A 144,179-nucleotide genomic window follows, 5' to 3' on the forward strand; every position below is an offset into this window, starting at 1 on the left:
TCCTCTCACCCACCCCAGAACACACTTGATGGCTGGCTAGTTTTCTTCTCTGTGGTTTGGATGCCTTCAATGACTGTGACTGGTGAGAAATAGCGCTGTAACACAGGAAGAGGCTTTGCGCCATCGCCTTGACATTTGTTCCTTTGTTTTAGGCGAAGGAAATGAAACAGAAGCCTCTAGCCTTGGGAGATTAAAAAGTCAGGAGAAGGAACCATCCAAGCATCTGGACATTCAGTAGTATAGGATCCAGCCTGGAGTAACCAAGTTGAGGCTTCCTTTATGTAGCCTCAACACCACATGGCGAATTGACTTTAGTGTTACCATTGCTTTGTAGAAATGGTGCCCCATGTGGTGTTATTCTCCCTAGGGGAAGAGTCAGGATGACAAGGAGGATGGTATGTTCTTAGACAGCAACAGAGGGAAAGGGATAGGAATAGTATAGGGGAGACTGTGCCCCAAGGCATTAGGGGATACATGCTTGCTTACCTGCTATATCTTTGAGGTAAATATCCCATTCAAAAAGCAAACTGCTTGTAAGTGCTTAAATGGAACTGGAGTGCTTGTCACTCACCGGAAGATAGCCATGGGGGTGGTGGGGGTTAAGCCAATATTATTAGAAAAGAGACTCCCCAATAACTTAGGGGTAGCAGAGCTTGCTCTGGGAGAGTAAGACCATAGGATCCTTGCTGGACAGAGAAGATAAGTGTGACCTATTTTAAGAGGGAGGCCCCATAGGATGCAGCCCCCAAGCTTTGAGGGAAGCCAGAGGAGGAGGTGAGGGAGAGCAAGGGCGACAGAAAGGGCCAAGGGGCTTTCAGCTCTCACTCTGCCTTTTCCATAGGTCTCCTGCCCTGAGTCTCTCCCCACTCCAATCCATCCTCCACTCAGCAGCCAAACTATTTCCCTAAAGCACAGGTGCATCCACACCACCCTGAGCCCCTCGCTCAGTCTCTTTAAGTGCCTTCCTGCTAGGTCTTCAAATGACCTCTTAATGGCCAAACAAAGGCCTTTTCTCAATTCTGCCTGCACCCTTGGATGAGGTTAACTCCTTCCTGGTTCTGTGTGTGTGACTGTTTCTTCTCCACCTCCTCTGCTGGTTCTCCATCCACTGGGGCACCACCATCGTCCCTCCCCAGACTACCACCTTGGGCGTCTTCCTCAGCGGCTCCCTAGAATTCACACCTACGTACCAGGGAGGGAGGCCGTCAAGTCCTCCCCTTTCACTTCCCTCTTCTCCAGTGGGCACTAGCCGAGGGTGGGCCCAGGCCCAGGGCGGGCACTAGCCAGGGCAAGCACCAGCCCAGGGCAGGCACAGGCCCAAGGCGGACATCAGCCCAGGGTGAGCACCGGCCCAGGGCGGGCACCAGCCGAGGGCAGGCCCAGGCCCAGGGCGGGCACCAGCCAGGGCAAGCACCAGCCCAGGGCAAGCCCAGGCCCAGGCGAACACAGGCCCAGGGTAGGCACCAGCCAGGGAAAGCACCAGCCCAGGGCAGGCCCAGGCCCAGGCGAGCACAGGCCCAGGGTAGGCACCAGCCAGGGAAAGCACCAGCCCAGGGCAGGCACCAGCCAGGGCAAGCACCAGCCCAGGGCAGGCCCAGGCCCAGGCGAGCACAGGCCCAGGGTAGGCACCAGCCAGGGCAAGCACCAGCCCAGGGCAGGCCCAGGCCCAGGCGAGCACAGGCCCAGGGCAAGCACCAGCCCAGGGCGGCACCGGCCGAGGGTGGGCACAGGCCCAGGCGAGCACAGGCCCAGGGCGGGCACCGGCCCCGAGGCCTCTTACCTGGATTACGTCACCAGCCTTCGGTGATCTTCCTGCCCATGATGCACCCCGGGCTCCGGGCCCCCCCAAGCCCGTCACTCCGAGCTTCCCGTGGCCTCTAGGAGCGAATATGAAGCCCAGTGTCGGGGTTGTGGCCCCTCCGCCTTCACCTCCCCTTCCCCCACTCCATTCAGGAAAGTCACGATAAATAAGAGCCACCGGCGTGCGGGGCGTGGGCTGTCACCCCCCCCACCAGGCAGAGGCCAAGGCCAGAACGTGGCCTCGGAACCGCAGGCCAAGGGGGATAAACAGAAATAAGGCGCCGAGGGAGGCGCAGGGCTGAAGGCGCTATGCCTGCACAGGGCGGGCAGCCAAGGGCGCCACGGGGCACAGGGTTCAAACCCAGGCTGCGACACGCAGCCACGGGCCGGTCGGCCTCAGTTTCCTCGGCTGTAAAATGAGCTGGAGAAGGGCCCCTCGGGGATCTCCGCCAAGAAAGCCCCATTTGGGGTCGGAGTCGGACACGGCCGGACAGCAGCTGCACACTGCTGCCCGCCCCCTCCCGCATCGCCGCCCCCCCACGACACAGGGAGTCTTTGCCCTCCTAGGGATCTTCCTACTTATTGAGGGCTCTATGACTGACTGGCCGACGGACCGACGGGTGGGAGGCTCTCTAGACTACGCTGGCTTCCCGGTTCCGCCCGCCAGCAGAGGAATGCCCTCGGCTCGGCCTCCGCAGGCCAGCGGAGAGCGCCCCCGGGGAGAGGCACGTGTGCCTACATCAAGGCCACGCCTCCCGCCGCATGGTGATCGTGACGTCACATAAGCCGACATCACCTCAGGCGGAGCTCGAGCAATCAGCGCCGAGGCTGCCCGCTAGCTGGGCGACTCCAGCCCTGCCTCCGAGAGATGGCTCCGAGAGATGCCTTCCACCGGCCGCCTCCCCTCCCCCGCAAAAAGTAGTGCCTCGGTACGGCCTCGCCGGGGATGCCCCCGCCCCTCTGGAAACACCAACGAACGAGCATCAAGGCCGTAGGCTCGCGAGCTCGACGGCCCTAGCCTCCCTCCGTCCCCCGGCGTGCTCCGAGTTCCACCCCCGGCGGCGCAGGGAGACGCGTTCGGAGGGCGCGCTGAGTCCCGGGGGCTGGCGCGGGGGGCGGAGCCCGGGCCGAGTCCCTCCCCTCCCCATGTGACGTAGCCGTAGCGCGAGCCGGGCCCCGGGGGCGGAGCCGGGGACATCTAGGGCCCGTGCCGGGCGCCCGCCGCCCGGTCGCCCAGTTTCCTTCGGTGCATCTGCCCGTCCGTCGGTCCGTCTTCGGTGGGCGGCGGCGAGGAGGATGGCGACTCCGGCCTCCAGGTCTCTCTCGTGGGCGGTAGCAGCGGCCACGGCGGGCTCGGCGGCGGCGGGCATGGCCCTGCTCGGCATGCTGGAGGGCGCTGCCGAGGCCGTGTCGGGCGGCGGGCTGTCGGCGGTGCTGGCCGCGTTCGTGTGCACGCTCAGCCTGGCCTACCTGCTGCGCCGCGACCTGGGCCGTCCGGAGCAGCCGGCTGGAGAAGGGGTACGGTCACGCGGGTGCGCGAGGCGCGGTCTCCGGGCAGGGGGCGGGGTATGCGGAGCCGGCGGTGCACCCCGGGGGGCTCCACACTTCACTCCCCGGCTCCCCTGGAGCTGCCCCGGACCAGCCCTCGAATGCGGGGGGGGGCAGGGACTGTCCCCCGAAAGGGACCGAGAGGCCTTTGCCGGAATTCAACGTCCAAGTGACTGGTGGCGGCCAGCCACTCAAAAGACAGCCCCGAGGGTTTGCAGCGGGGTGGGGGGAGCCCTTCCTCTGAGGGGGTGACGCCATGCAGGCGTCCTGAGCGAGCCATGGAGTGGGGTGCAGAGCCGAGGGGGGAGGGGAGAGGGGCGGCCCAGGGAGTCCAGGACGGCCAGGAGGAAGGCTGGGAATGCCCAACAGTCTAGATGTTGGATCCTAATTCTAGAAGGGAATCTTGGGGGTCCAGGAGGTGGGGGGCTGGCTCGCGGGGGAGCCCTGGGCCTGGGTTCGGGGGTGTGGAGCAGGTGCCCGGGGAGAACCCAGGACGACCTTGGGCGTGGAGAATGGCCGGAGCCAGCGCTGACTTCCAGGAAACTTTCCCTTTAGCAGCCCGTTTGGTGCTGTCAGAAGAGCTCACGTTAAAGGGAATCCGTATGAATCCTGCCCCTGTTGTTCTTGCTTAGCTTTGAACGTTCGGGAACGTACTCTGTTCACTGATACGCGCATGGCTCCCTCCGGTTTTAGTCTTTAGATCCTTCTTTATCCACTCTGCGTTTTACTAGTGTTCTGGAACCGAAATTGAGAGTGTCAGAAGTGGAGGCAAGGACCCGGAAGAGCGCCTCCTCCTTGTGTTCTTGCTTTCTGACTGAAAACTTGTCCGGTGTGTGGACAGAGGTCATTTTTGCAGCGTCCTCAGCTGTGTCCAGTATCTGAAACGGCAGTGCTCCTCCATTCTGGGCCATGTGTTCTTATTATTCTGCAACGTCTGATGCTTTGCTGTTCTTAAATTACTTTCGTGCTGCTTCCATCCTTTGTGTTTTCTTGTTTTAGCGACCACTTAACACTGAATTTTTAAAAACTCTCTGTCGTAAATGGGTCTAAAAAATAAGTTACAATCTTTTTTTTTTCTCTTTCAGAAGTGTCCACCCTACATTTTCTCTCCTATTCCTTTCCTTGGACATGCAATAGCATTTGGAAAAAGTCCTATTGAGTTTCTAGAAAATGCATATGAGAAGGTGAGTCTTCCACTTGAGTCAAGCCAAATCTATGTTGTGACTCAATAACATTTAGATTAGCTTTTCTTAGGTTTTCCTTTATTCACTTATCCCTGGATTTTTGACCTATTCATCCCGTATTTTAGCTGTCTAGTGTTTTGCAGACTTTTTTCTCTCTGTACAGACTGTTTTCCTCAGTGCTTCTCTCTTTACTCCCTAACCACTGAAACTATACTCCGTCCCCTGACAGTGGTGAGTAGAATCCCCTCCCTCTGAAATCCCCTTCCATGCTGGGGCTGGCCTTCCTAGGACACTGTAGGGAGATCCAGTCTCTAACCGCTTACAAATGCCCTGATGGATGAATTAGGGTCCTAGGGTCCTGGATAGGCAGCCAGGAAGATCACTTTTCAAATTCTAATTCTTTGTGACCCTGGATAAGTCACTTCACTTGTCTGCCCTTTAGGTCAGTTGGTCAGTCAGTCTTAAACTTCTACTATACTAAAAGCTGGAGATACAGAGAATGGGAAAAGGCTGTTCCTGCCCTTGAGGAGATCACAGTCTAACAGGGAAGATAACACAAAAAAGAAGCTGAAAAATGGGGGTGGAGACATGACATGATGAAAACCTACGTAGATGATGTGGAGGGTCAGAGAGGACCTCTCCAAGATGCAGCACACTCCATTCAGAGAAGGAAGGGCAAAGGGCAACCAGGCTAAGTGGTAGAAAGGCAGATCATGGCACAATATAAAGGAACAATTCTTAATCACTAAGTTACCCTAAGAAATAGTGAGCTTCCTATTACAGGAGGGTCTGCATATGGAGACTGGCTATTGACTTGGTAGAGTTGCTGTAGAAGAATTTTGAATTTCAAGTAATGATTGGACTAGATGATTTCTGAGATATTTTCTGATCTTATAGTGCAGAATTTTGCTTGTGTGTTGTCTTAATCCACGTTATTGTGTATGCTTTCTTCCTTCCCAGTACGGACCTGTATTTAGTTTTACAATGGTGGGCAAGAAGTTTACATACCTCCTTGGCAGCGATGCTGCTGCTCTGCTCTTCAACAGTAAGAATGAAGATCTGAACGCAGAAGACGTTTACAGTCGGCTCACAACACCAGTCTTTGGAAAAGGAGTTGCTTATGACGTGCCAAACCCAGTATGTGTTAATTTCTGGGAAATAACATCAGTTAAATGTTTCAGTCTAGATGCTGATTAAAATTTATCATTGTCAAACTGCTTATTGTATGTTAATTAAGGAATCTAGCCTAGTTCTCTAGTTCTCTTTAACATTTGCTACTAATTAGTAGCCTTGAGTTGGTAGGGCTTGGGGAGAGGATTGTGTTTAAGGAGACAAAGAAGGTGAAGGCCACAGGATAACTGTACTGAATCAGTGAAAAACTAGGAAGGTTTGGGTTAGTTGGTTTGTTTTTTTGGCTGAGGTGTGTGGTAGGTTGGTGGGGATAGGTTTGAAGCATGGAGTACTTCCACAAGAAGGGACGTTGTAAGACAGAAGGCAACTTGAAGGCATTCACTGCGAGGAAATGGGTGGGGGCACCCATTTTGTAGTTTCTTTGTTTCAGGTTGTTGGTTGCTGATTTTGGTATAGGTTTTTTAAAAAATTTCTCTTTTTCAGAATACAGTTTTATGTGAGAGATATGTTAAATAGACTTACAGTTTAAAAAATGTGTTCCTACTTGTTCTTAATACTTAATTCATGTTTTGAAGGTATTCTTGGAACAAAAGAAAATGTTAAAAACTGGCCTTAATATAGCCCATTTTAAACAACATGTTTTGATAATTGAAAAAGAAACAAAGGAATACTTTGAAAACTGGGGAGAAAGTGGAGAAAAAAGTAAGCAAGATTTAAAAAGTTTATTCTAATATTACTGCTTCGATTTTGAATATTATTTTAATATAGGGATTTTGCTTTTTGGGGGAGGGGAACATTTTTACTGGTATCTGTTTTGGCATCATCTTAATTTCGCAATATAGCTTTCCTCCTAAATCCCTGCTACTCTTCAATTCTTTAACGTAAGAATTTGATAGATAAATTGCAGTATTTTAAGAAATAACTTGAAAGGAATGGAAACAAAATTAATAGTGTAGACTTAAAAATCTGAGTAGAAAACTTTATGACTACAATATAGTTAATGTAACTAAAATTAGAGTAATATGTACATAAAGACAAATGTGAAACTTACGATTTAAAACTTGATAAAATTTGGGATAGAGATGAACGTAGAAGTCATTAAGAGAGGTCTTCTCAAAAATATGAAGCTAATTTTAGTTTTTTTCATATAAGGACAAAGTTTTAAACTTCAAACATTCCAATTCAGCTTCAGAGTTTAATTATGTACAGTAATGCAGGAAGATATAATTCACATAAGTGAATTTTCCATTTTTACTAGCCAGGAAAATTAGTTTACTCACAATGATATAAATATTTTCAAAATGGACTACTTGTGATTTCAATAAAGTGAACATATTTAACATTGTCAGTTGATGCTAGGTTACAGCATTTTTACCTGACTGCAACATAACACAACTGTGTCCTCAGGACTATTGGTGACCATTAGGTCTTTTGCACTTAAATGACTCTTTGCTTTTACTTTTGTGTAAAAAAAAAAAAAAAGTTTATTGTCCTTTTCTTTTTGCATTGGCGGATGTGTCTTTTTCTCTTTCTTGTCCTCCAACAATTAAAATACCAAAACATTTCCATTTCAGTCCGTTTTGCTTTGCAATGGGGAGAGCAGAAAGCCGAGTTTAATAGCCATCTTTCACATAAGAGGGTTTGTGTTATGAGAATAAAGCCTGCAGCACTTAGTTCACTTGCTGTGTATTACTGAGAAGCTTTTTGTTTACAAGTTCTGTTTTTCTAGTGCTCAGCTGCGTTCTCATGTTGTTGGGCTTCCCAGGTAAGTGAGATGTTGATGGTCTTACAGGAGTGATTTTGTGTATGCCAGTCTTTCCTTGACTGAGGGCCCTTCCCTATTTTTCTTGGTTTCCTGTCCATTGCCATTGATGAGTTCTGACCTCCTTAGCAAGGCCTGGCTTCAGTCCATTGATGGGACCACCAAATTCTTTCAAGCTCCATATAGCCTGCCAGGGCTTGTGCCCTGCTAGCCTATCCATGAGGATCTATGTCACCTCCATGCCACAGTGAGTGGTTCCTGCCACCTTTATAAAAACCAAACAGTGATCATCTTCATTTCTGAATGTCTTGCTGAGAAGGAGGGGGAGGCCCTGAGTGTGTCTTGAGATGGACTCTTTGTCTCTTCCTCAGATTTGTTTGAAGCGCTTTCTGAGTTGATCATTCTTACGGCTAGCCACTGTTTACATGGAAAAGAGATCAGAAGCCAGCTGAATGAACAAGTGGCCCAACTCTACGCAGATCTGGATGGAGGCTTCAGCCACGCCGCCTGGCTCCTGCCAGGTTGGCTGCCTTTGCCCAGTTTCAGGTACATCCCTACATAGCCTAGTTTATCTGACTTGGGATTTTTGTGGTGCCTTGTTTGTTGTTTTTTATCTAGACTGGTGATTTCATTGGCAGAGGGAACTCTCAGTGTGAGATTTCACTCTGTTGTAGAAAAGCATCACTGACCTTCAGTTTTTAAAGTGATTGGGATACTGAGAAGGGACAGGGTGACAGAAACTAGTATGTGCTGGGTGAAGGTGAACCAGAGCATTCTTGACCCCAAGGCCAGGTTCTCTCTCCTATAATGTCCTTTACTGTAGTAATATGGTATGCCCTACTTTAGGAAAAATTGACAAATGAAAGTTAGGTTTAAAAAACAAGTTAGGGGCTGCTTCCATTATTAAAAAAATTACCACAGGGCTTTTTTGACTTGAGCTCATTTAAAAGAGAGTATAGTTTAGGCAAGTTGGTGCTGGACTTGGATTCAGGAAGATCTGAGTTCAAAATTGGCCTTAGACATTCAGTATGTGATCCGATTCAGTTATCTGTCTGCCTCAGTTGCTCCATCTGTGAAATGGAGCTAAAATAGCACTTACCTTCCAGGATTGTTGTGAGGATAAAACGAGATATATAAAGTGCTTTGCAAATCTTAAAAGTGCTATTTCTTCATCTCTTCAGCTTTTAACGTGAACTGATAATGAAATTCATTACACCTTCTGTCTCAAACTCTGTTTTGTCAGTTTTCTGAGTTTGATATCTTTCTGTTGCTCACACTCAACATCTAATGCAGTGCCTTGCATAGACAAAATACACATGATGTTGAATAATTGTTCAGGGTTTTGGGTGGGTGCTGAGGTTGGGAGAAACTGGAATGGGGTTCTACTTATCAGTTTCTGTGAGAGAGATGGAAGAGAACAGTTCTGATTCTATAGTAAGGGGAAGAGGGGAGAAGATGAGAAACTGGAGTGACAAGGCAGTGAAGATATGGGGAAGCAGAAGCAAATCTGTTAGAACTAGAACCACTGCCTCATCAAGCAATTTATGTTTCAGTTAAATTTTAAAATTCTGTTAAAAAAAAAAAACGAACATTCTGCTTTCACTCACTTTGGAAGATCCTTCAAGGGAGTGATTAGTATAAGAGCAGCTACTTAAATAAGTGCCTCTATGTCTGATAGGTTAGGGGCATTTAGATTTGTTATAAATGGGCCCCCCTTAGCTGGAATTTTCTCACTATTTATGAAAAGCCCTGAAATTAGTAATTTGTAATTATTTCTACACTTCTGCATAATTTATGATTTTTGAATTGCAGGCGCCGGGACCAAGCACATAGAGCAATCAAAAATATTTTCTATAAGGCAATCCAGAAACGTAGGAAGTCAGAAGAAAAAAATGATGATATTCTCCAAACTTTACTAGAGTCTACTTACAAGTAAGTAAAAACTGTTTAGAGGCAGACATGCTAAGCCAAAATAAGGAAATTACTTAATGAGATTTTCCTTAATGTTTTATCTTTTTTGTCCTCTGACTGCCAAAAGTTTGTTTTTAGTACTGATTTGTGGGCATTTAAGTGCAATTATGTTATTTTGTCCAAAATGTCTACAGATCATTGTGAAAATGAAAGAACTAAATAGTTTAGAAATGGAGTTTTGGGGTTTTATTTAACAATGAACTTCCAGTGGTTAAAATAAGTTGTTTGTCCTTAACGTTTCTTTCTACTATTTTCTGATGAAAATGTGAACTGTAACTTATGATATTAAAGAAAATATGGCTCTTGAAGACTCCATTGATTTTTACCTTTCATTGACATTTTGAGGTGTCCGTGTGACTGCTTAAGTTGTTTGTCTGGTTGGCTTCCTTAGGGATGGGCGGCTTCTGACAGACGATGAGATTGCAGGGATGCTGATTGGACTTCTGTTGGCAGGGCAGCATACATCCTCAACTACAAGTGCCTGGATGGGGTTCTTTTTGGCCAGAGACAAAACACTCCAGGAAAAATGTTTCTTAGAACAGCAAAGTGTCTGTGGAGAAGATTTGCCTCCTTTAAATTATGATCAGGTTCACTTGACTTTTGGTTTCAAATAAAAATCTTAAGGAGGGTCCCAAAGGGTGGTTTTGGAGGTGTGGGTCAGTAGATTTGAGACTTTTCTTGTCATGTCCATGTACAGCTGCCTGCTTTCTTTCTCTTCTTCCTCTTGGCAGTAATAGGTACTTGCATGTCTTGGCCATTGAGATGCCACTGAGGATGAGGCTGACTATAAAATGGACTAGTCAAGTAGAAAAACAGTTTATACTTCATACAGTTTTCTTTGTGAAATTTTACTTGTATTGATTGTCCTTAACAAAGCAGCTCACAGATTTTTCTCTTTTTAGCTCAAAGATCTACATGTGTTAGATCGCTGTTTGAAAGAAACACTAAGACTTAGACCTCCTATAATGACTATGATGAGATTGGCCAAAACCCCCCAGGTGAGCTTTTCTGGTGAATCTAAGATTTTCAAACAAACACTTGACTAGGATTCTCTGTGTACGGTTGGCCAGACACCTCAGTGTCTTTTGAGTCCAGCTCCTTTGTTTTACAGATGACTAGTCTGAGGCTCAGGGAGGTGAAGGAGCTTGTCCAGGTCACAGGGAGAGTCAGGTTCAGTTAACAAGCATTGATTAGTGCCTACTCTGTGCCAGGCACTGTGCTGAGGATGCAAAGAAAGGTGAAAGATATTACACACAAAATAGCTATCAGCAGAGGGAAGGTGCTAAGTTTAAGGAGGCCGGGAAAGGCTTCCTGCAGAAGGCAGGGCTCTATCTGACACTTGAAGGGATGGGGGGTGAAATTGGAACTGAGGTCCTTAGGAGCTAAGCTCATTAACTGTGCTTTGCTATCCTTAGCCTGTGCCTGTTTTGCAGACAGGGCACACGTCTTGAAAACACCGACACCAAGATGAAAGTGATAACCCAACAATTCTTTATTAGCAGTAATTGCCATTCAGAGAAAATCTCCTCTATAATCATGTAAATTTATGATAAAATAATGTTACTTGTTTTAACAGCCTGCCACCCAGCTAGATTTTTTTTGATGTACAGTTGTATATTGGTGCTCATGTATTTTATGGGGTTGATTTCAGTTAAATTCAGTTACTTTGGAATATATTTGAGTTGCCTAAAGATAATGTATTGTGTTCCCTTAAATTGTAGATTGTAGCAGGCTATACAATTCCTCCAGGTCATCAGGTGTGTGTCTCTCCTACTGTTAATCATAGACTTAAAGACTCTTGGATAGAACGCTTGGACTTTAATCCTGACCGATACTTACAGGATAACCCTGCGTCGGGTGAGAAGTTTGCATATGTACCATTTGGAGCTGGTAAGTCTGAAGCTTGTTTTTTCATACGTGTTACTGTATTTTTATTTATTTTGTCAGAGGTTTCCTAATTGGACCTCTTCCACAAAGGGGTGGATTGGGGGTGTCATTCCACCTCTTCAATTCAAGTCCTGCTTGATATTTATAATTTTTGTTGTATTTACTTTCGATTTTTTAGGGTGTCATTCTTTACATTTCCATTGTTGTAGATAGTGTATAGATTGTTTTCTTACCTCTGCTGACTTCATTCTGCATCAGTTCAGAGTTCTTTGCTTCTCTGTCTTCATCACATCCACTGTTTCTTACAGTGCAATACGATTCCATTACGTTCATGTCCCAATTTGTTTAGTCAATCCTCAGCTGATGGGCATTTTTTTCAATGTTTTTAATTGTTTTCAACTCTTAGCTATCACAGAAAGTTCTGTTATAGTTTGGAGTATATGGGGATTTTTCTTACTGATGGCTTCCCTGGGGTATGATCAGCAGAGGAATGGAGGCTCTGATTCAAAGGATATGGACAATTTAGTCCCTTCATCTGTGTGATATCAATTGCTTTCCAAAATGGTTGCCCCATTTCACAGCTCTCCAGCAACATATTAGCCTGTGACTATCTTTCCATGTCTCCTCCAACATTAACTGTGTCATTTTTTCCAGTTGCAGAATGTAAGGGAAACCTCAGGGTGGTTTAAATTTGTATTTCTCTTATTCGTGATTTGGAGCATTTTTTCATGTGGTTGTGAATACTTTGTAATTCTTTTTAAGAAGTGTTTATTCATGTCCTTTGACCATTTAATCTTGTTTATATTTATTGTTCATGTGTTTTGGATACCAAACCATCCTCTGAGAAATTTGATACAAAGACCTTTTTCCCATTCAATTACTTTTTCTCTTAAATTAGATGCATTAATGTTGTCTGTGCAGAAGCTTTTCAGTTTTAAGTAATCAAAATTAGATTTTCTCTTTTATAACTACTTCCTCTGTTTGGTTAAGAATACATCTCTTGCCTGAGGGATGAATGATCTATTTTTCTTCTCATTTTTCTATTGTATGATCTTTAATATTAAGGTAATGGATCTATTTAGAAAACATAGAAATATGGTATAAGGTGTTGGTCTGCGACTAATTTCTGCCTCACTGCTTTCCACTTTTCCCGGTGGTTTTTTATTTCATAAGGAGTTTTTTCCTAGGTAATTGAGGATTTTCCACTTAATCAAACACTGGATTATTGAGTCCTCTTGTTTGAGAATAGCTCTTGCCTTGATTGTTTCGTAATTCTCTCGACTTTAACTGATCCCAGATGCTTATGTTGACTGCTGCTTTTCTGAGATGGCCTGAGGCCAAGAAGTGCTGTTCCCTCCTCTCTAGGCCTTCTTTTCATCATTTGCCTTGATATTCAATCAGCAGTTGTGATAACCCACTTTCAGAAGCCCTAAAGGGAAACTTTAAGAAGTCCTGTTCTCTACATCTTTTCTTCCAAATAAATTGGTTCTTGGTTCTGTGTTACTCTTTCTGTCTTTTTTGCATGTACTTCAAAAATTGGAATTCAGCCACATTGACTCCTTCAAATGACTATGCTGTTTTTATTTCATGGGGAAGGTCAGAATTTATTTTTGAAAGCCCTCTTGTCCACTTTCAAATGTAGTATTGTTTAGAGCTGTTGACTGGGATCTCTGAAATTTTTCAAATATGCTTTGGGAAAAGTTTAGGTTTGGGGTATGTGCCAAATTCTGTCCTGAAGTCATACTTTGAGTTATGAATTCCAAGTTGTCTTGGACAGCCTATCTCACTGCATCCATTCTCTTTCATCACTGATCAGAATTTTCTTCTAGAATTGCTCTTCTTTGGTTAGGAATTTTCTGTTGTTATTAGTATTATATTATTTGTAATGTTATTATTTCAGGCTCTCTTGACTCTACCAAACAGCTGGCTCAGCCTCTTATGAAAAGGTGGCCCTCCTGTCCCACTGGCCATTCCTCCTTCATCCGGCTTCCCCCCCCAGCCCTCTCATACCCAGGCTCTCCCTGGCTGCTCCAGTGCTTATTTTAACCTGATGTATTATTTCCATTTAAACATAATCTCTATCTGTACTCAATCCAAATTTCAGTTAATTGAACATGACCAATTAATTTTTGCTAAGCTATTGGGAAGTTTTTCTGATCTTGCTCTTGAATTTCTGCATGAAAATGGTCATGAGCAAAGAGTTTTAGAAAAAAAATTTTATTCTGTTAAATATTTCTCAAGTACATGTAAAATTTTTTTAAATAAAATTTTTTTTTGATTTCCAAATTTTGTTCCTCCCACCAATTCACACTTATTTGAGAAGGCAAGCAATTTGATAGTCATTATATATGTGAGGTAATGCCAAACATTTCTATATTGGCCACGTTGCAAAAGAAAACACAAAACAATAGAATAAAAAAAGTGCTTCAATCTGCACTCAGTTTTTCAGTTGTCTCTCTGGAGGTAGACACCATTTTTCATCACGGGTCCTCTGGAATTGTCTGGATCAGGATAGCTAAGCCTTTTTATCATTTATTTATTTATTTTCACTTTTCTGCAATCACTTTCACGTATCTTAGATTTTTTTTCCCCCTTCCTCTCCCCTTGCTTACCGTTTCCCTCCCCTGAGACAGCATGCAGTCTTATATCGGTCCTATACATACATTCTTATCTTAGTCATGTTGCATGAAGAATGAAAATGAATGGGAGAAACCATGAAAAAAAACAAGTAACACAAGAGAAAATGGTCTGGATAGCTAAGTCTTTTACAGTTGATCATCCTTATAATATTGAGCAAACAGTGCAAACGTTTTCCCCCTCATAAAACATTTTAAAGTTGTTACACAATTTTATAAAAGGATAGTAGACACAATCTTTATTAGTTAATGTAAACTAGGTAAGATTTCAGGGATTCTTGAAAGCTCTTGTTGCTGCTTAAGATGCTGGAATTCCCCAAAGACTTTGTATTTTTTTTATAGTTTGCAAATGTTAACTGTTCCTCTTCAAAGCAGATTTTTGTATTGTAAGTATGACAGTAATAGCATTTATTTAGTACTTTAAGGTGCAAAGCACTTATGTTATCTCTTTTGATCTTTACATCAAACCTAGGAGGCGGGTGCTGTTACATGTTCCTCATAGTACAGATGGGGGTGCTAAGGCAAACACCTTGTCCAGGGTCATACAGCTAGCAAGTATCTGAATCTGAATATGGTCTTGGTCTTCCTGCATCCAAGTCTAGCATGAAAGACTTATTCCCAGGCCTACCTTTATGTTCATACTTTGTATCAGGCAAAAATTGACTCTTAAGACCAAAAAATGTTCTGTAGCAAAGTTCACAAAAGGTATTTCAGTGGAGCAAGAGCAGTAGGACTTTAGAAATAAATGACAATTAAGCAGGTTTAGTCAATAACTAGAAAGTGCTGAGTTGTCAAAAAGGAAGGAAGTTGTCAAAAAGGAAAAGCATAAATTATTGTTTCAGGCTTTCTTGACTCTACCAAACAGCTGGCTCAGCCTAAAAGGTGGTCCCCCTTCTGTACCACTGGCCATTCCTCCCCCATCCCCCCAAAGCCCTCTCACCCCCAGGCTCTCCCTGGCTGCTCCAGTGCTTACAAAGCCCAGATCTCCTTAAGAGAAAAAGTGGCCATCTCCTTAGAACACCCCAGGCTTCTCTTCCCTCTTTCTGCCAGTCTGCCTCCCTTCATTCGTTCTTGCACCACCCGGTCACTTCAAGCATTGCATTTGGGCTCCTAGACCCAGGGTGCTGTCCCTGAGTAAGCACTGAGACGTCACCAGGCTTTTAAAACCTGATGGACTTCTCTCAGCCATCCTTCATGACCTCCGTTAGCTTTTGGTGCTGTCAGCCACGTGGCCCTCCCTCGGCTGTTGGGACACTTGTCTCCTGGCTCCATTCTCTTGACTGTTCCTTCCATGTTATTCTTCACATGTCCCAAGGCTCCATCCTCTCCCTTTGTTCCTAGGTAACCTAGGTAGCCTGTGATCCTCCTACCTTTTCTCCAGCATCATTGGAGCTCCTTCTCATACTCCTCTCTGTCAGGACTAGTGAAGTCCCACCGCCTGTGAATTGCCCAGACCCTGTGATACTTAGGAGCTAGTTGTTTTAAGAGTAAACCACAGCACACTCTAGTCTCTGTCCTCCACAGCTTGACCTCCATGTCCCAACTTCAACTCTGCCCACATTTTTGTGTGGATTCTCTGAAAGTTCCATTCCATGGCTGACAGACCCTTCATTTGAACCTCTTCCTCTTCCTTGTGCTCACCCCGTCTTGTGGCACTCACAGAAGACCTGGTTTCCTTAGATGATGCTACCTTGATCTTTGGGCAGGCTGACTTCTCAGAGCCTCTGCTTCCTTCTCTGTAAAATGGGTAGAATGATAACCTCCCTTCACAGTGTTTTTGTGAATTATTTTCCAGTGTCTCTTTCAGTGTATTCTATTGCTGTTCTTAACCACCTAGCTTCCTAACCTCAGCAATCTTTGTCAGATGTTATCTCCATGAACTTTCACACCTGTCACCTTTAAGCCCACATCTTGAAAGTGGTTATCTAGTCCAGTCCCCCTGGGGGCCCAGCAAGGGTCTGTGACATGCCCAGGGTCGTCCAGCAGGTGGCAGAGGCACAGTTTCAATCACCTGGTAACCCTCAAGTCTCCTTTATCTGTTATTGTCTTATTCCTCAGCACACCTTGTTTTGGCTTGTGTACATGCCTCACTTTTGTCAGTAGGATATAAACTCCTTGAGGGCAGTGTCTGTTTTGTTTGTTTGAATTAACAGTATTTTTAATAAGGAGCAACATTTTTCTCTAAAGTATTGTAATAACGTATTTGAACCCTCACCTTGTCGCTTTTCTCTCGTCTCTGGTAGGTCGGCATCGTTGCATTGGTGAAAACTTTGCATACGTTCAAATTAAGACAATTTGGTCCACTCTGCTTCGTTTATATGAATTTGATCTTGTTGATGGATATTTTCCCACTGTGAATTACACAACCATGATTCATACCCCAGATAACCCAATAATCAGATACAAACGAAGAATGACATGAAAGAACAGGACAGGAAAACCATGCTTGCTTGTGTGTTGTGAGCTCTCTAGCATTTGCACCAAATGAAGCTCACAAAATAACTTCAGATGTGCTGGGTTTGTCGGGTATGCAACTTTAAAAGAAAATGAATCCTTACGCCATAATTGTATTTGTTTACATGATTGTAATGCCATTCTTCATAGTTTACTTGTCACGTGTACTTCACTGGATTCGGGTCCATTGAAACATTCTAAAATCAGGCTGAGAAGGACAATTTAAGGGTAGTTTTCTACTATGACTTTTGAGAAAAGGATGTGTGTGTATATGTGTATGCACACATATATACATATATGTATATATGTACACACACATACATACATATTTCAACTGGGAGGGAGGGAGCCTGCCCTGCACTTGTTAACATAATGAGTGTGAAATCCAGTAAAATTCTAGGGATAGGTTTAGTCTTACGAGTGACCAGTGATGAATTTTTAAAAATGAAATGCTACATTTAAATTGAGTAGTTGTGTTAAATGTCTTCATGCTGTAGTCAGATTCAAGTTACGTGTGGGAAGAGAGTTCCTCCAGAATAACCAATTTCCTATAAATTGTGTCACTGGAAAATCAGAATTCCACCCAAGATTTGATAAGCTTTTTTTAAAGGCTTATGTGAACATATAAATGCTATAAAAAAAATGAAACTAAAATCTTTACTCTCAAATTATACCTAAGTATACTTACAAATTAATTTTCATACTTATCAGTTATTTATGGATTGGATGATGATAGGATTCCCAAATGTCTTTCATCTTACGTTGACAGTTTCAGAAGAAGCTGCACACCTCTGGAGCTTATACTTAATTACCTGCTTCAGCAGAACTTTGGGAAGCCCCCTCTTGTCCAAAAACATCTCTTTGGATTTCTAGGAGAGAAAAGGGTGCCAGAAGTTTGTATGGTACCAAAGATTTGTTTGCTAATATTTTGAATAGGATTAGTTCCTTCTTTATCTAGATCAGACAGGAACACCTGTTTTACTCCCTCCACACATTTAGCAGTTAGTTAGAGAGAGACTGTAGTCCAAGTGTCTCCTGGGATTAAGTCTGATCATTATTCTTACTTTAAAAATTTAATCAAATTACCTAGATCCAATAAATGTAGACATCGGTTTAGATTAGGGGAGAAAGGGAACTAAATATCAAATTGTAAGGTTGGAATTGACACAGATTCATGTATACATTCTAACTTGAAACTATACTAGGGGTGTGGGTGTATATGTATGTGACTGTACTGATACTGTGTATTTGGATGCACAATTTGTTCTTACTAGGTAAGGCTGAAATATTCCCTCCTTGAAATATCATGTATGTTCCAGTAATGTTCTTAGTTAAAATAGTTTTCAGGACTCATGTTGAACTCATTAAATGTAATTAAAGTTCTGATGTAAATTTTTCACATTAAAATAATTTTGGATAAAATAATGAGTTTATTCACAAAGTATTTTATTTATACTGGGTGGGAAGAAGAAAATTGTCTATATATTTCAATCAAGTCCTCATTAAATATTTGGGATTGGACAAATGTTTTTGTGTTTAATGTACAAATGCGTAATCATGTATAAAACAGTCATGGTTGTATTAGTTTGCTCTTGTTTCTGTAGGTTATCCTCAAAGAATCCAGGGGGTTGTCTTTTATGGAGACCTGTAAGCTTTCATCATGGCTTGTGGGGTCTTGGCACCGCCTAGTTCAGTAAGATTAGCTAAGGCTCTTTCGAGCGAATCAAATCCTATACAAGCTACTTGAATTAAATACGTAATGAGGTGGCTGGATGACAGTAAAAGCACTTGTCTTTTGTCAGTTAAATAGCTTAAAAAGTACACCAGTGATTAAAATGAAGTTGGGCTTTTTTATTTCAGTACTTTGACAAAATTCTCCCATAAAATTCAAAATGTCTACCATTACAAAAATAAGTCTCTACAAGTGCGATTTTCTGTCTGCACTGACAGTAGCAAATATATTAGGACAGAATCATGTAACTTCAGTAGTCTTGCAATAAAAAGTACAGGAGACTTCAAGCTACACATTCATCAGTAATAATATGCAAAAGTTTCATCTCTTTATCCCTTTGATAAATACACAAGTGTTCCATAAGTTACTCATTTAAATTAGCATTCCGCAAATATACATGTAATTTAGTGATTGTTGTACGTAAACACACAATGCTTATATACATAAATTGGGAATTGTATACAATCAAAAAGCTGTGTTCATGTTGGTCCCATTAAATATACACAATACAAAAGCACAAAAGATGCATCAGTTTACAAAAGGCAATTATTTAAAGTCACTACAACTGATGAAGCTGTTCAAGGGATTATCTTCTCATGCCAGCATGGAACTGAATGTATGAAGTTATTGACCCTGAGAAAGAAGAAAAAGAAAAAAGCTGATTGGAAAATGGGAAGCTGACGTTAAGTAGTCTCAAAGTGTATGATATATAAAGAGCCCGAGCTTCACCCCCAGGGCCATTGGGAGGATCAAACCAGAGGAAGGGAAAACACCTGGTAGGCCGGCTGTTCCTTTAAGATCCCATCCCTTGAAATGCTAGCACTTCTATAACGCTTTAAGATTTGCAAAGCTTTCTACAGATGGTCTCATTTAGTCCTTGCAACAACCCTGGGAAGGCAAATGCTATTACTCTCATGGTACTGGGAGGTTCAGTGATTTGCCCAGCATCACAGCTGGTAAGCCTCTAGGGGTGAATTCAAAGTCAGGATTTCCTGACTCAAAAGTCCAGTGTTCTATCCACTGCACCACCTAATGGCCTGGTTTAGTGAATGCTGGGCTTGCACTCAGGAAGTCCTGGGTTCAAACAGCCTTGAACAAGGAACCTAATCTCTAGATTTATCTACCAAGTCACACATGGATTGAGATCTGCTTTAGTGGGGGGAGTTCTTAGTAGTTTTACATGCTGACAAAAAAATCAGACCTTTAATAATTCACTTAATGAAATATCAATGTTGCTAGCACATATGCTTGAAAAAGAACAAAGATTTGTCAGAGGTAGAATTTCCGTTTTCTAGGAACCTTGAATAAAGGCAAATACTGATGAAACAGACCCAGAAAACAGAGAGTAGCTATACCCAGGAAGAGTATCTTCCAAAATTAAGGGTAGATAAAATTTATTTTACTTTGGTAAATCCCCCATTTTCTCTGGTTGGTAAGGTCAAGGCAACAATGAGCCAAAAGGAGTTGGCTGGGAGGGGGCCTCTGTAGTAGGGGCCTTTCTGATAGCACCTTCTGACACCCTCTTTCCTCATCTTCAGGGACGCCCACTCTGCCACCCCTCCTCCCGCTTCTGTAGGCTCATTTTCCTGACCTGGGTCCTCTTCTACCTCGACACCAGGGATTCTTACCTTCTGAGCAGAACGGGTTTCCTTGGTAATCTCATGCATTGTGTTCCATGTGCTCAGAAGATCTACCACTTTAACCGCCACCTCCACTCAGACTGGGCCCTGGCCCTTTGCCCAAACACCAGCCAAGTACCATACTGGTCCCCACCAGTCCTTATGCCCAACACCAGACCAACTGTCTTTCTCTTCTCACTTCCCCATTTCTCTTTTGCCCATTCTGTTCCTCACTGCTGCAAAGTGCTACCTTCCCCTCTGTCTGCGTTTCTGTTCATCCTTTAAAGTACAATCCAAATGCCACTTTTTCAAGAAATCTTTCCCTCTATACTGTGTGGTATTGTGGGTGTGTGTTTGGTGCTGGTGCCTCATTCCCATTTCAGACTGGGACTGCTTTGAGGGTGGGGCCTGTACTTGTGTCTCTGCCCTGCCTTATAAATGTTTTCTGATGGACATCACGTGAAAGGGTAAGCTTATAAGGAGGGAACAGGAAGAAAAGCAGTGAGAGCTGGGAAGAAAGAATCCAAGGAGTAAGAAGAGATTAAGAAGGAAGCTCCTGCTGGAGCCCCAGGACATGAAGGCGGACCTGGCCACTCTGTCCAAGGAGCATTTTGGGATCTGCTGCATCCTGTGAAAACTGAGGAGGAGAGGGTCAGTGGCAGGGTCAGGATCCCCCACCAGGAGGAGCCCAGGCCTTCCTGGCCTCAGATCTGGGGTGCACCCAGGTGTACTTACTAATTTCTGACTTCTATATCCGTAGCGAAAGGCAGCATGGTCTAGGAGAGCCAGAACTGTCTCTGAGCTAGGGAGGCCCTGGCTTCATGTCCTGCCCTGGATGCACATGGGCTGTATGCTCTAGGTGACTCCTAGACCCATGGGGCTAATGAAGCCACAGGTCCAGTGGCCATCATCCTACCTCCACCTGATACTAGGATGCTAAGAATGAGGCACATTATGAAGTGTGCGTGGAATAGATACTAATAAGGAACAAGAAAAGATGAAAGGATCAGATCTTTAGGAAAATCCTTTAGGCAGCTGAGTCAAGGACAGATTGGAGAGTAGGGAGATGAGGCAGGGAGCAGATGGGAGAGCTGCTGGGGCACAAGACTTGACAAGAGCTGGCAGCTGGCTGGCAAGGGGGCAATTTGGAGCTTGGAACTGGCCCACTGGAATGCTGGTGGTGGGTGGCCCTTTAAATACCGGAACAGGAAAGACATGGAGGTGGGCTTTTTTGTTTTTGGGCGAGGGGAAGGTATACAATAGAGATCTGTGATGCAGACAGCAATTTCCCCACATCTGCCTCACCAAGAATAAAAAGACATGAGAAGGAGGGCCAGGTTCTCATAGGTCAATGTCCTGAAACAGCAAACTCACTCCCAAGCAGGTCCTGCCAAAGTCATGGTAAGCTGGGGGTCAACAGGGGGGCATGCTATGGAAAAGACATTTTTTCAATGGGGTATATACAGCTGCAGCTGCTTGGGCAGCATTAGGGTATTATGCCCCAAGGAGTCAGTGCCCAACCCAGGAGGGGGTTATGTGAGGTAGATGTGGTGGTGCTGGAGAGAAGCCCCACTCCTGGCTATCATGGGGACGAACACACCTTCCCGCTCTCTGCTTGGATGGGGTCAGGCCATAGCCCCCATCTTGAGGACCACTGCCCTATCCCAAGCTGTACCCTGAGTACAGAAGTATTCAAATTCTGGGATGTGCATCTTCAATATTTTATAGCCGAGATTCACATATTATAGAATATGTTCTGTAGAAGTAATTAATTTTCTTTTTTTTTTTTGGTCCTTTGTGGATTGGCATTCCAGTTCTTCTATAAATTAAAGCAGTGCACAGTAGTAGCTGGGGCAGTGATCCGTCTGAATCTGAATCTCTGGTTTTATCTCCCACTTCTGTCATTAGCTCCATGGCCCCTAGGCAAGTCACTCAATTCCACTGGGCCTCCATTTCCTCATCTCTAAGGTGACCTCTGAGGTCTTTTCGGGAACTGAACTTAGGATATTGTGAATTAGGCTTTCCTAGGTTTGGGTCAAAAATGTCTGCAAATTACACAGGCACTCTGCTGTTAGAATAGCCCACTTAGTATACCTGACTGAACATTTCCAAGTCTTCTCTGCAGGGCTTCTAACCGACTGATATAATCTGTCAGCGCTCGGTCAGGATCATAATTTTGAAGTTGAGAACATGCAAGGGATCCAGGATTTAGGTCAGCTGTGGGGCCTTGGTACCTACAGGATAAAATCCAAAAACAAAAGCCTAGATAGCATACAAACAAGAATATGTAAAATTGTAAAAAAAACATATTTTGGAAGATAATCAAGGCCACCAAGATGCTAGATGCATTTTCTGTCAACTCTCCCCGCTTTCCTACTTCCAAAGCATGTATAACAGAAAAGAGGCCCTTCTCACCCTCTGATTTTAAAAGGCTAATTCAAAAAGAAAATGCAAACATCTCTTTCATGTTCATGCTTCTCATAAACTTTTGATGGGTAGGCAATAACCATTTTAGCTTAAGAGTCTACATACAGTGCTGCATGCTGCTGGCCCAAAGCAAGAAATAAATTAAAACCAGCTGGCTCGATGGCTTTTGTTGGGGAAAAGCTACCAGAGGTTAAACCACAGTGAAAAGTCTCCTGAGTTTTATGTACCACAAGTTACCTGTGTCAATTCAGATGAAGAAAAAGGATGTGTCCTTGTCCCCTACTCTTTCTAACTTGGCAGAATCTGCCCAAGCTTGTGCTTTGAGTGACCTAGTCTTGGAGAACCCAGGTCACCCCTACACGAAAATGAGCAAGGAAACAGCCATCGTGTAATCCAGACAAACACGGCTTCCGAGAGCTAGCAGATGTAACAGCGAAGGTGTGTTAAGAGGCACAACTTACAACGATCAAATGGAATTTGCCTTTCAATGTACAAGAGGAAACAAGTGGGGAGAAACAGGGAGCTGTGGCTTTTCAAGGAAATTTGCCTGAAAATCCACCTTTTGCCAAGTCCTGCCATTAGCCTTTTCTGTTCAAAAGGAATAAACTTACTTATGATTGGAGGCAGATTTGATCATCATCTTACCTGTGTTGAAAGTGCAAAGGAGACCTGGGGCAGTCCAAGTCGGACCTTGACCGGTAAGAGGAATGTCTTTGTTCTCCACAAAGTTCCAGCCCACCAGGAGAAGAACAGAATGGATCACTCTTTTCTGTGCCCAAAGTAACCCAAAACGTACCTTGTATAGAAAGGAAATATCTCTTTGAAAAAATTCTATGAGATAAGGCTGCCAAAGCTAACACTATACCTTAATTATTATGGAAAAAATCTCTTCTATTTTCAATTATGAATGGAGGGAAGCAGCAGTAAGAAGACTCATTTGGCCTTCAAATGCATTCTGAACATTTACGCTGACACTTCCAACTGAGAACTTGTTTTGGTTGCTCATCAGAGAACAGAGGGTCACATGCTCACACCCTTGGGAGCTTACCAAACATCTGGTCCATGGATTTTTTATGCAGATAATAACATTTCCCTGGAGTAGCAGAGTAAGTCAGTGCTGTGGATAGGACCAGACCCACCCCTGGGTTCCTGACTCCCAAGGCTTGAGTGTTTTTCACCTCACCACATGGCTTTCCAGTGCTTTTATGCTAGAGATAAATTCCGTTGCCTCACACTGAGTGATGCAGACTTCCAGCCCAAGGTAAGCTGTCCCTTTAAAGGCTGCTGCCTTTGCACTCTATTCACACTATTTCAAGGGATAATGAAGATTCTGGGTTAGAAAACTTCTTTCTAGGTGCAAAGGGTGACATAGAGGTCATCATGAGTACTAAACAAGAAATACAGCCTGGTGTCAATGAGCTACTTCTACACAAAAGTGAAGATAAGTAGATGATTGTACAACCCATGGATACTACCTTAAAAGAGGCCAGCAGGCAAAGGAGTGGACACAAACTGTAGGTCTCCAGGTTGAGGGCCATCCCCATTTCTGGACACTGAGCTGACTTCTGGCCATTGTTTCCAGTTATGCCTTTGGTGGCCAGAAAACAAGCCCCAAAGAGCCCTTCACGTGCTCAGTAAATAGTGGGCATTTCTCCTCTCCTTTCTTGTCCATCCAGTGGTCTGCAGCCCCACCTAGCCTTTTCTCCTGACCAAACAAACCTCAGCTGCAAGTTTCAAAAACCATCTGAAGACATTTGCCAGATTTATGCTGCTTTATTTAGTCTCACAAAACAGAATCATTTGATAGAACCACAAGGAAGCTTGTTTTGCTTTTACCTGGATTTTGTCCAAAGCCATCCCCATTAATATTAATGGAACAAGAAGAGCCTGTTATCCGATGCCATCTGCGAACCAGGAACTTCATTCTAAAAGAGTAAGAAAAAATTAAATACAAAAGGTCGTTATACAGCCAAAGACCAGAGACAAGATAGCTTAAAAGCAAATTTACTACACAAAAATTTAAAATCACATATAAAGTAAGTTTCAGTATAATTATACATTAGTATAACCTTTATTTTATTTGTACATATGTTCACTGGCTTATGGAAGTCTTCACAAAATGGGCCCTGATCATTGGCACCTGTCCTCCCCAGGTAGCATCTCTAGCATCTCTACCACCCCCCACTATCTATCACCCTTTCTCCATGAGCAGAAGAAAAGTTTTTTGGTTTTTGTTTTTCTGAGTGTTATGCCTGGAAAACAGATAACAGTGAACAAGGAACTCAGGGAAAGAGAAGAAAAATGGGAAATAGGAGCAGAAGTTAGAGGAAATGAAAAGAAGAAAAGAGACGCAATGGAAGAGAACAAGCAGGAAAATCACAAGAGAAAAAAGAACAAACAAAAACTGGGAATCAAAGGGACAAAGACCAGAGAAAGGGACACAAATAAAAACATGTTCCCTTTGGAGGTGTGGGCCAGAATTCTAATGTCCCATGAGGGTCAGTGACAATGACTGTTCATGAGAAAACCAAAGCTAAGAGGCTGGCATTCCTGTGGCCCTGGTGAGCAGCTCTGGGGGAAGGGTGGGGAGGGGAAGGTTAGGCATTTACCTTGTGGGATAACTATTCTCACTCTTATTTCTTCAATTTGAAAAGACTACAAGCCAAGGCCAAAGTGAAGGGAGTGTTGGTGCATGATTTTCTGTCTGCAGATGATTGTTCACTCAGTGCAGCCTCTGAAGCTGAGATGCAACAAAGTGTGGATCAATTTTCTGCTGCCTGTGCTCATTTTGGCCTAATAATTAACACCAAGAAAACACAGGTCCTCCCTCAGCCACCAGCACACCATCCATACGTGGAACCATGGGTTACAACAAATGGAGAAATTTTGAATGCTGTGGATAAGTTTATTTAACTTGGTAGTGTACTTCCCAGGGATGTACACATCGACAATGAAGTTGATCCACGCATTGCCGGAGGTAGGTCGGTGTTTGGGAAACTCCAAAGAAAAGTCTGGGAGAGAAGAAGTATTAGATTGACTACCTAACTGAAGGTCTACAGAGCCATTGTGCTGACCTCGTTGTTATGTGCTTATGAAATATGGACAGTCTACCAGCGCCGTGCCAAGGAACTGAAATGCTTCCATTTGAACTGTCTTAAAAAGATTCTGAGGATCACCTGGCAGGGTAAGGTACCAGACACTGAAGACCTTGCTTGAGCTGAACTGCCAAGTATTCAAACTATGCTTCAGAGAGCGCAACTCTGATGGACTGGCCACATTGTTTGAATACAAAATATACACTTGCCAAAAAGACTATTTTATGGAGAACTTGCATGAGGAAGGAGATCACTTGGTGGCCAGAAGAAATGATGTAAGGACACTCTCAAGGTCTCCCTCAAGAACTTTGGATTTGACTGTGCAACATGAGAGACACTGGCACAGGATGGCTCAGCATGATGTGCCCGCATAAGAAAAGGTGCTGAACTCTTTGAGCAAAGCAGAACTGAGACAACACAAAGTAAATGCAGGATGCACAGATTTGGGATATCCACTCCAAATATTCATACAGACTATCTATGCTCAACCTGTGGTAGAGCATTTGGAGCTCGAGTAGGTCTGATTAGCCACAGCCAGGCACAGAAATTTCACTTTACAATGGTGATGTCATTTTGGTCCTCTTCAACCTATTTCTGTAGCAATGAGTCATTCCTAAATTTGCACATCAATCTGCAGGCAACTAACCTGCCTGAGGGCAATGACCTGCCCCCACTCTGAGTCTAGCAAACAGCACCACAATGGTCTAGAAATGAATGAGTCAGGACACACACACAGTCAAATGAGAGGAATAAAATACTACAATTGAAGCAATTTTTGTTTATGTTATTGGAAAAAAATAGGTTTGAGAGTTAATTCAGGGGGCTGGATTCTAGTCCCAGCTCAATCATAAGGACGAAGGCAAATTATTTCGACCCTTTTCATCAACTACAAAATGAGAAGGTTGCACTAAATCCAAGTCCCTTTCATCCTTAACAGACTATGAAGCTGAATCAAATATAAAATAGTCATTTTGAAGAAGCTACTATTCTGTTTAATAATATTTTAAAAATTATAGAGCTTTACAGGGAGGAATTTAGAGAAAAAGCTTCCACTTTCTGCAGAGCAGGAAGCTGAGGTCCCAAAGGTTATCTAGTCCAGCTGGGCCTAGATTACAGATATCTTAATCCTATTCCAATGTTCTTTCAATTCTAGTTCTCTTTTTTGTTATACTCAAAGTAACTTTAAAAAGTCTGAACCAAGGGCTTTAGAAGAAGTCTAGGCATGGCAATAAAAGAAGGGAGTAAAGGCCCTTCAAGGAACAGCTTGGCCCAGAGAGAAAGCCAATTCATCAACACTGGGAATTGATGGGAAGAAGGAGGGAGGAAGGAGAGGGTGAGTGGAATGGATGTTTAGTCACAAGAAGACCCACCTAGGCTAGGTAGGGTCTGAGCTAAGAAGGGGCTCAACGGGGCAAAGCCTTCATGTCTACATGCTGTCAGGCTTTAGTGCCTCCACCAAAGGGGAATCATGATCAGCGATGGAGGCTGGTTCAGGCTGGCTGGCAGGGCCATCTCTCTGTGTCAGTGGCTCTGCTTCATGAGATCTGCTTCCCTTATTCAGAGTTATTAAGAGAAGCATCGTGGTGTGAGGAATAGAGAGCTGGCCTTGGGGTCCGGAAGTCCGGCTTCAAGCTCTGCCTCTGCAACACTGGAGTCAAAGCCTCTGGCGTCCCGGGGCTAGCAGGCACCTCTCCAAGACAAGGTTCCAGAGAAGGGGTGGATCTGCAGTGGGGGAGGGAGTTCCCCCATTTCATTTCAGGCTTAGTAACAGCATGAGCACCACAGCTTGGGACAGATGATGGCAGGAGGAGAAGGTGGGATGGAGATCATATGGAATATTGGGGGGCCATGGCTGGATTATTTAGGGGCTCTGAAAACTAGGGTCAAGATGACAAGATTGGCAAAAAAAAATCATCTAGTTCTTAATGTTACTTAAGAAGGAGACTATTTCTGCAGGGGAAAAAGGGAAAATATACTGGATTGAGAAGAACCACAAGAACCAACGGGAGACAACTACTAGACACAGGCAGAAAAACCAGGAAGAAATAAGTGATCTCAATATTAGGGGTGGCAAATATTGTAATAATGGATGAATAAGAATAGCAAAGAAAAAGAGAGACATTTCTAAATGCTTCAACTTTAAGAGAGTTGATGCAGTTTTTTTTCTTTTGAAGTACTTTACCTTGAAATTGCAATAGACACTCTAACAGCTGACCGAAACCTGGTGAAACCTTTGGACTGGTTTGTGATGGCTGCCAGATTGGTACAGGATGGCTGCCCTCCCATTCGCGCAATGAGGGCCAGAGTAGCATCTTCGCAGTCTTGGAACCCACCTAGTAAGAGCAGCAGGTAGTTCTTCTGATAGATGAGAGCTTTCCGAAAACTTTCTGCTCTCAAATATTTAACATAAATTCTCTAAATTTAAAGAAGAAAGAAGGCGGGAAAGTATTAATGAATCACGTAAAGCATCCTTGTAAAATGCATTATAGAGAGGAGAAATAAGCTTACAATCTAATGGTGGGAGGGGAGGGCTGACCTTGAAAATAGAAGCCCTGTATTTGACTATTACCTCCACTGCCCTTCCCTGAGCCTGAGTTAACCAATCTGTAAAATGGGGAGAGGCCCTGCCCCACTCGGTTCAACCTCTGCCGCAGGCGCCTGAGAGAGACACCAGAGAAGGCGGCACTAAGCCGAGCCCTCGCCTCCCACCACCTGCTCCCTTCTTCCGTCGCCGCTGCCCCAGCTGCTCCCAAGATGTTGGCCTGCGCCAAGCTTGCCTGCTCCCCCGCTCTGATCCGTGCTGGATCCAGAATTGTATACAGACCAATTTCTGCAGCAGTGTTGTCTCGACCAGAGGTCAGGACTGGAGAGGGCAATACAGTATCTTATGGGACCCAGAACAGGGTGTCTCAGCTAGCACTAAGGGAGTTCCAGACCAGTGCTATCAGCAGAGACGTTGACACTGCTGCCAAATTTATTGGTGCAGGTGCTGCCACAGTAGGAGTGGCTGGTTCTGGTGCTGGTATCGGAACTGTCTTTGGTAGTCTGATTATTGGTTATGCCAGAAACCCCTCACTGAAGCAGCAGCTGTTCTCATATGCTATCCTGGGATTCGCCTTGTCTGAAGCTATGGGTCTCTTTTGTTTGATGGTTGCTTTCTTGATCTTGTTCGCCATGTAATTAATTGCAGCTTGAAATGTTGACATTTAATACAAATTACGGATGTAATTCTGTGTATCTTACTGTGGCTCCGAAAACCGTTGTGTTGGTGTCATGGAAATGTACATTATTTCCAAAGTCATTTCATTAAAGATGATAACTTTAATTTTTGCTGTCACTTGTACTTATTATATTGAACTTAGCACATGGGAACACATGCTCTGGTATAAATTGTACTGCTAAGCTGAATGAACCTATTAACTTTTCATCTGTTGTGGTATGAGTGATGTAAAATGGAGACTGTTGTATATTGCCTCTGTTTTTCATGTTTGCCCAAAAGAAATATGTATGTATAAATGATTCCTCCATAAGAAATAATGGGAGTTGTATCTGGTAATGTTAATACAAAAGTTTATTTAAAAAGCAAAAAATAAAAAAATAAAAAAATAAAAAAATAAATAAAATGGGGAGAACACTGCCCTACAGCATTAACTTAGAAGGCATCATAAGGATCAAATGACATGATATATAAATTGTATGACCAGTCTGAGAAGACAGTGATCACCTTCTACTGTGCACGCTCCTCAGAAGGGGATCTTCTAGGTTGTTCCCTGAAGGAAAGTTTGACCTTTGGGGGAACGGAGCCAAGATGGTGGAGTAGAAAGACGCTCATACTCTAGCTCTTTCCCCACAGCCCGTAAAATACCTGTAAAAAATGATTCTAAACAAATTCTAGTGCAGTAGAAGCCACAAAACGACAGAGTGAGAGATTTCCAGCCCAAGGTAGCCTAGAAGGCCGACAGGAAAGGTCTATCACATGGGGCACAGAGTGGAGAACAGCCCACGAAGCCTGGCCCAGCTTTGACTGTGTGGCACCAGCAGGAACAGAACTGGCACAGGCCTCGGGGGCGGAATCCCCCCAGCAGCTGCAGTTCTCAGATCCCTCAACCCACAAATGCCAAAGACAGCCTCAAAGGTCACTGAGAAAGCTTTTTCACCTGGGTGAAAAGGGAGCAGGGTCCTCCCCTAGCCCTGGTGTCAGGTGTTGGTGGCAGCAGCAGCAGCAGCAGAAGCATCCATTTTTGGAACCCTCAGCCTAAAGCCCCTGGGAGAACTGAACCACTGATCTGGGTCTCATCCCTGAGTGGTGACCCTGGGGTAAGGAAGAGTGCTGGCTGGCACAGTGGAGCTGGTGGAGGCTCCATAAAGGGAATTATACTTGTAGATCCTGGGCAGAAAAGCTTTGGTAGCTCCCAGACCAGAGCACAGGCCAGGAGAGGAGTAAACAACTCTCCCTTGATTGTGCCACCTTGGAGGAACTGAGAACTTACATGTCCCCAGAGTATACTGCCTTCTTGACAAAGGACTCGCAAGTCAAGTAACTGGCTGGGAAAATGCCCAAAAAAGGAAAAAAAAAAATAAGACTACAGAAGATTACTTTCTTGGTGAACAGGTATTTTCTTCCATTCTTTCTGATGAGGAAGAACAATGCTTACCATCAGAGGAAGACATAAAACTCAAGGCTTCTGTATCCCACACATCCAAAATAAATATACCATGGGCTCAGGCCATGAAAGAACTCAAAAAGGATTTTGAAAATCAAGTAAGAGAGGTGGAGGAAAAATTGGGAAGAGATATGAGAGGGATGCAAGAAAATCATGAAAAGGGAGCTTGCTGAAGGAGACCCAAAAAAAATGATGAAGAAAATAATACCTTTAAAAATAGGCTAACTCAATTGGCAAAAGTTGTCCAAAAAGCCAATGAGAAGAAGAATGCTTTAAAAAGCAGAATTAGCCAAATGGAAAAGGAGATTCAAAAGCTCACTGGAGAAAACAGTTCTTTAAAAATTAGAATGAAGCAGATGGAAGCTAATGACTTTATAAGAAAGCAAGAAATTACAAAACAAAACCTAAAGAATGAAAAAATGGAAGATAATGTGAAATATCTCACTGGAAAAACAACTGACCTGGAAAATGGATCCAGGAGAGACAGTTTAAAAATTATGGGCCTACCTAAAAGGCATGATCAAAAAAAGAGCCTACATATCATCTTTCATGAAATTATCAAGGAAAATTGCCCTGATATTCTAGAACCAGGGGGCAAAATAAATATTGGAAGAATCCACCAATCACCTCCTGAAAGAGATCCAAAAAGAGAAACTCCTAGGAATATTGTAGCCAAATTAAAGAGTTCCCAGGTCAAGAAGAAAATGTTGCAAGCAGCCAAAAAGAAACAATTCAAGTATTGTGGAAATACAATCAGGATAACAGAAGATCTAGCAGCTTTTACATTAAGGGATCAAAGGACTTGGAATATGATATTCCAGAAGTCAAAGGAATTTGGATTAAAACCAAGAATCACCTACCCAGCAAAACTGAGTATAATACTTCAGGGGGGAAAATGGTTATTCAATGAAATAGAGGACTTGCAAACATTCTTGATGAAAAGACCAGAGTTGAATAGAAAATTTGACTTTCAAACACAAGAATCAAGAGAAGTATGAAAAGGTAAACAGGAAAGAGAAATCATAAGGGACTTACTAAAGTTGAACTGTTTACATTCCTACATGGAAAGATAATATTTGTAAGTGTTGAAACTGTTCTCAGTATTTGGGTAGTTGGAGGGATTATACACATACACACACACACACACACACAGACAGAAAGCACAAGGTGAGTTGAATAGGAAGGGATATCTAAAAAAATAAAAAATTAAGGTGTGAGAGAGAAATATATTGGGAGAAGAAAGGGAGAAATGGAATGGGGCAAATTACCTCTCATAAAAGTGGCAAGAAAAAGCTTTTTCAATGGAGGGGAAAAGGGGGGAGGTGAGAGGGAAAAAGTGAAGCTTAGTCTCATTACATTTGGCTCAAGGAAGGAGCAACATGCACACTCAATTTGGTATGAAAATCTATTTTACACAACAGGAAAGTAGGAGAGGAGGGGATAAGTCGAGCACGGGGGGATGATGGACAGGAGGGCAAGGGGGAGGAGGGAGCAATTAGAAGTAAACACTTTTGGGGAGGGACAAGGTCAAAAGAGAGAACAGAATAAATGGGGGCAGGATAAGATGGAGGGAAATATAGTTAGTCTTACACAATATGACTATTATGGAAGTCATTTGCAAAACTACACATATACAGCCTATATTGAATTGCTTGCCTTCTCAGCAGGGACAGGTGGGGAGGGAAGAAGGAAGAGAAGCTGGAACACAAAGTTTTAGTTAGGAACAAATGTTGAGAACTGTTTTTGCATACGACTAGGAAATAAGAAATACAGGCAATAGGGTATAAAAATTTATCTTGCCCCCTACAAGACAAGAGGAAAGATATGGATAAGGGAAAGGAAGAGGTGTAATAGAAGGGAGGGCAGATTGGTGGAAGGGGTAATCAGAATGCTCAGTGTTTTGGGGTGGGGGAAGGGAGGAGATGGGGAGAAAATTTAGAACTCAAAATTTTGTGGAAATGAATGTTGAAAACTAAAATAAATAGATAAACATTAAAAAAAGCTTCAAAAAAGTAAAATAAAATAAAATAAAAGGAAGTTTGACCTTTGCAAGTGAGAGCAGGAGGAGAACATGGGATGGAAATCACAAAGAATACCAAAGGGGAAGCAGCTGGACAGGTGGGTATGTGTTGGCCAGATTATTAAGGGCTTTGAAGACTAGGATCAGGTCTTTATGCTTTATTTATAGTCAAGAGGGAATACTGCAGGTTTTTGAGTAGATGGGGGTTGAGATCAGAGTGGTGCTCTGCCAACAGTGTGAAGGGTGAATTGGAGAAAGGTAGAAGAAGGGAGATGATGTACAGAGAGAAGAGAAAAGGACCAAAGACAGAAAACATAGAGGATCATCCAGGTTTAAGAAACAGAAAGTATATAGGGGTCTGGTAAAAGAGGCAGAGAAGAAAGGTAATTTAATAGCTGATTAATATTCGGCTTATGAGAATACAATTTGGATTCTGTGACCAGTGCTTAAAATATTGAAATGGTGGGCCCATGGATAGGAATGCAGAATGACTTAAAAAAGAGTGGTAGAAATGACTTAAAAAATCTGCTTGGAGTCTTGCAAATCTAATTAAAAGTGCTTTAAACCAAAAAGGAATGGGGAATGAGAAAATCATTCAGACATGTGTAGTAAGTTAGACAGAAAAGAGCTACAGGGAAGGAAGAACAGCAGAGAAGTAGCCAGTGATTCACAGGAAGATTCACAGTCAGAGTCAACATTGTGAAATGGCTGCCAAAAAAAGTAATATTATTTTAGGCTACATAAAGAGAGCCATAATATTCCAAGACTAGGGAGGAAATAGTGCCATTGGATTCTGCCCTGGCCACACCAAATCCTGAGTATTGTGTTCCCTTTCAGATGTTACATTTTGGTATGGACATCAACCAACTGGAAAGTGTCCAGAGGAGGATGACCAGAATTGTGAAAGATTTTGAGATCATACCATATGAAGCTTAATTAAAGGAACTGAGAGTTTCTAGCCTGAAAAAGAGAGGACTTAGGGCAGATATGACAGATGTCTTTAAATATCTTTATACATACACACACATCTTTAAATATCTGAAGAACTGTCATGGAAGGGGGGCTGGGTATGTTCTGCTTGGCCACAGAGGGCAATAACAGAAGCAATGAGTGGATGTGAATAAAAAAGTTAAAATGATTTAAAAAACAACTTCCTAAAAATCAGAGCAATATAAAAGTGGAACAGATTCTCTTGAGAAGTAGTGGATCTCTCCTCATTAGAGGTCTTCAAACAAATAATGATCAGAATCATTCTCAAATGTAAAAGTTTATAGAGGATTCTTATTCGACTCTGTGTTGAGCTAGATGCCTTTTGAGATTCTGCGAGGCAGGAAGAGAATGATAAGAGTGCAACGTCATGGAAGCCTAAGGAAGGCATCAGAAAGGGTGTCCATTGTATTGATAGTAAAAAATACACATTTTTATAGCCCTTTTGAGGTGACAAAGGGTTTGTTGGATGAAACAAAAAATACACCAAAACCCCCTACCTTTAAAATGGCATTTTCTGAGCTGGGGTTCAAGTCTTGCAACAAAGCTTCATTCCTTAGCTCAGCCTTTAGTCTGCATACCTCAGCTTCAGCCTGTTTCAAGGACTTTTGAAGAGCCAGCTTTTCTCTGTTCCAGATCTCTTTCTCAGAAGCTATAACTGCTTCAATGTTAGTAGCGTGACTGAATGAAAGTCGAGAAGACTGTAGAGAGAACAAATCTTATTAAGTGACTTTTACTCCCTTTTCCTCATATTATGTAGTTTTTCACTAAATGATTTTTGTTATCCCTCTCCTAGGCTTTCCATAAAAATTTCTATTGAATATTTAAGTTATTCACAATGAATAATACACAAGGTATTGTACAAAATGACTTCTTATAATTCTTTATATATTCCTCTTGTCATTTTTAATATAGGGGAAATAAACAACTTTATGGTGTCTCCTATGTACCAAGCAAAGTACTAAAGCCTTTTTCTTACAAATACTATTTGATTTGATTTTCACAATGACTTTGTAAGCTAGGTGCAACCTTTTTCAGGGAAACCATTCATATACCACTCACATTTTTTCAGTCATATCCCAACTATTGGGCCTTTATAATGCTGCCAGCTCTTCACTGTTATAAATCACACATTTTATACAATGGCTACAAAAAAATGAATTTCTTAGGATATATCACCAAGAGAATGATTGCAGGGCTAAAAAAGTATGATCAATTTTGTGGCTCTTATGGTACTGCCTGAGGGCTCTTCAAATAAATTCTACTACTCCATGTTGCTAGTCATCTACTTATGTACCACCTTCCTCACGTTCCAGCAAAAACTGAATTTTATCATTTTCATTTATTTTTGCCAACTCAAACATCACAGGACTTAAGATGAAAGAGACCTTAATGATTATATCTTACAAATCCCTCATTTTGTAGAAGAAACTGAATCCCAAAGAATTCAAGCAACTTGCCCATGGTCATTTGCTGTTACTGTTGTTTAGTCATTCAGTCAAGTCTGACTCTAAGGGACCTCTGGACTTTTGTCTGCAGGATTTTGTTCTTCTGGCAAAGATACTGGAGGGCTTGACATTTCCTTCTCTAGTGTGTCCCCATTTTACAGATGAGAACTGAGGCAAATAGAGGTTAAGTGACGTGCCCAGGGTCACAGAGTGTCTGAGGCTGAATCTGAACTCAAATCTTTATGTCTCCAAGCCTGGTGCACTACCCATCCATGTCTCTGCCTGCAAATCTAGGGCTCTTTTCCTTATGTCCCAGAAATGTGCCAATTTCCTTTTCTTAATAGTGAGATTTTTCAATCTTTCAATGTCTGTTTACAATCTGTTTCCTCTTTTGCAAAATGTCCATTCATATTCTTGACCATTTGACTCTTCTGCATTTTCACTCTCCTTTAAAGTCATACTCCAATAATGTATCATTATCACATAGTTGTGGTTAATCATTGTATGTTTCTGATAATTATTTTTATGTGATCAAATAAATCCACCATAACCAAATACTTTTGTGATCTCATTAATTTGGATATTCCACCTATTGATTCATTCAGATCTTGGCACATCCATAAATGTCCATCTTGTCTAACTCTTATTCATACCTTTCATGAGTTTACCCCAGTGAAGTGAGCTGGGAACTTTCTTTCTCTTTTTTGACATTGTGAGACTACAAGGAGAATGCTCAGGTCTTCTACTGGTCATTTCTCACTCTCATCATCAGACCAATCTATCTTCTTTCCTAATCATAAATTTTCCTAATGAGAGCCTTTATTCCAGTTCTTATTTGTTATGTTTTTTTGCAGCTTGTCTCATACCCAACATGCATCTTTTCCTTGCCCTCTGTTATACTAACTTTTATATTCTTATATGACTCACATCCTACAATAGTGGTAGAACATTAGTATTAAAAGATGAGCTTTTGTTTCCAGGAATTTGGAATTATTTAACGGAGCTCTGTAAATTTCCTGAAGGCACTCCAGGGCACCTGAACTCCTTCTGCTTAATTCTGGGCCTAACCAGATATTCATTTGTATTGCCTGCCCAAGAGATCAACTGGCCGATCTGTTGATCTATTCATCCAACTCTCTACTGATCTATCTTGATCAACCTATGTAGATACATACAGATGGGCTAAGAGACAGTAAGAGAATTCTTTAGGCTGTTCATTTAATGGCATGTAATAATCTGGTCACAGACATTTTTCATCCACTTGATCTTTCCTATGTGGATACTTAGGCCAAACTCTTGAATGCTTGTGGATCTCTTCCAGGAGGCTCTGCCATGTTCCACTTCTTGATGCAGCCAGCATAAAAAGGTCATCTGCAAAGAGGATGATCTGAAAACTTCACCATCCTAGGGAATTTCTCTTCAACTCAGATGGTAAATATACAATCTACTGTGAAATTTTGCTTTTAGTTTATGATCCCTGCCCAAATTTCTGGTATCTCTCCCTGCCTTTAAATGCCTTCTCAGCTGGGAGTTGTGTTGTCTCTTGCATGAATCTCTTCTCTAAGTTCTTGGTCCAGTCCAGTTGCTGTTCCTGCCTTTGTTCTTTTTAGTCTCATTTCTACCTCTTTGACAAGCACTTCTAGGATTAAGGCATCAGAACTCAAGTGCTGTGTCTCTACTTTCCCTGATGCAGAAAGCAGTTTGTTCTAAAAATCTTTGCAGATTTTTTCCATTTTTCTTCTTGTGGTTGTCCATGCTCTTTTTTATCCTTAAAAATCCTTGGGTTACTTTGTTTAGCTAGATCCCTTATCAAGCTTTATTTAAACTGGTTCTACTCTTCACTATTTACATTACTCTTCACTATTTACATTCACCTCACAATCATTGGAAGTGACTCTCCAAATCTTGGGAGGTTTTCCATCATGTACTAGACAGGTGCTCCCATGAAGACAATAGGCTTCTACTATTTGTCAGCCAGACTTTTCAATTCTTGTCTTTGATTAAAATATCACTGTATAAATTAATAGTTTATTTTCCTTTTTTTTTTTTTATTAAAAAACAATTTTCACTAGGATCTACAAGATACTCTATTTAGGAGCTTCATTTTTTTTCTTATGTGTGGTAAAAGTATTTGTTTATACAGTGTATGCATGTTAAGAAAGAAGAAAGAGTGCTAGCCTAGCTTCCTTTGGGTTCCAGGCTTGCTTCTACCACATAATTCTACCACATATTGCCTATAGTCAAATCAAGTCAACCAATACTTACTTAAGTGCTCACTACTGCCAGGCACTATGGTAAGCACTGGGAAGACAAACACAAGCAGAAAAAAAAGGGAAGCTTGTATTTTAATGGGGAAAGATAACCCATGGTGGAGGTTGAAAAGAGGGGGCCGAGTGGAGGACAGTTAGAGGAAGCGCTGGGGAGGAGCCTGGAGAACAGTGAAGGCTGGGTGACCTAGGCCTCCAATCAGAAAAAATTCCTCAATGGAAACTCCCTACACTAATGAAATTACATATCTGGAACCCCTCCTCTTGAAAAAAGCAAGAGAAAGGTTCAGGCTCATCACACTCCATCAGAAAACACAATTTACAATGTTACTGAATGACCAAACACTGACAAAAGACATACCTGGTCTCCACGAGGTCCTGACTGTTGAAACCACCTCATCTCCTCTTCCAGCTTCATAACCATATTTCTCAAATCATTCTTTTCCTCAGTCAATTGGCTGATATGTCCTGTCAGCTCAGCATTTTGTCTTAGTAAACTTTCAGTCAATGAGCTACAGGAAATGCCTGGTGATACTAAAGTGGGCTAGAAAGGAAAAAAAAAGTGACATGAAATCAGGTCAACAACATATAAAAATAGTGACAAAAACACAATGTATGATCATATTCTTGGGAGCTGTTTAAAGTCTTATTACAACTTGGATGTTCTATAAACAAGGAAACTACTGCATTTTGTGAGAGGGCAGATTGTGCAATGTAAAGTCACATAAAGGGATAAGGTGAACTGTTCTCAGTTATCCATGCTCATGAGGAAGAGACAGGATATGAATAAGTCAAATTTCGGTCATTCTAAACCTTAACCACTAGTTTCTTTCATTATTATCCCAAACTAAACCTTTTAAACAATCAATAACAAACAAAAAAAGATGGCCTTAAGTTTCGCTTCCATTCTCTTCACGCTGCTCACTATTATTTCATCCAGAAAATCCCCCAAAGTTGTCTTAGCAGGAAGGCAAAGCAAGAGATGGATTACACTGCTATTTTCAAAAAATCTCTACAATTTTCTGACAAAATTGAAGTCCATATTGCTTTATAAATGGTTAAAAATTTCTTACCTCCCCCTGCTGGGAATATCCAGTAAACTTTTGTAATTGTAAAAGAATGTGATCAATATTTTTCTGGACCCAAATAAAATCTTCATCATCTGCTGCTTCAAATTGTAACCTGTAATGAAAAAAACAAAACCTCATGGCTTAATTCTACTAATTTGGAGAGTGTTAAACTCTGTAAATACAACAATCAGAACTAAAGCTCTTCTTCACATAATCCTCCCTTCTCACATTTTACCTTTAGGCTAAAAACTTTACATAATTTATTTTTAACTGTACTATATTTCTTAACCTTAAAAGCCTAAAGAAATGTTAGATATTATTAGGGAGAGTTTTGTTAAAAAATATATATAAGCTCAATAAGACAGTACTTTTTTGGATGAATGAAAACTATTTCACTATTCAGATGTGACAACACAAAAATTTGTTGCATCTTAATAAGCAACTTTATCCAGGTTACAAATTCCTTCTTGGAAAGTCAAGAAGGTTTCTCGCACCTGCTGGAGGCTTTGCGGGTCAGCTGCTGTAGTTTTGATGAGATGAGCTGCAGCTTTTGCCTAACAGTCTCTAGCACATGGATATCCTCAGTTGTCCCACCCCCATTCATCTCAATCAGTGGGGGATAACTTGATTCTTTTTTTTCAGTTCCTTCAATTTTCTGCTGGAGAACCCAATTTCTTGTTCGATCACTGGATGAGTCCCATGTGGTTGGCTGACCAAAGGACCAAAAAGATAATAATTAATTACTGTACACCACCTAAGTATTTTCTTAAATAAATACAAAAGCAATTTCCTTCCACTTTAAGTAAAGCTCTAATTAAAAATTTAAGTAGTTTGCTTCACTATTTTCAAATGTTAGTTTGCTTCACTATTTTCAGATGTTACCCAGTATCTAGTCAAACAAATTTTATGACCACATTCCACTCAAACATTCCCTTCAAAATACATAGTTACAAAAACGAAAATCTATACCTCATTGAGATTTTGATAGGATACTCTTCCAGTTTCAAAATTCTCTCCCTTCTCTTGTTCTTGTTTCTGAAGTTCCTGTATAATTTCTTGTGATCTCTTCCTTTCAAGTTCTAATTTATAAATTTCTTGCCTTTTCTCTTCCAGCTGCCAATGGAGGTCTTCCATTTTTGACTGTAGCTCATGTATCCTTTTTAGTCCCTCAGTGTTGGCCTGTTGTTCTGTGAGCAACGTCTTCCTATGGATTTGTCTATCTTTCTCTACCTGCTGTCTCATTTGCAAAGAGTCCAGCTTATATTTTTCAATTGCACCGACCAGCTCCACTATGCGGTTGTGCTTTTCATACAGCTGTTTCTGCAGATCTCTGAGCACTGCTTCCCCTGATGTGGATGCCTTATCCTGTTCATGGTCATCATCATCATGAGCCTGAAGCTGTGCATGTAATTCTCTTTCCCTTTCAAGGGTCTCTTGCATTTCCAGGACTCGAATTTTCTCTGATTCAAGTAGTCCTTGAAGCTCTGACTTCTGGCTTCGCTCTTCTGATATCTGGGCATCATACAGAGCTCCCTGGGACACTATTTTCTGTTGCAAATCACTCAGGAGTTGTTTCTGCTGTTCCAAAAGGTGATTTAATTGAACATTCCTTTGTTTCTGACCTTCCAGTGAATATTTTAGATCCTTGCACAAAATAAAATGAAGGAAGACAATATTGTTACTAACCAATTTCTGATCCTAATAACACATCTTTTTTTAAGATGCCAGTCATCAGTGTTAATCCTGACAATGTAAGAACTGGGAAACAAAGGTAAAAATGATTCACCCCGTAAAGCTAATAAATCATTTTTCAAAGCCAAAGAATATAAGTTAAAAAATGTGGTAGGACAGAATTCTTTTGAGAACATTTTTTTTATCCTTCTAAAGAGAAGGAAACATACAGTGGATATGAATATATATCGTTTCTCCCCTAAGAATGAAATGGAAGAACATTTATTAAGTGCACACCACAGCCTAAGCTCTGTGCTGGGAATAGGAGCAGAAAAGTGAGCAGCCTTGCTCTCCAGGAGCTCACACTCGGACAAGGAGAGATAAGTCATAAAGAAGGTTCGGCTGCAGCGAGGATCCTGAGGCACATCAGCAGAGCTGATGTTTCAAGGTCCTTTGGGAATCAGAATCCTAGTGAGCAGGGCTTGGGTCAGCACCACTGGAAGATGGTCTCCTGGCAGTGCACTTGGATCTGTTTTTCCACTGCTAGGGACTGATGGTCTCTCATACACTTCTAAATCAGTATACTAGAATTCTCTATTACTAGGATAATTTTCCTACCCCTTTCTAGTGATAGATGTGAATGAATATGCTAAGGCTATCTTAGCGTATCAAGGCCGTGCAGTTTCTATTTTCCAACTGGACATGATAAACAAGGTTGATTATTTTCAGTTACCATCAATGTAATCAGGGTCAGATTCCACTCAACCAATGGAATCATATCATATATAATATAACTTAATTCAAGAATGATAATTCTGTTATGTGACTTATCTGATGCAAAACTAATATGTTTTACTTTTTTTGATGGTATACAGTTTAGATAAAATAATAAGTCAACATACTGTATGTTGCCCAACCTGTTGTGCCTTACAAAGATAGCTTTAGATGGCATGTTCCAAAAAAGCTTCTTACCCAAGCCAAGAAAACAATATAGAAGACTACAAACAGTGTAAAAGGAAAGGCCACAAAAAAAAAAATCAGAAGTGAAAGTTGCGAAATTATACAGAACAAGCAAGCTTTACAAGATAAGACAGAAGAGGTTCCCGCTCCATCATTCTGCAGAGGTGGGAGATCTCCAAGTGTTGCACTTTGTACTTACTTTCAGAGTTTTTCAATGTATTAATCAGTTATGATGATTTTTCCTCTTTAAAAATACTATTTGCTATGTGAGATGGTTCACAGAGAGGGAGTGGATTTCTGGGGGAATCCATCATAATATAAAAAAAAACCCAACCCCAAACTGTATCAATAAAAACTTATTTTAAAAAATGTTCAGGATCATTTAAAGATTAAAAGGAGCACACCTCAAGTTCTTCTCTTTCCCTTTCTTCACTACGTTCCAACTTGGCTTTTTCCTTCTCCAAAGCCCAGTGAAGCTCTCTGGTTTTTTTCTGTTCATTGGCTAATGTATCATTTAACAAATGTACTTTTTCTGTTTTTTCTTTGACTTCCATCCTAAAACAGAAACAGAAATGATCTTTAAAAAACAATATTTTGTCACGGCATTATACCAAGAAGGAAAATGCATCCTCCCCAGAGAAGCTACCTGTTGGCTTGGTGTCTACTGTCAAAGCTCAAATACGGACCATTTAATAACCTAATCATAGGGAAGGTTCTTGACTATTTATACCTTGTGGCTCATTTCAATTGTTTCACATATTATTCCCTTCATGCTCTCCCATGTCTGGAACGCATCTCTTCCTCATGTGTGCTTTGCAGAATCACAACCTTCCTTCCAAGCACAGTTTAGGCACCATTTTCTGCAGGAGGCCTTCTCTGGTCTCTTCCCTCTTTGTATCTACTTTGTCCATATCTTACAGTGAATAATCTGTAGACAAGTTGTTTCTCCTGAGAGGATGCGAACTTTTTAAGGGCAGGGACTATTTGATGTGTGTCTCTAGCACCTAGAATTGTGCCTGGTGTATAACAGATACTGAATAAATGCTTATTACGGTTGAAGATGACCTATTCAAGGAGCAATACCGGCTAACTACTGTCAAGTTATCATTTATTAACATAGACAATACAACATGTAATGAAACTTTATACATTTCTTTAAAGTGCAATTTACTACAGTTGCAAATACACATTTTTTCCTGAGTATGGTAAATAACCATTATATAGCTATATATTTTCCTGCAATTTTTCAAAATAATGAGTTTTTCTTTAGGGATCCAAATTTCACTGATATTTATAAAAATGTCTATGTTTTATATAAAATACCACCTTTTAAAAAATGTACATATAGGAACTAATCCCCACCCATACTAATCAATTCATCCCATAGAGGTCATAATCATTACCTTCAGTTACTTTTTAAAAGAAAGATAAAAAATAAATAGCTTTCCTAACACCAAACCAATGTATGAAGCTGGGGCTAGAAAAGACTCCTGGATTCAGGATTAGGAAAAACTACTAACGCTATGTTAGGTGAAACTGTTCACAGACATTCTATTTCAGCATACAATCTTTTCATTTCTTTCTTTTTTTTTTTTTTAAGTATTGCCTTTCTCAGTACATGGTATCCATTGGCTCTAATGTTCTGCACTGTAAGTCTTCCCAAATGTAATTACAGAAAAACAGTCAATATTTAGGAAGTCCCCAAGATTTCGTGCATCACGCTATTGTCAAACAAGCTCTAGGAAGACAGAGAATTTGGTATGTATAGCATCAGACATCCATACTGATTATTAGTGAGGTCATTCTGGGTGCATATCAGTGTAAGTGGAAAGGATGGGAGCACAGATGCCCAATCAAACAGAAAACTGACAGAAGGAAGCCCAGCACACCTGAAAGCTTCTAACTCCTTCAGGTGTTTGTGTTGGGCTTTGAGCGTCCTTTCGAGCTCCAGCCTGGCCTGTGTCCGCTCATCCTGGAGGTCAGCAGCCCTCACTCTCTCAGAACTGAGCTCTTCCTGTAGTTCGGCTGCTTTTTCCTTCAGTGCGCTCAGCTCCACCTGCATCTCCAGGATCTGAGCCTGCTTCTGCTGCATGTTGTGTTCTAAAAGTTCTAGAAAAGAACACACTAATATCTGTGAGACAACTGCTTAATTGCTTTTAGGAATAACTGTGTCACAGCATTACTTAATTTACAGGTCTGGTCTCTTCTATTTCATTAGCTTTATACTATTATTTACACTTTAAATTTTGTACCATTTCAATATTTTATTAGACACATGTGAAATGAAAATGATCTGGGATTATTGGGTGAAATCTACCGCTCAACATTAAGAAAGTTCCCCATGTTATACTGAAACACCATGAAGATTATATGGCTATAGAACAAATTTATGACAGGATACTCAAAATGAACACAAGTCAATTTATTAAACATACAACATTTCAAATAGAAATCATCTTTTAAAGTTTAAAATAATAATGTGAATAAAAGAATCTTTATTTTTTTCCATTCACCTACAAATTTGATTAACTTATGCTCACAATCCTTAACCTTGTACTCCATAAATAAGTTGCCATCTACGCAAAGTACTTGCATGGATTATCCATTTAACTAATGCTACAATTTTCAGTTTTAGTCGACTATTTCTTTTTTCAGTGCAGCGCCATTATGTAGACAATTTCTGTGAACTTTACTATGATTCTGTAGAAGTTAAATCCAAATCTGTGCTTTTGTTCACGATACTTTCTTTAAAAACAAAAACACAAAACACACAAAAATTTGTAGCATGACATCAAAGTTGAAAAGAAAATGAATTTTTAAAATCCCTACCTAATTTAGAATGAAATACCTTAATAAAAATGGTGTTAGGAGACAGAAGCAACACTAGCTTTTTGGCTACTAATGCTATATAAAACTCATATGTATTTGTCTACATTTTGAGGAACAAAATTTGACTTGTGATATATATATATGTGTGTGCGTGTGTATATGTATATATACATACACGTATATAAGCAATAACATGTCATGCATAAACAGTATTTTAATGAATACCAATAAAAACTTCAAAAATAAATTCTGCAATAATAAAGCAATGGTCAATTAAATTTATGTTTAGATAAAAGGTACTTGTAAAATAAAGCATGAATTTGGTTCTATTATTGAACTCACTTTCATCTCCATTCTTAGTGGCAGATAGATGGCTCAATAAATACCAACACATACATATGAATTTCATGTCACAGTAATGTAGATTCTGTTTTACACTGGAAAAGGCTGACAGGGCTGGCAAATTACTTTCAACAAGTGTGGATATAATCTGAGTCAGATTTCACTTTACTCTCTCTGACTTCATTCACCAATTTGCCACAAGAATCGCTACAAGAATCACTACAGGAATAGCTACAGGAATCGCCAGATCCCACTTTCAAGATGACGCCGTGCACCAAGTGCAGGGAGGGCAATTGGGTGGCATTATGCTACTGTCTTTGACAAGTACTTTTTTGTCGGGGAGGAGACACTGACTTTACCTGAGGTATATGGAAATCAATAAAATTAGAGACTCATACGTTTAAATAGCAACATGACTGTGCTCATTGATCTAACGTAAAATCATCTTCAGTTTATTTTTTTCCCTAGAAATGAAGGGTACAGAATCTAAATGAATATATCTGGATTATCTATATGCTACTTAAAAAACATTTTTAGTGGATCTGAAAGGAATCTAAATCTATTTAAAGGAATACTTCAAATTTTGTACAATGATAGCACAAATTCTATTACCACACATGATTAAGATTAGATGTGAAATCTTTGTTTAAAGTAACAACTGTTTAAATCCCTGAATCCTTCTTTCGTGCGGCCATCAAGTGAAATGTGGAGAAGGAAACTTATTTATTATCTCATCCTGCATAGATGCAAAACAGGGAAAGGTGCTGACTTTACTCAGTAGCTTTAGTGTCATTTTCAATGAAATATTTATTCACTGGTAAATTTTTTGAAGCAAATACGCATTATTTTAATACTAATAAAATTGCTTTGGCTTTGATTTTGGATAGCTCTCTAAGAACAATACGAAAGTTTGAGTAATAGAAAATTTTCATTAACTGAGAAAAGGACAAAAAAGATTAAAATCAGGACTGTAAATACATACTTACATATATAGGCAAGCACACACGACACTACAACATACCTTGGCTTTGTGAATCACTCTCTTCTTCTCTCTTCATGGTCATTTTTTCAGTATTTATTTGAGCCCGTAATGGTTGGATTTCGCTCAACAAGCTTCTTCTGTCTGCACTCTGAATATACTCCATGGCAGCTCTGCATTTAATGACCTATTTAGAAAGTGATGTAAAAATCCATAAACTGTATCCAACAGTGAGCTCCTTAGGGAAGGGAATACATATTATTATTCCAATCTACTTCTCCCATTACCTAGCACAGTGTTCTTTATAATGCATATGCTTCATGTTTGTTTAAATGCTTAATTGAAAAGACTATCAAAGTAATTAAGAAGCCTCTCACTAAAAAAGACAGCACAAAATACTAACAACTTTAGCACTATGGGTTTCTGGTGTGTTTCCCCTTTCACATAGGAGCGGTTCTTAACAGTACTATGGCAATCAATGTCTTTTGCAGCAGTTTCTTTCAGTACCTGATCTTGTAATCTTTGCTCCAACAGATTCACCAATCCATGGACATCTCTCATAGGTAGAGCTGTCAAATCTGTCTTACGTATGGCTAGCAGAATGTTTTGAACTTCTAGATAGATTTGCTGAAAGGCATGCAGAAATTCACTTTGCCAATCTGGAGGATTCTCATGGGACTGAGAACTCTCATTAAGCTAAAAAAATATAAAATAATGTCAACTTTCAAGGCAGGGCATTTTTCATATGTTCTAAAAATGATCACATATTCATAATTTTAAAATGACAAATATTTAAACAATCACTTCCAAAAATTGCACTTTTCAAGTATGAAATTTGCAGCAACTTTTACCAACATGAAGGACAAATCTTACTTGAGAAAACAGGGCTCACTGGAAAGATTTTTAAAATTCTGAAAATTCGTATGCTTGCATTATATTTTTGGTGTACCTCAGTTTCCCTTTGCACCTGCATTTTGGCAATTAAATCCACAAGAGATGAGATTACGTTGAGGTAGATTTTTCTATCTTCCAGACAAAATGCAGAAGTTTGCTCAGTAAAACAGGCCTCTCCTTCACTGAAATGTGGTTCAGTAAGAGCTAGCACTTGCACGCCCTCATCATGGACCTCTCTCAGCAACCCCTGTAAAATAAACCCCAAAACCAAAGTGTTGAAATTGTATTCCTGTACTGGACAACTGAAGAATGAAACAGAAAAAGAAAGTGGTATCTGTGTTTCTCTCTAAGGAAAATCAAGCAGGGAATAGCATGCTATGCTTGCTGGGGGCTGAGTGGCATACACTGAGATCTCTAAAAGAGAAGGCCAGCGCAGCACTCAGCCGACCCCTCTTCCTACCAGCATGCTCCTGCTTCATTCAGCACATTGCCTTTTCGAAGCTGCACAGTGGCTATAAGTGCACAGGATATGGCTTTTGGGTCTGTAAAATCTATCCTTATTGCTGCTTTAATCATTATCAAAAAGGCAATAAGCTCTCTCCTGGGATCACAATTCTATGAGTCTCCTTACATAATGTAGTACTTATACCTCCTAATACACCACTGTCTCTAACACAGAAAGGATTTAATCTGATAGAAAGATATCAATTTATTAATACCTTTAGCATCTCTGGAGTTAAGGAATTTTCACGTTCTTCCCTTGGAGTGTCTTCAATATCAAATTCCTGGCTTTGTTGAAGACCGATACCTTGACTCCAATCTAATCCAGAGTTTAAAATAAATAAAAATAATTATTTAGTACGAATAAAAGCATTATAAATTTTATTTATTTAAATTAGAAAAATGAAAGGAATTTTCACATAACAGACAAAAAGATTTCGAATATGCTATTGTGGAAAATGTAACAAAATAAAATTCTATCATGACTTACCACTAGAACACATTTCTCTACTTTGATAAAAGTCAGAGTGTATTGATCCAGGAACTGAAACTACCTATATTGGACAGAACAAACACATTTGAAAGAAGAGCTATTATTGTCTTGCCCAGTAAATAAAAATATCAGCTGGTATGTCTACATGTATGTATGTAAATGAAAAAGAATCTATCACTATTGCTGTAAGGCTTTTACTCTCTCATATGACTCTAGCAACCATCCTGTCAAGCAGGTCCTATTACCAGCATTTGACAGAGGAGGAAACTAAGACAAAGAGCTGTTAAGTGATTTGTCCCAGGGCCACACTGCTACTGAAGTCTGAGGTGTGATGTGACTTCAAGTCCAGCCCTATCCCCATTAGGCTCTTCAGTGAATGCTTTGGGTCCTTCTCTAATGCCAGCAGAAATGCATTTCTGTCCTTTTTTACTATAAATGAAACCATCTATGGGTCCCTTATCAGCTTCTGACCCATTTTAATTTCTTCTTTAGCTAAACATTAAAGAGCTAACCTGGGTACTGATGAGTAAGTGACCTCTTCCCATTTTTCTGTCCAGGAGTCTACTGAAAAGCTCTGCACTTACAGTGGAGACAGTGACTGCTGTACCCCTACCTCTTTGGCTTGTAGGCACTGGTTTGCTGCCTTCAGATTGCTGCACTCCTCTGTCAAGAACTGAATAGTCACCAACCACTTCGTCTTCAAGTTCTCAACCTCAGTGATACGCCTGGCTTTCACGTCCAAGATCTCAGCAGCGTGGAGCTCTTGCATTTGGTTAATTTTTTCATTGAACTGCCTTATTATTTCAGTGACATCCTCTGAAGAATAGGTACTCTGTAAATCACTTTGGATTCCTGTATTTTTAACAGGAACTTGTGGCATCTGATTGCCACTACTGACTTGGAGGATTGTGTCTGTTTGGGATGAGGAGTTTTTACCAATAAGGTGAGAATCTTTTTCAGCAAGAAGCTGTCCAAAGTCCCATGATGCCTTTTTGCTTTCTAATACTATGAGTTCACCTTCTTTTTCTGAATAATATTCAAGGTTTTTCTCGGCTTCCATGAGCTGGTGCTTAGTTTGGCTTAGTTCTTCCTCAAGTGTCCCACTGGTTTCTCTTACCTAAAATAGGAAAGATGGAGTAAGAGAGCTTTCTCATGCAATTTTTTTAGCAACAAATACAAGACAGTTGGAAAAATTTTCATTATCAAGAGTTTTATCTTAATAAATCATGAGGATATAAACTGACCTTTACTGAGATAAAAGGAAAAAACACACGAATGTTTTGTAGAAGTCCACAAATTAGAGGATTAATATCGGAAACCAAGTCCTACAGTCAAAGGTTTCCTTTGTCAGGCATGTTTGTTTATTCTTTAACATTTGCCTGTACCACTGTAATCGATAGCAAGCCCACATATGATGATGATGAGTATTTACATGGCCATTTAAGGTTTGCAAAGCACATTAAATATATTAGCTTACTGGAAACTTACAACAACTCGATGAGGCACATGCTATTATTATCATGAGGGTCACAGGGCCAGTCACTGTCTGAAGCAGGATTTAAACCTAGGTCATTCTGATTTCAAATCTGGGACTATATCTACTGTGCTACTGAGTCACCTGAATAGATCACTATCAAGTGGTTATGGGTTTCCTTCCTCCAGCAAAAAGAGACTTCCATGAAATCTGGCCTAAAAAGCTAACAGTAAAGAGAGTCAGAATAAACCAAACTTCTCAGCTGTTTTGTGTAACTTCTGTCAGGTTCATACTCAGGCATACAGTCCAACTAGAGAAGGTCTATCAGACTGGACAATTAGGGATCATGCAGCTGATTCTAGTACTTCTTCATGCTTTTCTGCCTTAATGATGGGAAGCTCAGCAAACAGACTTCCCTGCTTTCACTTGTCTTGGTGGATCTTGAATGGGCACTACAATGAATACAGTACTATGCAAAAATAAAATAAAGTGGAATGATAGGAAAACATAAGGGAAACAAATTTGGTAAATTTGGTAAACCATGAAATGTCTTCAGACAACTTTAAGAGAAAGAAACTTTACAAGGAACCCAGTGCTGGGAAAGGGTTACTAATGCACTGTGGAGAATAAAACATATTATCATAGCGTCTTGAAAGACCGATCAATCTGGAAGCAGAGAATCCCAGGACCAGAGAGGGGAGCTCAAAGGCTCCTCACGTCCAGTCTCCCCCTCCATTTTCCAGGTGAGGAGGTCCAGGGAGGTGAAGGCATTTCCCTAAACAATAATGGTAAGCATCAAGACAGGATGTGAACCCTGATTTCAGAGCCAGTGTTCTTTCCTCTGTCCCAAGAGAATCTCCACATTCTCACACAGAATCACACTTGTGAGTTTGTGGGAAAACTTACAGGTTGAGAGTCTACTTCCCCAGAAGAAAACTGTGCATCTGAATGAAGTCTTGATATAACAGTCTTGATATAAAAGATGTAACACTAAGAATCAAATGGGAGTTTTGACTATGAAAGGATATGATCTCTTGACTTATACTAAATCTTCCAAAGCTGTGATATTTTTCCTGCCATTAATATATTTAGTAGGTTACTAGTAAATTCTACCTTGAAATAAATTATGATTAAATGTTACATCTATAAACTAGAAAAATTAATTATGAAGAGAAATGATGCATGTTAATCATATTTACTAATGGGAACAGAAGAAAACTAGCTCTTCATTTATCTATACCACTTCATCCTACTGCCACCAATTTCTTGCCTGGTCCAATGGCTTCCCTCATTTTTATTTCATTGTATGGTCCTCCATGTGAACAGGGAAGTGTGGAAGATAAGCTTCTAGGTCGAGGCCCTCTCCCAGTTTAGGGTGTGAAGAGGCAGGATTAGAAGTTGGAAAAGAAGGGAAGGCTGTCCCTCTTCCTCTCCCCCACTCTCAATTGTCCTACTTGTCCATCCTCAGGGCTAAAGAATCTCTAGAATCTGCCCCTAAACCTCCATTTACATTCTAGATTTTATGTAAAAAAAAAAAAACCAAAACAACTAGTTGAAGTCTCTTATCCATCATTTCCCACCTGGCTGCTTGTCCTAGACTTCATGATCTCTAGAAATTTCTCATTCTGCCAGATGAAATCTACTCTGAAATTCATACTTCTTCAGCACCCCTATCCCCTGGGACCACACCCTCCCTCTAATTGGAGATGGTGGCGGCTGGACACTGGAGATTACATTCTTGGCCCTCCATCACACAAGGAAGGCTCTCTGGGAATTCACTTCATCATTACCCACCTGCCTGCTGTCCTGGACTTTATGAAACTTACAGAAACACATCGTTCTCCCACACAAAAGTAACTCTGAATCTCTCACCTCCTTATCGTGCTTCCTGTCTGCAGGACTTTATCACAGCCCTGCAGCTGCACATTAAACAGTGAGCTCCTCAGGGGCAGGGACTATCATGCTTTTCTTTGTATCTTCAGCCCTTAGCTCAGCGTGTAGCAAATACCAGGTACCTAATAAATGTTTACTGACTGACTCCTCAGAAAAATACCTCGGTCTCACTTCAATCCATTATAATTCAGTCAACTCAATAGTACCAAACTATGACTTTCCCTACAGGTCTAAGTAGAAAAAAGAGAAAGCTGAGGAGGAGGGGGGAAATAGAAGTAACTTCCTGTTTCCAACTGTTTCTACTAGTAAAAAAACTAAAATAATCTTTCTGAAAAGCTAGACGGCTGGGGGCAGGGTGGGGCGGCGGTGGAGCCAAGATGGCAGAATAACAGCACAGATTTTCTAGATCGCTCTGCCAAGCCCAGCCAAATACCTGTAAAAAATGGCTCTAAACAAATTCTGGAGCTGCAAAACCCACAGAATGACAGAGTGAAGCAAAACGCCAGCCCAAGACAGACTGAAAGGTTGCCAGAAAGTGTCCATCGCTCCACGCTGGGAGCAGAGCACAGTCCAGTGTGGGCCGCGAGTGCAGAGAGAGGACCTGAGTAGGCCCTGGGGAGACTGAATCTCTCACACCTGTGGTTGTTTCCAGACTTCATGACCCCAAAATGCTGAGGACAAATTGGAAGGTCAGTGGAAAAAGCCTGTGGGACCAGTGAAGGAGAGTGGAGTGGTCTGGCCCCAGCATGAGAGTGGCTGAGGGGGGAGGGGGCAGAGGAACCTGCAACAGTAGCAGCAGGGGCAGCTGATCAAGTGGCTGACAGTACACCCTCCATCCCCACGGGAAGCAGAGAACTACCTTGACAAAGAGCTCAAAAGTCAAGTAAATGGCTAGGGAAATGAGCAAAAACCAGAAAAAGAATCAGACTATAGAATCTTACTTTGGTGACAAGGAAGACCAAAGCATGCAAACAAAAGAAAACAAAGTCAAAGCTCCCACTTCCAAAGCCTCCAAGAAAAATATGAATTGCTCTCAGGTCATGGAAGAGCTCAAAAAGGATTCTGAAAATCAAGTAAGAGAAGTAGAGCAAAAAATGGGAAGAGAAATGAGTGATGCAAGAAAATCATGAAAAATGAGTCAACTGCTTGCTAAAGGAGACCCCAAAGAATGCTGAAGAAAATAATACTGTAAAAAATAGACTAACTCAAATGGCAAAAGAGATCCAAAAAGCCAATGAAGAGAAAAATGCCCTAAAAAAACAGAAGAAAATAATTCCTTAAAGGTTAGAATGGAGCAGATGGAAGCTAATGACTTTATGGAAAATCAAGAAATTCTAAAACAAAACCAAAGGAATGAAAAAATAGCAGACAATGTGAAATATCTCATTAGAAAAACAACTGACCTGGAAAATAGATCCAGGAGAGACAATTTAAAAATTATGGGACTACCTCAAAGTCATGATCAAAGAAACAGCCTAGACATCATCTTTCATGAAATTACCAAGGAAACCTGCCCTGATATTCTAGAACCAGAGGGCAAAATAAACATTGAAAGAATCCACTGATCACCTCCTGAAAGAGATCCAAAAAGGAAAACTCCCAGGAATACCGTAGCCAAATTCCAGAGCTCCCAGATCAAAGAGAAAATATTGCAAACAGCCAGAAAGAAACAATTTGAGTATTGTGGAAGTACACTCAGGATAACACAAGATCTAGCAGCTTTTACATTAAGGGATCGAAGGGCTTGGAATATGATATTCCAGAAGTCAAAGGAACTAGGATTATAACCAACAATCACCTACCCAGCAAAATTGAGTATAGTACTTCAGGGGGAAAAATGGTCATTCGATGAAATAAAGGACCTTCAAGCATTCTTGATGAAAAGACCAGAGTTGAACAGAAAATCTGACTTTCAAACACAAAAATCAAGAGAAGCATGAACAGGTAAACAGGAAAGAGAAATCATAAGGGACTTACTAAAGTTGAACTGTTTACATTCCTACATGGAATATTTGTAACTCTTGAGACTTTTCTCAGTACTAGAGTAATTGGAGGGATTACATACATATAGACAGAGGGCACAGGATGAGTTGAATAGGAAGGGATGATACCTAAAAAAATAAAATTAAGGGGTGAGAGAGGAATATATTGGGAGGAGAAAGGGAGAAATGGAATGGGGCAAACTATCTCTCACAAAAGAGGCAAGAAAAGCTGTTTCAATGGAGGTGAAAAGGGGAGAGGGGAGAAGGAAAAAGTGAAGCTTACTCTCATCACATTTGGTTTAAGGAGGCAATAACATGCACACTCAATTTGGTATGAAAATCTATCTTACACTACAGGAAAGTAGGGGAGAAGAGGATAAGTGGGGTGTAGGGAGGATGACAGAAGGGAGGGCAAATGGGAGGAGAGGGTAATTAGAAGTAAATACATTTAGGAGGGGGCAAGCTCAAAAGAGAGAACAGAATAAATAGGGGGCAGGATAGGATGGAGGGAAATATAGTTAGTCTTTCACAACATGACTTTCATGGAAGTCTTTTGCATAACTAGACATGTATAACCTATATTAATTGCTTGCCTTCTCAGTGGGGATGAGTGAGGAGAAGTTGGAACTCAAAATTTTAAAAATGAATGTTAAAAATCGTTTTTACATGCAACTGGGAAATAAGAAATAAAGGTAATGGGGTATAGAAATCTATCTTGTCCTATAAGAAAACAGAGGAAATGGGGACAAGGGAAGGGAGGAGTATGATAGAAGGAAGGGCAGATTTAGGGGAGGGGTAATCAGAATGCAGTGTCTTGGAGTGGAGAGAGGGGAGAAAATTTGGAACTCAAAATCTTGTGGAAAAGAATGTTGAAAACTAAAAATAAATAAGTGAATAAAAAAAGCTAAAAAAGGCTATGCTTACTTTGGGGATAGGTACAGAAGTTGTAAGACTATGTTATGTTCCATGGCAAGGTGGAATAGAAAGAAATCCTAGTAAGAAGAATCCAGGTAGTCGTGGAAGAAAAGGATGGAGGTGGGCCAATCCCTGGGGCCTCAGAGGGAAAGGGGGAAGAGAAAGGCCCAGGGCCAAGAAGTGGCTTGGTAGGTTTTATCCTGGTAGGTAGGTAGGTGGCACCATCCTTAGAGAGCCCTTCTTCCAGACCACTGAAGAATCCACCTTTGATACAAGAGAGCTTGTCCCCAACCAAGACTGCCATAATCTCTTCCTTGTACCAGTGGACTGAAGCATGGCAAAGCTTCTATTCCTACTAGTTAGCATGAGGAAGAGTTTCCAAGTTCACTGTAGGGATAGCTATCAGCAGGAATTGTGTGGCTGGAATCCCAAGCTGGAACTTTGAATATATTTTCCTTTAAAAATACTGTCATTTTATGGTTCTGTTAGTACAATATTATATTTTAGATAAGACAGTAGACATTATGGACATGGTTTTATTTGGAATAAGGAAGACCCAGCTGAAGTTTCACACATGTGGGTTCTATGACCCTGAATAAGTTACAGTCCTCTCACTGCCCTAGGCCACTCTAAGCCTCCAAGTCTTAGAATGGTTGACTAGTGGTGTGCAGTGATGGAGTTTCTTAACCTAGAGCTCCCCAGATAAATGAAGTTGTAGGTCTGACAAAATAATCTATCTACAATTCAGGTAAATTAGCAGTTCAATAACCTTTTGCAGGGTGTCTATTCTGAGTGTAATAATTGTACATAACACGTCAATGCAAAAATCTTTCCAAGTGCTAAATAATCACATTTGTATAAAGTTTCAAACATAGAATTTTACCTAAGCAAAGTGATCTTGACTCCACTCAATAAACTCTAGGGGCTCCCTCTCAACTCCAGGATCAAATACACTATTGTACAGTGTTCAAAGACCTTCATTACCTGCTCCCCCGCTACAATTTACCCTCTTCCCTAACAATGGTTCCCCTTACCCCACATACACACTCTTCATTCTTCTCTGGGCATTTTCCTTCATGCCTGGAATGTCCTCCCTCTTCATCTCCACCTTGGGTTTACTTGGCTTCCTTTCAGTATCAGCTAAAATATCCCACTTCCGACAGGAAGCCCTTCCTGATCGCCTCTCATGTTAATGCCTTCCCCTATGGATTATTTCCAATTTATCCTTCACATGGCTTGACTGTATCTAGTTTTCTGTCTAGTGTTCCCCCTGCCCCACCAAATTAGGCTGGGGGAGAGCAGGGGATATTTTTTGCCTTTCTTTGTAACCCCAGAACTCAGCACACAGCCTGGTACATAACACAATAGATATGAACTGAATGACTGACAAAAGCCCTGAAAGGAAGGTACTACTGTTACTGTCTGCACATGCTAGGAAGCAGCAAAGACAGATTGTAACCCAAGTGTTCCTGACGCGTGATCCAGCTCTCTTGTCCGCTATATCTCACCGTTTTGTGGACTTGTGAAAGTCAGAGAATGTCTGGGGTTTAGAAAGGAAAATCCTGTATCTGATTTTTGGTTATGTCACGATGACCTAATTACTGCAAAATAAATATATTTTTTACACAATGGAAATGTCACAAATGGTTGACTAACTGCAATCATAATAAAATCACAGAATTTTAGAGCTTGAAGGGACCTCGGGAACAATAAGTTACAATATGTTGATAATGCACATTTATAGATTGCTTTAAGGAGTGCTCTCATCACACTAGCCCTGAGAAGATGGCAACAGTTACATAATAATAATGAATAAAGAAATAAATAAATAATGTCATCTATTCTTGGAGAGATGAGTAACTGACTGGGTCTGACTGGGGCCTCAAATACAGGCCTTCTAACTCTAGGACCTGGGGTCTTGTCATAGCTTCAGAGAAAAACCGTATACAGTGCATATTGTGGAACATACACTAGACTAGTTAAATTTTAATGAAGCTTAATACAACTACCAATCAGTGATAGGAAGATCACTAGACACGGGAGCCAAGAGACCTGCGTTCTGAGCTTTGCCTCTACTGCTAAGTCCCCTGTGCCACAGTTTCCTCCTCTGTAAAAGACGTGAGAAGGTCTTTTTCTGCTCTACAATGCTGTACTGGATTCTATGATTTTAAAGAAGAATAGTTTTTTGGGTTAGCTATCAAATCTGAACTGACCTCAGCTATTCCTCTCTCTTCCCCTTCCTGTCTTCTCTCCTTCTCTGCCTCCTCTGGGCTCTTCTCAAGGTCTTTTTCCAAGGTATTTTTCTCTGCAGCTTCTGCTTGCTGCTTCTTATTCATTTCAGCCATGTGGTCTTCCTGTTGGGATGTTCCAGCAGCCAGTCCTGATGGCTTAGATGCTGACTCTTTCTGGGGCTCTAGCGAAACCTCTTTTATCTGTTGCCCTGAGCCTACATACTCTTGTACTGCTCTGAGCTGGGCCCGGCTCACAACAAGAGCGGCTACCTGTTCTCTGAGCATTTCCTGGAGGCTGTCGATCTCCCTCCGTAGCGCTTCCCTTTCAACCTGGCTCTGCTCTTTCTCATCCTCCAGGTGCTGATTGCGCTGCATAAGCTCTTCTACTTTCTCCTGCATCCACATGGACACCAGATCCTCCGCGGTGACAGGGGCTGTGCCCGGGTCTTCCCGGGTCCCAAAAATTGCGTCCAGGTCCGCAAATGGGCCATCCTCATCCTCTGCGGCATCCTCGGCGCTGACAGTCTGTTCCCAGTCATACTTCTCTTCCTTCAGGACGTTCAGTTCTTCTTTCAGACGATTCATCTTGTAACGGGTCTCCCCGAGGGCCACATGGGCGAGGAGCAGCTCTTCACGTACTCTTTCTGTCTGCTGCTCCAAAGCCAGTTTATTGGCTGTCAGAGTATCCACCTGGTGCTTCAGACTGTCAGACTCCTCTGGGAGAGAAGGACAGTCCACTGGTGTCCTCTGTTCAATACTGGACAATTCCTGGTGAAGTTTTTCAATGACATCATTGAGTTGTTCTATTTCTTCTTTGCTATTTTTCTTTATGCGTTCTTGGTTACTCTTAAGACACTCTAGCTGAGACTCTAGATAATGTATTTCTTCGTCTTTTTCTTGAATAACCTACAAGTTAATGAAAAACTTTTTTATAGCCTGTCAAAAGGTACACTTACATTTTATCCGTTTCATGTTATTTTGGACCAAAACTGGGTACTCAAAAGATTCTGAATATCTTGACTATATCATAGTTTTGACTACATCACTGATTTCAATAAGACTATCTCTTTATTTATCACATCAAAAATTGGAATCACATAGAAAGTATCACCAAGTTCAATATAATTAGATTAAATGTAGTTAAAATTGCCAAAATAAACTTAAGTAAGAAATTATATTCCCAAACAGAATACAAACTCCTTGAGGGCAGGGTTTACTGTATTGCTGTTTTAATATTACCTGAACCTAACCCAGTATTCTTGTACATGGTACACCTTATTTTTTAAAAAAGTTATTATTTTATTTTCCTCCCAATTACATGCAAAAACGATTTTTAACATTTCTTTTTAAGTTCGGAGTTTCAAATTCTATCTCTACTTCCCTCTTCTTCCTCTGCCCTGAGACAGTAAGCAATCTGATGTAGGTTACATATATGTAATCATGCAAAACATTTCCATGGTAGTCACTTTGTGAAAGAAAACTTGAAAAATAAAAAAGAAAGGGAAGGGAGGAGGGAGAAAGAAAGGAAGAAAAAAATAGTATGTTTCAGTCTGTATTCAGACTTCATTAGTTCTTTTTCTGGAGGCAGATAAGATTTTTCATCAAAAATCCTTTGGGACTATCTTGGATCATTGTATTACTGAAAATAGTTAAGTCATTCACAACAGCTGTTCATCATATAATAAAGCTGCAACTGTGTACAATGTTCTCCTGTTCTATTCACTTCGCATCAGTTTATATAAGTCTTTTCAGATTTTTCTGCAATCAGTCTGCTTGTCCTTTCATACGTACATACACATATAAAATGAGGTCATTATCAGAGATACTTGCAGTAAAACTTTTCCCTCCAGTTTTCTTTCTAATTTTGGTTTGCATTGGTTTTGTTTGTGCAAAAGCTTTTTAATTTTATAGAATCAAAATTATTCATTTTACATTTTGTAATGTTCTCTACATCTTGTTTGGTCCAAAATTCTTCTTTTATCCATAGATTTGACAGGTAAAAACTGTTCTATGCTGTCCTAATTTGCTTATAGTCATCACTTTTTACTTATTGATTATGTACCCATTTTGTCCCTGGTGTATGGTGTGAGATGTTGGTCTATACCTAGTTTCTGTTATACTGTTTTCCAGTTTTTGCAGGAGTTTTTGTCAGAGAATGAGTTGTTCTCCCAAAACCTTTGATCTTTGGTTTTACCAAACACTAAATTATTATGGCCATTTACTAAAATGTATTTTGTATCTAATCTATTGTACTGGTCTACCATACTATTTCTTAGCCAGTACCAGATTTATCATTAAGTCCTTTGGGACTATCTTGGATCACTATATTACTGGGAATAGTTAAGTCATTTTCCTAGTTCTATGAAATAATTTTTTGATTGGTATGGCACTGAATAAGTAGATTAGCTTAGGTAGAATTATTATTTTTATTATAGTGGCTCAGCTTACTCATCAGCAATTAATATTGTTCCACTTGTTAAGGTCTGACTTACTTTGTGTGAAAAGTATTTTGTAATTGTGTTCACATAGGTGCTGGGTTTGTCTTGGCAGGCAGACTCCCAAATATTTTGTACTGTCTGCAGTTATTTTAAATGGACTTTATCTTTCTATCTTTTGCTGTTGGACTTTGCTGGCAATATATAGAAATGCTGATAATTTATGTGGGTTTATTTTATATCCTGCAACTTTGCTAAAGTTGTTAATTATTTCAAATAGCTTTTTAGTTGATTCTCTAGGACTCTCTAAGTATACCATCATATCATAAGCAAAGAGGGAGAGTTTTGTTTCCTCACTATTCTAATTCCTTCAGTTTCTTTCCCTTTTCTTATTTCATGTGATATATCTTCAAAAAATGTTTGAATGGAATTTTAAACTTTAACTGCTGAAGTAAAAACAATATCCAGAAAATGGCACCAAAAGCTAAGCCCATACCTATATGTGGTATGTAGGTATATTTTACAACTCTTTTCCAAATAGCTCTAATTGCTCTTCAAAGTTAATAATCTATATACTTATTATACATAAACATAATAATATTAGGTGATATTTATACACTGTGATTATCTTCATCTTACAGATGAGGAAATTATGGCTCAGTGAGATTAAGTGACTTACCCAGGATCACAAAGCTCTTAAATGTCTGAGGACAGACTCCAATCTAAGTCTTCCTGACTCCGAGTCTCCACTATGATATGCTGTCATCAATAACTCTCACAGAGACATTTTCATTATACGTAAGCATTGTGTGTATACGTACATGTGTATGTATACGTGTGTGTGTGTGTGTGTGTGTGTGTGTTAGAATTCCACGAAGAAACATGAGAAAACCAAACATTAAGAAATGCTAGAATGCTGCTGCAATGATCAGAGATGGGCAGGTGGGGGATATAGCGATAAATAAAACAGTACTTAGTACGTAAAAAGCATTAAGTAAAGTTTGAATAACGTAGAAGCCAAAAGGGAATGGAAATATATCAGGAATTCTAGAGGCCTAGAAAGTAAGAAATATTTGAAATCTATTTGCTATCTCCTTGTAGCAAATAGTCCAACATTTCTGCTCTTTATAATTCCAGCTCTACAACTTATTTCAGGTAGGAGTCAATGTAAGATAACTATACCTTCTTATCAGCTGTAACTTCAAGCTGCTTCTGAAGGTCTGTAATATGGTCATTTTGTCTACCAATTTCTAATTTTTTCTCCTGTATCATCTGGGTAAACTTCCCAAATACCTGATGATGGTCCTTTGTAGAGCTATCTTCAAATTCTTGTACAGCAAAACCGAGTCTTTCCATTTCATCCTGTTGACGAACAATAAAACACAATGGCTGGGGTTAGAATGGCATTTTCTGAATGATGTTCCAACCAAAGATTATGTAAATTAGAATGTCAAAATGCACAAGAAAAAAATGTGGAAGAAACAATGATAATGGTGGGTTTGCAAAGAGTTTAGCAACAATCCTATATCCATTTAACTGAAGATGAAACAGAGACTTCTGGGCCCCCAGTCAAGCAGCTGCTCAGTGTCACAGCCAGAATCTGAACCCTCGCATCCTAGCTCCAAACCTAACGCTCTCTACAGTGCACCACATCACCATCCCACACTGCTGCTCACATAGATGGTTACTTGGTTTAAAAAAAAAAAATGTGGTTAAATGCCTTCTTAAGCACTTTGCACTGACATAGTGTTCATGTATAACGTGTAATGGATCCGCATCTGTGCTTCCACGTCACAGCCCAGCTGTAACTGATGTCTCCCCGCAGCAATCACCTGGAGAAACCTCTTCTCCTGCTCGAGGTCCTCAAGGTGCGCCGTACGCTCCTTCTTCTCTATTTCCAGCTGCATGTGCAGTTGCTGAAGTTCTTCATTTTTGTTTTCCAGCTCCTCTCTAAATTGCTCCAATTGTTCCTCTAAGTTCGTGATCTGCATGGTCAAAATGACAAACAGAAACGGAAGAAAGAAGTTCTTTAGACACAATGTTGATTTCCTAAGAGATCCTGTGGAAAAGATGTACGAACTGTGTTCAAAATTATATCTTGAGTTTAGACATGACTGGGTGCTAAGAAACAAATAAAATATGGGGGCTGGACCAGGAGGCTAGATCCCTCCTGGTTCTAATATTGCGCAATTGAAAAAAATCACTATAGTTTTCAGGCAACAATTCTGGTGCACAGATTATTTTTAAAAAGAAGTTAAAAAAGACTCTCCTATTGTAGGACAAACTAAGCACTTTTAAGCTACTAAGTCCAGAGCAGATAAAATTGAGCACCGGCACCTCATGACCTTGTGACAGAGGCTCTACCCTTTCCTCATTTTTATAAATTTGGAAACTGAGGCTGAGTTGTATAATATTAGGTGCTCACAATAGTCCTGTAAGAAGGCTAGGACATGTACAATTACCTTATTGCAGATAACAAAACTAAGTCAGTCAGTTAAAGAGATTCGAAAGTCACACAGACTAAAACCCAGGTCCTTCATCCCCCAGGGCCCAGTGCTCTCTCTACTACGCCACACATTCCATCGTTGCCAGATGAACCTTCCTCAAGTCAATCTGTTCAAAAGCCTGACCAGATCATGGAACGAGGTCCAAGCACCTTATCACGGTTTTCACAACCCTCCATGACATGCTCTGTCTCCCAACAGTTCCCTTCTTCTCCACTCAATGCTCCATCTAGACCAGATGACTTAGTATCCTCTTCCTATGCCTTTGCTTGACTATTTCCTGTTCAGGATTCTCTTTCCCCCTTTACCTACCTATCAAAATCCTGCCCACTCTTTCATGTCAAACAATCAATGAACGTCTGCTCTCTGTTAGGCCTTGGGAATACAAATGCCATGAATAAAACAGCCCTTCTCACCAGCCTCTTTGAAGCTGTCCTTGATACCAGTGGACACTGACCCTCCTCCACTGGCACTTTCTTGATGAGACTGAAAACTTTTTAGAGTACATTATTGTTATGAGTGTAACTGTCTTGTGCTTCCAACAACATGCTATTTGCCCCTCGGAGAACATTACTGAAAGTCAGCCAACATTTATTAAGCACTTCTACACTGAAAAAGATGCTGGGTTAGGTGCTGCCACTGTATCTTCTTTGTTGCCATAGCCCCTGTGATTTCTAGCACAATTACTTTGCAAATAATAGGAACTCAATAAATATTTGCTTAACTCAATTTAGAGTTGAAATATAGTTCTTTCTGTGATAAGGGATAAGAATATGATTGCACGTTTTAAAATTTTAATGAGATGAAACATTTTAAGCACTGTACAAAAATAGAACTACATGATATTTTAGAAAACTATTAAGATTACAAAGGAAAAATAAACATAATTCGGGTTTTAACTTCTAACACAAAAGAAGAGGTGTAAATTTTTATTGCTTTGTTACCATGACTTTGATTTCTACTTTAGAATGAAGAAATTATTAGTAGAGCAGTCCTTTAATGGTCAAAATACAGGCCACCAGAGGATATAGCTAAAACCCCTAAAATGAGGTCGAAAGGTGAGAAACTGAAGGCTAGAAGGGCCTTCAAAGATCATCTAATTCAACTTCCTCATTTTGCAAATGAACTAACGGGCTCATCGAGGTGAAATGATTTGCCCAAAGTTATAGAGGGAAGTGGAAGAGCTGGAAGTGTATTTTTGCTTCATATCATTTTGCTTCATATTTAGCTCTCTTTCTGCCACACAAAGTTTTTTCTGTTTTATCATTAGTAAGGACAGCCAGAGATCTGTTTATCACTCCTTCTCTATCCCTGCCCCAGCGTGAAGTGGCTTGCAGCTTGGAATTGGGTTTCCTGAAAGGAGGCTCCTTGGATGGACAGCGTGAGTACATCAGAGAGGTCTGCACCGTCCTTTCCTCCACATTTTCACCAGGGAGAAGGTGATCCACCTAACCCTCACTCCTTTCCAACAGCCTCAGCATGAACTCTTAAGGGTAGCTGAGTGCTTTCTTAGCACTGCCTCATTTATTTTGTGTTTCAGCTCCCTATTAATCAACATTCTGGCCTTTCCTGAGGGGTCATTCCTCTTGGCAGAGAAAACAGAAGAAAACTCAAGTTGAAAAGTTCTGTTTTCTCTTATGATCTCAAGTCACCCTGAGCACTGGTCCTCTTCTTTTATCTGCCTCTTTCTTCTAATACAACTTCAAAAAAAAAAAAAAAAAGAACCCACTGCCAAACAACTTTTTTTTTCAAGAACCTTAAGTCAGCCTCTCAGATTGTTTTGAGTTTTAGTGTTTCTGATAATATTTTCTTAGCATGTCTTTCTGACTGGTTTTCTTAAAAATTATTTCTAATTCACTTGGGACTATCAGAATAAACATCAATTTTGAATTTTTAAAAATCATGTTTCTTTATCCCAAGTGGTCTTTCTCTCTCAGAAAGAAAAAAATATACTGAATACATACTGAAAAAAAATTAGAAAATTACTGTATTTTTATTACATAAATAAATTGTGGAAGTTCAATCATAAGATAGTTTAGGAAGGGGTGAGGAGTAGGGATATTCACATAGTAAAGATACTGTTAAAGTAAGTTCACAGAGAAGACAAATACTACTTATTAAAAAAAAATCACAATTTCTAAGCAAAACCTATTGCTGCACAGTGATGTATCTTTAAGAAGGCAAATTAAAATTTTTTAGTTAACATGCTGAAGTATTTTAGACAAAATCTCTTAAGTTCAACTGACGTTTTTAAAATAATAAAATAATTAAAATATCAGTTTTTAAAATTAAGAATTTTTAAACCTCTTTCTCCTTTCTATCTAAAGCTTCTCGTTCTGCCTGTAATTGTACTTCGAACGGCAGTTCTTTGGCTTCTACAGCTCCAAAATGTTTTCGGTTCTCCACCTGTAAAAAAACAATGAAACATAAAAAATGTTTTCTCAATTTTACATAAAGGGGTGTATATATATATATATATATATATATATATATATATATATATATATATATATGTATAAACATACATATATATATATAGATATATGTATAAACATACATATATCTATATATATATATAGATATATAGATATATGTATAAACATACACACACACACATATATATATGCATATAAAATGAAAAATTATAATGCATAATTGTAGAGGAAAATTAGTAGTACAGCTCTTCCAAAACAGTGTTGCCACTTTAGCAGATCTTTTGTAGGTACTGATTCTCTCTCTCTCCACCTCCTTTCTTTCTCTCCCCTCTTATTCAGTCCATTCCATTCTGTATAACTCTTGTCTGCATCATTCTTTTTAAAAAGTAAAGTTTTCTTTTAATAATAAACACAAGCATTTCAACATACAAAGAGCAGAGGATTATATATCCAGTTGAGAACTTCACACATATAGTTTTAAGTGTGTCAAATTTAAAATGGGGAAAGCAAAACTACCCGGGTTCTTTGCATCCCTTCCTGTAGTACTTTCTGCTCTTTTCTCTGTATTTAAAAAGTTTTACTGATATCCTTTATTTCTTTTTCCACATCACTACCACTATCCCCCACCTACCTACCACAGAGTGGATGGAATAACTAAACAGTCATTTATTTCTCTTTCACCCAGGAACCCTAAGGGTCTTCCCCTCCCAGTTTGATTTTTTTTTTTTTGATTAAAGGGGTCATCCCTTGAGTAACTTAAAGAAGTCTATTCATTAAATGGGTGTATCTCACTTAAAGTAAGATTGTGATAAGACCTAAGCCTGAAAGGGCCAAGGTCTCCCCCACTGCATCTTGGGCCATCTCCAGTCATCCTGATGAATATCATGCCACTGGACCCAGATGGCTCAGGAGGAGAAAGTGAGGCTGGTGCCCTTGCGCAACCCTCCCTCACTCAAATCAAAGGCAACTGCAAGTCATGTCATCATCTTGATGTCATGGTCCTCTTTGAGAACAAAGGACAAACACACGTAAACAGAAGCTCTCTTTTGTAACAAATCAATCAAGCAACAAGTTCTTATTAAACATTGTCGATACAAATACAAAGCAATGTAATAATCCCAGCACATAAGGAACTTACACTCTAATGGGGGAAGACCTCAAGCACTCATAGAAACAATGAAGATCATTACCACAATATTGAAGTCCCTAATAGAAGGGCAGGAAGAGGGGAGAGAAGGAGGATAGTGAGTCAGGTACTTAGCTTTCCAAGAAATGAGAAGCAGTCACTATGATTTGGGATTGCGTGGAAAATTTTGATCGATTGAGTAAACTTCAAAGGAGGAAAGGTTTAGTGAAGGAGATAGGTGTAGAGTGTGATGGGAAACAAGGGGTACTGACTCCCCATCCAGGACCAGTATATGCTGGGTAGAGGGTGTGAGAAAAAGTATAGTCAATGCTGAAGAGGAAAGATGGGGATGCAGAGTCACTGGGGGGAATCAGGTCTCAGTGTGGGCTGAGAAATGGCAGGTGAGAGAAAGAGGTCCAAGATCAAGAGGAACTAGTTCAAGGTGAAACAGAAAGTGTATAGGACACAGGTGAAGAAGACTGGAGAAAAGGATCAGAGAATGGGGGAGGGATGAGTGTGTGGGAAGTCAGGTTATGGAGAAGGGGCTGGAAAACATCGTCTCTTAGTACTAGGAATAAAAAAGAAAGAGAAGGAGCCACAGGGACAACAGAGAGAGGCAGATGAAATAATCTCTTCTAAACTCTCTGCAGTCTGATTTCTGATTTACATTAGTCAACTTAACTGCTATCTCCAAAATTACCAATGAATTATCTCTTAACTGACAAAGATAATGGCCTTTTCTCAATCCTCAATCCTTCTTGACCTCTCTGCAAACTTTTGGTTGATCAACTGCTTCTCCTGGACATTACGTTCTCTCTAGGCACTGGTGAAACTGACCTTTCCGGCTTCCCCTTCTACTTGCTCCTTCTCCACCTCCTTTGCTGGATCTTCATCCAGGTTACACCCACCAGACTTGGGTGCTCTGCAAGGACTGTGCTTGGACCTCGCATCTTTCCCCTCTAGACTATCTCCTTTGGTGATATCACGAGGTCCTATTTATTTAGCCCTGACTTCTTTCTCTTAACACAGCGCCTGGCACCTGATAAATTAGTGATTCATAAAAAAGTTGTTCCCTCTCTTCCTTCCTTCTCCTGTCCTCTAGTCTCCACCATCAACTGTCAATTGGATACCTTGAAGTGGATGTATGCTAGATAGCTCACACCTGAAACAAAACAATTATCTTTCCTCCCATCTTTTCTATTTCCCTTTTACTGTGGAGAGGCCCACCAGCCTTCAGTCAGGCAGATTTTCACCTGAGGTATTATCCTAGATTCCTTATTCACTCTTATTCCAAATATTCAATCTGTAACCAAATCAAGTACCTCTCCTATACATCCTGTCCTGCCTTCTAATATAGCCACCACCCCAGTGCAGACCCTCCTCACCTCATGCTTGGACTTCTGCAACACCCTTGTTGGTCTCCCTCATTCCAGTCCATCCTCCTCTCAACTGTCCAAGTGATTTTCCTAAAGTATGGTTTGACTAATCACCCCCCCCTCCCCCCCGCCCATCTCTCATGACTCCTTTTAATTCCAGGATCAGCCTTTAAAACTCTTCATAAGTTGGCTCCTTCCTACCCTTCCAATCTTCTTAGACTTGACACTCTCCACGTTGTACAATCCAGTGACACCTGCCTTCCTGCTGTCCTACCTACCCTCCATCATCCAACTGCCCCCCCATGCCCAGAATGCTCTCCTTTCCTTATTTCCAACCTCCTAGCTTCCTTCAAGATTCAGTTTAAATCCCACTTTGTGTAAGAGGCTCCCATTTGCAATGTCTCTATATGGTATATATACAGTTGTTCATCAATTGTCTCCCTCATTAGAATGTGAGCTTCTTAAGAGCAGGGACACTCTTTTTATCTTTCTTTGCAGTCACTCAGTGTGCAGCACAAAGTAAGATCTTGATAAATGTTCACACACTAAGACACTGGCTCTGTTTCACAATGCTATCTTATTCTGCATCTCTATTGCCTACTTTATAATGTTCCTCAAGGGTAGGACGTTCTAATTTTGTCTTTGTATTTCCAGTACCTAGTCCTGGGCCATTTCCTTGCTAGCCCCACATCGGTCTGGAGCAGAAACCACCTTCTGAGGACTTGAGTCCTCCGGCTGCAGAACTCCTGCACTACGCCCCATGGGACTGAATGGTGAGTGCCTCAGCCCGCCCACTGTTCCTGGAGGACTACAGTAACGTATTACTGTATAGCCAGGCCAACTTGCTGCTATGCACAGTATCACCCTATGTTACACTCCTCCTTCCAGTTCCGGGACCATAATCAAATCAATACTGCCATTACCACCCTTATGACTCCACTCATCATCCTGATAATTATACAAATCAACACCCCCACCTCAGTCACTACTCCTTATACAGGCTTAAATCTGCACTAAGACTTTTGGGACACCCGTGTATGTGGTACACCCCAACTTAGAATCTAAGTTCCTAGAGAACACAGAATGTGCTCCCTTTGTACTTGTATCCTCAGGGTTTACTTAACACACAGTAAGTGCTTAATATGGGTTTCATCATTCATTAATTGCTCACTGATTCACCATCAGTCTTCTGAGGTCTTTGCAAGTTGTTTTCCTTTATGTTCCTATTGGAGGGGAGAGATGCTAGGGCACGGAGACCAATTAATAGGCTATACTGACAGCCCAAATAAGAGATGGTGAGGGCCTGAACTAGAGAAGGACAGACAGGAGAGATGTTATAGAGGCAGAGAAGGCAACTTGAATGGATCTCTGAGGGAAGAAGGGTGAGGGGGAATTCAGAGTTAATGATGCTGAGGCTACGAACAAGTGTGAATGGAAGGATGGCAGTACCCTCCACAGAAATAGTGAAGCTAGAAGATAGGTGGATCTGTGGGGGGAAATGACTTCTGTTTGGATAGTAAGTATGAGACACATCATCTGATGGTTCAAAAAGCAGTTGTGCACTGGTACTCCACAGATAAGTTGACTAGATAGATCTGGGAGTTATATGCACAGAAATGATAATGACATACTCATGGGAATTGATTAAGTCACCAAGTCAGAGATGAGGACAGAAGCTTGGAAAACATACATTTAGGGAGTGTGATATGGATGATGAGCCAGCAAAAAAGAACGAAAAGTCAGTCGGGTGGGGAGGAGAATTGAGAGAGCATTTTTATGAAAATTCAGAGAGGAAAAGATAAGTCAACAGGATGAAAAGCTGCAGAAAAATCAAGAAGGATATCATTATCCCTCACACTGTTTTATGAGTAAAGGAAATGGCTTCCTACAAAATGTTAGATCTGCTTTGTTTCTCATCTTTTTGTTATGATACTTCTACTTTCATTTATGAAGGCTTCATGGCATAATGCTTTTTAGTTGGACCCTATACTGATCATTCTGTAGACTCATTTTTTTTTCTTTACTTCTTTTTGATTTTGGAGATAATACTCTTCTTAGTTATCTATCATTGTCCTCTGTGATGTTTTGCAAGTGGGCTTGTATTCTAAATCACTGTCACCTCCTAATGGCCATCTCTCTCTTGAAAAGGATTATTTTCTAGCTGAGGCAGGTCATGTATTCCCTTATCTTACTTGCTGAGATGTCTGTTTTGCACTGTGTAAATTGCAAACAACGACAGAGTTAATGTCTTTATTTTGTTCAAACAAGTCAAAAACAGAGCTGTAACTCATCTACCACCCAATCAAAATAAAACAGAACTTGTTCTTTTAATAAAGGAAAACAGAAAAATAAAACTAACCAGTAAAAAATGACCACTTCTGGTAGCTCCTGTAACATTCCACATGCCTAATCAGCCCACCTTGCTACTGAAAGGTGGGAGATATACTTTATCTTCTGGGAGTAAGCCTAGTTACTGCGCTTAGTCTGAGCTCAGATGTATTTGAGTGCTGTTATTTAAATTACTGTAGTCACATCTTACATTGCTCTTCTGGTCCCGCTTTCTTTACTCTGCATGTTCTCCTGTTTTCCAATCTACCTATAGTTTTCATTTGTCATTTATTAAAACCTCACCTCACTTACCACAACTTATTCAGACACTGCTCATTCAAAGGGCATTCATTTTGAGTCTAGTTGTCTTTTGTAAATAAGTCACAAAAACATATTCTTAGGAATATATACCCATCCAGTAACTTCAATAGAAATTGGATAATTGACAGTTTATGCATTATTTGTCAAATGAACCTTTATAGAATAAAGTTTACCTTTTGTAAACTGTTCGCACTAGTAAGTAATGCTTGCTCCAGTTCCCTTATTCGGGATTCCAGTTTCTCAATTTCTTTATTCCGTTCTTGCACATCTCTTTGAAGCTGCTCTTTCGAAAGCAAGAGTTCACTGCATTTGTCTGTTTTTTCGTTGAGATGATTTGTTAACTGCTCAACCTAGCAAGATAATACGCAAGATAAATTTGGATAAATTTATATATAAATAAATGTTTTAATATAATGATAACAGCAGAAAACAATCTGTTTCTATTACAATAGTGCTTAGTAAAATATGATCACATATTATTTTGTTAGGTTTGGGGTATTAGGATAAACAGCCATCATTCCCAGTTGTTAACAGGTGATATTTTCTGAATTGATAAAATTTAACCAGCAAGAGAAAAAGAGAAACATCAGATTGCATTGCTTGCTATATACATTTTAATTTCTATTTATTTTTGGTGAATGTTAATATTTGTTTTTTACTAAGTATCCTTCAAATTTAAGTAACATAACTCTGTTGAGAGTTTTTTGTGCCTTTGAGAAAATCTAGATTAGAGGGCTTGATAGGATCACATAAGAACGATACAAGTATAATATAAGGTTCTAAGTCTCAGCTAAAGTCCTACCTTTTCTTGATTCCTCTTACTGCTAGTGCCTTCCCTCTGTTGATCATCCCCAGTTCATCCTGTATATATCTTGGTTTTACATAATTTATGGAATTGTTTGCAAACTGCCTCTCCAATGAGGATGTGTTTCATCCTCCCCAGCTTTACCAGGACAATATTTGTCGCATAAAGATTATGGTAGGATCTTTTTCTCCCCCTTCGTTTTTGAGAATAATTTGTGTAATACGATACTAAATTATCTCTATGTCCATTAGGTGTTTTTTCCCCTTTGGTAGTTCTTTTACAGCTGGTTCTATTTCCTTCTCTGAGACTGGATATCGATCTATCTGATCTTCTGAGAGTTTGGGTATTTGATACTTTTAAAGGTATTCCTCTATTCTACTGCATTTACATGTTCTGGTTAGCATAAAACTTTGCCTAGCAGGCTCTGAGGATCCTTTGCATTTCTTCGGGTTGGTTTTGCTGGGATTTCCCTGTGCTGGTTTGCTATTTTCTTGATTTGATTTTCTGCTCTCTTCTTTTTAACCAGGCTGGCTAAAAGTTTGTCAACTGTATTTGTTTTTTCAAGAAACTAGCTTCCTAACAACTGCAGCTGCCTAAAAGTGAAATCAATGTTTCCTCAGCATACAGATGAGCCATACATCACTGTGGGTCTTCAAGTTAACATGGGATCATTATTTTTTTAGGGACATTAGAGAAGGGATTTTTGATTAGCCACAGGTTGAACTGGGCTCCTTTCTAGCTCTTAGCTTGTGTGTTTCTGTGCATGATAATAAAAGTAAGGTAAGGAGTTACAAACTGAAGAATAATATTATTTAATTCTGTTTTGAGAGCTACATATTTTTACCGAGGACTGAAACTCGCCCAAAGAGCAGAAATGCAAGTGAAATCAGATGGCCCAAGGAAGAAGGGCAACATGACTCCACCTCCGAGGGCGAGTGATCATTGACGAGGGATTATTTATTGAGTAGCTGTGATAAACATGGCATCTGCTGTAACATGGCTGAGATGCTTCTCTTTCACATAAACAAACTATTATAAACATATGGGAAATTAAAAAATGTACAAGACACAGCCTTTGTCCCCAAAAATTTTATCATCTGGTAGAAAAAGTATGTACACATACAGCTACAATACAAAGCAGTAAAGTGTTAAGAACTATAGGAAAAGTACAAAGAAAAGTACAAAGTACAAAAAGTACAAAGGAAAGAAATGATTTCAAGGTGGTGTGAGTTAAGACAGCTTTATGAACATGGTTGTACTTGAGCTAGATCCTAAAAAGATGGGCAGGATCTTCACAGGTAGAAGGGGAACAGGACGGGAAAGGGGAAAATGTAGCATTCCAGAGAGAGGGAAAAGGCGCACAGGCGGAGACATGGGGTTTTTAGGATGAAGGGGGAGCTGTACAGTTGGGCTGAAGTGTAGGGTACCTCCAGGCAGCAGTAGGAGATAAGTCAGGAAAGATAAGAATTTAGATTGTGGAACTCCTTAATTGCAAGAAACAAGAGAAAGTTTATTTCCTAAAACTGAAGATACTAAACAAAATTAGTCAGCTACAGGTCATGGGTACTTGAGTGCTATAAATGTGACCTACAAGCTATGTAACTGGGTTTGTTGTTATCAGTGAACTCTGCCACTCTTCTGTGATGCTTTAACCAAGGACTCATGTTTCTATATGAATATCTCCTTTGGGAGTCAGAAAGATAAATACATGCAGTTATCAATTTTTAGTTAAATCCAAAATGACTTTTCTCATTATAACTGGTCACTGCCCCACAGACATGCCAGGTCATTTCTTCCTGGGTGTTTTTGACTCATGTTGCTCCTCTTCCATGAAATGTCTCTTCTTTCTTCTTTCCAGTCCATTTCTAGCCTTTGAATCCTGGACACCCAGTCAATCCTACCTTCCTCCATGAAGCCATCTTTTACCTTCCCACAAACTCCTCCCTGACTGAATGCCTATGGCATTTATAGTTTTTACCACATGGTTCAGAACTTGATTATATATTATTTTGTGTTACACAATACTGTCTAACATATACTTATCTTTCCTTCCATACTATAATGGGGCTTAATTATTTTTTATCCCCCATACTGCCTAACAAAGTGCTGAGCACTTAAGAGGCCATAGATGCTGGGTGAATGATCACGTGGTTAATATTGGTTTAGACAGGATTACCAAAAACAAATCTGGGGCAAATTAGTGGATTTTCAAAATCAACTGTTAACCACTCCTGATTTGTCTATTTTTAGGTGTATGTCTTTTGCCTCCTTTCCAGATGCAGTGATTAATTTGCATGTCAAGAGGAACTAGGACCTTCATCACAGTTTCACCTTCCTTTGCTCTACTCAATCAACAAGCATTTTATCATGCACCACTGTGCCAAGCACTTGGCAAGGTAATGGAGAAACAAAGACAAAACAATGCTGAGACACTCCCCCCGCATTCAGGTCCCATCATTTATGCTAATACTCCACAACCTTGTTGGAGCTGCAAGAAGCAGGGCAGTAGAGTGGCGTGGAGGATGAACTTTGGAGCCTGGGAAACCTGGGCTGCCATTTTATAGATAGGGAAACAGAGGATCTGAGTGTTCAGTGTTCTTGGCCACAGTGACGAGGTGGCCCTCTATACTCCAGGTCTATTGCTCTTCCCACTCCAACAGATTCCCTGGAGTCAAGAGTTTGAAAGGCTGCCACGGGAAAGATGGGCTCCTGAGTGAGTATAGGACTAGAGCAGGAGGTAGAAGTAGCAGAGAGGGAGACAGAGGTTCAATGGAAGGAAAAGCTTTCCAACGGTAAGAGCTATCCCAAAGGGGGATGGGGCCATTTCAGCAAGAATGAGTAAGCAGAGGATGTGTGACCAACGGTCAGCAGGACTGTAGAACAACTTTTTGGTACATGAGTTAGACTAGATGACCTCTTGGATTCCTTTCAACTCTTGGGATTCTGTGATACAGTGAGTAATCAGTTTGCCCATAGAAAATCCTACCTCTGACACACAGGGCTGAGTCACCCAAGTGGCCTAGGCAGTTAACTCTTCATGTTGAAGTTTCAGATGAATTGCTGATGCACATTTGGAAAGAGTTTCCCCATTTGGAATTCTCTATGAAACCACACAGTTTTAGTCAAAGAAATGGTCTCCTTATTTGCACATATTTTGAAATCACTGAAGTGCTTAATTCAAGAAAAGTGGAGCACAGAGGTATGTATATTTGACATTTCATTTTAAAGAGTGAAAACAAATTTGATTACAAATACAGTAAGTAAGAAGCTGCCTCCCTGTGTCTGCAGCCAAATGTTTATTGAAAATGGAATAAACAAAGCCCCAATGCTGTTAAACGAAACCATGGACAGCATGAGGCAGTGACAACTACACTGCAGCTCTCCCTATCCCCACAAAGAGATCCAAAGAGAAGATTCCAAATTTCAGTAAGTGCATCAAGGGCATTTGGAAGACACAGAAAACTTTCTACAGAGAAACAATATCAATTTCCCCGTTTTACTTTCTTGTTCTGAAGAATTATTTATTAGAATAGATTTCTGGCTTTCCCAGCACAGCTGTTTGTTTGGACCCCTGGTCCCAAGCCTTACCTCTCTTGTCTGGTCTTCACTGACAGGCTGGAACTTAGGGGTAGCCTTCAGCTTCTGTTCTAGTTTCTGAATTTCTTGCTGGAACACATCTCTTTCATGTTCTCGATCGAATGCTTGTTCCTAAAATTTGAGTATAAGATTAATAGAAGAAACAGTCATTTAGGTGCTATTTTTCTTTAATTTAACATGATTTTAGACAGTCTAGCCTCAGGTACAGTGCTGATTGAACGCGAGGAGCTACAAGAGATGACAGCATGAAGACTTGGCTAGCTCTACAGTTCTTATGATGGTGCACTCAAAGCAATGAAGCTTGACTTACAACTTCAGACAGAGTGATAAAATGAAGTCAAAATGAATGTCAAAAGTATAATGAGTCAATTGAATTCAAATGATGTGAAATGCAGGGAGAAAGAAAATAAGCACGTTATAATAATAACAGCTAATATTTATAGAGTGCTCACTATGTCAGGCACTGTATTAAGATCCTCAAGTGACGTGCCCAGTGTAACACAGCTAGTAAGTATCAAAGGCCAGATTTAAACAAAGGTCTTCCTGGATCCAGGCCCAGTGCTCTATCCACTGTGCCAACAGCTGCCTCCATACAGAATACAAAATGTGAAAAAACTTGCTAACTATATTCTTAAAATTTATTTAATTTCCTGCACAAGAGGAACACTATAACATTAACTTGGGATCAACTGTCTGCAAAGTAATAAGAATTCTTTTATAAAGGCATACTGAATAAATGAACATTTCTAATCTGGTAATATGTCAATTCTAAAACACTTAAGTGTTTGGAGTATAGACTAGAAGAGAATTTTGAAACCTTCAGGACAGCCCCCAATACCTCTTTCTTCCTTAAGAAAAATAAAAAAAAATTAAAACCTATATAGTACACAAAGGGCACTATAGGTACATACTTTTATTTTGCCAGGCATACACCTGGTTGTGCAAGCATCTAAAGGATTTTCCCAAAGTAAAAAAAAACACAAACCAGCACACGCCTGACTAGGATGTTTTTCATGAAAATCTCCCAGTGGCATGACGTGATGCTGGTAGGGTCACTGGCTACTAAAGGCCTCAGCCCTGGAAGAAGAGTCACTATTTATGTGCCACCACCTGTGCGCTGGACTTTTTTCTGTTCAACTGCTGGCACCAATGGTACTGCACTGTTCTCAATGCTGAAAACCCTTATCACTTTGAATTGATATAGAAAACATCTGCAGATTTTAAAAGCAGCCATTTTTACACATGTGTGAATGAACTGTCATGAGGTTAAGGTTGGAACCTGGAAGGTTATAACTGCCATTCTACTGGATGCAGTGGAAAGAATGCTGGATTTGGAGTGAGAAGCCAGGGGTTCGAATCACAGTTCTGGGTAATCCTACCAGTCATTACAAGTTCCTGGGCCTCATTCTTCTCATTTGTAAAATGGAGTGGTCTATTAATGATGCGATCTCACATTCTCTCCATCTCTAAATCTATGACACTGCCAAGATAAAATCCTCCAGATCTTCAAAAAAAGAAGGCAGATTCACCTCCATTTTTCTTTATACTTACATCTAAAAATTTCCGCATTTTCTCCAGCTGCTTCTCCAGGAAATGGTTTTGCTGTCTCAGATCCATCACTTCAGTAGTCTTTTCTTGTTCCAGCTCCTTAAAGCGGCTGACTTGTTCCTCTACATCTATTTCCAGAGCTTTCACTTGTTTCTGAAGGTCACCACAGACCTTTTCTGCTTGACGCTGAACTTCTAGTTTTTCCCTCGCTAGTCTTCCTGTTTCTTCCAGTAGTTCTGCTAACAAATGAAAAGTCACTGCAGGTTTTGTTACCAAGTTAATGATGGAGCACACCACAATTCTATGTACAGGATTAAACCACATGAAACAGAAAACCTGGATTTTAATTCAAACACACAAAAGAAGCAATGAGCTATGCTTTCTTTTTCTCTTTAAAATATTCAGAATATCTAAACTTACCATGTATCATGCCACCATAGATCATCATTATAAGCATTATAAGCACAAGAGTACTATCACTAAATGGTGATTCTTATGGGGAAAAAAAGCAAAGAAAGTCAAAGTTATATGTTTTTACTCTAGGGAAAGGACAAAGTTACCTAATGCAAAAACCATCACTTGATTTACACAAAGCAGTTAATTTGTTCTCAATCCAAAAATCTATTTTTTATATCCATGCATGTCCCTCATTTGAAGAACCAATACTATAAACCTTTATGTAGGACCGCTGAGAAATATAGAAAGAGCAATGATTTGATTACAATGAGATTTCCTATTTTGTCCCTTTTCAGATACCCATTCCTGAATTACCTTTCACATGCAGCAAGGGAGGACTGGCAAGTGTGTATCCAATGCAGAGCTCCTCTGCTGGGAAAAGATGTAAGTCATGCTGGTGCCCAGAGACCAGATCATTGACTGACATCTGTGATATTAATGTGGTCAGTGCTAGGAAGCTGGAGACACTGACCCCCTTTCTTTTATTTCTGCAAACACTACTGATGTTAATAAGGAATATAAACACAAAAAAACCCAGAAAACTTTTGTTCACTACACATCAAAGATTCTTCTGATGCCATCATCTTATATGCTACTTAACCAATTCCTCATTTAGACAATTATCACGAATCGATGTTAACAGCACTTGGCAAAAGTAATTAATTGTCTATATTAATTGTATTTGGAAGTTAAGAGACACTAAGTTTTATGAAACTAAGGTAGTCGTAATTACTTAACTACTTAACTCAATTACTTAATAACTTAATTACTGTTCAAAAATGAATACAATAAGATGATGGTGAATATGAATCTCTTGTTAATTTCAAAAAAAGGAATATGCTTTTTAACTGTAAGAAAATTTTTGTTAAAGGAAAAGACTAAGTGTGAAATACAACAGCAAAGTTTCAGAGTTAGAGAAATGGTTAGTTGGAAGTCCAAGAATCATTATTTACTTAATTTTAGGAAGTAAGTCTATCACCCGATTAAAGACAGCTATGTAGTACACAAACACACCTGCTTCTGGTGCTGCATCAACTGCAGCATCTACTAGCCCTAAGAGAAAAGGAAAAGGAAACAAAAGCAGAATAATTTACACACCATCTCTTCTTCAAGTGGGTTAATATAAAAAGGGAAAATGAAGCAAAAGACAAGACTGAAGTTCACTGACATTAGCAGCTTTTCTTGGAAATTCTAAATATTTCTCATTAGTTCACTCAACATTTATTAAGCACATACTAGACACAAGGCATCATCAGATTTGTTCTTCAGATGTGAAAAATGCCAACATTACACTTGAAATTTTTCAATACATTAATTTGAGCAACCACAACACCACAAACAGTTCTTCACTGTAGGTCAGAAATTTCAGCATTATTTAAACATTGCTAAGGAAGTTTGTGGGGCTACAAAATTTGTAATTGATTGTAATCTGTAATGTAAAATGGACATGGCTTGAAAGAGACAAAATTGGGAATTCACTGCAAGTAATTCAAATGCCATACTCACAAAAAACTTACGTTTTCTAAATAATTAGTTTTCACCCTTACCCCTGAACTCTAACTGTAATTATTATTATTAAAAACAGATTAAACTAGGTGGCAACCTGCTTTTAGAAGTCATTAACTTTCTCACTCTGCTCTACTCTACAATCAACTATCTCACCCCTCCAAACTGCTCATCATTTGTCAGGAAGTACTGCTCAGTAACCAACTAATTTTTTTTTTTCATTCTCTGCCATTAGAGTATATACTTTTCACAAGTTCTTTCATATTCTGCATTATCAGCAACTTCCACTTGGGGTTAAGTGCATAAAGTTGAAGGAGGAAGTATTCTTTCCTACTGATACCTGGGGAAAAAAATAGCTATATCCCAGCTACTGACTAATAATACTAATAATATGCTCTAACATCTTTAAAGCAAATGTAACATGCCAAAGCCACCAAAGGGAAAACTGAAGTGAGTCAACTCAAAATGAATGTGCATATAAATATCATATCTCATAAAACAATAGTCCAAATAATACATACCTTGGTGAGCTTGTAGTTTTTCAGCTTTCCATATAGCTATCTCTCTAGAGAAAAGTTTTCTTTCTTCCTCTATTTGCTCTTTTTCTTCTTCTAACTCTTCTAATTTTCTACCTACACATAACAACTCCTCCGCAAGGTAGTCAATTAGGTTACCCTTTTCCTCAAATTCACTTTCAAAAAGAGCTTTTTCTTCTTCACCACCAATGATGTCTGGGAAATAAAATTATCAGAAGAACAGGATTGTTTTAGCCTGTGGTTTTATCACTGGATTTTCAAAAGAAGAACTGATGCAGTATCATGACAATTTAAAACTTGCCTACATACCATTTCAAATAATACTGAATTGTTTATTAAGAATATCAAAAGCTTATGTCTTGACATGGTAATTAAAGTGCTATTTGGTTTTTTTCTTGGTGCTTAAATGTTATTCTAACTTAGAAATGTCCCTCATAATAACAGTTTACTTTCACACACTTTACATGTTGCTTTTTGGAGACTTAGAAGGACTATATTTACAGGTGGAACAAGGAGGGGGTATGGTACAATGAAAAGTATACTGGATTGTAAAAAAATGTTTTATGGATGTGTTTTGTTTTTATATTAAGAATAATTACAGATCACCTTCACTCCATGAGCGGTCTGTTTAACAGAGTGAAACAATCAGGCAAAACTAATAATATGACGATGTCATCTAAAAAGTGCATCACATGCCACATTCCCCATGTGCAGCACCTGCCTCACCTTTTTACTTTTAAAAGTTAACAGAAGTCTAATTTCTCTCCCTTCCATCCAGTATCCCACTGGGGGCAGGGCGGGGGGAAGAAGAAAAACATTTCTTGTAACAAATGTGCACAGACACGCAGAACAGATTCCTTCCTGGTCTATATTGAAATATAAATGCAAATATAGTCTATTACGTATATGTATAGATACGTGTGTGTGTCTCATTATACACCTTAACTCTGTCCTCTCTCTGACATGGAGAGCGTGTTTCATCACTGGTCTTCCAGAATCATGAATGGCCATTAAATTTGTCATAATTTTCTGTGCTTTTCTAACTTGTTTGTTTTTCTACTATTGTTGTTACAGTATAGACTCTTCTCTTGGTTTTGCTCATCTCATTCTCTATCAGATTATGAAGTCGGTATATCCTTTGAGCCAGCTATACTACTGCTAGGTATCTATACCCAAAAGAGAGCAAAGACAAAAAAAGGTACATGCGCGCGCGCACGCACGCACACACACACTCTCTCACACATTTATAGCAGCTTTTTTGCGGCAACAAAAAACTGGAAACTAAGAGGTGTTACATAATCGAGCAATGACTGAGTGAGTTGTAATATATGACTGTGATGGAATACTATTGTGAAATAAAGAAACAGATTTCAAAGAAACATGGAGAACCTTAAATGAAGTGATACAGGGTGAAATAAGCAGAAACAGAAGAAAAATTTGTACAATTAGTATCAATATCCTCACAGTTTTTGGAAGACTTTGATAACCTACTGAAGAGGCTGGGTCTGTGCTAGGGGATGTGGCCCCAAACTGCATCTCTGCCCCTTTCTCCTGATGTGACTGAGGTCATGTCCCTTGTCTTTTCTGGATCTAATTTCCTTGTATGGAAAATGGAGGACTTGGACCAGTCTGAAATCTGAGATTTGCAGTTCAGTATCAATATGTGATTAACAGCTACAATTTATAGATGAGGAAACTGTCCTGCAGCTGTAGGGCTCGAACTGAAGTCCTGACTCCAAGTCATTCATTCACTTGTTCATTTAACCAGGGTTGGTTTTTTTTAATAAGTTTTCTTAGTGCCTTTTGTTTCTATGCCACAAGCATTCAATCATTTTTAGAAATACCATTCCCTTCTGAAACTCCCAACCTTATGGAACTGAACACTCTTTTATACAAAGAAAAACAGTTAAGCAAAAGTAACTGCTAACCATCGCTACATCTGATAATGTGGGTTTCAATCAGCCCTTGCCTCCCTACCAAGAAGAAGGAAGTATGTTTCATTCTACTCAGAAGTTTTTTTTAATAATGCAAAATTAATTCTTCTTTTGGTTTACACTGTGGTAGTCAGTGTACATGTTATCCTTCTTGCTTTCCTTCTCTCATTCTGTATTCCTTCACACACATCTCAGATTACTCAGTTTCTCATGTGTCTAATTTCTTATTGCACAATCCAATGCCACCATATTCAGACTGTAAAGGGCTTTAGACACCAAGCAGAACAATCAACATTCTATCCTAGAGGATTCAGTTTTGTTTTTTTTTTTTTTTGAGCAGAGATCTGTTTTGGAAATATAACTTTACCATCTATGGAAGATCAGTGGAAGAGAAGAGAGGTGATGAACAGATGTGAGTAAAGAGAAGGCACTGGATGTGAGGATGTGAAGGCTTATCTGATAAGACCTGTCATCTATGATTTGATAGGAGAGGATGGAGTTACAACCAAAGGTGTTATTTGAATTATTATTCAGTGGGCACAGTAGTACATGAAAAAGTAACCTGACGCAGTATTACAAAATAGCAAAATTAGAAGAATATTTGCACAGTTCCTTGGACAGAAAAGAATTTCAGAGGCAAAAACAACATAGTATATACAATAGAAAGAACACCGAATTTAAGAGCCAGAAAGCCCAGGTACAAATTATAGTTTCAATATTTATTGGAAGTGTGACCAAGGTCAAATGACTTTACCTTGCTAAGACTATTTCCACACCTACAAAATAGGGATTAACAATTTATCTATGTATTGTGTGGGAAGAAAGGAAGGAGGAGGGGCAGAGACAGAACTGTATTAATTCCTCTCTCGATATGAAATGTTCCTGGGAAAATGACTATTTTCTCTCTGTGGCCCTTCCCTGTGTCTCTTCTCCACCCATGTATCGATCTCTAATAATGAACATACTGGTAGGGTCGTTCAGTGGTTTGAGAGTCAGAGTGCCTGAGTTCATTCACAGGCAGATACCGGATCTGTCTAGCCCTGGATTACTCATGTTAATCTCTTGGAGTCACAGTTTCCTTGTCTTCAAATGTCAATACTTCAGTGGAGTTTCTGTCACATTAAAGAGGAGCTCCATCCAATGGTTTGGATTGTGCATAGCCCCTAGGGCATCTACCAGCATGCAGAGGCCTTCCTTTGATACTGTAGGCATTGCTGTCCAATGACAGATGCAGCTTTTGCTTCTGTGCCTGTCCTGGTGATGTGTTATAGAATCTTCATGCCCCAAATGCCTCTCTTGTGCTGCCCCTCTGGAATAACCTGCAATTTTATTTCTTAGCCTGTGATGTTCCATGCTCCACAGCCAAACAGAATCAGCAGAAAAATATGGGTGTTAAAAAGATGGACTTTTGTTTCAAAGAGAAGACTGGGAGTTATGAAAAGGAAATCCAATCTACTACTCAATTCTAGGGCCAGTTTACTGTCCAACTGCAACATATGACCTAGCCATATGTCCTTCAGGACTACCTCTCTGAGCTGTGCGTCCAACTGTATAAAAGAGCCAGACAAGAGTACTACATTTATTTGCTTTGTCCTGATTGGACAGTGAGTCAGCCTGAAGACCTTCTCTGGGTAGACTTGGTCTCATCCAGTTACTTACTCTTCATATAGCACACTGGGAGCCAAAAATGGTGACCCCACTCTCACTAAAAGAGAAATTAGTTTGTTAGAGATATCTTGACAGATCTTTCCATTTATTGTCATTGTCCTCCTGGTTTCATCTTTGACGATTCTTGAGATAACTGTGGAATGATCCACAAAATTTTACAAACGAGCTTATCCTAACTGGTCTAGGTCTTGCCCACCCTATTTCTCCATGTGTTAAGAAGATCAACTCTTTGTTGGCTTTAAGCTCTTTAGATTCCTCACTGTGGCAACTGATTTATACTGGTTAAGCTTCCTTGGAAAATTGTGAAAACACCTAAAAAAGGACCTGCTCTCTCTCCACATAGAGGAGATCATATCAGACAAGTGTCATTCAGATTTTACTTAAAGACTAAGTGAACGTGAATCTACTACTCCCGAGACAGCTCTTTTCACTTATGGATAGCTCTAACTGTCACTAAATTATTCTCTAAATCAGCAGTTCTTAAATTGTGTGCCATGGAATTCCAAGGCACCACAGCAAACTCACAGGGAACACCACACAAACCACTAGTTCAAAGTAGATTGCACTACAATTCTCTCTCTCCATGATGTTCTCAAATGTCTGAGATGGGGTTCTATTCACTTGTACTTTCAGCAATGCCAGCAACTTCTTGAACCTCCTTTATGAGATCCTATTGTTTCATGTTGGATTTTCAGTGCATAAAAAGCTGTGATAAAAAGCAAGCACCTTAAGAAAGTCATTGTGGAACACAAAATGAAAATGGTAGTGTCCAATCTGATTCCAAGGTTTAAGAAGTAATTCAGAGCCCAACAGGTGCAGACATCTCATTAGTAATTGTGGCTTTTTAAGGATAGATGAAAAATATTTTTTCTTCAATTTCTGTATATTATTTTTTCAAATGGCCACTACATTATTGGGACGTAAATACTTATTAAGTTGTTTGGACCTAATTACTTAATAACCAGAACTGTAAGATATATTTTTTGGCCTAGGATGCCATAAAAAAGTTACTTATACAATAAGGTGCCATGAACTGAGAACATTTAAAAACCTCTGTCTTCCATCAAGCTAAAATTAACATGTACACAACTTCCACCCACTGATGCACATTCTGGCCAATGGACCAGAATAAATAAATAATAGGTCATGAAGGTACTGAAATAAATATTCAAATTAAAATTTATAAATTATAATTTATATGATTTTATATAATATATTTATACATATACATTATAAATTATAATTTATAAATTAAAATTTATCTTTGACCATATAAAATGTGGATATTTATAGTATTCATTAACCCTGTTTTGCTTAAACAACGAGATGCACGGCTAACATATCTGGGGAAAAGATTTTATAGAATGAAATGAGGCCATTTTATTAATACAAGTTAAAGATTTAATTAATAAGTCTTGTATTTTTAGAAACACCTCTGCAAACCAGAAGGAGATAAAATTCTAGCTTCATGCTTTAGGAAAAACTTCTCAACTTTGGTCATAAGCATTTAATAATCATAAAAAAATGTCACATCACATGAATTCATAACAACGTTTCATAAAACCTGTTTACAGTTTTCCATAATTTCATTTAATTTACATTTTACTCCTCATCCATTTAGGAGAGTGAGCTAAACAATAACTGGTGAGCAAAGCCAAGCCTCCCAGTATGTGCATCACACTACGTGTCAACACCCCCAAACCTCTCTAGAACTCACATTCTGTTCTGCCCAGTTCTGAGTCCAGATGCTCCCTGGCTTTCTGCTCTTCACTGACTGGCTCTTGGAATTTCAGAAATTTTGAGGTCTTCTTGTTCCGCCTGAAAGACTCGCACACCAACTCTGTCTGTGTGACTTTGGCGTGTTCAAGCTAAATTAGGAGAAAAGTTGCGCTGATGAGCAATTCATTGCATAACAAGTAAACTGAGGAAATTAAATGCATGCTTGCCTCTCAGAGGCAAAAGTTAGAATTCATGCTTAAAAATAAAGTGAAGAACAGCCTTACTCTATTTTTTTATTATAATTTATATGGAATGAATCCCAGGATAATTTGGTATAAATTAAAAGGAGATATCAATAAAAAAAGACAAGCCTAAGAAATTTGCATTAATTAGTCAAATCAGTCTTTTATTTAAATCCTTTCAATGAATGTTATTTATTATTAGCATGTAGAAATTACAGGGACCCTGTTCTGTGCTGTCTTCTCTCATCAGAGTGTGTGATCCTTGAGGACATGTACTTGTATTCCCACTGCTTAACATAATACTTAGTGTATAGTAAACACAGTAAATAAATGCTCCATCTGTATGTTTTATGAGACTGAATTTATATAATTGGTCTGCTTGGTGGGAACAGAGAGGGGATTATACTTGTAACTCAGAGAAACTGTGTTGACACACTAGACCAACTCAATTGCATATAGTTACATATAGTTACAAAGCTAAGTTTAAGTTCAGATTCAAAATCAGGTCTTCTGACTTAAAGTCCAATGTTTTTTTTTTTTAACAACTGACATAATTGTTTAATCAGCTTCTCCACTACAGATAGAGTGATTTCACACATACAGTGCTGGCACCATGGAAGTCAGAATCTAGGTACACAAGGGTTTGAATGTCACCAAGGTGGAAAACTTTAGAGCTGTACCCCAAGGCCCATCCAGGCTTTGGTTTCCCTCCTAAACCAACTCCAGTGAATTCCTGGAACAACAGTCCCGTCAGGCATTCCAGACAAAGGAAATGCCCCATTAGGAAAAACTCAATGGCCTAGCATACTAAGGGTCTGGCTTGTTAAATGGCTATTCAAAAACAAAGAGATAAATAGACAGGAAGGCAACAAATACCCAGACACCCAACATGCAAGTAAGGAAACCTCCAAGAATAACAGTTTGACACTTAAGAAATCACATCCAAGTTTGATCCAAGTAACTGGTTTTCTTCCCAATGATCAAAAAAGGTTAACTCTGCAGTTTTTCCCACACCTTTTTTCTTTACAGACTTTCACAACTTGGGAAAATGAATCAGTATGAGATCTACTCTGGAGTGTTAGCTTAGATAGGGAGGCCTGTGCCTTACCCTCCTCTCAAGGAACACAACAATACACTTCCACTAGCAACAGAGAATGCTTTGGTCTTGGTAGTTCAGCAACTAGAACCACAAAGAAACACATGGCTCCTATTTGCTTTCAAATCACAATCTCTCCATTCTCTAGTTTATGCCACTCCATTACAAAGTGGTGGAGAACAGCGGATAATAAAAGCAGGATCTAAATCAAGGACCCTCGTATTCACACAGAAAAAGGTAGAACATTCAGCCTTACCTCCTTTTCCACTATGGGAAAACAAACAGTAGGATCGAATGGCTCTGAAACAGATTGGGGGAGAAGCAAATTTTGTTTGGATAAAAGCTCCAAATGTGAGCCCATATGAGCTGGGGGCCAGGCTACCCTCAGGGGAGTGAGTTCTCAGCTACTTGTACTATCTTTGGCAAAAGCATAAGACATGCTCCAGTACACCCAACAGGAACAGGCAGTAGTTGCTGGGTGGCTAGGTGGAGCTCACCAGTATTCAGACAAGTTTAATATATTAATGGACTATAACTTGTTTATTTTTCAGTTGGTAAAGAAGGAAAAAATCAGCTAATTTCAGTTCCTTATTAATTTTTCTTGAAAAAAATAAGAACATGCTAACCTTCAGCTAAATAGTTTTGTCCTTAAAAGATGCATACAATCTATCTATACTATGTGGTGCTGTGTCCTTTATCTTCGTCTACTTGGGACACTTCTAGGAAATGTTAGCCCAGATTATAATTGCCCAAATGTGGGCAAACTACCAGAGCAAGACCCAGTAGCTGCACCAGAGCTACTGCAATTTGGAGACCAAGGAGCCTCTCTCAAGCTATAAGGTTCCAAGTTTGCTTATTTGCTTGCTTGCCTTGATAATACTCTTTATGAATATTTAAATAACATTGATTGATTTCACCTATTTCTGTGACTTTTGCTTCTAATTTACATTGCGTTTGCTTAGAAAGCAGTTAAAAATTCAAACCAGCTAAGCCACAAGATTTTTGTTTATTTGTTTCTTTTCAATTTTACAGAATAAGTCAAGAGAATAGAAACTTGATACACATGCTTTAAAATAACTCTGGTTATAACTACACTTAGGTTTTATATTAAATCAGATTTTGGCTAAAAAAATAAGTAAGCCTTACTAAATCCAATATGACACTATAAAATTACCAATAACGAATTAATTTTCCCATTTAAAATACAAAGTTTTACTTATAGCCAAACTAATCTGCTCTAATAGGTATTTAATAAAATAAAAACAGAGCAGAAGGTAGTGTGATATGGTACAAACGCCATTTAGCTTGAAGTCACAGGTCACTTAAAATCCATGCAATTTTGGGAAAGTTCCTTAACTTCTCGGACCCTCAACTGTCCTAATATATAAAGTGATGGAGTTGGGGAGGGTGACCTCTAAGTTGCCCTACAGCTTTATTGCTGTCTTCCTTTTGTCCTATAAAGTCATAAAATCTTTTCTTAAAGAAGCAATATTTCAGTTTATGAGAACTGTGTGATATGATATACTTTAGTTGAAATGATTTACTACCACTTTGCATAATAATATCAGATCTTAAACATTTTCACCTAAATATTTTTAAAAAATACTTAGTGAATTTGTGAATTACTATTGAACTTTAAATGAGCGTTTTCAATATCCCTGATAAAATTCACTGTCACTTTAATATAAGTTACAGGAAGGATAATAAAAGTTTTGAAAGCCACCTGGCTTGGGTGGTTAACATTTGTTAAATATTAGCTAAGTATATTATAGTTTAAGCCCTGAACTTCACAAGAATGTGGTTTATGTCACATTAAAGAACATGGAGGGGTGATCAAAATATCTATTTTAGCAGTAATGAATTTAAGGCAAAAATACTAAATATATAGTATTACTTATGAGAAATACTTACTGTATAATGATGTTACATTTCCTGTAAAGAAAGCACAATATTTTCTCACAGTGGTATATTAAGTATTTTTAAAATAGAAAAGGTTCCACATAGAATTTTTTTCTAATAAATCTTATTAGATAAAATAATTAAATATCTAATTAGATAAAATTATTAAAATTTCTTTATTTAAAGATAATCTAATTAAGACATTTTCAATAAATGCACTGAAGGAAGCCAAAAGGGGTGGCATAAACAAATGGAACAGCTCTACTACTACACTGTTAAATTTGATACATTTATTTCTTAAGAAAACACAATTGTACATAAATTCATAGTTTCGTATACAAGCTTATTTCTTTTTGGTATACTGAAAAGTTTGTTGAAGATTAAGTTCAAAATTTAAATAAAATTTAATTTAAAAAATACACCCCTTGACTCCTGTTATCATTTCATAGACTGAACAACTTTTCCTAAGGCCAACCACAGTAAACTTCTCCAGAAAGTGCCTAGTAGGTCACTTGAACTGGAGAACAGTTACACCAGTCTATTTTTCCTCAGATTCAGAGCACACTCATGCATTAGGTCACTGAAAGTCACCCAAACCTAATTCACCTAAAGCTGAATGGCAATGATATAAACGAAAAACGAAAACAAACTCAGAATCACCAATGAATAATTTCAGTACTTACTGAGTATGGTGGGGTAGGCAAGCAGATTTTAGAAATGAGCTTTACTATATGCCCATTTCTTTTATTACTAAAATGAAAAATAGAAGTGTTAACAACGATTGAATTATTTTCATCCAGCTGTTCACTGAGAGGAAATGGATCTGGTAAAGGCACTCGCGATTCAACCTCATACATGTCTTCATCCTGCTCTTCCAACCACAAGCCACTGAGGGTATCTGAGGCCCAGTAAGTTCTATAGGAATCCATTCTAGAGACGGAGTCACTGATGATCTGTTTGACTGACTAAGCAGGTTGGCTACCTACGGTTGATTAAAGAGGGTTTCTCTCCGAGATTCTGAAGATAAACACCAGGACAGCATCAAAAAAGTCTCCTTGTCACTGTCTTAGGCAGTGAATCTTCGACAATTAATGAACGCACCTGAGCAATTGAAAGGTCCAACATAACCTCACTTTTCAAAAACTAGATGAGTGCCATTCTTCTCACAAGTGATAAAATCCTTGAAAAACCAAAGAACGAGACCAGAAGCAGCTAGTCAGCAAAGCAATAAATATTGGCACCAACCCTGTAAGGTGCAAAAAGCAAGAGACGCAAGCACAACTTGGCAGGGAAAGTCAACATTTGAAATCTCCATAGAAGCAAAGGACGAGAAGTGTAGCTCATCTTGGTTCTGGCTGCTTGACTTGGTTCAAAAGGAAAAGCTCTTCTGAATTGTTACTCAAATAGGCCATCGGGCTATGCAAAATAATTCTAGTCAATGTTCCCTCAGGAAAAGTTCAAGGCAGAGGGAGTGGTTTTAATGTCCTTACCTCTAGGTGAACCGGAAGGTGGAATCTGAATTACTACGCCCACAAAGAAGCCAGCCTAACAGGATCCAAGGACCACGTCAGAGCTTTGCAAAAGGTGTTTACACAAGTTTGTGTTTGTAAAATAATCTGGTCATTTTTCTCAACGTTAAAAAGCTAAAAGACATATACACTGAATTCATGGGACCATTTTATCAAAGAGCTTATTCAAAGCCTGTAGCATGCCCATTATTTAATTTGGGGAAATTTTACTGACATTCTACCTCACATTTCACTGACAAACAAGATCCATCCTCTTGAGCAGTTAGTTGATAAAAGTAAATGGCTCAACTGTAAACCATTTTCATATTCAAACATATATAGACTAAGATTTGTTCACCAAATTCACATTTGTTCACTAAGATTTGTTTTAAAAACGAAGGTGCACAGTGCACTCAGCTGCTGAAGTGAATCCAGTTTGAGCACTCTGTGAAACAGCGCATAACGACACAACAGGTGTGAACCAGTGTAATTAGGGGCTCTAAAATGAATACTGACTCTAGCAAGCCACTTTCAATTTTTTAAAAAGTACATTAAAAATTAAATGATATCTTCAATGTGAAAAGAGTTTAGATTAAACAAAAGACATTCTTGAAGTATCTTCTCTGAGGCAACTATCAAATTATCTTGAACTTGACAATTCTTTCTCACGTACAATAAGCATTAGTCAGGCAAGCAGATGGCTCTAATAAAATTCAATACCACTTACAAATTCCATTAATGGGTATCTTTGTTTTATTAGATGTTGAATAAGCAATGAAAATCCCCAAATACCTCAAGGAGAGTTTTTTTGGTAGTGGAAGGAGATTTTTAATTGGAGTGGGGTATCTGACCCAGAGTCTAAAGGCAGATGACCTTCAACTTCTTCAAGTGAGTCTGTTGTTCTCAACATGGCCTGCTGTGGAATTTGTCTGGATTAAAATCTGTTGCATGGACAGAGAATTAATTTTGCCATTCCCAATGCTTGTCAACTGGTTTTTTAGCAAAACATCTAGATGCTACAGTTATTAGTGAATCTTCTTAAAACTGTTCAATGTTATCAAATAAGTGAAATTATTTCTTGGTGGATCAGACAGATATATGGCTGAAAAAGCACACCTTTTCATAGGACCATTACAGATGGTACTCTCCAGTCAAAAGACTGGAAATGGCATTCATTGGAGAACAGGACTGATTATACAGTTAAAGCTGGGAAGAGCTACGTAGCTCATGTAGTTAGCTCAGGTTACAGATGAGGAAACTGAGGCCCAGAGAGGTGAAGGCTTCCTAGGTGGACAGCAGCAGAGCTGAGATACGTCCAACATTCTTCCCACTTTTTCGAGCTGCCTCTGTGATTGGTTTTCTCTGACTGTTACACTATTCAGAAGCTAGCCCTGCTCTTCCTGTTCTTTGTGAAAATAAGTGCAGAACTGCAAACCCCTTCTTATTGATTAACATTTCCTCTGTGACTTGTTATTTATCCACCTTGACTACCCTGAATTCAACCAGGAATCAGCAAATCAGCAAACTAGGTAAAAGTCAAAATAGATGCTACAGAGGACGTACATTAAAGCTCATGTACTTTAGGATCTTAGAGAAGAGCATTTTTATGATGATGTATAGGACAAAACAGGCTTGGTTCACTGGTTTTCAAACCCATAGAAGCATTAAATCAATTAATTAATAAGCATTTTTAGGTTACTATTATATACTCTGTGCTAGGTGCCAGGCCTTCAGATGTCAAGAATAAAACAATCCCTGACCTCAAGGAGCTTATAGAAGCAGGAAACTGAAATGAATGTATTTATATTTGAAACTCTGTTTCAGGCACACATAATGCTGATGGCAATTAAAAGTATTAGGTAACCTTATAAAGCGAAAGAGAATGCTTAGAGGCAATGAAAAGCACAGAAGCACCTAGGCTACCTTGAATTTCACAAATTTATATCTGTGCTGTGTGTATTTTTACATGTATTTATTATCTCATATAAGCTCAATGCAAAGGCACACAGTAGGCACTTAAGAAATACTTGATTAACTTTGAATCAAACAAGGCTCAATTTTGTTAAGTACATTCTATTTAAACAGTAAGGGGTATGTATAAAACACATTAAAATATAAAACACAACAAACTGCAGTGAGAGAGGATGACTGGATTCTTGGGGGTTTCACGTGGCTGATGTTCTACTAACCTTCCAAACTGGTTAACTGTAAGGCCAAATCCTGCACACAGAGCACAACCAAAACTCTGAATAATGCTCACCAGAGTGGGAGGAGGACCATACAAACTTTCTGTTTGCTATAATTCTATCTAAGCTTTTAAAAAAGCAAACAACTCAATAGCCGATCATTATGTAGCTGACTCATTTTCAGAAATACCCTCCCTTCAGAGAAAACAAAACTGTTGACTATTTTAATGGGTCACATGACCTTTTTCTCAGATGTGGAATCAGTAAAACTCTAAAGACTTTATCAGATAATGAAGGAAACATTCTGTAGGAGTAAACAGCTCATTCATTAATTTCTCCAGGCCCTAAGGACATCACTTGGAAGATTATCATCTTTGGTCCTAAAATTCTGAAAAGCATCTGTGGGTGGAAAACTACTCCTGTAAAGTAAGTAGCTACCTGTAGTTCATTCAGTTTGTGAAAGCTGCATCCAAAGCTTACCACCAAAAAAGATCACCTTTCAAGGAAGAGTAACACTCTATATTAAAAAAAAAACCCAGCTTCTTAAAAAGATACTTTTCTGCTAGTGTGAGGGAAGTCTTTACTGTATGCTAATTACACAGCCTCTGATTTACTGTTTTCAAATAGACCTGAACCTATAGTTAGCTAGTCTGGGCAAAATCCAGCAGGACTATATTATAATAGCTAATTATGACATGGAGCTGGATACAAAACAACTACATATAATAAAAGTCATTAGCCTCTAAGATGTATATTAATTCTCTATCTTGATACTCATGTTATAATCATCATCTATCTTCTTAAAGTAAAAACTCATTCGTTAACTCATCCAGTGAAAGAAAGACATACCTATCAAACCCAGGAACAGCACAGACACTTGCACAGGGTATCCCAAAAGTCTCTGTGCTGTTTTAATATGCTTTATAAAAAATGCTTTAGTAGCTTAAAACAATACAGCATATAATATAATGTGTTGGCGTATGGTTGGTTGGTAGGTTGGTTGTCGTCCTTTGTTCTCGAAGTGGACCAATATGACATCACCATGATAAACTCAGGTTTCACTGTGTCTGACTGTGGCTGATCAGACCAGTCCAAGCTCAGAATGCTCTACCACAGGTTGGGCACAGATAGTCCGGGTGAACATTTGGGGTAGATACTCCAAATTTGTGCCTCCTGAGTTTACTTTGTGCTGTCTCAATTCTCCTTCACTCATACAGTACACCACCCTTTCTGATGTGGGCACTCCATGCTGAGCGGTCCTGTGTCAGTGTTTCCTATGTTGCACAGTCAAATCCAAAGTTCTTGAAAGAGACCTTGAGGGTGTCCTTGTATTGCTTCTTCTGACCATCATGTGATCACCTGCCCCATGCGAGTTCTCCACAAAATAATCTTTTAGGGAAGCGCACATTTTTCATTTGAACAATGTGGCCAGCCCATCGGCGTTGTACTCTCTGAAGCATAGTCTGAATGCTTGGCAGTTCAGTTCGAGCAAGGACTTCAATGTTCTCTGGTACCTTATCCTGCCAGGTGATTCTCAGAATTTTCCTAAGACAGCTCAAATGGAAGTCATTCAGTTTCCTGGCATGGTGCTTGTAGACTGTCCATGTTTCACAGGCATATAGCAATGAGGTCAGCACAATGGCTCTGTAGACCTTCAGTTTGGTAGTCAATCTAATACCTCTTCTCTCCCAAACTTTTTGTCTGAGCTTCCCCAACACTGAGCTAGCTTTGGCAATGCATGCATCAACTTCATTGTCAATGTGTACATCCCTAGGAAGTACACCACTAAGGTAAGTGAACTTATCCACAACATTCAAAACTTCTCCATTTGTTGTAATCGATGGTTCCACCTAGGGATGGTGTGATGGTGGCTAAGGGAGCACCTGTGTTTTCTTGGTGTTAATTACTAGGCCAAAATGAGCACAGGCAGTAGAGAATTGATCCATACTTTGTTGCATCTTAGTTTCAGAGGCTGCACTGAGTGCACAATCATCTGCAGACAGAAAATCATGCACCAACACTTCCTCCACTTTGGTCTTGGTTTGTAGCCTTTTCAAATTGAAGAGCTTACCATCAGTATGGCAGTTGACCTTGATGCCGTGTTCTTCCTCACTGAAAGCATTTGTCAGCAAGGCTTAAAACATCATGCTAAAAAGCATGGGAGTAAGCACATAGCCCTGTTTCACTCCCCTGTGAAGGCATGAGAGCTTTGTCCATTATCCAGAAACCAGGCAAACATGCCATCATGAAATTGACGCACAATATTGATGAACTTCTCCAGGCAACCAAATTTTGACGTGATTTTCCATAAGCCCTCATGACTAACAGTGTCAAAGGCTATGGTCAGATCCACAAACGTTGTGTACAGACCTCTGTTCTGTTCCTGACATTTCTCCTGGAGTTGTCAGGCAGCAAACACCATATCGACTGTTTCTCAGTCCTTTCTGAAGCCACACTGACTCTCAGATAGAAGACCATCTTCCAGGTGAAGGATCAGCCTATTAAGGAGGGCTCTTGCAAGAATCTTGCCAGCAATGACTAAGAGAGAGACACCTCTGTGATTGTTGGAGGACAATCTATTCCCTTTACCTTTATAGAGACAGACAATGGAGGCATCCTTGAAATCCTGGGGGATAACTTCCTTTTGCCATATAACCTAGAAAATTTCAAAAAGCTTTTGCATGAGCAATGGTCCCCCTACCTTATAGACCTCAGCTGGAATAGAATCAGCACCAGGTGCTTTGCCACAAAAAGGAGCCTAATGGCCCTCAAAACCTCTTCTTCAGTTGCAAGTTCAGCTAAGGAGGGATTGACTTCAACCTAAGGTAAACAGTCAATGGACTCAGCACTGATTGATGATGTTCTGTTGAGAACACAATGGAAGTGTTCAGCCCATCTCTCTAGGATCATGTCCTTATCACTAATCAATATGAGTCCATCAGCACTGAGCAGTTGTGATACACCATAGGTTTTTGGTCCATAAATAGCTTTCAGGGAATCATAAAAGCACTTTGGATTTTATGCTGATAGTAGAGTATATAACATAATGCATAGTATATAGTATAAAATACTTTAATATTATATGCATGTGTTTTGGGCCAAGAGTGTAGGGAGAGGAGGGACTAAGAGAGGCTTAAGGACGGATGGAGAGGTATGGAAAAACCACTGTGGTAAATGGGATAGTAAGTTAATTAGGAAAGTGTAAAAGAATTTGCCTTGTAGCAACACAGGGCCCAGATGAATTTAGGTAATTAATCTGTAGTGGACCAAGGTAGCATGGTTTCATGATTTTCTCCAGCTTTGTTCAGTAGCACATGCATAGAAAAGAAGGCAGTGGATGGTAGAGGCGATAAAAGGCTGAAGCTTGGCAGGCCAAGTCTAGTGACTTGTGAAGGGGGCAAGAAGACAGTGAAGAGTTGAACTGATTTAATAAAGAGTAAGGATGGGGAAGGGAGGAGAGCATAGCTCCTACAGGGATCATGGCCAGGGACTGGAGGTCACAGTATGGTCAAAGAAAAAGATTTGGGGTTAGAGGGGAGAAATGGACTGAAGACAGATTATGATCAGATAAAGAAATGTCAGAATTCATGAACATGGAAGTGGAACCTTTGTGGGTGATGACAAGCTCAGGAGTTTGACCCTTTGGTATGGCTCAGGTGGGGTGGAGAAGTAGGTCATGAGACATGAGTAAGTTGAGGAACTGTGAAGTTGGGGGATTGGAGTATCACTATATATGTTCAAGTCCCCAAGTATAAAGGCAAGACTTGAGGAAAAAAGACGATGAGTCAGACACTGAACTCAGTTAGGAAGAAGGGGAATATCTTGGACATTGGTTGATCACAGTGACTAGAATTCTGATTTGGTGATGTTTCTGGACTGAATGCACCACAAAGGAGCAGAGGTGACTGAGTGACGGTGGTAAAGACAGAACCAAGGCGTACTCCCAACTTCCCTCCCTCTACCAGAGAGTGAAAGGGCAGCCAGGGATGCTGTCATCAAGGAGGTATCTTCTCTCAGTGAAAAGTAGAAGCTGGAAGGGGTGAGAGAGAAAAATATCTAAGAGGAAAGGAAGTCTGCTGCCTACGGAGGAGGCCTTCTAGAGGGAACTGGGAAAGAGACAGAACATCCTGGTGGAACACTGCATGCCAGTGTGGACCTTCCCTCTTTTCATATGAATAACTTCATCTTATGCACAATACTCTCCTTCAGCGAAATCAAGGAAGTTTATAACCTTGATTGTTCGTGTATTAGAATGTCTCTTTTCCAATAACACACCTATTATTATAAATAAAAAGTCTCATGCGCAGTAAGGAACAGCGATAGTCTGTCTTCACGCTCTCCACACTCTGCTAAATACAAGCTCTACACAGTACGAACGTTCCCTGCAAAGTGCCTTTAACTCTATTCACATTTTGAGATATATCTCTGAGTCTAAAAAAGACCATAAGAGTTCCATTTCCAGGTTTCTTTGTGAATATGAGTTCAGCATCTAACAAAAGAGCACCTCGGAATGGTTCCTGGTTGTTCAGATATATTGTGAAAAAACCAAAGTCAAAGTGAAATATTCTATTACAAAGAAACCAGATTAAAATATATGATGATGGCAAAAAACCCCATTCATTTAGGCTGTTGCTCTGTGTTGCTTTAACTACTAAATATATGCATCAAGTTCAAGATCATTTTAATTACTGATTATCTTGGAAGTGCAGCTGAATAAATCAGAAGCTATCATAGCTATTTCACATCTTCCTAAGAATTCAAAACAGATTCCGAGATGAACTATATTTAGGTTATAGTAATATCTGGGGAAACTCCAGAGTCTTTACAATATCTTGAAGATGCAGCTGAAACATTCAGATTCAGTCATGACACTTCCAATCTAACCTGAACAGCTACTTTAGCCTGACTGGACCTGGCAGACACTTTCCTGGGAAACCCAAAAACTTCATTTAGATGAACAGTGAAAAAGGTTAATATTATGTGAACAACCTCTATAGGAATATTTAATGGTTTACTTTGTAATCTTTACGTCAAACTGAGTACAACCATTCAGAAAGCCAAAGAATTCTGGAGGTAGAAGAAACCTTAAAGAAATATATTCATAAATTGAGTACAGACAGTTCTCATTTTGCATAAGTAGACTGTTCTGCAACCCAATGTAAAGAAACTTTTATGTGATGTGAATTTGCCTGCAGAGGTGAGGAAAGGAGAGAGGGAAGCAGGAAGGTGGCCACATACTAAAGGAAGAAGGGGGCTGGCACACTGTTCAAAGACGTGCAGGGGCCAGGGACAAAAAGTAAGAGCAGGAGGAGGAACACGTGAGGGCCTGATTGATATTAAGACAAACGACACACAGAGGGCAGACATGTGATGGCCAGACATGGATGCAGACAGGAGAGGATGGGTGACATGTGTGGGGCAGGGACAGGCACGAAGTACCCAAACTCAAACAGATGGAAGACAGAGATGCAGGGGCCGGACACATGAGTAGGTGGGAGCAGTGGGGCAAAGGTCTATCTTGCCAAGCCCCATTCAGTAGTGGTGGTAGCATCTCCAGGCATCTGTTCTGCCTTCACTCAGAGGATTTTTCTTTTTAAAAAGGCTTTTTTTTTGGGGGGGGGGGGGGAGGCCTCCAAGAGCTGAGCTAAGGAGAAGGAGCTGAGAGACAGAAACACAGACAGACAGAGAGAAACAGAGAAATAGAGACAGAGAGAGAGAGAGATAGAGAGACCAAGCATGGTACTATATAACAAAATTAACATACATTTCTTCTGAAATGCAAAGTTCTTTCAGAATTCGAATTTGTACAATAAAAATTTACATAAAAAGCCTGAACTATCTGCCTATCTATGCCAGGCAGGCAGTAGCATACTGTAAATGCATGCCATCTATTGTAGAATTTTCATTAGTTGGTAAATAGTCTGAAATAATTTTTAAGTTGTTGGTTACTCTGAATCCATGGTTCTATTGACAGTGATCTCTTGGATGCAGAAACTTCCCCGACCGATGCAGATCAGCAACTTCTCTGCAGCTTGTTGGATGAAGAGAGTTTCTTAGGTCACTGGGAGGTTCAGTGACTCTCCCAGGGTGACACAGCTAGGATGTGCTCAGGGGGCCTGAACCCCAGTCTTCTGTGGTTCAAGGCCAGCTCTCTTACAGTCTCCTACAGTCCATCACACCATTTCTTAATTAAGGAGGTGGGAGAGTCAGTGTGGAGGAGCAAATGGCCAGGCTTGGAGTCAGGAAAAGCTGATTTCCAGTCCTGTTTCTGACGCATCTTGGCTGTGTGACCTTGGGCAACCCTCTTAACCCTGCGATGCTTTAGGCCATCCCCTAAGACTTTAAGATGAAGAGAAAGAATCCATGTGATCTGCACTGATTGAAGGTATTGCCTAGACCAGTAAAATCAGAGGTTGGGCAACCCTGCTCAGAATCCTAGTGCTCCTTCACTCCTTTGGAGGAGGCTTGTGGATTCAGGATGCCATCTCTTCCAGGCAGTTTAAACCGGAGCCTACTAGAGCCTCAAGAGGCATTCAACACATAACAAGTCTTACCTGACTATTTGGTCCTTTTACGGCTTCGAGAAGTTTTTCAACTACAGCCTGCAGCCGACAGCTAACATTTAAGATTAGTTCTTCACTTTCAAGATTGATTTTAGCTCCAGAAAGTTTGCATTGTAGAAGGTGCTGACACAGCTCTTTTTTCTCCTCGGTGATTTCTGATGATGTGCCAGGGGCATTACTTGGTGTGCCACTTCCGCAGCAAGAGACTAGGGGCTCTTCTGTAAGAAGAATAAGGTACTATCATGAAATTCACATTTAGAAACTACAACACATTTTGAAAATTAAACAAGATATTAAATTACAAAGTCTATTTATGAAAATAACTATGTGGTCATTTGGGGCAGTGCACCACAGTGCACAGAGCACCAGGCCTGGAGTCAGGAAGACTAACCTTTCTGAGTTCAAACCTGGCTAGCTGTTTGATCCTAGACAAGTCATTTCACTCTGTTTGCCTCAGTTTCCTCATCTGTAAAATGAGCCGGAGAAGGAAAGGGCAAACCACTCCTGTACCTTTGGCAGGAAAATCCCAAATGGGATCATGAAGAGTCAGACGTGACTGAAAACGACTGAACAACAACAGGCAGTAATTATATTACTGTTATACATTCATAATCATATGAATAGATACCTTTCACAATTGTAATGCCATCAAACAAATTAGGACATATTTAACAAATTTATATCTGATTGGACACATTTCACAATAAAAAAAATGTAATGCTACTTTTCTGCTCAACAGCTAGCAAAGAAAAGGGTAAAAGAGAGAGCAATAGAAGCTTCGTAGAAAAAAAAGTTTGGATTATTTAGGATTTTTGACGTTTTCTCCTTGTCTTGCTTTTGATTGTTTCACTGGGTATATCCACTTTTTCAGGTGGGAACTGAAAAAGAAACTATTTAAACTCAGACACATTTTATACTTGCTGATTTGTTAAAAGGTTCAGTTAATGTACTAAACTGTAACAAAAACAGAATTTCTAATATAACTCAATTTAATTCATCTATACTATTCCTGTTTCCTAGATAATATAAGTTGATTCTATGTATTTAAAATTTATAAAGCATGTGTGTGCCTTCTATGAAGGAAAACTAGAGTGAAGTGCACCCATTCCTGCCACTTGTGAGAATTACGTCACACAGCATTCGTGACAGACTGAAATATGGGGAACAGCTGGAGCTCAGGGGGAAGAACCAGAAAAGAATATATCTATCTGATCTCTCTTCCTCATGACAGTCCTGCACAGTCTCAATAGTGAACATGGCAGAGCAGAGACAAGAAGATCAGGATTCAAATCCTTCCCTTCATTGGCTAGGTGATCACAGACAAGTCACTGTGCTTCCTAACTGTCCTTTTCAAATATGAGTGCACCCAAAGACTCACTCTTGGGTCCCTTTCTCTTTCTCTACTCTCCATGACTTCATCCACTTAATTATTATCTTGATGCTGATGACCCACAGAGCATAACAAGTCATGTAAAAAGACAGATGAGAAGGGGTTTCATTAACCCAATTAAGAACCTAAAAAATGTCCTATCTCAAATTCAATATTCAAAACAATCTGGTACTGGTGGATCAGTGTAACAGGTTAGGTACGCAGTACACTGTAGTAAATGACCATAGTAATCTAGCATAGAAGATCCCAAGTTTTTGGGACCAAAAACTCATTATTTAACAAAAACTGCTGGAAAAATCAGAAAGCATTTGGCAGAAACTAGGTATAGATTAACATCTCACACCACATACCAAGATAAGGTCAATATGGGTACATGATTTACACATAAAAGGAGAGCATGGAATAGTTTATCCCTCAGATCTAAGGATAAGGGAAGAATTTAGAACCAAAAACATTTTAAAAAAACAACAGCTAACCGATGAAAATTTTGAACATACACTTCATCCTCCTCAGAGGAGTTCCATTAAAAATACTACGGTCTAAAGCAGAAGGTTTTCTTAAAGGATGAGATGTGCTGATGAAAAAAACTCCGGTCCAGAGAGGTTCAGGGACCTGTCAGACCAGTCACTTGATGCTCCACCAGGTGTAAGTGGCAGAATCAGAGTCTGAGCCCTCTACTCCACATCTGATACTCTTTGTACCATACCACAATACTATGATGCCTCCCTCATGTCAGTCCTCTGCTCAAGAACACTTCCCTATCATCTCTAGAACAAGATATAAAAGCCTTGATGTGGCTCTTAAAATTCTTCACAATTCAGCTCTCCCTTGCCTTTCCAGGCTTATTTCACAACTTGCCTCCTTCACAAATCCTTGCTCTAGCCAGATGGGTCCCTCTGCTATTGCCTGTATCCAGTCTTCTGTAACCAGACTCTCTGCTCTGGTCCAGGTTGGTTCTCTTGCTGAAAAGTGCAACATTCTTTCCTTGACTCTGAGGATCTTTAGCTTTTTTCCATGTCTACTCAGGTACTAGTTGAGAAACAATTCTTCCTAATTTCCTTTATTGGTAATGCTTTTTTCCTTTCCCAAATTACCTCCTATTTGCTTATCTATTTATATGTTATATCCCTTAGTAGAATATAAGCTCCTTGGTAAAATGAATTGAACCTCCACAATGAAAGAGTAGAAAAAAAGGAAAGATGTTATTTCTGCAGAGCTGGACGATAATTAGTGGATATGTTCAAAACAGACCTGGGGATTAATTGAATTAGACTGGATGTGTGTAGAGAACATATACTGGGCACTCATAAAAAGGAGTGGACAAAAATAATACTTTAAGGAAATGTTGAAATATAACTTAAAATTAAATGTGAGAACCTATAGATGAAAATAGTCATGGCTTTCTTCATGTGGCCATAAGGGGCAGCTGTCCTCCACGCTAAACTAAGGTATACAGCCATTTTCTTTCTACCTCCTCCAGAATCCAATCTTTCCCTGTCCTCTGACTCTTACAGCTTTGCCCATCCTTACAAAACACGGACATGGGGAAAGAGAAGAATCAGAGGCCAGAAAGCAAAGATAAAAATGTGAGATGGGCTTGTATAACTTCTAGAACTACTGCTGGTGCATTAGCCAAAGTTAGTCTCACGCTCTGGCATAGGACTCTTTCCTCTTAAATATCCTTCTCACCTTTGAACAACCTTATGTTTATATAGGGGTTTTCTTCTGGGAGCCTTGAAACCTTAATTTTTATTTCTTTACAGCTTCTCAAATTATGACGCATTTCAGGAGGATGCTGATGGTATGTACGTGTTCTGGGCAGGGAGGTGGATATTTTCTGTCACTGGTTGAGAATTTGGTCACACAGCGACTTCTCTTGTTCAGGTGTCTTCCTGACCTTCCAGGAAGTGTATTGTTGGAGGCACCCTACAGAGCAGCACTCTGATCGAGACTAAGCGCTAACTCTGAAATACTGTGAAGAATGTATTTAGAAGAACAGCCCCTCAGGTTGATTTCGGGGCCTTTTGTGTTGGCAGGTGCTTTGATAGCTTCCCAATGCAGACTTTGTACTGCTTTTCACCTCAGAGATACTTAACAGATGTTTATCAATGAAAATGACAGCAAGATTCTCAAGAACTGGTACCTTCTTTACAGATGTAGTACTGCACTCTTCCTTCCGTCTCTGTCTCCCAAAGGACGTTGGCTGGTGATGTGACTCTATAAGATGGATCCAAAACACCAAGAACGTCAGGGCCAGCTGTTTCCTCAACAGCTGCTATGGTCTTTACAACTTGTAAAAGGATCTTTACAAGTCGGTTATTAGCTTCCTGGAGAGGATTTCTATACATGTAAATAAAGATTAATTAGATTATTTGACACGTCATGAAGTGTCATATACATAAAGTGCAGTATATAAGGAAATATTCATTAATTTTCAGAGTATAAACCAGTATGACTGACAACACTGTCATTTTTAGTGAAGCCTTTGGATGTTTGTATTTTTTAATTAATTTATTAAAATGTCTATTTTAATTGATTCTTTTAACTAAGTGATTTGGGTCAATTACATATAATATTTCGAGATGCACAAACTCTGAAACAAATGAAGGGACTTTATAATTCGTAGGCCTGCCAGCCCACAAAGAACACTTTACGGGGACCTGTCTAAAAAGCAGGCTCCCCTTCCACACTCTTTCTGTGCTGCTCTAGGGGTGATAGTCCAGATTTCCAAACACTGCAAGCTCCAGCTCTGCAGAGGCCAGATCAAGATGGTCAGAACTGAGTGGAGGTAGTAGGACAGGAGAGGCCGCATCCAAAAACACAAAGCACAGATGCAATGAATGTCAGGAAACTTAACTGAGAAATCTTTTAATAATCCAATACCTGACTGCTTCTAACAGCTAAATTCAGCAAAGACACTCCAGTGTCTCTCCTTACATTGTATTTATATTTTTATATGCACACCTATGGAGGTTAATGGACAGAATTTCTGGGTGGACAGTATGTCTCTGAAACTAATTTCTTTTCATAGCTTCATACTGTAGGAGTGGACTACTAAGAATAAATGACACATCAAGCATGTGGCGTTTTCAGAGTGATAGAAAATTTTCCTTCCGTTTCTGTTAAAGAAATAGTGATTATGCTGTTTGTACACGTTAAGTCACATTCTCTGACTATGTTATTATTATTCATTCACATACCTTAACACTGAAAAATTAAAATCAAGATCACTTAAAAAAGAATTTTCATTTTGTTTTACTTATTTTTTCCAAACTTCTTTACTACCAACACAAGAGGGGTAAATTTCCCCCATTAGAAAAATTATTTATTTCTAAAGGTTCCTTAAGAATAAACAAAAGCAACTGCCTTTATATATAGCTAGAAAAACAAAACCATGAAAACTACTTATTACCCAAATTTATACAAATATTCTACATTTAGTAACCAAGTCTACTGATTAGAGAAGAAATATAAAATAAATCATGTTATTTTATATTTCTATGGAAATTTTAGTTTTCGTACACTGATACACTGTTCTTGTCTGAGCTCCACACTGATTGTGTGCCACGCTGAGGATCCAATGGGGGAGTCAAAATCTTAGGGGCCAAATGCCTCCATGCAAGCTGAGGAAAGGGATTAGGAGGATTTGAGAGGGGAGGCAATTATGGGAGTCAGGAAGGGAGAAAATGAAGTTAGTAGACATTAACTGCAGTTTGAAATCATATAATTTATACTCATTTGAATAACAATAGATTTAAATGTAATTTAAAAATTCTTAAGTAACACAGACATGTTTTATATTTTGTACTGATGTTATAAAATGTAATCACTCATTCACAATATTTATATAAATAGGTGAAATAAGAAAAGTTTTTGACATTTGGCTCATTTTTTTTAATGTACTGGTACATGAATTAAACATGTTTGTATGTTGTGCTAAAATGAACTGACTAAAAGGAAGAAATCTTAAGAAAGAATTACACAATGTTTTGAGTATGAAAAACAGAAAGGAACTATTCTGTGATGCATCTCTATATATATTAAATAATGAAATGTTCTGTGATGAATCACTACAATTGTATTCCTGTGGTAGTGAAATGATATATAAAGCTGTAAAAGTGAGACAAGAGAAATTCTAAGCAATCAGAAGGCCAAAAAAGGGATGGTTTTAGGATCACTAGCAAGGTCTTTCAAAGTCATCTATCTGGGACAATTCCTTAATTTTTCAAATGAGGAAACTGAAATCTAGTCTCTTGCCCATGGGCACAAAAGTCGTAAGGACCGGAAGCAACTTCTCTGACTCCAAATCGAGTATTCTGCAAGGCTGCTTGTCAGTTTCAGTTTGTCTAACACAACTTGGAGAAGACCTGGCACTACTCTTCATACGTATTGATAGCTTTGCTGCAGAAGGGGCATGTTGTTTCTCAGACAAAATATAAAAGATCAACCACGCAATAGTGCTACCACTAAATGGTTTAATGTAAACAAAATAACCGTTCAAAAATAATCAAAGTATAAAACTACACACACGTCTTCCGTACCTGTCTTTAGTGACGCTGTCAGGAGACACAGCTGGACCACACTCTTTCAGTTTCTCTGGACACAGCTGTACTTCTTCCACTCCTTGTTTCTCACTTCCATCCTGCATTAGTTTTTGTAAAGGGAGCGAGAATAAGAGAAACAAAACCATTTTTTGAGCGATCATTTTGGAAATGGCTAGTTGTTCTTCTGCTTAGTCACAAAGTGAAACCAAAAAGTTTATATACAAATTAGATGCTCTTTGAAATAATATTTAATTAGACCTTAGCAAGAGACTAGTATTATCAAGAAATGACAAAACACTGAAACACAGAACTGAAAAAAGATAACCATACTTCACAATTACAGAATACTGACTAGAAACCAACACTGTTACTTTTTATATTTAACATTCCTTTGACAAAGGACAAATCTGGAGGGGAACAAAATGATTTACAAAAGGCAATTAGAAGGAAAATAAAACACTTTCTTTTTTTCTTCTAAATACGTTTTGACATTATCTAGTTCTTGCACAAGGCCATGAAATGACTTCTTTTTCTTTAGCCTTTTTTCTGAATGAGACGCACAGTGGTACAGGGGAAAGAGACGACAAGACCTGGGCTCAAATATCACCTCTGCTATACAATATGGTGCAAATCACTTCATGTTTCAAAGTCCTAGGTAACTTTTTAAGACATTAAATCACATGACAGGTGCTGACCTGCAATGACAGTGGGAGTTTTCTCTTTATATTAAGAGAATCTTGGGTTCTGTACATTTTTGGAAATGACTAGCCAATATTTTGATATAAAAAGAAAAAATATCATGATATGTATTCAGGTCTTAAGACTTATTATTCTTTTTACCTTTAGCAAATATAGCTGATATTTGTAGATCTAGCCAAAAAAAAAAAAAAAAAGAATTGATCCTTTGCCTTTCCTTACAGTATCATGGTTAATAAATGTAGTAATACTATTTCAAAACTATTTCTTTGTTAAGGGAAAAAGAAGTTACTAAAAGATGAAAATTTAAATAACTTTTTCAAGACATTACCAACATAACCAAAGGAACAAATGTTAGTCAAACATAAGCTACATTAATCTGTATAGTAGCTAGACATATAAAGACTGAACTAGAAAGGCATGGATTCATTTGTAAGAGGAAGGCAATACAATTTAGACTTGAAGCTTTGTTCTATAGTTAAACAAACTCTTTTAATAAAGTGTTTATCTCAGGGCACTATGTTGCTTTAAGAATTCAGGTTTCTTGCTCGTACAATAAAACCAAGCTTCATTAAATCCTTAAGGGACACATTTAAGCTTCGGATTGTCTGAATGAATTTATCTTTTACAAGTTAGGGTAAATGATGGGGGAAAAGGGTTATACCAATATATTACCATCCACTGGTGTATGCCATTATGGAATTCTGCTGGTTATTAAAATTCAGCACCTGAACAGCCTAAAATCATTGGCAAACAACATTTCTGCAAGTGTAGCAGGTACGTAAAGGGGTTAGAAAGTGAGGGGAAGCTATGCAAATAAAATAAGGAGTAGCATGCTAGTAATACATAAGCAGTGAGCAACTGGTTTAGCAAGTAACTGAAACTGGCCTGATAACCTCTGGCAATGTATCTCATAGATAAGCTGAAATCTAAAAATCTGAAAATAAACAAGTGGAGCTTCCAACAATTTTGGGAAAAAATATTCTTTAGGAGAGCAGAAATGTGAAAAAGCAGAGGACGAAATGTATATAAGCAGATTTTGAATAATGGCAGCTAAGACAAAAAAGAGATTCTGATAAGCTATCAGCACCAATCTATAAAGTTATCCTATTATATTGCATTCCTTAGATCAGAGATGGGAAACCTGTGGCACTGAGGCCACATGTGGCCCTCTAGGTCCTCAAGCACAGCCTTCTGACTGAATCCAAACTTCAGAGAACAAAATCTTGCAATAAAAGGATTTCTTCTGCAAAAATTGGACTCAGTCAAAGGGTTGCACACAATGACCCAGCAAGCCATACATGGCCCCAAGGCTGTAGGATCCCCACTCCTGCCTTAGATGTTACTGGACTTTGGTTGTTTTAATAACTGTGAATTACCTACATGCTGTAATTGGGAGAAGTTATAAACAGAATTTAGGGAGATGGCAACACTTAGTAATTCTTTCTCTCAAGTTATGTGCTGGCCAGCAAATAGCAAATGAAGGTCTAGAATTCTCCAAAGAAGTATACATATGTTGTATCTCACAGCAGAACATGAGCTCTTTGTGGAAAAGAACCATCTTTTCAACTCTGTTATTTAGTATGGTGCTTTGCATATGGTAGGTACTTAGTAAAATCCTTGGTGAAATATCACCAAGTCAGAGTTCTGGTCAGGGCAAATGAGGAACATGATTCCCTGTCTGGTTATATCTGATCAGCAGAGTGTCCAAACAGGACTTGGCTGTTTAAATAATCGTGCTGTAAAGTTGAGGTCATCTAAGTGATAATATGCATGCATTTGTATTTACATGCACATGAAATATGACATATGACATCTCTGATAATGAGGTCAAAGTTACATACTCAGTTTCTGCCTAGGATTCACCGTATTCAATGGGCTAGGCACAACACCCAGAAAACTTATGGTGTTAAAGAGGTATAGATGGAAAGTACTGTGTGAAGCCATCTTCACTACTGAAGAAACAGCAAATCCACCTGGACCATTAACGAGGTTACTAGTGTTATCTTCATACAAAGAGTACAGTTATTAACATGGTGGTAACAGAAAAGGCAAAGGAGAATGAGAGGCATGAGATAAAGAAGGGATAGCCTGAGTGTTCCACTGGTATTAATGGAATGTCAAGAGAAAGGCCCATCACATGCTCAGGGGTTATGTGCAAAGGCAACATAGAGTAGGAAGGGCTAGACAAGTTTGTGACCTGTACCTCTTCAGGGAGCACCCACATAAACCTCCATCAAGGTGTTAAAGGGAGACACTGGGTATTGAATACGAAAGCAAATTTGAAAGCAGAATCATTTGTTATAAGAAACTGACAATTTGGAAATGGTCCTTATGTCAATTCAATCATCAAATATTAATTTGAAGCAGTTATTAATGATAATGATACTAACCAGTAAAATTTACAGAGCCTGGGCTTTTGCACTCATAAAAAGGTTTTAAATAAAAAAAACTGTAGACTAACCTCAGCCTCTTCCTCTTCTTCTTGGGGCTGTTTCCTTGAAACCTTAATAATACCCATTTCTTCTTTCATTACATTTTCATTAGAAAGCTAAAAGACAATATCCAAGTAAGACATTTATATATCTCTTTTTATGTACTACTTGTTATAGAAAAGAAGAATCTTGCCTTAGTTATGAAGACCTGAAAACTTCTATATACTGGACTCTTGAGAATGAAATCTAGGTTCATCTCAACCTCAGGAGGTTGACACCTGAGTCTTATTACCTTCTCTTGACTAAAAACTAGTCTGGCTTTTTCCCTAAAGTACCTTATTTCCACTAGTATCACTACTCTCTTTCTGAAGGACATGTTCAAAAACTTAGTCATCTTTTAACTTCTCCCCTAATTTCATCTTGCATATGTAGTGTTATCATTTCTTTCTTTGAAATGTCTCTTGCCTCTCTCCCTTCTCTTCCATTTCCACCATTACTATCCTAGATAAATCCCTAATGATTGCATAAGTAGAAAGTCTTCTAAATAGGCTCCTTGTTTCATCCCTGCCCTATCCAATCCGTTCTGCATACTGCCAGATCAACCTCACCCTTGTCCTCATATAAGTACCCAGGTCAAAGCCTCTGTGCACTACCTAATGCATTGCAAAGCATATTCCCTAATGTGTCACTTGAAGTCATCCACATCTATGTATGCTTAGTAAGCAGCAAGTATTTAGTGAAATTTAGAGAAAGAAGAACTAAGGCACAGTCCAGAAGACAGGAGAAGAGGAGTCAGGTCAGTGCAGTTCCAGTGCCCAGAACAGTGACTTGAGGACTTCAGGTACTAAATAAATATTTGTTAAATTCAAAACTGGTTATTTCCTCATACTATGCTTAATCTATTCCCCAATTTTTGCTCGTTTTCCTCTGCGTGTATTACCTGTTTAGCCCACTTCTGTCTGTACCCCATCCAATTTCCTCAATGGGGACTTTTCCTTTCTCCGTGAAGTTCTCTCTGACTGATGAAAATCCCCATTGGTCTCCCTTTTCTCTCACTCTGATAAGAATTATGGTCTCTTGATGGCACTGAATGTATCACCTTGTATTGTTACGTAGCTGTTTCATATGTATGTCTACCATCCCCAGGGGACATCCACTATTTTGCATAGAGTACCATGTACTTAATAAAATACATGATGAAAGAATAAATGTCAGCTGCCTTAATTTCCCCAAGTATCAGATGGAGTGATGTTATCAATGTAGTCTAACAAAGTACTGGATATTCTTCCCTCTAGCCCTGGAAAATGATCCTGTTTAAGAATATAAATTGTGACCAGCACTCCAGAGAGTAGACTTTTATTTTATTTTTCATGTCACCACAAAGTCTGGCTGTCTCTTGTCCTTCTTCCAATGTATAAGTTACAGGACCATATCAGGTCTGAGGTCTATTTGAGGAGAGAAGATTATTTTTAGTGAAAGAAATTTTCATTTGGGGAAAACCAAAGATCTCTCTTGGATCTGATCTGATCTACAGTAGAATTGATGGGGGTTTTTGAAGTCTAGGTACACTGAGTAGTGCTATCGGAGAACAGAAATGTAAAAAAGCAGTGGATGAAAGGTATATAAGCAGATTTTGAATGGAAGCTAAGGCAAAAAAGAGATGCTGATAAGCTATCAGCACCAATCTATAAAATTATCCTATTATATTGCATACCTTAGATCACAGATGGGGAACCTGTGGCATTGAGGCCACATGTGACCCTCTAGGTCCTCAAGCATAGCCCTCTGATTGAATCCAAACTTCAGAGAACAAAATCTTGTAATAAAAGGATTTGTTCTGCAAAACTTGGACTCAGTCAAAAGGCTGCACCCAAGAACACAGAGAGCCATATATGGCCTCAAGGCTGTAGGATCCCCACTCCTGCCTTAGATGTTATTGGAGTTTGGTTGTTTTAATAACTGCCAATTACCTACATGCTCTAAATGGGAGAAGTTACAAACAGAATTTAGGGAGATGGCAACACCTTTAGTAAGTTTTTCTCTCAAGTTATGTGCTGGCCAGCAAATAGCAAATGAAGGTCTAGAATGCTCCAAAGAAGTATACATATGTTGTATCTCACAGCAGAACATGAGCTCTTTGGGGGAAAAAAGCGATCCTTTACAACCTCGTTATTTAGTATGGTGCTTTGCATATGGTAGGAGTTTAGTAAAATGCTTGGTGAAATGACCTGTTAGTCAAGAGTTCTGGTCAGGGCAAATGAGGAACATGATTCCCTGTGTGGTTATATCTGATCAGCAGAGTGTCCAACCAGGACTTGGCTGTTTAAATTATTGTGCTATAAAGTCGAGGTCATCTAAGTGATAATATGCATGCATTTGTATTTACATGCACATGAAATATGAGATACGACATCTCTGATAATGAGGTCAAAGTTACATACTCAGTTTCTGCCTAGGATTCACCATATTCAATGGGCTAGGCATAACACCCACAAAACTTATGGTGTTAAAGAAGTACAGATGGAAAGTACTGTGTGAAGCCATCCCCACTACTGAAGAAACAGCAAATCAACTTGGCCCAATTAATGAGGTTACTAGTGTTATCTTCATACAAAGAGTAACAGAAAAGGCAAGGGAGAAGCAGAGGCATGAGATAAAGAAGGGATAGTCTGAGTGCTCCACTGCATTAATGCAATGTCAAGAGAAAGGCCCATTATGTGATCAGGGGACATGCACAAGGGCAATATAGAGTAGAAAGGTCTAGACAAGTTTGTGACCTGTATCTGCTCAGGGAGCATCCACCTCAATCTCCATCCAAGAATTAAACGGAGGCACTGGGTATTGAATAGCAGAGCAAATTTGAAAGCAGTATCATTTGTTATAAGAAACTGACAATTTGAAAATGGTCTTTATGTCAATTCAACCAACAAATATTAATTTGAAGCAATGCTATTAATGATAATGATACTACTTTCAGTAAAATTCACAGAGTCTGGGCTTTTGCACTCATAAAAAGGTTTTAATTGAAAAAAACTGTAGACTAACCTCAGTCTCTTCCTCTTCTTCTAAACTTTCTTGAGGCTGTTTCTTTGAAACCTCAATAATATCCATTTCTTCTTTCATTAAAGATTCATTAGTAAGCTAGAAGAAAAAACCCAAAGGTGACTTTTAAATTTCTCTTACTTATGTCCTGCTTGTTGTAGAAAAGAAGAATCTTGCCTTAGTTATGAATACGTGAAAATTTCTATATACTGGACTCTTGAGAATAAAATCTAGGTTCATCTCAACCTCAGGAGGTCTACAACTGAGACTTATTACATTCTCTTGACTAAAAACTGGTCTGGCTTCTCCCCTAAACTACCTTGTTTCCATTAGTATCACTACTCTCCTTTTGAATGACCAGTTCAAAAACTTAGTCATCTTTTGACTTCTCCCTTAATTTCATCTTGTATATGTAGGGTTATCATATTCTTTCTTTGAAATGTCTCTTCCCTCTTTCCCTTCTATTCCATTTTCACCATTAGTACCCTAGATAAATCCCTAATGATCCCATGTTGCTGCCTAATGGATGGTAAAGCATATTCCTTTACATGTCACTTGAAGTCCTCCACATCTATCCATGCTTAGTAAGCAGCAAGTATTTAGTGAAATTTAGAGGAAAAAGAAGTAAGGCACAGTCCAGAAGACAGGAGAAGAAGAGTCAGTTCAGTGCCGTTCCAGTGCCCAGAACAGTGTTTTGAGCACTGCGTGTACTAAATATTTGTTAAATTCAAAACTGGTTATTTCCTCATCCTGTGAACCTACCATGCTAGATTTAGAAATCTAGAAAACCACAAAGGTCATAAAGGCTATCCCCTTCATGTTACAGATAAGGGAACTGAGGACAGAAGGATGAAATGTCTTTCCCAAGGTTATACTGGTAATTAATAGGAGAAACAGAATTGCAGAATTGAGGTAGGAATAGGAGCAGAAAATCCATCAGTCCAAAATAATAATACAACTAGATAAAGAAATCAACTTCTAGTACACGGAGAGCCGTAAGGAGCAAGAAATATCTCTGAATGTCTATGGCTTGGCCTTGGTCTCAGCCCGTAGAGGAAGCCACGCTGTCAAAAGGAAACTGACGAGGCAAAGTGAAAGAATTTGCTCTAATACATTCTGTACCAGTGATCACCTTTAAGTTACTTAACAACAACAACAAAAAAAAACCCAAAACAATCCATTCCTTAAACCATAGTAAGGAGATGGGAGCTACTTCTACAATGGTCAGAAAACTGACCATCTAAGCAGTTGGTCTTCGAACACAAGTATTGTCTCCTAAGAATCTTTCACTCTACAAATTTATGTGAGTTGAAACCATCACTATCTCTAAAATAATCAAATATTCTATAGATTTAAGTAGCTCACAGGTATCAATTTCTTGATTTCTAGATTCATAATTAGATCACCATAAGGTGACCTTATTACCTAGAAATGCTTTTTTTAAAAAAAAATCTATCCTGGTTAGGCAGTAATATGTATCATCCTACTTGTAACTTCCATATCATTCTATAATAATTTTCATTAATTAGATTAATGTTCACAGTATTACAGTTGGCAAAATATAAACTGTCAAATGTTTCCTCTGGCTTTATCTGAACATATAAATTGTTTTTATTAGTTAGTTTTTAATGTTTTTTGGATCCAATATAACAGTTACAGAAAATTAGGATAATTTAAAATATTTGTCTATTTAAAATCTACCTGAAAAATAAGTTACAAGCCCTAATGAGAATAACTTGAAAAAGGTTAATTTTATTCTTCTTTTCAGAATGTTCATTTATATTTTTGTAAAGAACAAAAATATTTTCTAATTGAGGTTTTTCCCTCTTCTAGCTTAATCACACATGAATCAGTAAACAAACCTGTTCAGATTTCAGAGGACTGAGTTCCTGCCGAAGCTGGTCATTTCCACTCTGTGCAATATCTAAAGATGATGATAACGACTCATTAGCCAACTGGTCAGTCACAGAGTCCATGGGATCCAAAAGAGAATTCTTCTCAGGCTTCACCAATTCTTGCTCGCTTTCTTTTCTAATATTCATCTCTATGATCTTTGCCCCTTCATCAAAGTCTTTATTTATTTTAAATACAGGAGCTGCAGAATCTTTATTTCCCTGTGTTTGAATACCATCTTTAAAATTGCATGGCTTAAGTTTTAACTCATCCATGTGTTCTGCTCGACTATGGCCAACTATGATTTCTAGCTCTTTGCATCTTTTTAAAACTTGTTCTTTCTCTTGCTTTAGAGATTTAACTTCCTCACTTAAGTGATTAATTTCACTATGTTTCTGCTTTAACTGTTCAGAAAGATCTGACAGTCTCTCTGATAGTTCTAATTTCTCTCGCTGGGTCACCTCAAGTTTCTCCATAAGTTCTGTAGTATCTTTCTCAACAACTTCACCAATTTCAGAAATTTCTGCTGTGAAAGACTTGTCATCTTTACAACTTTCAGAATCTGCACTTTTAGTTTTCACTAAAAGAACTGGCTTACTTTTCTGTAAATGATAAAGCTCATCAGTAAGAGCCTTTAGCTTCATTTCATATTCTACTTCCTGTTTGCTTTTACTGTCCTCTAAATCAGATTTTACCTTTAGAAGATAAGCATATTCTTCTCTTAACTCCTGGTAATTTATCTCAAAGTTTTTTTCAGCAAATGAGTATGTATTCCTTTGCCTCTCAATCTCTTCGTTTAGCTGTGTGCACTGTTTTGTGAGTTTTTCATTTTCTTCTAGGAGTATATCAATTTTTTTTTGCCACTCACATTCTTCAGATTTGGGCTTAACTGAATCTACGAAAATAAAACCTTCTTCTTTGCTAATGGGAGAATATATTTTCAACATGTCTTCTAGAGTTTTCTTTTCATTTTTAAGAATGGTATTTTCAGTTTCAAGTTGTGTAAATTTTTCTTGAAGGTCATCTTCTTTCTCCTTTATTTGCCTCTCCAAAAATTCTGTTTTCAGTTGTAACTCTTGCACTTCTTGTTCCAGTGTGCCCTTTTCCTTTTCTTCCTGTCTGAGTACTTCAATCTCTTTCTGAAGCTCCTTAATCTGAAGAGTCATTTCTTCTGATTTTGAATTTACAAGAGACTGCTGTAAATCTTTCAGCTTTGAAATTTCTAAAAATAATTGATTCTGCTTAGTTATTAAATTGTCTTTTTCAAATTGGATGCTTTCTATCTTTTGACTCATTTCCTTCTGTAATTCCTCTATCTGTTGTTTATAGTGAACACTTAAGTTATCTTTCAGTTTTTCTATGTTTATTTCATGCTCAATTTCTAAGCCTTCCCGGAGTCTAGTTAGTTCCTCTTCGTGGCTGAATAGCAGTTGAGTTCGTAGTCTTTCTAATTCAGCTTCCTGAGATTCAGCCATTCTATCTAAAACAGCGTTCTTTTCTTTCTCTAGCATTTCAAGCTTTATCTTGTAATTGATGACTTCGGCCTCATGCTTTAACTCTAACTCCTTCCTGAATTCAGACGCAGACACGATCTGGGCTTTCAAATCTTCCACACTGCTAAGCAATTTGTGTGCTTCGTTAAGTTCATCTTCTTGTTCAGCTATTGTCTGTCGAGCTCTTTGAACCTGTTCCCTAGAAAAGTTTAATTCTTCAAAAAGGTCTTCAAGTTGACTCTGCAAAATAGATTTTGCTCTTGAAATTATTTCTAACTCCTTGCTTATTTTTTCCTTTTGAGAAATAGCATCTTGAAGTTTTAGATTCAATTCAGTAACTGCCATATTCATTAACTGTATTTGATTTTCATTTACTGGAATATCTGGACATGTTTTTAAAGCATTTTCCAGTTCTCCTTTATGTTGTGCATTAAGTTCATCGAGTTCAAACAGATGCTGTTTTATTAACTCTTGTTTCATCTGCACAATCTGCTGCCCATACATTTCATCTAGCTCTACTCGGAGTTTCTCCAATTTCTGCTGAGTCTGTATTTCCATTCTTTGTACCGTCTCAGTTTCAAGTTGACTTTCCTTACGACTTTTCTTCTGAAGTTCTTCAACAGTCCCCATTAATTGTTTTATTTCACCAGAATGCTGTCTTTCTTTTTGTTCAGAATTCGCTAATTCTAGTCTTATATTACTTATTTCTTTGTCCTTTTCTACAATCTGTTCTTTGAAATCCCCCAGTAATTTATCAGTAGCAATGAGTTTATCCTTCAGCTCAACTGAGTTTTCTTCTTCTTCTACTAGTTTTATTTTTAACTCTTCAATGACTGAATCTTTTTCCTCTAATTCCTTTTTACTTGAATCTTTTTGTTCCTTCTGAAAATAAGAGAGAGAATCTTTAATTGATGGCAACTTAACACATAGCTTCAGAACTCTGTCATCTAGGTTTGATAGTAAAGCATTCTCCTTTCATTTTATAGTATACTAATTGCCTTAAATAATGTGATTTGTATATAACAGGTTTAAAATTGATAAACTTTTATTCTGAAGTTTCTTAAAAGATCAACAATGTGCATACACATCTATTATTCAGTTAGGAAGGGGGTCAATAAGCATAACCATGAAGAAGATCTGTATTCTGCATGACTACTAATGACAAAATCTACTACTGATCTAGATCTTGCTGGTAAACCAGAGGTGATTCATCGGAAAAGGATGGAGAAAAAGTGTATTCACAGATGCCTGATGCCTTGCCAGTACGGCGGAACTAGAAGCCACCTAATACAGCAAAACTCCAAGCCAAATCTGGGACAACTATCATATTCTGGCTTGGCAATCCAACCTCAAAATTCTGGTTTCAATGGAAATTTGGAGACAGGGATGAACTTTTTCCTGACTCCAGCTCAGGACTCAAGTTGTAGAGTCATGGATAAGGAGAACTATGCCTGATAAGAACTGATGACATCATGGTTTATGGACTATGAGCCACTTGTTGAGTTGGACTACTACTTATGTAGTTTACCTATCAAAAATGTTGATCTTGTTAAGTGATGTATCTCTTCTGCATTTATTAATTTTATACAGTAAACTCATTAAATCAATACTAGTTAACTGAGAATAGTTCAAGATGTGATATAACCACTATACTATGAACATTTATAGTACCTGCTATGTGCCAGTGCCAGGCACTATGTATGCTAAGCACTTTACAAATATTATCTCCTTTGATAGTAAAATACTTGGAACAGTCAGTGCCTGGCACATAGTATTATTGTTGGGCTGATTAGTCATGTACGCACTTCATAAATATGTGTTAAGCAAATTAATCCCCAAAGCTACCTACATAGTTTCCTGACTTGAATAGCCCCACGTACTGCTGGCAGAAAAATCTCTGTAAAGACCTTCTTAAATGAGATGACATTTGTGCAGACCTTAGCCCAGTGTTGGACACGTAGTAGGTTCTTCATGTTTGTTTCTGTTCCTTTTTTTCCTAATGACTTCAGCTTCTCTGCTTAAAAACTTTCAATGGCTCCCTACTGACTACCCAATAAAGTTCAAGTTCTATAATGTGACCTCGCCCCACTGGACCTCTACACTGGCTTTGCTCTAGCGAGCTACTAATGGTTCACCAGATGTGCCTTTCTCCTTGTTCAGGGTGTTCACTCCACCTGTGACAGGCATCTAGTAAGCATATAATTAATGCTTATTGATTTGACTTGACTTGGAATATACTCTCTTTCTGTATCTACCTATTGGAATACTTCCAGTTCTTCTAAGATCAGGTCAAACTCAATCTTCTCTGTGCAGGCTTCTCTCTCGGCTTCTCTAATATTATATAACAATTCTTCCACTTTCTTCATCTGGCACAAATCACATTCTACTTATACTACTATTATACTTCTTTCTGTTGGTGGTATCTCCCTTTACTAGAGTCTTAGCTTGTGGAATACAAGGACTGTGGTTTCATTTAGCTTTATACTCACCAGTGTATGTGTATTTTTCACATAACACTAGCAAAATGTCTGTATGGCAATTCCAAATGTGGCACTTTGGTCCTGATATGCCTTCCTTAGCTATATTTAAATATCAAGACTTCTCCTGATCATTGCTTCATTCTCTAGCATTTATGTCAATGATTTCCAGTGATTTCTGGGCTTTTTACATATAATCATTGCTTAATTTCATAAATTCTCTTTTCCAGTCAGCTACTTTTATAAGCATGGTATCATTCTTAATACTTCACTCATCTTCACAGCTCATATTCAATTAAGTGCATAGTACTATGGATTGTAGCTACACAGAATTGCTTGGATTTGTCCCTTTCTCTCCTCTACACACCACACCCACCCCAGTTTTGGCCTTCCTCACCTCTCACTAGGACTATTTCAATGTCTCCCTCACTGGTCTCCCTACTTCCAGTCTCCTCCCTAATCATATGCCTAAAACACAATTCTGACCATGTTCCTCCCCTGTTCACAAAGGTCCAGCGGCTCTCTAATGCCTCTAGACTCCTCTGCCACCTCTTTCTCGCACTCTACCTTCTAGCTCAGTGACTTGCTTGCTGTTCCCCATACTTGACATTCCAGCTTTTGTCTCTGTGTCTTTGCAGAGGCTGCCCTCCATGGCTAAAAGTCATTCAACGTAGCTTCAGACTTCTTTCCAAGTTTAGCTCCATTGAGATGCCCTCAACAAGCCTTGTCTTGATGACTTCCACCTACCTCTGGAAACTGTATTTTCTTTATTTTGGACATATTTTGTATTCATCAGTTTTCACATTTCTCCCCCAAAGAGAATGTAATCTCCTTAATGACAAGGATTGTTTGGTTTTTGTTTTCATATTATTTGTGCTTATCACAGTGCCTGGCATGAAAAAGGTCTTTAATAAATGTTTTGTTTTGATTTTTTCAGCAAATAAGTGATATTTGATTTTTTTTAAAAGGGAATTAAAATTTTGCTTTGAGAATTTTTTTCAGAATTTCACAATATGCCTTGAAAATACAGGGATCTTCTTAGGTAAAATACTAACAGGGTCAGAAATCTGAGTCTACATAGAAACATTATTAATTTCAGTTTCCCTTTAATGTAATCTGCTTATAACACCTAATTAGCATGGATTTATGCTTTTCCAAAGGCCTTAATCATAAGACCTAGCAGCAGGAACTCATCACCACATAAATGTTTAATTTGTGGCTTCGAACTCAAGACTTGAGTTATTATAATGGGGCTGTAAAAAGTTACAAAATAAATTATCATTTTATCCATGAGAAGACCTTTTCTTCACTATAAAGCTTTTGTGAGTCATTTGAATAATAATGATGACATGAATGTTTATTTCTAAAGTTTCTTAAATTAGTTCAAAGGGAGATAAAAAGTCAACATAAAATTAATTGCAAAGTTACAAATCTTTTGGTAGACTATCACTAAAAAGAGCATACCATCTCCATCTCATAAGTTCCAATTTTCTCTTGCAAGAAATTAATCTGCATTTTGAATTCTTCTTTCTTCTTTTGATGATCTTCTAATAAATGGTGTTGTTGTTCTAGCTGCTGCTGCTGCCAAACAATTTGGTGTTTAGCTTGAAGTAAATCTGCAGCTGTGCTGCTGTGATTAGTATTTCTCAGACTTTGACTAGCCTGTAACTAAAATTTAAAAAGGCAAAAGAAATGAGACATTAAAAATGTTAGCAGCTATACTGGCACAAAAAAAGGAAGAAAAAGAGAATTCTTTCTTCTTTTTTTTTTTTTTTTGATACCAGGGTACCTCACTCTCCACCCCCACCTCACTTCCCAAATAAAGTTCTGAAAAATTCCCATCTTGACAAGTATAAGAATCTCTTAATAGGGTATAAATTGTTTAACAGAAAAAGAAGCACCCTTCCATAAAAGTTATATTACCATCATGAGTTAGAAACTGGAAATTCGCTATGAAACCATTCAACTTGGAGCAACATTTGGTAAAAGACAGATCTGGTCTGATCCCATCAAAAAGGTCTCAAGTAGGTCTAAAATCCCTCCAGCCCCCAGTTAACTACTAGCTGACTACTTTAAAGCTGTAAGCGATCTTGTAATAATGAGAGCTACAGAGAGTTTCATGATGAGATTTCAATACCTATTTAATAAAAGCATATAAACATATGTAGAAAAAATATAGCAAGTTTGGCATTTGCCTAGGGGACCCCTAAACAGAATATATCGGTCCAGTTACAAAGACCACCCTCATAAAGGAGGCAGCACTCCTAAAATGAAATTTCTTTGAAAGGGAAAAAACCTTATGGATATAACCTGAAATTTAATACCATGATAGTTCCCACTAGTTTAACCCAGGGCAGATTTTGGAGGGAAAGTATAGACTTTGTTTGGACAGATGTTAATAAGAGCTGTGTTGTCTCATATTTGATCAACTAGAAAGGCTTATAAAATAGTAATTTTATGTCCCCTTCAGTTTAGCAATCTGTGCACGAATTAGTGGAAATAAAGTAAGATGGCTACGCTGAGACTAGAAAAAAGCCTCTCAATCGCTCTACATACATTTATCATGAGCTTACCAGGCATTATGCTAGGGGCTAGGGGCACAGAAATAAAAATGAAACAATTCATGTCTTCAGGGAATTTATAAATTGCCTCATCCTGAGCCATCTCCAGTCATCCTGATGAATACCTGGTCACTGGATTCAGATGGCTCTGGAGGAGAAGTGAGGCTGGTGACCTGTACAGTCCTCACTCACTCAAAACAAAGTCAAGTGCCAGTCACGTCATCATTTCTCTGATGTCGTGGTCTTCTTCGGCAACAAGGGACGAACACACACACATTCGATTGGAGGAGATGATATACGCATATATAAATGCACATAAGACATACACAAAATAAATACATGGTAAATTTTTGTTTATGGTAGAGGAGGGCACTAACACATAGGGAAAGAAGGAGTCGGTTCATTTTGTTATGAAAACAGAACACAGAAATTCTGAAAAGTCAAAATTATGGTAGAGCTAGAAAAGTTAATTCCTCTTTTCCAGTTAGTGATGTGAAAACAGAAATGGAGGAAAATGCAACTAATGGTATAAAATACAATGGAAGAAATACAATTTATATGATTACAGAAAAATGTCATGGTCAAGAGTAATCGGACCAAAATATATAAGGATACTCTCAGTCTCCTTCTAGGCAAATGCAAAGTATATACCTTGACGAACTTTTTCTATATATGTTTACATATTATATAGCTACTGAAATCTCATCATAACCCTCTCTATAGTTCTCATGTCCTTATTACAAGAAAGCTCACAGATTAAGTAGTTAACTAGGGAGTTGTGGGGGCTGGAGGGAGTTTAATCTTTTTTTGTGCCACAAATCCCTTCTCAAAATAACTTTTTAATTTAACTCAATTTTATTTTCATAAATATCTCCTCTCCCTCCCACTGACCTCCAATAAGAAAATGATACAAAACAAAACCTCTATTACAAATATTGTAATTAAAACAAATACCCACATTGGTCATATAAAAAAATACACACACAACACACACACAAACATCTCAACATGCACCATGAGTTTCTTATAGCACAACAGCATTAGATCACATACATATATCATTTCTTCAGTCATTCCCCAAGTGATAGGCACCTTTTCAGTTTCCATTCTTTATTGCAATAATCCCAAAATACTGTACATATGTGCCCTTTTCCTCTTTCTTTGCTCTCTATGGGAGGACAGACCTAGTAGCGGTATCAATGGATCAGAATAAATACGGCTTAGTTAGCTCTTTGCATATAGCTCCAAATTGCTTTCTAGAATGGCTGGACCAGTTCATAGTAGTGCAGAGTTAACAGCATATTATATACTTTTTTCCCACAGACCCTCTAGCTTTGTCATTTCTTTTTCTGTCAACTTTACCAGTCTGATAGGCATAAGGTGGTACCTTTGAGTTGTTTTAATTTGCATTTCTCTAATTATTGATTTACAGCACTTTTTCTCATACAGTCATAGGTCACTTGGATTTCTTCCTTTACAAAGTGCCCATTCATTTCCTCTGACTATCACTTTGGGAAACGCTCTTACTTTGACAGGTAATTTCTTCTTTGCTCCTCTAACCTGTTTATGTCACCCTTCTCTCTGAATTATGTCTTTATTTGGAGTTTGTCTTATTATAGGATGAGAGATATTAGTCTATAACTAGTTTCTGTTAGACTGCTTTATAGTTTTCTCAAGTTTTTGTTTGTGAATTCTGGGATATTTTCGTTTATCTAACACTACACTCATTTGCCCCTATATATTGTGTTTGACTGATCAACCTCTCCATTTCTTACTCAGTATTAAAACGTTCTGATGACTACTGTTTTGTGGTAGGTTAGTGTGAGATCTAGTACTGCTAGGCCCATTTTCTTCCCACTTTTTTTTTCTCATTAATTCTCCTGATATTCTTGATCGTTAGGTCCTCTTGATGTATGTTTTTTCCTAGCTATATAAAGTGATCCTTTGGTAGTTTGGTTGGTACGGCACTGAAAAGGTAAATTAGAACTTGGGTAGCGTAGTCATTATTATTTTGGCTCAGCTCAGCCCACGTCCAGTTAATATTTATCTAATTACTCAGATGTCTTTATCTGTCTAAAGATATCTTACACTGCAGTTGTTCTCATGTAGTTCTTGTTTTTGCTTTGACAGGTATGTAATACTGTTTGTAGTTATTTTACTGCTGAATTATTTTAGAACTATATACAGAAACCCTGATGTTTTACGGGGGTTTGTTCTATATCCTAAAATTGTGCTGAAGTTAATTGTTTCAATTATTTTTCAGCTGCCTATCTAAGTAAACAGTTATCTAAGTCCTATCTGCAGAAATGCTAGTCGCCTCCTCTTTGCCTGTGCTCGTCCTCTGAGCTTTCTTTCTTCTCTTCTGGCTATAGCTAGCAGGCTGAGTATTATATTAAACAGCAGTAGTGATGATGAACCTACTTGCTTCATCCTGGGTCTTAAACTAGAACAAAGTCCTCTAGTTTATTCACATTACAGATACGCTGGCTCTTGATTTGACTTACACTATTAAATGAAAGATTCAATTCCTATGTTTTCAAGAGTTTTGTTTTTTTTTTTAAATACAAATGAGTGTGGTAGTATGTCAAAAGATTTTCTTGCATCTATTGATATAATTTTAAAAAATTAATGTGATCTATTATATTTATAGCTTTCCTTATACTGAATCAGCCCTACATTCCTGGTATAAATCCAGCTTTGTCTGAGTTTGTAGTCTTTGCGATATGTTGTAGTTTCCTTGCTGACATTTTATTTTAAAAAATCCTTTTTTGTGCATCAGTATTCATTAGTGATACTGGTCCAATTTTTTTTCTCTGTTCTGCCTCTCTTTGGTTTATGTATCATGATCGTGTTTATACATATAAGGAATTTCTTGTGATCTCTTCTTTTCCAACTTTTCCAGTTTTTGTGGTATTACAATTAATTGTAAAATGTTTGAAAGAACTCATTTGTAAATCTAACTGATATTGGGGTATTTTTCTTTGGAAATCATTTATGGCTTCTTCAATTTCTTTTTCTAATGTTGCATTGTCTTCTATTTGGTAGCATTTTAATCTGTTAATCTGAGCATTTTATATTTTTGAAAATATTGTTTGACTTCATTTATCCTGCCATTTTTTGGTATATAACTGGGCAAAACAGTTCCCAATAATTTATTATTTCTTCCTCATTGGTAGTAGATTCATCTTTAAAACTTTTTTTTTGATACTGCTAATTTGGTTTTCTTCTTTGTCTTTTAAAAATCAAGTTAGCTACTGATTTACTTTATTTTTTTTAATAACAGCTTCTAGTTTTATTTATTAATTCAATGATTTCTTCTTTTTAATTTTGTTAGTCTCTTCTTTGATTTTCAGAGTTTCTATTAGTTGACTTACTCTTTCTTTTACTGACAAAGTGTTTAGAGATATGAATTTCTCTGTAAGATCTTAGTTATATTCCAAAACTTTTGACGTGTTGTCTCATTATTGTTCTTGTCTTCAATGAAATTGCTGATATTTTTCTACGATTTGTTCTTTGATTCATCTGTTTTTTTACTTTACATTTTAAATGTAAATTTAATATTTTTGTGTTACATGTTAAGTTCCAAACTGTTTCCCTCCCTCCTTTCTCCACCCTGAACTAAAAGGCCATCATTTGACACAGATTTACAAAGAGATGTAAAACCATTCTATGCATACTTCTATTTATCAGTTCTTTTGCTGGACGTGGACAGCATCTTCCTTCATAGGTCCTTTATGGTTGATTTGAGTGTTTAATACTCATAATAATACTCCTAATAACTTAGTTGTTGACAATTCTTCTTCGAACAACATTGCTGTTACTATATATAATGTTTTCTTGGTTTTGTTCATTTTACTTTTCATTATTTCATGCAAGTATTTCCATGTTTTTCTAAAATCAACCTGCTTATAATTCTTACTGCAAAGCAGTATTCCATCGCAGTCATACATCAACACTAGTTTGGCCATTCCTCAATTGATGGACATCCTCTCAATTTCCAGTTCTCTGCCATCATAAAGAGAACTGCTATAAATATTTTACAACATTTAGGGTCTTTTCCTTTTCCCCTTATCACCTTGGGAAACAGACCTCACAGTGATATTGCTAGGTCAAAGAGTATAATCACGTTTACATTTTTGTGTTTCTCTCAAGTCCTGAGTTTCTTTAACTGAGCTCTGATCTTTCTACTAAGGTATGCTTGGAAGATTTCCATTTCATTACAAAGCCATTTTTCTCCTTGTAGTGGCTGAGTTATTCTTAGCTCTAAGCCCCTAGATTCTTTGCCTTCTGGAACATTCTATTCCAAGGTTCCTGTTCCTTTGAAGTGGTGCCTGGGAAATTTTGTGTTATTCTAACTATGGCTCCTTGGTACTTGAATTCTTCTTTGCTGTCTGCTTGTAGTGTTTTTTCTTTGACCCTGAAAATCTGGATTTTGGCTACAATATTCCTGGGAGTTTTTGTTTTGGAGTTTCTTTCAGGAGGTGATCAGCTGATTCTTTCTATTTCTATTTTGCCTTCTGGTTTTAAGATATCTGGAAAAGTTTTCCTTTACAATTTCTTGAAACATATCTAAGCTCTTTTTTGGTCATTTACTTTCAGGTAGTTCAGTGGTTCTTACATATTTTTTTCTCTTCAATCTGTTTCTCACATAAGCTGTTTTTGCTATGAGACACGTTATATTTTCTTTAATTTTTTTTTTTTTACTTTAACACTTCTTTTCTTATGGACATTAGTTTCTATTTGATCAATTCTAATTTTAATAATAATAGCTAATATCTATATAGTGCTCACTATGAGCACTTACGTACTGTGCTAAGCTCTTGACAATCATTATTTCATTTTATCCTCACAACAATTTTGGGAGGTAGGTACTAGTATCACATACATCTGACACATGAGGAGATGGAGGCTAACAGAGTTAAATGACTTGTCCTGAGTCACTAGTAAGCTAGTGAGTACCTGAGGCCGCACTTGAACCCAGGTCTTCCTGACTTCAGTCTTGGCACTCTATCCACTGCTTCTCCCAGCTTCTAGGGAGTTTTTTCTTGGTAAGGTTTTGTACCTCTTGTTCAATGACATTAATAAACTTTCCAAATTTTTTTTCCCACAGCTCCCATTTTTTTCCTCAATTTTTCTCCTCTAAGTCTCTCATTTGGTTTCTAAAATTATTTTGAGTTCTTTCTAACACTCTTGTTTCCCTTCTCCCAGGAATTCTGGTTAAACTTCTGTGCAAGCTACGTTTATATCTGAGGCTCTGTTTGTAGACATTTTGGAGCCAGTCTCTTCTGAGTTTGTGTCCTGAGTGTTTCTGCCATGATAATACCTCTTTATGGTGATTTTTTTTAGTTTGCTCATTTTTCCAGCCTCCTTCCTGACTTTGGACTTGATGTTAGGACTGGGCTCTGTGCATTTCTGGGAGAAATGTCTGAACTGAGATTTTGTTGTCTTGGATCCTTCTGATGCTTTCCTGGAGGGCTGAGTGTTGTTATACAATTCCAAGACCTCAAGGACCACTCAGCTTGGACACCTGAAACCTCTTAATGCTCCTAAAGCAATGTGATCTGGGGCCATGTCTGATTATTGCCCTCCTGGTCTGAGCTCTGCAAGTTTCTGGCTCTGGTCTGGGAATGCAAACACTAGCGTTGGCTTGTTCTTTATTGGAAGCTCCAGTAGACTGTGGCTGGACTCAGACACTGTCATTGGTTCTGTGTGACCAAAATGCAAGGTCCCCTTTTGTCTGGGATTCCCATCTTCATTATTTCACGGGAGGCTTCAAACTAGGCTGGTGGCTAGAACAGAGACCCTGCTCTGCTTCTTGGTCAGAGTCCTGGACTTGCTCCTCACTCAGGACACAGCCTAAGGTCCACCACTTTTCCTTACCCTGGGATGCCACCCCTAGGCATAGGTGCCCTCCTGAGTTCACCTTGGGTCTGGGGCAGGTCTGTCACTGGGCACCTGTTCCTGAACAAGGCTGGGTCCCTTTCTTGCTCCGGGACACAGCCTCAGTCCTTCTTCATTTCTGGCATGTAGCCATATGTCTGGACAGGTCCTGTCCCCAATATCCAGAGAACTCTTTGTCTCCCTATACTAATCTTAATTAGAAAAGAAAAAAAAAAGCCTTGCTGTGATTTTGTTTCTAAATTTCCTGATCAGGAATTGACTTGGTGCATTTTCCAAATCTTTGAGGAAAGTCTGTGTTGGAGGAATTGTGTCATACTTGTTCTGTTATTCTGCCATCTTGGCTTTCCCCTCTCAAAATTATGTCTTTAAAAGTATAAAATTAAAAAAAAAAGGATGACAAAAGAAAGTAGTAACATTGGAATGTGGTTACCAAAACACTAAAAAATGAAGCTCCTGGACCCCAAGTTAAGAATCCCTGTTGCAGGCCAAGGTTCACACGGTCAGTTTCTCCTTCTTCCACAAAGTTTCTGGGTGACCCTGTAAGAGGTATCCTCAAAATGAACCTGGAGGAGAAAGCCCTGGCCTTGCTTATGAAAATGTGTTCAATAAAGTCCACTGAAAAAAGAGGTAGCATGATGAAAGGTAAATTTCAAGCCTGAAATTTGATTTTTACAGATTTTTTTTTTTGCAGTTAATATCATGCTAAAAAACATTCATCAGCTATGAAGGAAACAATCGTCATGAAAAGAAAGAGACACCCATCTGGTTATTAATTCTACCTCTGCTTATTACCACTTTATCTGCAGATTTTTGATCACTTCTGCTTCTATACACACACACACACACATTACAAACTACAAATGAATGGTAAAGGAGTTTTTTGAGGGGGAGAGAAAGAATAACCATGAGCCTTATTATTTGCTCAAAGAATTTTTTGTTCTAAGGAATTATTATTGCTTAGAAAATTATTTAGCTCTCCTACTATTTTGAGGACAAAGATCAATCTCAGACATAGAAGCCATTAGTAAACAATGGTAATGTAAATCATGGAACTTTCTATCATCTGTAATTCTTCAAATGGAAAACAAAAGGAGAAAGCAGAAAACCCAACAAAAAGGAAACCACCAAGGGGAATATAAACTGATGTTTGGTTAATGAGATTAACTGGCACCCATTATTTTCCTTATATAATAATCCATAATAAACAAATATTAGGTGAACATAATATTTATCCTGAAAGACACAAAAGTTGCAAGAAATAAATTATACTATTATCAAATAATGAAAATTTACCATCAATCAGACTTACATGATGGAACTGTATTTGCAACTTCTGACTTTGTTCTGTCACTTCTAAAAATTCTCTCATAGTTTCATCTTTTTCTCTTCTTGCCTGCTGCAGGGTAGCCGTAAGTTGGGTTATGATGCCATCTCTTTGCTTAATTGCAGCTTCAAATTCTTGAAGCTATTAAAAAAAGTGAAAATGGGTGATCAAAAACAACTCAAAATACAATTACAGGTTGATTACTATTAAAATGATTTATGGCTAAACGTTGACATAATATGTTAGATTCTAAATCTTATTGAAGCAGACATTTCCTTCTTCTTTCTGAAGAGCTGGTTTCCTATCTCTCCTAGGACAGAAGCACAGGCGCTATTTATGAGTCCAGTCTTACTCTAATTGGCACAGGAGCTGGAGACTTCTTCTATTTCCAACCTGGTTCAGTTTGGCCCTCCTCAGACAATATGGTAGCTTCCCAGACCCTGGGGTTCATAACATTCAGACACCTGATCAGCTTATCTCATTGCAGTTGGGAATACCCAGGATATCTGCAAGCCTCAATCTCCCTGGCAGCACAGATTAGAGATATGTTCTACCACATTTTTCACATCAGACATCTTTATAAGTATCTGAATTAAACAGAAATTTGAATCATTTTAATTAAATTTAACAATTTATTAAATGCCTACTACATATGCAAAGCATCGTGTTGGGTGCTGTTGGGGATATAAAGATGAACAAGATGTGAGAGCTTTGGATTTCAAGTAGTTTACACTCAAATGAGGAAGATAAAGACTTTGAAGAAAGAAAAAAACAACAACAAACCCAGATACAAATTAAAGTATGATTGATCCAGGAGAGGTATAACATGGTTCTAATGAAGGAGAAACGAATTACATCTGGGGGGATTAGAGAGGGCTTCAAGGGAGTGGTAGCAACTGAGATGGGCCTTGAAGGATAGGAAGAGTCTCAAAAGATAGAAATAAATACAGGTTAAAGGTAGATTAAGAGTCTCCTAACGGAGTGTTAAGAACGTTTACTTCTAGCTGCCACTAGGTGGTACAATGTATAGAACACTGGGTCTGGAATTGGGAAGCCTTGAATTCAAATTTGACCTCAGATACTACTAGTTGTGTAACAAAAGTTATTTCATCTGTTTGCCTCAATTTTCTTAACTGTGAAATGGGGATAATGGCAGTATCCATCTCAGAGGGTTGTTGTGAGCCTCCAATGAGATAATATTTATAAAGTGGTTAGCACAGAGTAGCCATTATAGAAATCTTGACCTCTTCTCTTCCCTCGCTGACTTGGGTTGCATTTTTGGTTTGTAAAGAGCCTGAAACCCTAAGTGGGTGGTCATTCTGCATAGCTTCCTCTGATAAGTTTCTCCTAATACTCCCACCCAGAAAAACAGAAAAGTAAAGTCTAGCTAGCTGCTAGTTCAAGGAAGGAAATCTGATCTCACAGTCGTCACTACTGAGCTTCAGTGGAATGGACCTCAGGACTGCATGGCTCTAGAAGCTTTCACCTATCTGACTTCAAAAGAACATGGCAGGGGAAAAGGTGGAGCAAGGCAGGTCCAGAGACTTTGTCTAAAAAGAAGCTATTTTCCCGGAAGGACAGCCAAGAGCCCATAGTGAGAAGTATGGTGAAGCATCTAAGTAAATCAGTCACCAGGGGCAGATAGAGAAGGCAAGCGATCAGGACAGCTGACTACACACTGCCCAGACACACACTGAGGAGGAAGTGGGAGGGGCAGCGGCACAGAGAGGGTGGGAAGACAAGAAGGTCCAATGAGGTCCCCATGGTCAATGGTGGGGAAGCCAGACTCGAAGGGCCTCAGGGGAGTCCCAGGTACAAACAACTTTTTCAGAAAGTCTGGCAGCGAAAGGAGCAAGAGAAACAGGTGGACCAGCTAGTACAATCAGGGGAAGTTTTGATATACTTTGCTGTCTTCTTAAATGGAGGATGCTGAATTTAAGTGACCTTTTTTCTTGATGACTCAGGGTTCCCACTGTGAATAAGTTATTGTGAAAAGCCAAAGACATAACTGTAGAAAGAGATGGTTTGTGACAAAGGAACGAATAGGAACTGCCTAGAATGGGCCCTAAAATTTGCTCTCTTGTGGGAAAAAATAGCTCACATTCATATAACACTTTGGAGATATTTTACAAAGATGATCTATAAAATAAGTGTTGTCACTCGCTCGCCATTTTACAGATAAGGTAACTGAGGCTCAAAGCAGCTAAGACACGTGCCCGGGATGACAAAATAGGTCCAGTGCTCATCCACAATGCCATAACACCTCCTGCTTTCTGGTCATTTGCTTGTTTGTCATCATAATGGTGAAATGTGAAGTTGTATAACCTAAGAACATAACTTTAATTTAAGCAGTGAACCCAAACTGAAACAAGCCTTTTTCTCATTTGTTTTTCAATCTCTAGAAAATCTTTACAGTTTCTACTAGTCTTCTGACTTGTCAGCAGCATTTAGAACTATCTATGATCTATGTATCATTAAAGAATCTATTTGACAACCTGAACCCACTTGTGCTTGAACTGCATTTTCATGGACACATGAAAGAGTTTCCATAATTTTCAGAAGTAGGTGTTATCTCCATATCTAAGGCATATTTTTTAGTTAGAGCCTAGTGCTACATCTTGAAATGGTCACAGATATTATTCCCTCATGCTATAGTAACAAATTTAGTATATATACTAAACATGGTGGGTTCAAGATGTCAAAGACATGCCTACAATTTATTTGAGATTTGGAAATAGTGGATTCTGTCTTTTAGAGAGATCTTTGTGGATAAGGTGGATAAGTAGGGAAAATAAATGATAATTTTACAATTGTTCTTCATGGCCCCCTGTGGGATATTCTTAGAAGAGATACTAGAGTGGCTTGCCATCTCTTCACCTCATTTTACAGATGAGGAAACTAAAGCCAACAGGGTTCAGTGACTTGCCCAGGGTCACACAGTTACTAAGTGTCTAACATTTGGACTCAGGAAGATGATTCTTCCTGACTCCAGACTCAGGACTCAATCCACTGCGCCACCTAGCGACCTGATAATACAATGAAGTGAATTCAAAACTGGCTGAACATTCAGGGGTGGTGATTAAAATAATGATATCAATTTGTAGGGAAATATCTACCCGCTCTGTCCACTAGATACTCTATCCTTGACCCTGTTCTGTTAAAAAAAATTTACTGACAGTTCAGATGAAGAATTTTATCAAATATATAGTGAAACAAAACTGGGACAGATAATCTCCTGCATGACAGAACTGGGAACACAAAAGATCTCAACAGACTGGAACGATAAGTTAAAATAAAACACACAGACATAAGGTGCTGAATTTAGGTTAAAAAATAAAAGTACAAGTGCATGCTGAGGGAGATGAATCTACACACAGTTCCTGGAGAAATGGTCTCTGTGTTTTAGTGAACTTTAGAGATCAATGAACCAGCAACATTGCATAGTCAATCAAAACAAAAGGGAATATAATTTTAGGCTACATTAACAAAAGTGTGTACGTCATTCTACTACCCAATTAGCTAAATGAAAGCAACTCATGATCAGATTAATTTTAGGATGACGAACATGGGAGCCACGGAAACTCCTGAAGACATCTAAATAAATTATGGAAGGGTTGCAATTCCTTTGTTGACCAGAAGGAACGCCTATACTTGAGAAATCAAAGTTTCCTAAAATAACAGTAACATAGTAAATATCTTCACTCCATTAGACTAGCTTCTTCCCATTCCCTCATCCCTACAGTCAAACAGTTGTCAAAAATCGCTAGTTCTAACCCTCAACCCTCTCTCAGATCTGTCGTGTTCTTCATTAAATCAATCAGCATGTAGTTCAATACATGCTATTATATAATATATGTATATATATATATATAATATATCATAGCAAATGCTATAGTTATATGAGATACAAATATTCCCATGGCCATCACCCTAGTTCAGGTCCTCATGCCCTCTCCCTATGTTACCGGATTGCCTCCTAATTGGTGTCCTTGCCTCTGGCCTTGCCCAAGCTGCATCGCTGCTAAACTGATGTTCCTAAAGTACAGTGTGTCTGACCATTATATGCTTCTGGTCAGGAATGCTCAGTGGTTCTAGTCTAACTCTAGGTAAAAATTATGCATGGGCTCAAACAATTATTGCAAAGGATGACAAGGTGTGAATGGACCGTTACTGATAACAACGGTAGGAATACTCATATCCATGTGATCATGAGAATATAGACTGATATATAATGTCTTCATTGTCTTCCTTGACAAGGACATCACCAATATCTCTAAACGCCAATAACACACAGAGTACTTGTTACATTTTATTTTTGAGTTATAATATCTGCATTGTTACTATCATTATTTTTCATCTTGACAATAAAATCACTCAATTATTCTGAACAACTTCAATAGGCAAGAACATTAAAATCTGTAATTCTGAATTTGTGTTTTCCCTAAATAAACTTTTGCTTTGCATTTTTTCTAAGGAAAGTAACTATTATTTTACACAAAATTTCTTACCTATGTATGCCACAGACATACCAAATGGAGCTTTCAAAGGAAAGCACTGTTTTACTCACAATATTTATTAAAGGAATAAATCTTTTATTCCGGACATATACTTGTGTAGCCATAAAAGATGGATGACAGTAATGTTAGTCATAAAGCTGAATGATTTTTAAAGTGATTTTCCTGGTAAAGTTAATTGAAACACTGGGTTCTAGGATTTCTGGTCCAGAGAGAAAAACAAAATCATAGAGGAAATGAGAATCCCCTACCAAGAGACTTTATAGTAAAAGAGGAATTATTCCTGAATATTTATGGAGAAAATACAGAATTTTGCTATTTCTTCCTAAATATGGAGGAAATAGACACATGATTTAATTGAGGTACCCTTCAAAAGGATTTCATAATCAATTTCATAGCAAAATTTTTTCACATAAATTTAGAATCTTCAAAATATTCAATGATATAAAACATGTTACAAATCATCCAAAAGCAAAAGCCTGTATTCCTCTTTCCCAAAAATGGGTAATATTTTTGCTAGTGCAATAATATTATGCAAGCAGGGTGCAAACATGTGGTCACCAAATTCTTTGTTTTGACATATTCCCATACTTGTGGGAAAATAAAAATACAAAACTAGTAAAACCATTCCGTATACTCATGAAGTGTTTTCAGTGAAAACTGTTCAGCATTGGACTTCATTGCCACAGGAGCTTTTCTGGAATGTTCTACCTTCTTGATGGTCTTAACAGAGAGGGTAGATGTTATTTTTTTTAAATAGCAGATGGATGTATTCCTATTAGATCAGTCAAATCAATTTCTTCTACCCTTGTTCTAAGTTGGTACTTTAGATTTTCTGACTCACTAGTTTAACTGAAAAGTATTTTGATTTCCTAGTTTGACAGAATATGAAGACATGTTAACTATCCACTAGGAAAAAGAAAATTCCACCTTCCCTCATGTTCATTTTGAAGACATCAAGTAAACAGAATATTACTGACATACCCTTATTCTTGTCTCTATGAATACCTACAAAGGAACATGTAGGAGTGCTTTCTTCTGTCAGCAATTGTAATCACCAGAAATGTCACTCTAACTACAGTGATTTTTTTCTCTTTTTCATTGTATCCTAAGGAGAACAGGCCTGTCATCAGTGGTCACCCAATACACTTGAGAGCCCCCATAAGAACTCACGCCAACTATGCAACCGCAGTGCTTTAAAGTCACAATTGTCTATGTGGACTGCCATAAAACAGTGTCCAACACTGTTATTACAGGATGACACATGAAATACAGTGAAAGACATGAAGACAGAAAAGCCGGTATCCAGGCTCACTTCTATCTTTTACTAGCTGTGTGACCTTGGGGTTGAGCTCTGAGCCTCAGCTTATTCATTGGTTAAATGTGGATAGTACCATCTGCTCGATCTACCTCCTAGAGTTATTACAACAATAACATATGTAAACAGTTCTTTTAAAAGAACTTTAAGAACTTGAAAAATTCTTAAAAAGAACTAGGTAAATCATGAAGTACCATACAAATTTATGGCTGTTATTATTATAACTGGGGCCTCTAGGTAGTCCAATGGATGGAGCCCCAGGCTTAGGGTCAGGAAGATGCCTCTTCCTCAGGTCAAATCCAACCTCAAACACTTACTAGCTGTGTGACCCTGAGCAAGTTTGCCTCAGTTTCCTCATCTGTAAAATGAGATAAAGAAGGAAATGGCAAAACCACTCTAGTATCTTTGCTAAGAAAACACCAAATGGGGTCATGAAGAGTCAGACACAACTGAGAAAGACTAAATAACAAAAAATTATAACTAATCTTTAATTCAGTTACCAAAAAATTAACCTCCTGAAATTAACCTATTGAATAGCAATCAAAAACACAGCAATAAAGAATTCAACTAAATACTGCTTAAACTACTAAAGGTTCTTTAGAAATTACTGCAAATAAATGAAAAAAGGGAATTTTTGTAAAACTTAAATGCAGAAATATGAAATACAAAGCAATTAAGAAAAATAAAGACCAATAAATTTTAAATGGAATGAGAAACAGACAGATATTATAATAATACAAATGTCAATGGTACCAAAATCTCAACATGTTCAAAAGACAGGTCTCTTTTAAATCAAGAAGCAAATGATACATTTTCATATTCTCCAAGTTCCACTGTATATCTGTAGCCTATGGTCTGCAGCGAATCTGGTCAGGCATAGCAAGAATTCATTCTCTGCGCAGGCTGATACCAGGAAAGCTTGATGAATAAGGTTTTCCTATTATATACTTTAAAAACCTCCAACAAATGACTCTTAAGATTTATTTTCCGAATATTATCCACACAATGTACAAGGACTGAAAATTGTGACCATGGAATATGAATGAAATGTGTCAGGAGTCCAATTTATATTAGGACAACTATAACTTTAACATTCCTGTTTAAAACCATCTCTAAATAATGGTCATGCACTCCTAACTGATATCAGGGTTTCTGTTTGATAAGAGATAAACAGAAAGCAACATAAGGTAAGCACACCTGTTGGAATCCTTCCGTGCCATATGCTGCCCTCATTTCCTCAAGTTCTCTGTTTAGCTCTTCAATCTCTTGCTGTTTCCCAGCCAATTCATTCTCCATCATCTCTAGTCGTTTCGAAGGAAACTGTGCTCCTTGCTCTGAGTAAGACTCACCAACTCCAAATTCTTCTTCCTAAATCAATTCAAGTTCCTTAAAAATCAGTACTTAAAGCATTCCTCAAGAGGAACTTATCCAAATTCTGATTTCCATATCATCTAAGAGCTTATTGACCTGCTGTGTGGTTAATGTAATTTGAACTTTGCAAGTTCTGACATAAAGAATAGTTGAAAATTCTGTTAATGTTAAGCTTTTTAACAAAAAACAAATGTCTTGTATGAGGTTAAAGGCATGTATACATCACAAAGATAGCACCACATAAAGAAGAAAAGACTGATTAGTAAGCTAGTAGACAAGTGCTCTTAGTATTAAACATTGTTATTATTATTAAATAACTGGTAATACTGTACCATTAATAAATTGGTAGGAATATCTGCTTGCACCAAACTGCAACCATTTACCTGTATAAGAACAATTTCTTAATACGTCATGAACTTAAAGAAAACAAGCTATAGCTAATAGAAATATATTTTTTCTCTAGAAAACTTGTGACAAAAAATGCTTCATTAGTAATTTATTCAATTCAGACTAAATTTTTACAGATGCATGATAAGGATATAATGAACTGCAATTCAAAATAAGTACACTTTCCATTTCAGAAGGATAAAATATTTCAATTGTGACAAAAATAGTTAAGTTGTCTTAACAAAATTGTGAGAAACTAGTTCAGTTCTTATGAAACATCTCATCAAAATTTTTCTTTTCAATTGCTATATTTAAGGTACATTCATGCCACATCCCATTTCCAATCCAATGGCTTACTAGTGTTGGGTTAATATTACAACATTAATACAAATATTCAGGAGGCTGGTAGTAAGATGAAAATGATGTTAAGATGGAAGCTCACATAAAATTACTAAAGACAAGGCTTGGAACATCCTGCCAATCCTGCCTCTCTCCCCACCCCCACTTGCCCTACCAATCTTCACCCCTGCCCAATCTATTAAGAACATCCATCTCCACATGACTGTTTTTTTCCTTATTTCTGCCCTTTTGCAGGTCAACACAGGCTAATCTCCAGTGTTCTTCAACAGGAGCCACTACAGCTCTTCCCAAGAGTAGAAACATGAGCCAATAGAAGGATGGAGTGGCACTATTCAACAGAACTAGGAAAGTTAGGAAGGAAGAGTTCGGGGGAAAACATGAGGACACATGGAAAGAAAAGGATGAGAACAGGGCAGAAAAATCTGGGGTGGGGACTGATGGACAGAACAGCTATTTCTAGCTTTTAAAAGAGTGCCACGTGATCAATGTGTGGATCTGCTTTGTGTGACTACACTTTTCTTATTATAAGGGAGGAAGGCAGCTTTTTTGGTGGGGCATTTTGGAGAGGTGGTGATAGTGATCTCCAAAAAAAGAAAAAGAAAAGAAAAAAAGGTGGATGAATAATTTAAAAAATAAACAGAAGAGAACCGAAGGGCAATGCAGATACAGAGGGCAGTGTTGGACTTTCATCTTAAATCTGAAGCACAGGAAAAACACCCAAGCAGTCCATAGTAGACAGTCATAGATTTACATGAAGTCCCCTTCGTAGAGAAATCCTTGTGTTTGTGGGTGCTTGTCATGACCACAATGATAAAAAGGATTTTGTCTGAAAAGATCACATTAGGTGTTTCTGCTGCTCTAACTTGGGCAGTGAGCAACAATGACCTGATCTGGCAGAGGTGGACTTAATGCGGTTTGGCTGAATCTCAAAGAAGTTCCAAATGAGGTTCATTTATGCAGGCAAAAAATGATTAACTTCAAAATACCAAAAGAAATAAGATTTGTTATCCAAGGATGTAATTTCACACTATGATACTTGTCTGCTTAAGAATTTCAAGGGGCCTCCCTACTATCTAATTACAGATAGGTCTTCATTGCTAAGAGGAATTCTTATATCTCTTATTTTATTAACTCCATATTATCCTTCCCAAACCTTGTCCCTTTCTCTAGCTCAACCTTTCTTTCTTATCACTCTCAGATGGAGCTGATCCCTACTTCTTTTTGCTGAGATCAAGGTCATAAAAATTCCTTAAACTTCTGTTTTCATTCACTTCAAGCAACACCAAATGATTTAAAATACTGTTATCATTTTCTGTAGCATGTTTTCTGTACACAATAAGAATGCAGAAAATTTCTCAAAGGAGCCAAGATAAAGATTGCCTCACAAGTTGTTAGTAAGAGGACCAAGATATTTTTTCATACCAAATCTATAAAGTCCCCATTACTGTATTTTTTGTTTTTGCAATTAAAAATTCAAATTTGTCTTGAGGGGTTTTGTTTAACTCTTCTCTCTGTTAGGATGATGATAAATTTTTAGCAGCACTTCACTGGTCCTACAGTATGTAAATCAAGGACAAATTTGCTAATAAATATCCAGATTTTCTAGTACTAATTTCCCTTTCCATAAGTATTTTTTAAGGAAAAAAAAAAATTAGCACTTTTTAATCATGTTCTCATCATTTCATATCTCAGCTCAAATACTAAATAAATGCTCTATACAAACAAAATTCTTAAAAACTTAAACTTTCATTCCCCTTACAGCCTACAATTAATGTAAAGTGGTTGATTTTTCTTCCCAAAGTAACACCATGATGCTTTTTTAATTAAACACCGAAGGAAATGAATATTCTTAAGTGTTTAGGTCAATGGATCTAGATTGAAGGGCTGAACCATTCAGATAAAAAATACTATTTTCTGTGTCTCTGGGCCAAAGAAAATAATAAAATAAAAGAAAGGTAAATGAAATCACAAAATGATGTATGTTTACATGTCACTGATGTAGACACAAGATATTTCTTACAATTATGCAATTTCTAGATCAGCTTTACTATCTAAAAAGAGTAACCGTATCTCAACACTTTTTCAAAATAAAAAATTAACATAATTAACAAGAATTCAAGCAGACATTAAATATTAAGAGAGAATTACAGAGCATATTCTACTTCACGTACATGTAGCAATCTTTCAGTTGTCACTTATACTAGGAATACAATAATAGGAGATATATATGTGTATATGTAGATGTGTGTATACATACATGTTGGTACGTACATACATACACACACAACCACATAAATGGAAAATACAGAGACAATAATGGAAGGTCTAAGTGAATAAGACTGAAACGAGTCAAATAGATTTACTACTTTAACAATTTCAAGAGAGACCATAAGATAAAATAATTTAAAATGTTTTTTTAAATTTATCATCTTATGAAATACTTTAAAAATAAAGTGGGGGAAGGGTTTGAGCCACTAGAAATATTTAAAACTCTTAGTTCAACTTTTTGATATCTGAAACACCAAGATCATTTAATCTTACCTCTGAACTATAATCATCCGTAGTAGTTGAAATTTCACTTTCCATCTAAAATTAAAACAAACAAAAATGTTATAATGTGTTTACTATTTTTATACTTTACTATAATTAACACGTAGAAAGTTTAAAAATCTCTAAAAACAAGTCAAGTGTTTTAAATTCTCATAACCTGATCTGAAAATTACGAATGTCTTTCAACATGGTGAGATGTTCGAGACTTATCATGAGGTATTTTCACCAAGGGCAGCTAGGCTAGAGGCCTTGACCTGGAGTCTGGAAGAGTCATCTTCCTGAATTCAAACCTGGCCTCAGACACATACTAGCTGCATGATCCTGGACAAGTCACTCAATCTGTTTGCCTCCATTTCCTCAGCTGTAAAACGAGCTGGAGAAGGAAATGGCAAACCCCTCCAGCACTTCTGCCAGGAAAACCCAAAACGGGAGCGTGAAGAGCTGGATGTCACTGAAATGACTTAACAACAAAAAGGTTTTTATTAAATATATAATACCATAGATTACTTCCATTTACAATGCCTAGGACAGTGTTCTATACCATCCAATTGAACAAAGGATTAGTGTACATTGTATAGATTAAAAAATAAATCACATTCTATTGATCTTTACCTAAAGGAAACTTAGAAAGCTGCTTTCACAGAAATCTCACTACTTTGACAGGAAGAACTACAGAAATTTAGAGTTGAAGGGAATTTTGAAATGAGCTAATTTTTTTAAAAAAGATGGTTTATTCATTCAACAAACATTTATAAAATGCCCTTCATCTTAGTCTATTAAAATATTTATCCTGCCTGTGCTATCAGAAAAACCTGGACTTCCACGAGCTGATGCAAAATGAAACGTACAGTGTACAAAGTAATAGTAATATTCTAAGATGATCAGCTGTGAAGGACTTTGCTATTCTCAGTAATACAATGATCCAAGACACCTAGAAAGGTCTTACGATGAAAAATGGTATCCATCCCCAAAGAAAGAACTGACGGTTGCTAAAACTTGCAGCCCTTGTCTGCACTTGGTGGTGTCTCATTGTTCATCTTTCCATTCCCAGTGCTGAGAGTGCCCGAGCTAAGGCACCCTACCACCCAAATCCCCAGGTCCACTTCTGCCCGGGGCTCCTCCAGGCACCTCCATTCCTTCCCGTCACTGCATGGCTCCCTGCTCCCCCCTCCTGTAGCTCTCCCTCGCCCTGCTATGCAGCCAGTTTCTCAGTCCCCATCTCCCTTGCTCCCTCCTTGGGGCGATCCCAGACGCTGCTCTTCTTCACGCAGATGCCCAGAAACTTCACGTTTTCCTACCACTTTGTTATTATCAGGCATCAGTTGCTCCCAGAACAGTATTTCATCTATTTCCCCCTGAAACAAAATAACTTGCAGAGCCATAGAAGCCTCCAGGAAAACAACCAGGGTGAGTGAAAGAAGAGAGAGGAGTGGTGGAGACTCATTCCTCCTACAAGTGTGCTCACCGCCTTTCTAGCCTTCCAGGTTTGTAACTTTGGCACTATACTTGACTCCTTAATCTCTCCTACCCCACATTTCCTATCAGTGGCCAAATATTTCTGTTTCTAGTTACACATCTTAGTATACAACCCTTTCGCAAGACTCACACAGCCTCCACCTTAATTCAGGCCCTCACTACTTTTCACCTAGATTCATTGGTTTTTGCCTGTCAGATAATATGGAAGAGCTCTGTTTAGCTTTTAAAGCTCCTTTCTTTTTAACTGGCCCCGCCTGTCTCTCTGGTCTCCCAGAACCTTCTTTACGCTGCTGATTCTTGTCTTGCAGCCTGGGCCCTGGCCCTCCCACAGGCCTACGATGCATTGTCCCTCCTCACTGTGGCCTAAGAGAATCCCTTCATTTCTTTAACACACATATAAAGCAGCATCTTCTGCAGGAAGCCTTTTTTGATCTCTCCAACCGCTGTCTTCTCAAATTACTTTGTATTTAACTAACTTGCATTCATTTTCCTTACGTTTATTCTAAATGTTTGTACATATTCTTGTTGTCTCCCCGTCAGAATATAAGCTCCTTAAGAGTAGAGATTGCTTCATTCTTTCTATTTCTGTTCCAAGCACCAAGCACGCTGTAGGCATTTAATAAATACTTGATGAATCATTGACTGACTGACTGATACGGAGACAGGCAAGTATACAGGATGTAACTTACAACAATTTAAAACTTGTCAAGCCTAACTTGAACGACTACCACTACCACTTCAGTATAGGGAAGCTTGGTGGTGCAGTGGATAGAGCATGGGGCCTGGAGTCAGAAACACTGCTCATCCTGGCTTTAAATCCAATCTCAGGCACTTCCTAGCTAAGTGACCCTGGGAAAGTCACTTAACCCTGTGTTTGCCTCAGTTTCTCATCTGTAAAATGAGCTAGACAAGGAAATGGCGAACCACTCTAGGATCTTTACCAAGAAAACCCCAAGTGAGGTCACGAAGAGTGGGCTATGACTGAAAACAACTGAACAAATACACATGTATATGCATATAGACACATACATGCATGTCTATCACATAGGCACATCAAGTTTATGTTCATACGTATACATATAGACAAAATACACATTTTATGGAGGCAGCTAGGTAGTTCAGTGGATAGAGCACTGGGGCTGGAGTCAGGAAACCCTAAGTTAAAATCTGGCCTCAGATACTCACTGGCTGAGTGACCCTGGGCAAGTCACTTAACCTCTATGTGTCTTAATCTACTGGAGAAGGAAATGGCTAACCACTCCGGTACCTTTGCCACAAAAGCCTTATATGGGGGTCACAAAAAGTTGGACATGACTAAATGATTGAACAACTAACCACTTCTGGGATTCATCTAAATATAAGTGATACTTTCAGAAGGAATCTATAAAGAATTACTAAAGTTTGAAAGTCCTGCACAAATGAAAGACTCTGCAGTATGGGTGGTAATTTCATAAATGCTATTCATCAAAGGCAAGAGCTTTAGTTGGCATCCAATAAATGAATTTGAATTTATGGGCCACAGCTTACATCATAAAAATGGCACCTGGACAGTGAAGCAGTATGCATAATAATGGCTAAAAAGAATAGATTTGCCAGTAGCTGGACAAATGTAATCCAAAGGGCATACTAATAAAACTGATGTTATATAATGCCTTACAATTATTTTCTAGTTTTTCAGAATAAAACTGGAAAATAATTGTAAGGCATTATATAACATCAGTTTTATTCTCAAAACACTCTATTATCATCTCCTTTTTACATACATAGAGAAACTGAGGTAAATAAGATTAAGTGGCTTGTTTGGGGCAGAATTTGAACTTAGGTCTTCCAGACTTCATCCACATCCAACACTATCCACAGTGTCACGGCTGCTTTTAAGGTGAGTGTTTAAAACGAGAAGGGAAAGGGAAAGTCAAGCTTGACACAGAATGGAACAACAGTAGTGGCACCTACACATTCACAACAGCCAAGGTGTAAGAAAGAAGCCAGAAATAAAATTGATAGCTCCAAAAGCTGCAACAAGTACACAATGGCATACAAAGTGTGGGTGACAAGCAAAACTGACTAGTGACCCCAATGTCAGAAGGTAAATTTGACTTCATAATTGCCAGTGAGGGGAGATAAGACTTAGATCTAGAATACTTTCTGGAAGCACGCATCTTATTCAAAAGGAAAAGAATGGGGAGAGTGCTGATTTTAAGAGAATATACTTATATTTTCTTCACCTGCGCTAGGTGGAGCAGTAGATAAGACTGCTGAATCCCTTGGCAAGTCACTTAACCTCTGGTCTGCTTCATTTTCCTCATCTCCCAGGGCTGCTGTGGGATAATATTTATAAAGCACTTGGCAAACCTTACAGTGCTGTATACATGCTAGCTATTATTCTTATACTTATTATTGGAGGAAATCTATAAGCCAGAAGGGGGAAATATGGATGAGGATCAGCAGGGGCAGGGGTTGACGTAAACCTCAAAAACTTGGTTTCAAATTAGGAACATAATCGAGAAGTCTTCAGCGTAAAACTGAACTTGACTGATGAGTCTTCTGGGCATCCACACTGATTCTCCTTCCTTCCACAATCATAGATATCCTTATTTGTTTCTATACTTTAGAGCTAATCCCTCACTAAGGCACCAGTGAGACAAAAAGTTAGAAAGGTAGAACTGAAAACCCTTTGCCCTAATTAGATGTGTGAATATTAGTTCCTGGAAGGAACTGATTATTTTTCCTTTTTCTTTATGTCCCCAGCATTTGGCACAATAGTTCATGCTTAATAAATACCTGTTGATTAAGGGAAATTAAAGTCTCAAATACATGTGACTAGAAAGGGAGTGGTGTCCTATAGAGAAAAAGGGGGTAGGTGGAGGTGGGCAAGGAAAGACAAGTTCTGTTTTGGACGCAGAAAAGTTGAGAAGCCTACAAAACATCACAGAAGGGGAGAGGAAACACAAACCATGATCTACTGAAAGCGCTCTGCCACACACTATCTATATCTCTCAACCTACCGAGCCCTCAGATAGGACTAAATCATTTCTGGCCCTTCAAGAGTCATCTGCTAATTCTACATCTCTTTCAAAGTATTCTAGAGTCTGGATTAAATGAGATGTATGTGTAGTACTTAGCAAAGCTAAAAGTGTCACCTAAGTATTAGTTATTATTCAAAATAATTTCATAGCAAAGTATGGTGGAAAAGTAAGTCCCACTTCTACCACTGATTAGCTGGGCAAGCACCTTCAGCTCTATAAGCCTCAGTTTCCTCATCTGAAAGAGGGAGATAACAACATTTTGTACAATACAACCTACTTTATGAGACTGTGGGAAGAAATGCACTTTGGAAATTTAGTCTAAAACTGGTTAGTGTAAGTAAGCTTTTGCGTGTGTGTTCGTCCTTCGTTGCCGAAGAAGACCATGTCATCAGAGAAATAATGACATGACTTGCACTTGACTTTGTTTTCAATGAGGGAGGGTTGGGCAGGTCATCAGCCTCACTTCTCCTCCAGAGCCATCTGAATCCAGTGACCAGATATTCATCAGGATGACTGGAGATGACCCAGGATGAGGCAACTGGGGTTACGTGACTTGCACAAGGTCACACAGCTAGTGAGTGTCAAGTGTCTGAGGTGAGATTTGAACTCAGGTCCTCTTGACTCCTGCACTGGTGCTCTATCCATTGCACCACCTAGCTGCCCCTAAGTAAGCTTTTATTGTGTTGGTGAATCTCCAAGAGACACTAGAAATAGGTTGAAGGTCTTTAGTTTGAACTTGTAATATGAAAATATTATCATGGGATCTTTAGAATTTAGAGATGTTAAAAAATGTAAAAAAAAAGATGTAAAAAAAAAAAAACAAAAACCTGTCAGTGTGCTGCCAGAAAGCAGAAATAAGGAGTATTTTTTCAGTTCTGTATCTGCAACTATAATAACAACTCCTCTGATTTGCTTGGAGTTTTTAAAAGTTTAGAACATAACATTAACTTTTCTCTCAAAACAACTGTGGGAAAATCGCAGGACCATAAACGCAGAGATAGGTGAGCCCTTAGAGACCCTCTAGTCCAATGCCCTCAGGATTATCCCTCTTTTAAAAAAGCAGAGGCTACCTATCCACCAAGGGTCAGAGCTGAGACTAGAACTCAGACCTCCTAATTCTAAGCCTGGTGCTTTTTCATTTATACTTTGAACACTTATACATGCATTTAAGAGTCCCCCACATTCAAATGAACACATAACCCTGGGGTTTTCAAGGCTCTGCTAACAAATAGTAAAAAGACATGACTCCCAGCTCTGCTTCTGATTTTCTCTGGAACTTCCCTGGGCACCTGGGCTCTACTTCTCCTGAAACACCATGTGGTCATGCCAGCTTCCTTATCCCCCTGGATCTCCATATTGGAGAGGGCTTGGGCCAGCCCACCTCCATTCCCTTTCTGGCTCTGCTCCTGACTCTCTCACCATTATTCCCACCCTCCCTCCTCACTTTTCACTTCCCTTTTGTATGGTGCTATGCAGCTCCTCAATGAGGGCAGGGATGGTCTTTCTTTTAACTCAGATCTGTATCTCCAGTACCTGCTTCCTCCAAGGCCTGACTTGTGGCTGTTCTCTGGGTAAATGACTAAACCTCTCAAAGTCTCAGCTTCTTACTCTGCCCTGGGGAGGTTTCTAAAAGAAGCACAAACTAGAGACCTGATAAATACCCTAAAGGGGTTGGACGATCTTTTTTTCCCCAAGCAGCAACATCCCGTCCCTTGGCTTGGCAGATAATACTAGAAACCTAAAAGAGCAGCAGCTGATGCATTTTTTACAACAAAACTGCAGGACAGTAAAATGCTGGTTCTATAGGGTGCCTAGGTAAAAAGGCCCTGGCTCTGGGCTTCTGGAGGAAACAGGAGAGCTTCAAACTGTTCAGGAGAAAATTCCCAGTACCTTCATAAAAATCCCATATCCTCAAAAAGACCTTGGATTTTTTTGGGGGGAGGGGTGTTCAGTTGCAAGACCTTGCTTGACTAAACTGTTACCTTTTCCTATCAATATGTATGAGGTGGGATTATAAAAGAACAATTTCATTTTTGAATTAGCATAAATTTAAATTTCCAAATGAGGCTTGAAGGAGTCATCTTGGGAGGATACAATTATTCCAACTACAATGCTACTGTTCAAAAATATTTTTTCTAACTCTTTTTTTGGAACTGACATCGAGGCTTAGCACACTGTCATTGGTGGCTGGTATTCGGTCCTTTGACAAAGGAGAATCTATTGGAAAAATCACTGGTATTGGAATAAAAGTACTGAGGGTTCAAATCACTGGTACTGGAATAAGAGCACCAAGGGTTCAAGCCTCTGGCTCTGTGTCTCAGAACCTCAGTTTCCTCGTATGTAAAAATGAAGATAATAATACTTGTACTACCAACCACAAGCTTGTGAAAATGGCACTTTGAATTGGGTTTTACTTCGATGGTAAGCACACATGGGAATGTCATATGCAGGATGGGCTAGTTAGTATAAAGAGGTTTTTGTGGAGAAGGCTGGCATATATATATAGTAATGGACTTTTAAACTCCTTAAGGATTAAAAGAAGCATACTGTTTTTAAAAAAAAAATTATTTTCATTTGTCAACATTCACTTCCACAAAATTTTGAATTTCAAATTTTCTCTCCATCTGTACCCTCCCCCAACTCCAGGACAGCATGTAATCTGATTACCCTCTCCTCCAATCTACCTGCCCTTCTCTCAGCACTTCCTCCTTTATCCCCTTCCCTTCTATTTTCCTATAGGGCAAGATAAATTTCTATACCCCATTGCCCATATATCTTATTTCCTAACTGCATGTAAAAACAATTTTTAACACTCTTTTTAAAGATTTGAGTTCTACATTCTCTCCCATCTCTCATTCCTATCCACCTTCATTGAGAAGGTAAGCAATTCGATAAAGGTTACATATGTGTAGTCATACAAAACATTTCCATGACAGTCACGTAGTAAAAGACTAACTATTTCCCTCTATCCTGTCCTGCCCTCCATTTATTCTATTCTCTCCCTTCACCTGTCCCTCTACCAAAGTGTTTGCTTCTGATTTTCACTTTCCCTAGTCTGCAAACCCTTCTATTATACCCCTCCCTTCTCTCCTTCCCCCCTACTTTACTATATGGTAAGATAAACTTCCATACCCATCTGAGCATGTATATTATTCCTTCCTGAAGCCAAATCCGATGAAAGTAAGGCTCACTTATTCCCTCTCACCTTCCCCCTCATCCCCTCCATTGTAAAAGTTCTTTCTTGTCTCTTTTATGTGAGATGATTTACTATACTGTAGCTCTCCCTTTCTCTTTTTCCCAGTACATTCCTCTCAACTCTGAATTTTCTTTTTTAGATATCACCCCTCATATTCAGCTCACCCTGTGCCCTCTCTCTTTTTTTCTCTTGTTACAGTATTCTGCTTTCCAGACTAAAATTCCCCCGACTATCCTCTGAATTAGGAGGAAAATATAACTCCTTTGATACCATACATCCTGGAAGAAGTCAGTGTTAGTGTTCTGTTTTACCTCCAAGATAACACCCTAGATACCTGATTCTCAAATTTTGCTGACACCATAGCAACCCAGTGAAATTTTAAAATTCTGAGGGAAACATGGACACAAACACCACAGGAAATGAGGATGGTGGTGTTAAATCTAATTCCAGTGTTTAAGAAATTGTGCCTAAAAAGTATACACATCCCACTTTGAAGTAACTATGGTAATTTAAGAATAAAATAAAAAATCTTTTTTTTTCACTTTATGTGCATTATTTTTTCAAATAGTTATTACTAAGTTGTTAGGATATGAATACTTATGAAGTTGTTTGGAACTAAGTACTTAATACGCAATACAAATACTTAATAAGTACTGGGTATTTCTTCTGGCCTAGAGAGCACTCTGAGACAACACAAAGTTTGAGAGCCTTTGCTCCAGATACTGAAAAGTGGAACAACGAAAATTCTTCTCACACACAAGTTTTTGTAGCTACACCTACAAACATACTCAAAATATGACAATGGGTCAAAGGAGATATGCTATTTCATTTAATGAAAATGCTAATTAGTTAGCTATTAAATTTTGTTTTTTTAAACCTTATTAAGGCTATTAAGCAATCCAAATTATTGCAAAATTAGTTCAATTGCTACTTAAATGTAAAAAGATGTTACAATTTTATCAAGTTAATAAAACATCAACTTAAGAAATTTAATTTCTCCAATGGATCTAATATAGATAAATGAGTTATAAATTTGTAGCTCTCAGACTAATTTGAAAAAGATGTCAGGCCTAAACACTATTTGTCCACAGTTGAGGTAAGTGTAGTAGGTACATGACCCTGACAACAAGCCTCATGCTACACCCAGATGGGAAAATATGATGCCAACTCTGTATAAAACTACTTAGGTGTCTTCCTTTCCATTCTAAGTAACCACTAGCCTATAATGTCCTTGAATAAGCAGATAAAAAGGGAACCAACCAGAATTGGGCCATTTATTTTTATGATGACTGTTTCAATGAGGACCAAAGGCATTTCCCAAAAGTAGTCAGATGAAAAGTACATTAACACAGAAAAAGACCAAAAACAGTTCAGAAAGAGTCACAGAATGATTTTGTTATCATTTTATATATGAATTTAATATATCTCTTTAAAAAACAATGTATATAACAGGAGTTCAAGGCTTTGTGTATAATCAACTTTTTTGTTCTCATTTGCATATTTAAATGCTTGCTGATAACTTTTCATAGTAAAAAGCAAAAAATTTTTAAAAGAAAGTACAGGTATTGCTTACGTAAGAAATATGAATATCCAAACGGGATCAAAGAAGCAAGGAATTCAGAGGTGAAAGTGACCTTACAGATTATCAGGGTTATTAAGCTCTTAATTTTAAAGATAAGAAAGTGGAAGCTCAGACAAGTTAAGTGACTTACCCTAGCTCACAGAGCTAGAAGTTGAACTTGAATTCTCTGAATCTTCTGTCCCTCAAAAACTCCCCTTCCCACCTTATAAAATTGCATTTCTTTCTTTTCCAAGCAAAAGAAACACTATTATTCCTTTTAAAAAAGTATATAGGACACTTTATCATATTGAAATAATTATTTCTAACTCCATCCATCTCCTATTGTAAAATACAAAAAATCTACAAGCAACTTTATAGATGCAAACAACTTTACTGGTTTTCTATTATATTTACGATCTTGAACTACTTTATAAAAAAACTTCATTTTCCACCATTAGTTGTTTTGTAGTTATTTTCAACAAAAGAATATCTGTGTATTTAGCTTATCTGAAAAATGAATGTTATGTAATAAAAACAAAAAACATCAATAAAAGTTGAAAAGAAAAAAAATCCAATGTGTGTTTGTATTTTACAAAGAAGGACGCTCATTTTTAAGTATGACAACTTGTGAAATTAAAGAAATAAAGAAAATATTAAATGGTACCAAAATGAATAAGGGATGTTACTGTTGTTATCATTACAAAAGTTTCATTCAAAAATCTTTTTCAATCTGGATACTTACTTCAATAGTGTAGGACTGGTCATGTTTGATTATTTCTCCAGTATGTAAAGTTCTCGTTATATCAGGAGTCACTGATGCTCCTCTCTGAGAACTAGTCATGTACAACTCATCACTCTGTGACTGATCAATACTGGAAGTATGTGAAGATTCTTCACATTTTTTAGCTGATGGCTTTTTCTTCCCTTTCTGCTTTTTGAAAGAATTCTGTGCCTCAGCCCGAGCTTTCTTTAGCTGATACTGGGCAAGCTACATTAAAAAAAAAAAAAAAGAATTAATTTGGAAAATTTCCTATTTTATTGCCAATAAGTTCTATCATATAAAAGCTTCTGACTCACATCTTAAAGGATCAAAACAATGATATTAAGATATTAAAATGCTACAAAATTAAAAATATATATTCTGAATGAATTGCAACATAAGCTTAACCAATTACAAATAAAATGAAATAATAAATAATAAATTTTTGACAGTCAAAGATTTCCCACTACACTCAATAACTAGCACAGTGATCTGTACACAGTAGGAGCTTAATAAGCATATGTTATAATGTAGTGTTGCAATTTAATGTAGGCCCATTCAAGGATAAAATTTTGGGAAGCATACTTTTAAAATCTATTAAGTCAAAGCACAAAATCAACACTACATTTTAAAATAATTCAATATATAATTCGACTCGACAAGCACTTAGGTATCTACTATGTCCAAGGCACATGGAGATGGGATGGGGATGGAGGACACCAAGAAAAAAATGAAAAATATTCCCTCTTCTCAAGAAGCTTAATATGTATACAAACTAATTTGAGAAGGGAGAGAATGCTAAAATTCGAGGAATCAAGAAAACCTTCCTTTTTGTAGGAGGTGGTGCCTAAGCTATACCTTGGGGAAGTTAAGGATTCTAAGCATCACAGAGGAATCAGCAAGTATTGTATGACTAGGCCTGTGCAAAAGCAGAGTCGCAGAGGTTCAGGGAAAAAGTACATACATGAGTTTGGCAAAAATGAATCATGTAAGGAAAATGCAAAAGGTGCCTAGAAGTTACACCATAAGCAGGCTTTAAAGACCAATCAATTCATCAACAAGACTTAGTAGATATAATAAGTATGCCTTGGGGTATACCCATGCTTAGCAAGCAGGAGGCAGAAGATGATCTAGCGGGAAAATGAGAAAGAACAGCCCCGGAAGAGGGAAATCCAGAGAAAGCAGCTAACTAACAAAGAACATTTCACCAATTGTTAAGCTCCCCAAAAGAGAGCCAGGGAAAAGTATGA

The 144,179-nt window shown here is 38.8% G+C and overlaps 4 protein-coding genes and 1 long non-coding RNA gene across 8 annotated transcripts in view; 3 read left to right on the forward strand and 2 right to left on the reverse strand.

Annotated features, from left to right (window-relative positions):
* Positions 1 to 2,643: 2,643 nt before the first annotated feature.
* Positions 2,644 to 17,798, forward strand: CYP51A1 (cytochrome P450 family 51 subfamily A member 1). Of its 2 annotated transcripts, none has more exons than XM_072650030.1 (10): positions 2,644 to 3,318; positions 4,434 to 4,532; positions 5,493 to 5,669; positions 6,239 to 6,365; positions 7,797 to 7,971; positions 9,238 to 9,357; positions 9,788 to 9,983; positions 10,299 to 10,394; positions 11,118 to 11,286; positions 16,163 to 17,798. In XM_072650030.1, the coding sequence occupies exons 1-10, from the start codon at positions 3,097 to 3,099 to the stop codon at positions 16,339 to 16,341; spliced, it is 1,560 nt and encodes a 519-aa protein (XP_072506131.1). In that variant the 5' UTR covers positions 2,644 to 3,096; the 3' UTR covers positions 16,342 to 17,798. The 2 variants fall into 2 exon arrangements, with proteins under 2 accessions (XP_072506131.1, XP_072506132.1); XM_072650031.1 differs by lacking the exon at positions 16,163 to 17,798 and adding an exon at positions 13,184 to 13,416.
* A 405-nt stretch (positions 17,799 to 18,203) lies between these two features.
* On the reverse strand, positions 18,204 to 85,445 carry LOC140530903 (A-kinase anchor protein 9-like). Of its 3 annotated transcripts, none has more exons than XM_072650026.1 (28): positions 85,081 to 85,445; positions 81,159 to 81,309; positions 75,825 to 76,034; positions 73,345 to 73,577; positions 71,785 to 71,904; positions 67,565 to 67,741; positions 62,110 to 62,211; positions 59,134 to 59,286; positions 58,484 to 58,663; positions 54,849 to 55,772; positions 46,985 to 47,488; positions 46,369 to 46,432; positions 46,097 to 46,197; positions 45,433 to 45,624; positions 44,991 to 45,179; positions 44,526 to 44,670; positions 42,223 to 42,442; positions 40,738 to 40,888; positions 38,672 to 39,346; positions 38,197 to 38,411; positions 37,706 to 37,814; positions 36,994 to 37,176; positions 33,418 to 33,618; positions 27,429 to 27,661; positions 23,988 to 24,076; positions 22,797 to 22,947; positions 21,819 to 21,958; positions 18,204 to 18,738 (listed from the first exon to the last, which is right to left on the reverse strand). In XM_072650026.1, exons 1-28 carry the CDS (start codon positions 85,324 to 85,326, stop codon positions 18,692 to 18,694), a joined length of 6,105 nt encoding a protein of 2,034 aa, XP_072506127.1. In that variant the 5' UTR covers positions 85,327 to 85,445; the 3' UTR covers positions 18,204 to 18,691. The 3 variants fall into 3 exon arrangements, with proteins under 3 accessions (XP_072506127.1, XP_072506126.1, XP_072506128.1); XM_072650025.1 differs by having other exon boundaries at positions 73,345 to 73,580; XM_072650027.1 differs by lacking the exon at positions 85,081 to 85,445 and adding an exon at positions 82,755 to 82,932 and having other exon boundaries at positions 73,345 to 73,580.
* LOC140530908 (ATP synthase F(0) complex subunit C3, mitochondrial) lies at positions 27,873 to 28,571 on the forward strand. Its single transcript, XM_072650032.1, has one exon. The coding sequence runs from the start codon at positions 28,001 to 28,003 to the stop codon at positions 28,424 to 28,426; it is 426 nt and encodes a 141-aa protein (XP_072506133.1). The 5' UTR covers positions 27,873 to 28,000; the 3' UTR covers positions 28,427 to 28,571.
* A 22,485-nt stretch (positions 85,446 to 107,930) lies between the features above and the next one.
* Positions 107,931 to 111,771, forward strand: LOC140530909 (uncharacterized). Its single transcript, XR_011976139.1, has 2 exons — positions 107,931 to 108,064; positions 111,331 to 111,771. It is a non-coding gene; the product is annotated as an uncharacterized lncRNA (long non-coding RNA).
* The window catches only part of LOC140530904 (A-kinase anchor protein 9-like), a 49,827-nt gene continuing 14,141 nt past the window's right edge, over positions 108,494 to 144,179 (reverse strand). The window contains exons 2-8 of the mRNA XM_072650028.1: positions 142,912 to 143,157; positions 132,902 to 132,946; positions 129,946 to 129,996; positions 129,440 to 129,610; positions 122,396 to 122,551; positions 114,089 to 114,292; positions 108,494 to 111,029 (exon numbers count right to left, since the gene is read on the reverse strand). Coding sequence (XP_072506129.1) covers positions 108,600 to 111,029; positions 114,089 to 114,292; positions 122,396 to 122,551; positions 129,440 to 129,610; positions 129,946 to 129,996; positions 132,902 to 132,946; positions 142,912 to 143,157 — 3,303 coding nt within the window. The 3' untranslated portion in view covers positions 108,494 to 108,599. The remainder of the gene's footprint in view (positions 111,030 to 114,088; positions 114,293 to 122,395; positions 122,552 to 129,439; positions 129,611 to 129,945; positions 129,997 to 132,901; positions 132,947 to 142,911; positions 143,158 to 144,179) is intronic.

Source organism: Notamacropus eugenii, chromosome 3, assembly GCF_028372415.1.
Source record: "Notamacropus eugenii isolate mMacEug1 chromosome 3, mMacEug1.pri_v2, whole genome shotgun sequence".
NCBI lineage: Eukaryota > Metazoa > Chordata > Mammalia > Diprotodontia > Macropodidae > Notamacropus > Notamacropus eugenii.

Bases quoted from the DNA above. Each gene is read 5' to 3' on its own strand.
- CYP51A1 (XM_072650030.1), top strand. From the start codon at position 3,097: ATGGCGACTCCGGCCTCCAGGTCTCTCTCGTGGGCGGTAGCAGCGGCC. The intron at 3,319-4,433 runs GTACGGTCACGC...TTTCTCTTTCAG, and splicing joins AGCAGCCGGCTGGAGAAGGG to AAGTGTCCACCCTACATTTT. The intron at 6,366-7,796 runs GTAAGCAAGATT...TCTCTTCCTCAG, and splicing joins GGGAGAAAGTGGAGAAAAAA to ATTTGTTTGAAGCGCTTTCT.
- LOC140530903 (XM_072650025.1), bottom strand. From the start codon at position 85,326: ATGGATTCCTATAGAACTTACTGGGCCTCAGATACCCTCAGTGGCTTG. The intron at 62,212-67,564 runs GTAAACTTTATT...GTTTTTTTACAG, and splicing joins GTGCGAACAGTTTACAAAAG to GTGGAGAACCGAAAACATTT. The intron at 24,077-27,428 runs GTAAAGTACTTC...TTACTCTTTTAG, and splicing joins GTGTCTATTGCAATTTCAAG to AATGAAGTTCCTGGTTCGCA.
- LOC140530908 (XM_072650032.1), top strand. From the start codon at position 28,001: ATGTTGGCCTGCGCCAAGCTTGCCTGCTCCCCCGCTCTGATCCGTGCT.